General features: G+C 38.2%; 1 protein-coding gene across 1 annotated transcript; it reads left to right on the top strand.

Annotated features, from left to right (window-relative positions):
- The first annotated feature begins 66,653 nt into the window (after positions 1-66,653).
- Positions 66,654-123,819, top strand: B4GALT6 (beta-1,4-galactosyltransferase 6). Its single transcript, XM_081263626.1, has 9 exons — positions 66,654-66,787; positions 82,305-82,421; positions 90,045-90,158; positions 102,604-102,728; positions 108,547-108,663; positions 117,378-117,565; positions 119,583-119,705; positions 119,964-120,065; positions 120,562-123,819. The coding sequence occupies exons 1-9, from the start codon at positions 66,673-66,675 to the stop codon at positions 120,707-120,709; spliced, it is 1,149 nt and encodes a 382-aa protein (XP_081119752.1). The 5' UTR covers positions 66,654-66,672; the 3' UTR covers positions 120,710-123,819.
- The last annotated feature ends 20,360 nt before the right edge of the window (positions 123,820-144,179 follow it).

Raw genomic sequence — 144,179 nt, 5'->3', positions numbered from 1 at the left:
GAGATTCTAGGAGGTGCTCAGTGTAGGTGAACCAGAAACCAGCATCTATAGGTGAGGCACATACACTGTCTAGTGCTTAGTACACTGAGGGCTCCAGCCTGGGTGAACCATGGTAACTGTGGAGCCAGAGACAGACACTGTCTGGTCTAATACTAGTGCAAAATAAAGTATATAGTGAGCTGAGCTATACACCATCTGGATGGTGGTACCAAATGAAGTATCCCCCATAGTAATGTGTACTGAGAACTGTGCTATGTATCAAGGTTAAGTCTTGTGGCAAAAGCCCTCGGAGATAGGCCACAGGAATGAATGATCACAAGACATGTTACTGGCCACACCCCTCCCATATCCCTAGCCCAGGGAATGACAAGGCAGATGCATTGGCTAGGATATGGTGGTTGGAGCAGGCACTTCCCACCAACATGGCGGCTTGGTTGCACCACCAACTACAGCATGTAAATATGAAAATGTAGTCAAACGTGGAATGTAGTCAATCAGGGGACTGTCTTTAATGTGGAGCACCTGGGTAGATGCCTACCAGTCATATATGTTTGTGCTCAGGAGTATCTACATCCTTGACATCTTAGAGCCATGGATGGCTAGGTAATGTGTGAATGCATCTCCTTGACATTATGGAAAGTTGATTACATCGGCCCTTTACCGAAGCCAGAGGGGTCCACATTTGCCTTGATGGCAGTTGATACAGCCTATGTTTGTTGTTTCCTGTCCTAGTGGCCCAGCCAATCAGAGTACTATGATTTGCTTTCTGACAGCGTTAACAGTCTTGTACAGCTGGCCCATCACAATAGAGAGTAATCAGGGCACCCATTTCACAAGTCAGGATGTGCAGCAATGGACAACTCAGTTATAGATTCAATGGAAGCTGCATGTACCAAATCACCCACAGGCTGTAGGCAATATAGAAACATATAATGGCCCATTTAAGCAAAAACTTGCAAGGGAATGTTCCCTTTCCTGTTCCTACTGGATTGAATCAGGAGAAGACTGCAGATTGGACATGGCCCTGGATATTAAAAGCCCTCCACCTCCATTGGACAGCCCTATTAGTCCCATGGGAGAAAGGTTTGGAATGTGATCTCCTTGTGACACCATTGGTGACTAGTGAAATGCCCTTCTGGGTACACGTTACCTGGCTCGGTCCTGCAGGTGGAACCCGGATTTTCAAGGGCACTTTTGTCATTTCCCTTTGCTCAATTATGTGTTCCCTAGTGTTGGTACACACAGCCCGCTGAGGTACAGGACCAAGTTATGCAAGTATCATATCACCACTCAGGGAAGCCTCCACAGGTGGCCACTGTGTTTTTCCAGGACTCAAAGCTGGCTGTATTCTTCAAGATGGATGTGATTTACCTGTATTAGTGACTGTCACTGCTTTGTCCTTTCATCCATAGGTATGTCCTTGCTAATACCATTGTGGACTGGGCAAACTCCTACAGCAGAGTAGCAAACACTTCTGCCTGTTGGGTATGCCTGTGAGCTCTGCAGCCAGATGACCCTGGCAAATCAATCTATGTCCCTTGGATATAGCTGGGAAAGATTTTTATTGCCATTTAAATATGGGACAAAACTGGTTTTAGTAATTGTTTTAATAATCCTAGGTGGTAGGGCTTGTCTTCTGGTTGTATGTGTTGCAGTTTATATTGCTACTGTGGCCTATGGAGGCAGGGCTCTGTCCTCCTTGCTAAGGGAGGAAGACTTCAACCACATAGATTGTACTGTGAGGAACAGTAAAGTGGTGGTTTGCAGGGCAGGCTCCCTCACTGAGATTTCCGGTGGGCTGTTTTTAGTATGTAGTCAAGGTCACAGACACCCTGATTTTACTATATGCATTCAAGGTCATAAACATCTATCTGCCTGTGAGCGTATGCTCACTTATTTAACCTGTGGGCAATGTTTTTTTCTTTGGCCTGCATGTAAAAAAGACCCTTGGGAAGATTCAGGGGACTAACGGGACTGGGCTTCTGCTGCCTCCAAATACAGCATGTTTACTATCCCAGCTGTGCCTAGTAAACTTCTTCCACCTGCCAGGATCCTCAAACTGTTTCCCAGGGTGTAAACCTCTGCAGGACAGCTAGGAAATAATTTCCAGTAGTTTCTTAATCCAGAGTCTTCAGGGGTATAAAGTGGATGACTTAGTCATGGGTGTGTGTGTAGGTGGGAGTATGACAACTCAAAAAGTAGAATTATACTCTTTCTCACCTTTCAATAAATTTCGGGAAAAAATCAACATAGAAGTTATATGAAGCATAAAGGATATAAAATAATCATCCCCAAATACAAGCCCTTGGTATGCTAAAGTTGGACTAGATCTTCCTACATTCCCATCCTAACCCAAATCTAGAACTTTCTTGCCCACTCATCTCTGCAGCCAGATGGGGTACCTAACTCACTTCATGGTTCAATTAGTAAAGAGCACTGAGCTCTCCCAGGGGCAGGCAAAGAGAATTCCAAAGCCCTCCCCTGGTATACTCACTCCTTGCTGATCATGGCTCAGCAGGGAACTAAAGGAGGGATGCAGAACCTGCAGGAAAACTGAGGAAGAATCACCAGGAGGCCATGCTTTGCTCCTGCAATCTCCAAACCTGTGCCTCTGTCTTTGCCTCAAGGGAAGCAGGGAATTAGAGGCAGGGAGGAGAGTCCTGACTGTTGTAATTCACCTGGTGCCTTCCTCATCATGGAAAAAGGAACAGCCCCAACTACATACAAGTTGTTTTTCCAAGGCAAAGGTGTTATTTCCGCACATTAATCTCCTTTAAACTTAAATGATGAGAAAATGATACATCTAACCCTCCTTGGACACTTTGCTGGAATCTTGAGAAGCTGTTGCAAATAATGGAAATGTACATAGAGGTCATAAAATATGGGGTCTTCATGAAAATTTATCACAGTAGAGTGGTGTTATAGAGCAGTGTTAAAGCACTTGTTAGCACTTGCAAGGCTCTGGATTCAATCTGCAGCACAGGGGAAAAAATATCATTAAAAATAAGATTTCTAACTAGGATTGTGGCACAAACCTATAATCCCAGTGACTCAGGAGGCTGAGGCAGGAGGATCACAGGTTCAAGGCTAGCCTTGGCAACTTACCCAGACTCAGTGAGAACCTATCTCAAAATAAAAGAATACATTAACTAATTTTTAAAAAAATGACTGGAGCTGTATCTCACTAATAAGCACCCCTGAGTTCAATCTCCAGTAAAAAGAAAAAAAAAATTCTAGCTGGTTGGTTGTGGTAGCAAGAACTATAATTCCAGTTAGTTGGAAAGTTGAGGCCGGATTATAAGTTTGAGGTCATCCTCAGGAAATTTGTGAGACCCTGTTTAAAAACAATTTTTTTTTTGATCATGTGGAGAAGGTAATTTGAGACTAGATATCTAGGAAGGATGAGCACCATTTAAAGTAGGATGTGGAAAGGCTGAGAATGTAGCTCAGCAGTTGATCATTTGCCTAGCTTGTAGAAGGCCTTGTATTCAATCCCCAGCAATGCATTTCAAAAGGAAATAAAATAGGATCTGGGTACCAGTATTAGAAATATGGATATATGTTCGGAAACACATGAAGAACACAACCTGCAGGTCAAAGTTTCAAACTGTGTTTAAACTTTTTTTTTTAATCATTTTTGTTTTGTTTTTTTAATAAAAGACTTTCCATTTCATTTAACTTGCAACTTGTAACAGAAATAAACCATAATGAAATAATTTGGATCTTAATTTTTTATGCTGAGGAACAGGCCATTTTGCTAATTCCATAATCGTATCAACAAACAAATTAGTATTTATTCAATTTGTTAGAAAATTTGGAATCTTGCTTGAGCAGCTGGCTGTCTTTGCTTGCCAAATTAATTGTAACGAATGATCTAATTTCTTAAGAAAATGCATTTGAAAAAAAATCCTGGATTAAATAGCTTTGTGGCTAGTAGGCAGGATTATGAAGTTACTCTGTGCCCTACTATGGCTACTCTGGAAATCCCATTTTGGGGCTTGATGCTCTACTAACAAATATCACTTTATTTTTATTTTTAAAAAATATTTATTTTTTAAAATATTTATTTTTTAGTTTTAGGTGGACACAATATCTTTATTCTACATTTATGTGGTGCTGAGGATCGAACCCAGTGCCTAATGCATGCTAGGTGAGCACTCTACCACTGAGCCACAACCCCCGTCCCTAACAAATATCACTTTATAATAACACTTTCTTTTGGTCATCAGTCTAATGACAAAATTAACTGTTTGAGGCAATTGCAGTATAATGTAACAGTCTGAATTTGAGGGTCAGTGCTGCATTTGATAAGTAAACATGGGACTGGATTTTCACTTCCTATGTTTAAATAATTAAGGATGGGAAGGTTAGGTATGTCTTAGTAGCTCAACCCCTGAGGGCCTGATCCCGGACACCTGGCCCATCTACGTCTGATCACATTCAGCTCTCGTCATAAATAGAGAAAGCTTATGACCTGTCTTTCTAGGACAGCTGTGGTAATAACACATTAATATCTGCTACTTTCAGATCCTTTGATTCCGAGTTCACTTATAAACAGAATAGAAAATGGCATCACAAAGTATTGCTTGGCATTTGATATCTTTCCTGTGAAACTCTACGCTCCCAATCTAGTTTCATTGACCCTACTTATTAGAACCATGTATACTGTGGCACATTTTCCAAGTTTGATGGGAAAATGTTAGGTGTTGTAGGCTATGGATGTTCTTGCTAACAAGCATTGTACCAGCCCTTAAAACAGTGAATTTATACAAGCATAGACATTAGTTTCAATAAGATTTTGTTTTCATATTAAAAAAAATATGAAAAAATGGTATCAAATGGTTATTTTTTTCATTTTTTTCTCTTATTTTACAGCATTGTCTATAATACTTCTATCACTGTTGACTCTTAGTGATAAAAGAAAACATTCTCTTTTTATTCATTTTTTTTCCTTTTTTTGTACAGGGAATTAAACTCAGGGGCACTCGGCCACTGATCCACCCTCCCCAGCCCTATTTTTTATTTTATTTAGAAACAGGGTCTCACTGAGTTGCTTAGTACCTCACTTTTGCTGAGCCTGGCTTTGAACTCGTGATCCTTCTGCCTCAGCCTCCTGAGCCACTGGGATTACAGGCGTGTGCCACTGAGCCCAGCTTCTTTTTCAATTTTAATGAAAATGCTTTTAGTGTTTCTGTATTTAACATGTCTACTATTATTTTTGAGTAAATAAACTTCAACATATTTAGAAGTTTTGCTCTCTCTTTTTAAAATACAAAGAATAGCTAGTTGGGGCTGGGGATGTGGCTCAAGCGGTAGCGCGCTCGCCTGGTGTGCCTGCGGTCCGGGTTCGATCCTCAGCACCACATACCAACAAAGATGTTGTGTCCGCCGAGAACTAAAAAATAAATATTAAAAAAATTAAAAAAAAAAAAAAAAAGAATAGCTAGTTGAACTTTTTAGCACCAATTATTATGAAGTTTTTATTCTCCTTCAAGGATTTAATACTCTTGAAATATTAAATCATGCTTTTCTAGTGCTTGGACTCTTCTTGAATTCCTAAGTCAAGTCTTATGTGGTTATAGTTGTTCATTAATATATTGTTAGATTTGATTGGCTATTTAACATTTTTTCTTACCTATATTTCTAAGTGAAAGTGATTTAGTTGTTTTATATGTATATATGTTTACTTTTTATTTTCCTCCCAGCTTCATAAAGATATATTTGATAAATAAAATTATATATATATATATGGTATATAAGACATAGTGTTTTGATATATATACATTATGAAATGATTAAATTAGACTGATTATATTCATCACCTTACATATTTATTAGTTTGTAATGAGAAATAATCAATCTACTCTCTTGGCAATTTTCAAGCATATGATACATTATTATTAATTGTAGTCACAATGCTATACAGTAGATCTCCAGAATTTATTCATGTTGTCTAAGTGAAACTTTGTTCTGTTTGACCAACATCTCCTGAACCCTCCCTGTCCCCCAATCCCTTGGCCAACATCATTTTACTCTCTGCTTTTAATGAGTTCACCTTTTAAAGATTACATATATAAGAGAGACCATGCCATCTTTGTCTTTCTGTGCCTTCCTTATTTCACTCAGCATAATGTCCTGCAGGTTTATCCATGTTATCTATCACAAATGGCTGAACAGTATTTCACTGTGTTTGCTTTATTCATTCTTCTCTCCACTCAAGTTAATTCTATATCTTGGATATTAAGAATAATGCTGCAATGAACTTGAAAATGCAGATTTCTCTTCAACATACTGATTTCATATCCTCTGACATACTAAAAGTGGGATTGCTAGAACATATGGCCGTTCTATTTTAATTAAAAAAAACCACAACAACCCATACTGTTTTCAATAATGGCGGCACTAATTAACATTCCCATCCACAGTGTGCAAGAGTTCCCTTTTCTCCACATCCTCACCAATACTTGTTATCTTCTGTCTTTTTGATAATAGCCATTCTAAAAAACTCGGGTTGATATTATTTGTGGGTTTAATTTGCATTTCTCTGGTTACTAGTAATGTTTAATTTAACCAAAGAGAAATTTGCTGGGCCTGGGGATGTATTTCAGTGGTATAGCATTTTCCTAGTACACATGAGGCCCTGGGTTCAATCTCTAGCACTGCAAAAAAACAAACACATCAAGAGGAATTTTCTTCAATAGTGGAGGCAGAAAACAGGTTCTTTTTTATTTTCTCTTTGAAACTGCTCTACCAGTGTTACCTGGGAAAATGCCTGACGGTATATTTATTAAAATGGCCAATAAATGGAAAAAAATGGAACATTCAAGCAGAATTATCAATCAGTAGTGATAGAAGTTGCAAATTTAGAGCAAATACCTAACTAACTTTAGAATCCATTACTTCATTACAACAACCCAACACATATCATAAAAGTAGAAATATATCAGGAAGCAAAGCACTGCGTACGGTCACCTACAAACCAGAACTCATAAAACCATAAGTTAAATGGTATTTAAACAACATGTAGGTACCATGTTTAAGTGCTTTCTATGCTCTGACTCATTAAATGTCATTTCACCCTATGAGAATAATTCTTTGCCCTTATATAATAAAAAGGGAATGGAGGTGAGATAATTTGTCCAGGACCCCAAGGTTGGTAAGTGCTGGGGCCAAAAGTCTGTGCTCTAAATCACTGAATTGTTCTTTGAGATTGAAGAGGCCAGTTACAGAATCTAAGAAAATTAACCAGAAAAGGGGAGGAGAAATAAAATTATAAATCACATTAATTGATTCCTTCAAAATCATTCATATAGAGAGTGTTATTTTGTGCTTGGAGTTTTAGCCATGAGGTGAGGGAGAAATTCTCTACTCTCATTCACCTTATAGTCTAGTTGGAGAAGCAGAAAACAAATACATGTACATATAGCAAAAGCATGTCTTAAAGAAAAATAAGGCAGAGAAAAGGGGTTGGGCAAGAATAATTTTTTAAAAATTTTTTAATTTTTTGGTGGTGTTAGGGATGGAACTTAGGGCTCACATATGCTAGGCAAGTATTCCACCACTGAGCTATACCCTCAGCCCCACGAAGAGGTTATTTTAACTTGAGTAATCAGCTGTGGTTTTTCTCGAGGGAGAACAAATGCAGCTATGGAGAGAGCCAAGCAAAAATCTTGGTAAGTGCATTCTGGACAATGCTAATACACTAAGGTGGGTATGACCTTGGTGTTTTCAAGAAATGGCAAGAAATCCAGCAAGGCTGGAACAAAAGGGTGAGAGAAATAACACCAGAAATTGATTTCAGATAGGTAGCTTCACTTACACTTCTTCAAAAAAACCATTTTAAGTCCTGTCTCAGTAGAATTCCAGGAATATGACAACCCATGAATATAAGCCATGTTTCTTGCTCTGGGGTCCTGGAAAAAACATCTGAAAATTCATGCATTAGTGAAAGTGAATGCTATAGTTCCCGTAGGTAGGGCTTCAAGTGGAGTTTTTTTTGTTGTTGTTGTTTTCTTATTTTCTAAAGAAGTCAAGTTAAACATTAACACAATTCTAAGGTTCATTTATTTGGGCTCAAATATTAGTTGATTGCATTACAAATATTCCTCACGGCTACGCTGCTTACATAATACTTCAATTTTTCAGAATGACTCTCAAAATCCCACTTAGCACCTTTGAACTTAATTAATTATGTTTTGTTTTTGTTATTTTGAGGGTTTTTTGTTTGTTTCTTTTGTTTTGTTTTTCAATATTGGGGATTGAGCCCAGGGCCTTGTGCATGCTAGGGAAGCACTATACCACTGAGTTACATTCCCAGCCCCTTTAAAATTTTTTATTTTATTTTGAGACAGGATCTAGCTAAGTTGCACAGGGCTTTGAGCTTGTGATTCTCCTTCCTCAGCCTCCAGAGTAGCTTGGAATACAGGCATGTGCCACCACACCTGGCTTAATTTTGGTATTAATAATAGTACCAACCATAACCAGAATGATAGCATTATTTCCATAAGAAAATTAATTCTGGGTCCCATTGGTGGGACCAGCTCACAATCTCCCCACCCAGCCTACTCTGATTCTGTTGATTTGTGGGGTCTCAGCATCAGCAGTGAGGTTTTTAGGGTTCTTATGGCATCAGAGGAAACCCTAAGCAGTTAAGTAGGGTCCTGGTGACCTCAGTGGGAGTAGGGAATCATACAAGAGTCCCCAAAAGTCAGGAGGAGGCAGATTCCCACTGTCCTCAGCAGGAAAAGGAAACAGAAAGCAGAGGATGGGAGGGGCCATCCCAGCACAGAGGGCAGAACACTCTACGGCAGCAACTCTAGAGTTACCATTCCCATTACTGGGGTGCCCCTCACACAGATCTCAGTGTCCCTGGGACTGAGTAACGGGAGGCCCTATTCTCAGTAGAAACCAGGAGGAGCTGAATTCTTGAATGAAACGTACATCTCCAGGTAAGAGACGTTTATATGTCAGGCATTTTTCTAAGTCAGAAACTGCCTTATGGACTTCTATTTATGGGATCACAAATATTTCCTTTTAGTTTTTACTGCGAGGGGATTAATCTCAGGGACTTATGCACACTAGGCAAGTGCTTCACCACAAAGTCACATCCCTAGCCTTTTTCTACATATATTAAAAAATATTTTAATAAACCAGAAACTATAATAGGATTATCTGGTTTTATGCTTTTTCATAGATCAAGTGGTATGACCTAAAGTGCTAGTTTCTCTCCAGAACTGCATTTTGGATCCATCATTCTGGTTGTATTGTGGATGATGCAGAGGGAGGCAAGATGGGGGTCAGGTAGAATCTCTAAGTAGTGATTGAACTAGTGCAGAAAAGAGATGTTGGGCCTGATGGAGGTCAGGAGACTTTGCATTACTTGATCAGGCAGCGAGGAGGGAGAATAACATAGGATGCTTCCTGCTTCTTGGTTGACCAAGTGGGTGACAGTGAGCACTGAAGTGAGCACTGACAAAGGAGCAGTTTTGGCGGGGGGGTGGGGGGAGAGGCTGGGAGAGTGTGAGTACATTGAGTTTAATGCACACAGGGAGGAACCATATGGAAAGATGCAGCAAGCCTGAAGCTCAATCAATTAGAGATTATGAACCAGTGTACCTGCATACAGGTGGCAACCAAACCAGAGAATGCTTATAGAAGACACAATTGTCTAGGAAAGAACCATGATGAACAGCAGCATTAATGATCATGTAGAGAAATACCAGTGAGAGTGTATGTTCCAGAAAATCAGAGTGTATCTTTAATCGTTTTATAGAGCACCTAAACCAATCTGTCTGCTCTTAACTACTTAATACTGTTCAGGCAAGATTAGTAAAAACACAATAACCATAAAATAGATTGCTTCTTTATCCTTTAATCCATTACTTAAATATATCCTTATATGATTATATGCAAAAAATTAATAGCAAGTAAAACAAGATGTGAATATTTGCATTGACTTAAATGTTTACTTTAGGTCTGGGGTTGTGGCTCAGTGGTGGAGTACTTGCCTAGCATGCATGAGGCCCTGGGTTCAATCCTCAGCACCACATAAAAATAAAGGTATTAAAAAACCAAAAAACAAACAAACAAAAACTTTAAAAAATTGCTTCAGTCAATTTCATATTGTTTTAGTTAATGCTACCAATATTGTTAAACTTTTCATATATTTAAAATTGTCAATAATATCTCAGTTTTCTAATTAGCAAAACCAAAATATTTTAAACTTTTTAAAGAAGAAATTAGTTGGAAATAAATAGGAAAAATATTAATAACATTCAAAGGTGAAAATCTGTGTATTATATTGTTAAATTATAATATATATTTAAATTTCAAAATATTATATATAGTTTAAAATTTTATTTTTTATTTTTCATTATTCGACTATGCCATGCAGTGATAACATGAGATTACAAAGTTCTTTCTATATGTTTTGAGTGCATCAGGATTTAAAATCCAACATCAAGACTATTATGTAATTCATGATATGTCAAAATTTGCACACATAAATATAACTTCACATTTTTTGACCAAAATTGAGTAATAAAAAATATTATATACACATCTGTGTAATTGTCACAGTGAACTTGTACAATTAATATGTTAATAAGAAATTATCAGCATTGAATAAGTGATTGAAGACCTGCTTAATTCTGTTTTAATATGTGATTCTGTTTCTAAGAAAGAGATTTCAATAGTGCTGCAATTCACTCGGGCCCTGATTCTTCCCACTACAGTAATCGCTGACTGCCAACTTTACAAGAACCGCTGTTGCCAGATGAAGCAAAGGCATGGAGCCAGAGGAAGACCACCCCGTGAGCGGTCCTTTGAGGCCTGTGCTGCTAGACTAAGAGGAGCCAGGCTCATCAGCCAGAAGGTCACAGAAGGCTTATCTCAGGCTCTTCTCCAGGCAGCCTCTAGGGGGCAGTCACAAACCAGGGGGCACGGCTGGGGAGGAGGATTCATGGTAATAGGAATGGCCACCCCGGATTTCTTTAAAATATTTTGTGGTATGCCTTTTTATTTTATCTTCAAACTGACTATTTTTCATGATGGTTGGTACCAAATTCCAAAGTTGCAAAAGGAAAATTGTTATTCCCTAGAAACGATTAACATTGCCCAAGAGTAACAGTTCCTTATATGTCCTTCCATAGTGTGTGTGTGTGTGTGTGTGTGTGTGTGTGTGTGTGTGTGTGTAAAACAAATGAAAGACATGGAGCATACATGTTATCAACTACCTCCACTGGCTTTTGACAAAAATCAGAGTGTCTTTCTCAACAGAGCCCAGACATAAGCGTGGACTTCTCAGCCTAATTTAGTTCGAGAGGAAAGTCTGTTAAAGGGAAATGCATTTACCAACAACTGCTCAGATATGCAAGCAACACATTACCCACATGTTCTAACTTAACCCTGGTTGTGAGGACCCTGTGTCAGAGAGTGAAAATGAACAGAGGGACACACAAATGCACATTGCACACACATGGTGCCAAATTACATGACTTTGGTCCTTTTTCAATTCACACAGTGTCTCAGATAAATGTTCCATTTTTGAATTTTTTCTTTTTTCCCTTTTCTCCAAAATACATCTGAATATATTTGGGTTTGGGGAAGGATTCAAGGAACCTCAAGGTTACAAGGAATTGAGGGGCCCCTAACCCATATGGAGGAGGGGGAGGAGGGAGCTATCTTACACCCTTCCTGGTTCCTGCTCTGGATGTGGTGTCCCCTGAAGTATTACTGACAGGTCATGCCCAGCGGGGTTGGATCCTATGTAAGCACAAGTTGCTGAAGACCTGTCATTTGTCCACATTTTGAAATCCTTGTCAAATCCACTGGTCATCTTGGTGCCTCTTTGCTCCTCCTCAGAGTACATACACATCGACATCAGAACCCATAGTACATTTTGCTCAGAAATGAGCAGTTTTTGTTCATCTGCCTGATTTTCTTCTTATCAAAAACAAGGTGACCTTTTCCTGGAGGATCTCTGTTCTGCTAGGCTATGCACAGAGAAGGAAATAATTAGCTCCATCCTTCTCTCATGTTTATCTAGATATGTTCACTGCTTTTTCCACTCTAGGAATTTGACCTGGAGCAGGTTGCTGGAAGAGGTGCGTCTTTCTGCTGTTTCTGTTTCTCTTTCTCACTTTCTGTGGGAATAAAAATTGTCAGTGGCAGAGTCCCCCTCATAGCATAGCTTTAGTTTTTCTTATACCTGGCTGAATGGTAAATTCAGCAGGGATTGAATCTTGACACATGAATTAGAGTGTAAAGCACATAGAAAATTATTTCTTTTCTAAGACCTATCTTGGTGACTTCTTGCTAGAGCCAAAAATAAAAGCCACTTTGGTTATCAAATCTAGATAGATCTTTCTTCTGGGAAGCCATTGGTTACACAGCCATAAGGAGGTTAATGAAATGAAGCTGGTTTCCCTAATAAGCAGTGCCCTTCTTGGCAATAGCTTCTTCCTTCAGGATCAGGGAGGATGCCAAAAGTTGAACATCACAGTCACCCTCTTGGTGGTTCACATCCATCTCAGAGGATTCGGCCTCTTCAGGCCTCCTCTCTGACATGGAAGTCGGGCTGGCTCTTGGTGGCTTTGCACAGCTAATCTGCAAGCACTGTCCTTCCAGAACATTGTTACTGTGGAGGGGAGTTGTTTGCCTCTGAGATTTATGGAGATCATTAATGTGGACATCTTAAGAACAGCCAAGCATCCATAATGACATTTTAGTCTACAATAGTTCACATCAACAGTGATGGTCCCATAAGATTACCCTGGAGCTAAAAAGTTCCTATTGACTAGAGACATTGTAGCTGTTGTGATGTTATAGGTATCATGATGTTGTAGTACAATGTATTCCATGTTTGTGATGATACTGGTATAAACTTGCCTACTGTGCTGCCAGTCGTGCAAAAGTATAAAACGTATAATTATGCACAGCACATAACACTTGCTAATGATAATAAATGACTATGTTACTGGTATACGCATTTACTAAATGCTGAGGGCCATTACCAAGTAGAAATGACGCATCGAAATTGCCTTGCCAGCGTACCCCATGTTAATTTCGCTGTTGACCTTGCATGTGTGTTTGAGAAAGGTGACCCTGCTCAACGACCAGGGTGGATCCAGGATTAGGGTGTATCCTGCAGTTTGAGGAAGTATAGTATCCCGGTCCTTGGGTTTAGGGCGTTCCCAGTTTAAGACCTTGGGTTTTAGGGAAGTTCGATGTTGAGGATTATTGCTGCTGGAATTAGGGCGTTCCTGCTGCCTGAGCTCCCATTGAGTTCTCGTGAGATTCAGAGAGCATTTTGGGAAAAAAGCCTCGTGGAGGAGGTGAATTGGGTGGCAGCAGAACTGGGATTGCCCCAGAACGTGTGTGGAGGCCAGTGTGAGTTCGGGAATAAAGATTTGCTGTTTGAATCTACAAAGCTGTGTGGTGGCTCGTGATTCTGTGCCCAGCCAAGACTGCGGCAACTAAACTATACTTCCAAACCATTATTTTAGAGTGTACTCCTACTTACAAAAAGCAAAAAGCTTAGTGTAAAACATTAGGCTGTGTTATAGGAGCAACAGCCTCACATATCTCGTGTTTACTGTCTCCAACTGCATCAAGAGGTCATATATACATATGGGTCTTGGTGTGTGTGTGTGTGTGTGTGTGTGTATCAGGAACAACTGACCCATACCATGTAGGTTTGTGTTACTGGTGGATGTTCACACAATGAAAAAATTGTCTAATTACATAGTTCTCAGAATGTATCCTCATTGTTTGGTGATGCATGATTTATAGTTCTTTGAAGTTTTTGATGTGAGATAATCATAAGAAATAAGTCAACAAAACATATTTCACTACTTTCTTATAAATAGGAATATCTTATTCCATGCTAGATCTCCATGCTAATTTAAAATGTATAATATTTTATTGAATGAATATATAATTTTATCAATTATGTTTTCAAGTAGCTATTTTCTTGATTGAGATATATATTTTACATGCAGAAAACACACTGACCATAAGCAGATAGTTTGATAAGTTTTCACAAGTGTATGCAATCAAGTTACATTATCCAAATAAAGATATAAATATTTCCATTATCCAGAAATTTTCCTTTGCTCCTCTTTCCAGCCAATTCTACCTTGTGCCTCTCATTCAAGGAGGTGATTGCTATTTTGGTATCAAGATCTTTGTATAAATAGAATTACAAGCTACATATTCTTTTGTGTCTAGCTTCTTACCAGAATTATTTTGTGATTTCTGCATGGTTTTGCAAGTACCACATTTATTGCTAAATAGTATGTTTTTATTCATTACTTATTAACTTTTAAAAAGCCTCATTGAGGTATAATTAATTCTCTTTTTAATATGAAAATCACAATGTTTGTCTATACTCCATTGGAATGTTTCCCTTTTTTTGTTTTGTTTTGGTTATTTTGAATTAAACACTTCTATACAAGTTTTGTGTGTTTTGTGGGCACATAATCTTCCATTTATTTTGATTACATATCTAGAAGTAGATTTTTTGATTGTAGGGAACAGGAATGTTTAATGTTTTTAGAAACTGCTCAATGATTTTCCAAAGTCATTTGGACATCTTATGGTCTCTATCATTTGGTGTTTTCAGTGTATTTCATTTTAGATTTTTTTTTTTGTGGGTGTGAGTTCATTAGGGTTTCAACTTAAATTTCACTGATGATTCATTTTATTGGCTGTGTGTGTGTGTGTGTGTGTGTGTGTGTGTGTGTGTCTAGGCTCTCTCATTTATTTATTCATTCATTTAAAATTTTAAGTGTATGGTACTGTATTGTTAAATACAGGCCAATTATTGGTTATCTTTTTATATATCTCTTTCCAATTCTTAGATGTTATGAAAATACATGTTAAAAGCAACTCCAAGTTTGTACACATTTCTGCACTTTAAAAAAATTTTTTTAGGAAAATTCCAGGTGTCCAATTACTAGGACAAACAGTTTCCACATAGAATTCGTATCAAGTTCATATCAATATGTGGTATCAATATTCTGTATCAATATGCTATATCAATATTCCCCCACACTCTCACCTGACTGGTACTTCCATTCTTTTTAACTTTCACCACTCCAATAGCCAGCAATGCTAAGTCATTGCTTTGATTTGCATTTCTTTGTTTATTAGTAAAATTGAACATTTTTTCTTATGTTCACTATTTCTTTTTTATTTGTTCTAATTAGTTATACATGGTAGTAGCGTACATTTTGACATATCATACATAAATGGAGTATAACTTCTCATTCTTCTGGTTGTACATGAGAATCACACCAGTCATATAATCATATATGCACATAGGGTAATAATGTCCAATTCATTCTACTATCCTTTCTACCCGCATATCCTCTCTCCTCCCTTTACTCCCCTTTGTCTAATCCAAAGTATCTCTATTCTTCTCTATTCCCTCATCCCCTTATTGTGAGTTAGCATCCTCATATCAGAGAAAACAGTGAGCCTTTAGTTCTTTGGAATTGGCTTATTTTACTTAGCATATTCTTTAGCTCCATCCATTTACCAGCAAATGTCATAATTTTATACTTCTTTAAGGCTGAGCAATATTCCATTGTGTATATGTATACCACATTTTTTTATCTATTCATCAGTTGAACAGCATTTAGGTTGGTTCCATAGCTTAGCTATTATAAATTGAGCTGCTATAAACATTGATGTGTCTGTATCACTGTATTATGCTGATTTTAAGAGTGGAATAACTGGGTCAAATGGCAGTTCTCATATGTTCACTATTTCTTATTTATGAGTTGTCTCTACATAACCTCTATTTTTTATATTGAGTATTATATCTTCCTTATTAACTTATTTTTTAAAGTTTTTTTTTTAGTTGAAGTTGGACACAATACCTTTATTTTATTTTTATGCGGTGCTGAGGATCGAACCCAGCACCTTGCACATGCTAGGCAATTGCTCTACTGCTGAGCCACAACTCCAGCCCTCTATTAACTTATAAGATGTTTGTGTGTCTGAAGAATAACAATTGTTGTTTATCATGTGTTTCAAGTGTTTCCCAGAATTAATTTTTTATAACCAGGAATATTTAACTTTTAATATAATCAGATACATCAATATTTTTATTATTTTTGTCTTTTTTTGGTTCTGTTTTGTAAGAATTTTTCTACTGCAAGATTATCAACATTTTCACCTATATTTTCCTTTATCTCCATTTTAGTGCTTAAAATATCTTATTATTTTGACCTCCTTTAAATATATTCTTTTCTGCAATTTTTTTCATCCTGCTTTTAAAAACATTCCAATTCACAATTTAATTAACTAATAATTTATTTATATTTCTTCCCTGAATTTTGCCATTTGTGCTTTGTTATATTCCTTCATAAAACAAATTCTCTAAATTTTTCAAATTCATGCTGATATGTGTGGTCACAAATTTCAACAGTTTCAACTCATTTGAAGTATTAGGTAGATCACTCAACAGAACCCAGATTCAAACTTCTAGAAGAAGTAATAGAAAATGATCACAACTAATTCCAACATACATTTTGTCCTTCACTTGCACAGAGGGGTCATCTGTGATAGTAGATGGGTTCACCTAGGGCAGAGATTTTTTTTTTTAAGAGAATTAAATGTTGAAGACTGAGAAAACAAGTCAGGATGCTGTGCAAACTCCAAGGCCATCCTTTATCTCCAGCAAATAGTGGGGCTTCTGGGCTCAGGGGTTTCTAGAAAGCCCTCCCTACCCTTCCTTCCTGATGTCCTGCTTCACAGAGCAGGCCATACCCTCTGCAGCTCTGGACATTTGATCCCTCACTCCCTTCTGCACATATTCTTTGTTACCCAGCAACTCTGACAAACCTGACACCAGCTGATCAGTGGTCTTCACCATTGTTCTCAGCACAGCACCAGAAGGGATACAGTGAGTCATTCACCTCATAAGGGATGATACCCTTGCTCTTTTCTTTAAATAATAATCTTGCAAACTTAGGGGTAGGAACAAATATCTGTTTAAATGTTTTATTTTGGTAAGTGTACATTAGCAACTGTAATATGGGTCTGGAAATGTGAGGCCATCTGATCCCTTAATTTCCATGTAGGATGACTATTTTAGATCAACACACAAGCATCTGGATCCTATTTCTACCAACTCTGATGTCTTATTAAAGTCAACAACTTACTGTTTGGAGCTCCAGTCCGAAGACTTATTTAAGAAAATAAAAATTTTTAGGTGTTTCCTGGTCAAATATGAAAAATAATGCCTTAGGCTTTTTATGTCTCAAATTATTAACATATTTTAAAATTCTCCATTGTATTACCATAGAAGTAGTGAAAAAGAAAGCTGAGTTTTTGGTGCATTTACAAACTATTTTATTACATTCAAGGGCATTTTCAAATGCTCTAGAGATTAATAAAGCTCAGAATGAGTCTATATTTAAGGTTTTGTAATGAGGGTCAAGTGTCTATAATAATAACTCATTTGCTCTGCTATAGCCCAATTAGGGATGCTCAGTTATAAGGAGTTCTGAGTTATAGTACCACATCTGCTCTCATCCCTTGCATTGTATGTGGATTGAACGGATTATGCCTTAAGTTTCGGTACTGGGTACCAAGCATCAGTAATCATGGATATTACAAGATTCAGTAATTAGCTTATAGAAAAGATTAAACACAAGACAAGTGTTCAAATGGATAGATGATACCACATCTTTTCTGATTTATTTGTAAATTCAATTCACTGCTTGTATTTTTTAGAATAGAAGGCATCTCTGGACTGGGGCTGTAGCTCAGCGGCAGAGCGCTTGCCTAGCATGTGTGAGTCACTGGATTTGATCCTCAGCACCACATAAAAACAGACAAATGAAATAGAATAGAAGACATCTCTTTTGGAAACACATCAATGCTCCTATAATTGTAAATGTGTGATGGGTACCTCCAAGGAATTGCTCTCAAAGAGCTTCTAGAGATGAGTTCTGGGGGGGCAGTTCCACTTCTGCCAATCAGCCCAGGCATTCCTCAGAGCCTGGAAGCTTAGGTATATGGCTTCTTCCTACTTCTCCTTTTACAGTGGTGATCTTTCTCTGACTCTGCTACAGCAGTGCAGCATCTGGGGCAGGTCAGGCACAGAGCTACTCATTACCTTAGTGCATGGAAATTCCAGGGTATGAACTAGGTGATTGAGGCAACCTACAGACATCTCATCTCATGACTCAGTTTAAAGTCATTATTTAAACTCAGTTTAACAACAGGTCATTAAGAGAATGAATAAAACATTCTTTGAGGCATTCTTGGTCATCACTGCCATCACCAGCCCAAAAGCTGATTTCTAGATTATTATGATTTGTTTGAACACTGCTTCAGAACACCAGATTTCTGAAACTTGGGGATCTTTCAAATTCTAGTTCCAGATCTTCCTCTTCAGCTTCATAATTGACTGGTGGGGTAGAAAACTGTGAGTAAAGGGAATGGTAATTAGTTAGCTATACTTGGCACGAGAAACCACCAACTCTCTCTTACAATTGCTAACTTTTCCATAGGTACCAAATACTTAAATAAGCGTTGAACTTGGAGCCCAGAAAAGCTAAGTTTGGGTCCTAGGTTTGCCATATACCATCAGTTTTGCCTCAAAAATTTAAGACTTAAGTGTCTAGTTTCTCACTGACAAAATGGAGAGACTCTTTACTTTTCTTACTTACAGGATTGTTGGATGATCAAGTAGTTTAACAAAGGTATCACTTATGTGTAGCTACATGTTCCTCTAAGAGACAGTGGATCCACTGGAAAAAGACCGTTCTATTGGAAATGGAGTTTTAGCTAAGTAATAAAACACTGCCCAGAGGCAGGTGAATTAAATATGATTAGGGTAAGCAGAGAGACTAGCAGGCCCTGGTTTCTGTGGAAAGGGGACAATGGGGGTCCAGAGTGGAGACGTGGAAGACGTCTCTGCCTACTTTCTGGCATGTCCTGGTCTGACTTTCTATTGCAGCAAAGCCCAGCCAGGTCTGTATATTCTCCCTGTTCGGGTGGAATAGGAGAGTCAGGGATGGTCCCCTGGGCAGTAACTTTAGTACTGTAGTAGGAGCAGGTGAATCATGGCTGAGGATAGAAAAACAGCAAAGATTCTTCTGTTATTCTGGCTCAGTGCAGTCCAATAGAACTTTCTGCAATAATGTTTTGCATTGACCATTGCAGTAGCCACAAGCCACATATAGTTACTGAACATGGGAAATTTTGCTAGTGCAACTAAAGAACTGTATTTTTCTTTTTTTTAAGAGAGAGAGAGAGAGAGAGAGAGAGAGAGAGAGAGAGAGAGAGAGTTTTAATATTTATTTTTTAGTTATTGGCAGACACAACATCTTTGTTGGTATGTGGTGCTGAGGATTGAACCTGGGCTGCACGCATGCCAGACGAGCACGCTACCGCTTGAGCCACATCCCCAGCCCGCATTTTTCATTTTATTTAAACTTAATTAAAATTTGAGTTTAAATAGCTGCAAGTAATTCATGGCTGCCAAATTGGACATGTGTTTTAAGGGCCAAAGTCAGTTTATACCAGAGTCATAATCTGTGGGCTGCATAGATATATTTAGTTTGTAGTAAGAAAAACAAACCTGATTAAGTTGTCGACATTTAACAATGAAGAGTTTTAAGAGAAAACTTGAATTTTAGGCTTCTTAAAACAAAACAAAATGGCAGGATATCTGGCAACACCAGGCTAGCAGTCCTTGTGTTAATTAATTTGAGCTTATCAGAAGCTATTTTGCTTTTGTTTTGTCTTATGCCCTGCCTGCTTCACCCTTTTATTTTGAAGTGTTTTTTTTTTGAAAGAGAGAGAGAGAGAGAGAGAGAGAGAGAGAGAGAGAGAGAGAGAGAGAGAGAGAGAAACTTTTTTTTTTTTTAGTATTTATTTTTTAGTTTTCGGCAGATACAACATCTTTATGTGGTGCTGAGGATTGAACCCAGAGAGCGCGCTACTGCTCGAGCCACATTCCCAGCCCTCACCCTTTTATTTTGCCTGCCCGATTGCCGCAGGCATTTGTTTTTTGGGGATGCTCATTTTAAAAAAATTGGGTTCACCTTTGTAAAAAAGATTTATTAAACTCCTAATTTTACCTAAAGAGTTTGGACCTTAGGAGGTCCCTTTTGCAGATATCAGCTAGAAGGTGCCTCTCTCAGACTAATTATAAAAGAGGTCAAATCCAGGAGAGCAAAGGCTTTAAACTCTGTTTTAGCAGGCTTGTACGCTGGATCCATCACATTCTAAGTAGACAACTTTAGGCAATTCTTTTGGCCTCTCAGAAACTTAGTTTTTCTATTTGTAACATGAAGTCAATATTGGCTTCTACTGCACGGTGTTGTTACACAGTCCTAACCAAATGAAGTATGTAAAGACACTTATAAGTCATACTCAGTAATAAACTTAAAATTTAGGAATAGTTTATTTTAACTTGATTTATAATTTTTATATTTAGAACATCAAATTTGGAAAGAAACTGGTGAGGACCAAATTGTGCAAAGAAAAATCTCTCTCTCTCTCTCTCTCTCTCTCTCTCTCTCTCTCTATATATATATATATATATATATATATATATATATTTAGTTATAGATGGATACAATAATGCCTATATTTATTTATCTTTATGTGGTGCTGAGAATCAAACCCAGTGCCTCACCCATGCTAGGGTGCTACCACTGAGCCAAAACCCCAGCCCTGTATCTTTCTTTTTAATAAATAAAAAATAATATTTATTTATTTTTAATAAATAAAAAATAAAATAAAATCTAATAGACCTTATAGGAAAATAGTTGTATTTTAAGCCTGATGAGATGACAGGTTTATTAATACTCTGTTCTTTGCTTAGTGATATTCTTAATTTGGAATTGAAAAGGAACCAGAAATAAAAAGGAAATCAAATTCAGTTGGAGCATAGCATCACTAAAAAATCCTTAAAAATAGTGCAATGAATATAAATGTGAATATAATGAAGGGAATTTGGAAGGAGGAAATGAAAGTGATCTTTGTAAAAGATACTATGTGAGAAAAATAAAAGGAAGGAAAATGAACCAATAGGCATGCAAAAAACAATGGCAACCATAAACTGTTGCAGAAATCCAAAGGTAAGTAAGAAAAACTATGTCTGCTATAGCCTGTGTCTGAGTCATCAAAAGTGGTGGCAACCAGCAGAACTTATCAATCTTTTAGTGTTATTTATTTTTGGAAAGTAGCAAAAGCTTAATCCCTTTAGGATATTTGATTATGAGAAAAATGCTTAGGAAATAAACATTTCAGTATGTGCTAAATGCAGGATGGTAGAAACAAATAATCAGCGCTCTGCTTTCTTTTCAAGAGTTATCATCAAGCTGTAATTTTAGTAGGCTTAAGAGTTGCTTGATGTTTAGGAATTATTTGTGGATAGCAGTCCTAAGGAGAACTGAGACTATAGGATCACGGGACAGCAGGGAAGATGGAGAGAACTACCAAGATCATTGCTGATGATATGCCAGTGTTGTATAAAGTTTTAAAAGATGCCTCTTTGGGACTGGGTTGTACCTTTGAGCAAAAAAGAGACATGGTAGAGCCATGGCAGGGTTGCATGCTATGCACTGCAAAAGGTCTTCCAGCCCAGAAACCTGCACAACTCAATGTGGCAGCCTCAAATGTGAGGACGTATACATGGGAATTCACAGGACATGTGGGGGAGGATTTTTGTTGTTGCTGTTGTTGTTTTTATTGTCACAGGTAATTGAAGTAAGAGTTAGGCCAAGATCACTCAATCCCTAAAAGATCTGAGGACTATGTTGTATGTGAGGGTGTACAGTATGTTTAGGGAACTCTGATCAGATCAGTATTTTTGAAAACTGTATTTTAAAAGAGGAGTATTGGTTTCCTAGGGCTGCCATGAAAAATGACCACAGACTAAGTGGTTTAAAACAGCAGAAACCTTTTCCTCTTATAGTTCTGGAGATCAGAAACTCAGAAGTTCAAAATCAAGGTGTGCACACAGCTGGTTTCATGTGGGGTGCTGAGGGAGAAGCCATCCCAGGCTTCTTTCCCAGCTTCGAGGACTGCTGGCAGTCCTTGGCATTCCTTGGCTTGCAGATGCTTCGTTCCAACTTCTGCCTCTGTCTTCACATTGACTTCTCTGTTATAGGAACACTTGCCATTGGATTAGTCTATCCTAAATTGCAGGTTGCGTTGCATTTACAAAGATCCCCCCCGCCCCCGTTTCTGAGTAAGGTCACAGACATAGGTTTTGAGTGGACATATCTTTGGAAGGCCATCATTCAACCCAGTAAAAGGGAAGTCATGGTAATACATTAGCAAAGTGAGCAGGTAGAAATTTACCATCTGATAGCATGTGACCACTGCACTGCTTATTTATATCAGCTTAAGATTTGCTGTTATTCAAACATTTCTCAGTTACATGGCATTTATTTTACCCTAGGCATTCCTCCCTAATTTTATACTTGTATGAGATGGTTTTACTGCTATGAGGCAATTGTCTTAATCAGAAAGGCACAGTTACCATGTACATGTTTCTTATGTTTGAGGAAAGCTCCTGAGCTGTTGCTGGGTAGTCTTTTGAGTTAGAGCCTAAATTTTCCATTAGATTGAAACTTGTTTTAAATTGTTGATGTCCTAGTATCATTTTTCTACTTACTAGATTTTGCAGATTGATTTCCATTGAAGTATTCCTCTAGTCAATGGATTCTCCTTGGTACCTGGTGTTTCAGAAGAGCATGATATCCCATGTAACTTGGATGAGAAAGGTTACAGTATGATACATATTTAAGGTGTCTGGAATGCTGATGATATGCCAGTGTTGTATAAAGTTCCTACTTGGGGCCTATTTACTGTTATTTAGTCCGGTGTCCATGAGTTTTTAAATTAGAATACTGAAATTATTTTTTTCTGAAATGGGTTGGGTTACAGAGTGAAAAAAAATAATTATTTTTTCTTTCATGGAATTAAAGGATGCTAGAGCTGATGCACAGAGAGATTAACTTGTGGGGCTAGAGTTGTGGCTCAGTGGTAGAGCGCTTGCCTAGCATGTGTGAGGCCCTGGGTTTGATCCTCAGCATCACATAAAATAAAATATTGTGTCCATCTACAACTAAAAAATAAATATTGAAAAAAAAGAGATTAACTTGCTTGTCAGAGACTAAGCTAAGTGTGCAGGAGCACTAGAATCCAGTGCACATTCAGCTCACACCTGCTGCTTACAATTAAATTTGCAACAGTTTTGAAAATGAGGTTACTAGAATGAAGCCTATTTAAACCAGGCATTCCTATTGTGTAATGATGCATCTAGGATGACAAAGCTGGCCCCATGCCTTTTTTTTTTTTTTTTGTACTGGGGTTTGAACTCAGGGGCACTCAACCACTGAGCCACATCCTCAGCCCTATTTGTATTTTATTTAGAGACAAGGTCTCTGAGTTGCTTAGGGCCTCACTTTTTCTGAGGCTGGGTTTGAACTCCTGATCCTCCTGCCTCAGCTTCCTGAGCTGCTGTGATTACAGGTGTGTGCCATGCACCTCTGGTCTCATTCATAAAGACTTTACTAATTTCATTTACTTATTTCAAAACCCAGGGATGGCCTCTTTTCCACATTGCCATGATCATTTTATATCTAGTTCACAATATTAGTTGAATAAATGAATTCTTTTTTTTATTGGTTGTTCACAACATTACAAAGCTCTTGACATATCATATTTCATACATTAGATTGAAGTGGGTTATGAACCCCCAATTTTATCCCAAATGCAGATTGCAGAATCACGTCGGTTACACATCCACAATTTTACATAATGCCCTATTAGTAATTGTTGTATTCTGCTACCTTTCCTATCCCCTACTATCCCCCCTCCCCTCCCCTCAATTCTTTGTTTTTTGATAACATTATTTTCTCTTTCTTTCTGCCAAAATTTCTCAGCATCTTCTACTGAATTCTTCCCTCTGCCCCGCTTCCTTCTTCTCTTTATTTTCTCCCAAGATCTATCTAATATTTACTACTTTTCCTTCTATGGAATAAGAAGTGGGAAGGTCAGATTTTGAGGGAAGGGAGAAAGGTAGAGAGAGACAGCATTGCTTTTTTTGGGGGGGCTTAGAATTGCTTTGACTATTCTGGGTTTTTATTCTTCCAAATAAATTTTCTAGTTCTGTGAAGAATGTTATTGGTATTTTGGTGGAAATTGCATTGAATCTGTATATTGCTTTTGGTAGCATGTCCATTTTAACAATATTAATTCTGGCTATCAATGAGCATGGGAAGTCTTTCATCTTCTGTGTCTTCTTCAATTTCTTTCTTTGATGTTGTACAGTTTTCATTGTAGAGGTCTTTCCCCTCCTTGTTTAGATTTATTCCTAGGTATCTAATATTTTTGAGGCTATTGTGAATGGAATTGTTTTCCTAATTTCTTTCTCAGCAGATCCATTGTTGGCATATAGAAAAGCTATTGATATTTGTATGTTAAGTTTGTAACCCACTATTTGCTGAATTTGTTAATTAGCTCTAGGAGTCTTCTGGAGAGAGTTTTTGTGATCTTCTAAGTCTAGGATCGAATCATGTGCAAATAGTGATAATTTGACTTCTTCTTTTCCTATTTTTAATTCATTTTATTTCCTTCTCTTGCCTAATTGCTCTCTAGAATTTCTAGTACTATATTTAATAGGAGTGGTGAGAGTGGACTTCCTTGACTTGTTCCAAGTTTTATTTTTTAAAATTTTTTAAAAACTTATTCTTAGTATTTTTTTTAATATTTATTGTGGGGAGCCATTCTGACACGTGATTGGGTGACTCCCGTTAAGGGCCTGAGGCGCTCTGGCTGTGTCGGAGTTATCCCGACCCTTTCCTGATGAGAGAGCCCATCCGTGTGGGGGTGTGCGTAACCACTGACCCCGGAGACCCAATCACTGACCCTGACCTTGGAGTACAGCCTCCCCTCAACCTTCATTGGATGGAATTCTCCCCTGAATCTCTTGTCCCCCCAAATAAAAGGCTACTCCCCGGCGTGTTCGCTCTCTCTCTCTCCTGCTAGCCCAGAGTAATCCTCGCTGCCCTGCTGGGCGGCTTGAGGCGGGGAACCAGGGAGGCGAGCCGTCTCGGACCTAGCAATGTAAAATAAGGTACTGTCTGTGTGTTTTATTTTGATCTCTTCTAACTAACTTAATGCCAGAACCTCATTAATGAAACCACTGCGCAGGCCGCGTGGTAGAATTTATTTTTAGTTTTCAGCAGACACAACATCTTTGTATGTGGTGCTGAGGATCGAACCCAGGCCGCATGCATGCCAGGCGAGCGCACTACTGCTTGAGCCACATCCCCAGCCCCTTGTTCCAAGTTTTAAAGAAAATGCTTTCAGTTTTTCCTATAATGTTGGCTTTGGATTTTTCATATACCACTTGCATAATGTTGAAGTAGATTCCTTCTATCTCTAGTCTCTTCAATATGTTTATCGTGAGTGGGTGCTGAATTTTGTGGAAGGTCTTCTGTGCATCTATTGAAATGATTGAATGATTTTTTCCTTAATTCTATTTATGTGATGAATTATATTTATTGATTTGCATAATATTAAACCATCCTTGCATCCCTGGGATATAACTAACTTGGTCATTATATACAATCTTCTTAATATATTGTTGAATATAAATTCCTAATATTTTATTAAGATTTTTCGTCTAAGTTTGTCAAGGATATTGATCTGTAGTTTTTTTTTTTTTCTTCATGTGTTCTTATGTGGTTTTTGGTGTAAGTATGATAATGGCTTCATAGAATGAACTTGGAAGTGTTCCATCCCTTTCTATTTCATGGAAAACTTTGTAGGGCATTGGCATTTGTTCTTCTTTTTTTGCATTAATATTTTTTTTTTAAAGAGAGAGTGAGAGAGGGGAGAGAGAGAGAGAGAGAGGGAGAGAATTTTTAATATTTATTTTTAGTTCTCGGCGGACACAACATCTTTGTTGATATGTGGTGCTGAGGATAGAACCCAGGCCGCACGCTTGCGAGGCGAGCGCGCTACCGCTTGAGCCACATCCCCAGCCCACATTAATATTTTTTAATTTGTTTTAATTAATTTGTTCTTCTTTAAAGGTCTGGTAGAATTCAGCTGAGAATTTATCTGATCTTGAGCTATTTTTCTCGGAAGGCTTTTCATTACTACTTCTATCTCATTGCTAGTTTTGGGTCTATTTAGATTTTTCTACATCCTCTTGATTCTATTTTGACAGGTCATATGTATCTAGAAATATATCCATTTCTTCTAGGTTTTCCCATTTATCAGAGTTTAAGTTTTCAAAGTAATCCCTAATGATCCTCTGGATTTCTGTAATGTCTGGGGTGATTTCTCCTTTTTCATTTCTAATTTTATTAATTTGCTTTCTCTTTTTTTCTTTTGGTTAGTTTGGCTAGGAATTACCAATGTTGTTTATCTTTTCAAAGAACCAACTCTATTTCATTGATCCTTTGTATTTTTAAAAATTCTCTATTTCATAAATTTTGGCTCTGATCTTAATTATTTCTTTGCTTCTACTGGTTTTATAATTGGTTTGTTCTTGTTTTTTAAGGGCTTTGAGATGCTTCATTAGGTTGTTTATTTGGGATCATTCTGATTTTTTTTTTTTAATGTAGGCACTCATATCTGTAAACTTTCCTCTTAAAACTGCCTTCAGAGTGTCCCAGAGGTTCTGGTATGTTGTATCACTATTCTCATTTGATTCTAAGGATTTTAAAATTTCTCCTCATTTTTTATATCATCCATCCATCATTCAAAAGACTATTGTTCAATCCTATGTGTTTATGTAGTTTCTGTAGGGTTTTTTGTTTGTTTGTTTTTGTTGTTGATTTCTAATTTCATTCCATTGTGATCTAATAAGAGTCAAGGCATTACACTTTTTTTCTTTTTGTATTTGCTAAAAATTGCTTTGTGGCCTAAAATATGGTTTATTTTGTCCTCATGAGCCTCTGAGAAAAAAATGTATTTGGCTATTTTGGAATGAAATATTCTATTGATATTTATTAAGTCCATTTGATTTATAATGTTTTTAAGGTCTGAAGAGTGTTTACTGAGTTTATGTCTGGATGATCTATCTATTGTTGAGAGAGGTGTATTGAAATTACACAGTATTATTGTTTTTTTTTTTTTTTGTTTTGTTTTGTTTTTTTGAGGAGGGAAAGGGTTGGGATGGGGAATGAAATTGATTAAATTATACTGTTTTATTGTGTGAATGTATGAATATATTATAACAAATTTAAAAATAATATTTTTTTTGAAAATCAGAAGAGCAACAAAAAATTAATAAAATAATTAAAATGCCATCTGTCTTTAGTGAGGTGTCTTTGGTGATGTGTCTATTCAGGTCCTTGGTCCATTTTTATTTGAGTTGTTTGTTTTCTTTTCTTTTCTTTTTTTTGTTTATATTCTTTTTTTTATTGGTTGTTCACAACATTACAAAGATCTTGACATATCATATTTCATACATTAGATTGAAGTGGGTTATGAACCCCCAATTTTACCCCAAATGTAGATTGCAGAATCACGTCGGTTACACATCCACATTTTTACATAATGCCCTATTAGTAATTGTTGTATTCTGCTACCTTTCCTATCCCCTACTATCCCCCCTCCCCTTCCCTCACATCTTCTCTCTCTACCCCATCTACTGTAATTCATTTCTCTCCTTGTTTATTTTCCCATTCCCCTCACAACCTCTTATATGTAATTTTGTATAGCAATGAGGGTCTCCCTTCATTTCCATGCAATTTCCCTTTTCTCTCTCTTTCCCTCCCATCTCATGTCTCTGTTTAAAGTTAATCTTTTCTTCCTGCTCTTCCTCCCTACTCTGTTCATAGTTGCTCTCATTATATCAAAGAAGACATTTGGTATTTGTTTTTTAGGGATTGGCTAGCTTCACTAAGCATAATCTGATCTAGTGCCATCCATTTCCCTGCAAATTCTATGATTTTGTCATTTTTTTATTGCTGCATAGTACTCCATTGTGTATAGATGCCACATTTTTTTATCCATTCATCTATTGAAGGGCATCTGGGTTGGTTCCACAGTCTAGCTATTGTGAATTGTGCTGCTATGAACATCGATGTGGCAGTATCCCTGTAGCATGCTCTTTTAAGGTCTTCAGGGAATAGTCTAAGAAGGGCAATAGCAGGGTCAAATGGTGGTTCCATTCCCAGCTTTCCCAGGAATCTCCATACTGCTTTCCAAATTGGCCGTACCAATTTGCAGTCCCACCAGCAATGTACAAGTGTACCCTTTTCTCCACATCCTCGCCAGCACTTGTTGTTATTTGACTTCATAGTGGCTGCCAATCTTACTGGAGTGAGAAGGTATCTTAGGGTGGTTTTGATTTGCATTTCTCTGACTGCTAGAGATGGAGAGCATTTTTTCATATACTTGTTGATTGATTGTATATCCTCCTCTGAGAAGTGTCTGTTCAGGTCCTTGGCCCTTTTGTTGATTGGGTTATTTGTTATCTTATTGTCCAATTTTTTGAGTTCTTTGTATACTCTGGATATTAGGGCTCTATCTGAAGTGTGAGGAGTAAAAATTTGTTCCCAGGATGTAGGCTCCCTATTTACCTCTCTTACTGTTTCTCTTGCTGAGAAAAACTTTTTAGTTTAAGTAAGTCCCATTTGTTGATTCTTGTTATTAACTCTTGTGCTATGGGTGTCCTATTAAGGAATTTGGAGCCCGACCCCACAATATGTAGATCGGAGCCAACTTTTTCTTCTATCAGACGCAGAGTCTCTGATTTGATATCAAGCTCCTTGATCCATTTTGAGTTAACTTTTGTGCATGGCGAGAGAAAGGGATTCAGTTTCATTTTGTTGCATATGGATTTCCAGTTTTCCCAACACCATTTGTTGAAGATGCTATCCTTCCTCCATTGCATGCTTTTAGCCCCTTTATCAAATATAAGATAGTTGTAACTTTGTGGATTAGTCTCTGTGTCCTCTATTCTATACCATTGGTCCACCCGCCTGTTTTGGTACCAGTACCATGCTGTTTTTGTCACTATTGCTCTGTAATATAGTTTGAAATCTGGTATCGCTATACCGCCTGATTCACACTTCCTGCTTAGAATTGCTTTTGCTATTCTGGGTCTTTTATTTTTCCATATGAATTTCATGATTGCTTTATCTATTTCTACAAGAAATGCCATTGGGATTTTGATTGGTATTGCATTAAACCTATAGAGAACTTTTGGTAATATCGCCATTTTGATAATGTTAGTTCTGCCTATCCATGAACAGGGTATATTTTTCCATCTTCTAAGATCTTCTTCTACTTCTCTCTTTAGGGTTCTGTAGTTTTCATTGTATAAATTTTCACCTCTTTTGTTAGGTTGATTCCGAAGTATTTTTTTTTTTTTGAGGATATTGTGAATGGAGTGTTTTTCCTCATTTCCATTTCAGAAGTTTTGTCACTGATATACAGAAATGCCTTTGATTTATGCGTGTTGATTTTATATCCTGCCACTTTGCTGAATTCATTTATTAGTTCTAGTAGTTTCTTTGTAGATCCTTTTGGGTCTTCTAGGTATAGGATCATGTCATCCGCAAATAGTGATAATTTAAGTTCTTCTTTTCCTATTTTTATGCCTTTAATTTCTTTTGTCTGTCTAATTGCTCTGGCTAGTATTTCAAGGACTAAATTAAATAGAAGTGGTGAGAGAGGGCATCCCTGTCTTGTTCCAGATTTTAGAGGGAATGCCTTTAACTTTTGTCCATTCAGAATGATGCTAGCCTGAGGCTTAGCATACATAGATAGCTTTTACAATGTCAAGGTAAGTTCCTGTTATCCCTAGTTTTTCTAATGTTTTGAACATAAAGGAATGCTGTACTTTGTCGAATGCTTTCTCTGCGTCTATCGAGATGATCATATGGTTCTTATCTTTAAGTCTATTGATGTGGTGAATAACATTTATTGATTTCCGTATATTGAACCAGCCTTGCATCCCAGGGATGAATCCTACTTGATCATGGTGCACAATTTTTTTGATGTGTTTTTGTATTCGATTCGCCAGAATTTTATTGAGGATTTTTGCATCTAGGTTCATTAGAGATGTTGGTCGGTAGTTTTCTTTCTTTGAGGTGTCTTTGTCTGGTTTCGGAATCAGGGTGATGTTGGCCTCATAGAATGAATTTGGAAGAGCTCCCTCTTTTTCTATTTCCTGAAATAACTTGAAAAGTATTGGTATTAATTCTTCTTTAAAGGTTTTGTAAAACTCTGCTGTATACCCATCCGGTCCTGGGCTTTTCTTGGTTGGTAGTCTTTTGATGGCTTCTTAAATTTCATCCATTGATATTGGTCTGTTCAAATTGTGTGTATCCTCCTGACTCAGTCTGGGCAAATCATATGACTTAAGAAATTTATCGATGTCTTCACTATCTTCTATTTTATTGGAAAATAGGTTTTCAAAATAATTTCTAATTGTCTTCTGTATTTCTGTAGCATCTGTTGTGATATTGCCTTTTTCATCCCGTATGTTAGTAATTTGAGTTCTCTCTCTTCTTCTCTTCGTTAGCATGGCTAAAGGTCTGTCGATCTTATTTATTTTTTCGAAGAACCAACTTTTAGTTTTGTTAATTTTTTCAATAGTTTCTTTTGTTTCAATTTCATTGATTTCCACTCTGATTTTAATTATTTCCTACCTTCTGCTACATTTGCTGTTGTTTTGCTCTTCCTTTTCTAGGGCTTTGAGATGAAGTGTGAGCTCATTTATTTGTTGGTTTTTTTCTTTTTTTGAGGAATGACCACCAGGTGATGAATTTCCCTCTTAAAACTGCTTTCATGTGTCCCATAGATTCCGATATGTTGTGTCTCTATTTTCATTTATATCTAAGAATTTTTTGATTTCGTCCTTTATGTCTTCTGTAACCCATTGATCATTCAGTAACATATTGTTCATTTTCCATGTGATGTAGGATTTTTCCTTCCTTCTTTTATCATTGATTTCCAGTTTCATTCCATTATGATCAGATAAAATGCAAGGTATTATCTCCACCCTTTTATATTTACTGAAGGTTGCCCTATGGCATAATATATGGTCTATTTTTGAGAAGGATCCATGTGCTGCTGAGAAAAAAGTATATCCATTTGATGATGGTTGATATATTCTATATATGTCAGTTAAGTCTAGGTTATTGATTGTGATATTGAGTTCTATAGTTTCTTTATTCAACTTTTGTTTGGAGGATCTGTCCAATGGTGAGAGAGGTGTGTTGAAGTCACCCATAATTATTGTGTTGTGGTCTATTTGATTCTTGAACTTGAGGAGAATTTGTTTTATGAATGTCGCAGCACCATTATTTGGTGCATAAATATTGATAATTGTTATGTCTTGTTGGTGAATGGTTCCTTTTAACAGTATATAATGTCCTTCTTTATCCCTTTTGATTAACTTAGTCTTGAAGTCGATTTTATTCGATATGAGGATGGCCACCCCTGCTTGCTTACGAGGACCATGTGTGTGGTACATTTTTTCCCATCCTTTCACCTTCAGCCTGTGTATGTCTTTTCCAATCAGATGTGTCTCCTGGAGGCGGCATATTGTTGGATTTGTTTTTTTAATCCATGATACCAGCCTATGTCGCTTTATTGGAGAGTTTAAGCCATTAACATTCAGAGTTACTATTGATATATGGTTTGTACTTCCATCCATGTTTGATTATTTATCCTTTTTTTAAAAAATTTAGTTTGTTTCTCCATGATTATCTTTCCCCTCGCCCTCTGTCTTTACTGAGGCACTTCCTACTGATGGTTTTGGTTATTGTTTTTCATTTCTTCCTCGTGTAGTGTTTTGCTCAAAATGCTTTGCAATGCTGGTTTTCTGGCTGCAAATTCTTTTAACTTTTGTTTATCATGAAAGATTTTTATTTCGTTGTCATACCTGAAGCTTAATTTTGCTGGATACAGAATTCTTGGTTGGCATCCATTGTCTTTCAGTGTTTGAAATACATTGTTCCATGACCTTCTTGCTTTCAGTGTCTGTGATTAAAAATCCGTTGTTAACCTTATTGGTTTACCCCTGAATGTAATCTGTCTCCTTTCGCTTGTAGCTTTTAATATTTTCTCTTTGTTCTGTATATTGGATATCTTCATAACAATGTGTCTTGGCGTTGGTCTACTGTGATTTTGTGTGCTCAGCGTCCTGTATGCATCTTCAATTTGTATATCTGTTTCCTTTTTTATTTCTGGAAAGTTTTCTGTAATTATTTCATTCAGCAGGTTACTCATTCCCTTGGTTTGAATCTCTGTACCTTCTTCTATCCCGATGACTCGTAAGTTTGGTTTTTTTGTTATCCCATAACTCTTGGATGTTTTTCTCGTGATTTTTTACCAGCCTTTCTGAGTTGGCTAGACTGTTTTCAAGATGATATATTTTGTCTTCATTATCTGACGTTCTGGCTTCTACTTGCTCCACTCTGTTAGTGATACTCTCAATTGAGTTTTTAATTTGGTTTATCGTTTCCTTCATTTCTAGAATTATTGTTTGATTATTTTTTAATCTCTATCTCCTGATAAAGATGCTTAACTTCTTCTTTTATCTGTTTATGTAATTCCTTCTCAATGTGTTCTTTCGCTGCTTGAATTTCCTGTCTTGTATCCTCTTTAAGGTTCCATTCCATCTGTCTAAGGTGTTCCTTGAGTTCTTTATATGACCATTTTTTCTGATGACTCTAGGTACTCCTGAATATTTAGGCTGTCCTGCATTGTTTGTACTCCTTTTCTTCCTTGCTTTTTGAAGCTGCTAATGTTACTTGTTGTTCTGTTTGACTGCTGAGTTACTGTTTACTCCTATAAATTTATTTGATGCTTGGGAGGAAAGGTATTAGAAGGGAAGGGAAGAAGTCACTAAAGAGAATGAGAGTAAGCAGGTAGAATTCAAGGAAGGGGGAATAAGATAATTGAAAAGAAATGAAAAGACAAAAGAAGAAAAAAATAGGAAATAAAAAAAGAAAAAGAAAAAATTAAAAAAAATAATAAAAAAAATTAAAATTAATAAAAAAAAATAAAGATAAAAAATAAAATAAAATAAAATAAAAAAAAAATAACAAGAGAAAAAAAAGAAAAAAAAATATTTATAAATGCAGTCCTAGAGTGCGATTAACTGTTCTTCCAGTAGATGGCGCTGTGGCCACCGGGCCAAGTTCCTCCTCTCAGTGGTCGGGATTCAATCTCTGTGCAGCAGATCTTCCACCCGGACTGGGCGGGTCTCCACTCCTGCTGTTCGCCCTGTGGGCGGGGCCTGCTGCCGAGCCCGGCGGGGGTCGTTTGTGGCGCTGGGCTGGCAGTTTGGATGTGGTCGTCTGGAGCCCAGCACCGCCAGAGGGGCCTCACAGATCTGGGCCTGCTGGAGCCGGGCAGGCAGTGCCCTCTCCCCCACTCACTGCAGCATGTGGGCAGCGGCCGCCTGTCTGCGGCTGGTGTCAATTTACAGAGCTGGACGGGCTCGGGCTCAGGCAGGCAGCGCCGTCCCCACTGTCGCTGCAACGTGTGGGCAGCGGGCGTTTGGCGGCAGCTGACGACCACTCACAGAGCCCAATGGGCGGGGGCCCAGGCAGGCATTGCCCGCTCCTAAGCTGGCTGCAACGTGTGAGCAGCTGTTGGCGGAGGTTCACAGAGCCGCCAGCGTGAGTCCAGTCAGGCCGTGCCCGCTCCCACGATCACTGCAACGTATGGGCAGTGGCAGGGGCCGGTTCCCAGAGCCGCCGGCGTGGGTACAGGCAGGTAGCGCCCGCCCCCAAGGTCGCTGCAACCCGCGGCCGGGGCTGGTTCACCGAGCCGCTGCGTGGGTCCAGGCATGTAGCGCCCGCCCCCTAGGTCGCTGCAACCAGCGGCCGGGCTGTTTCCCAGAGCCGCCGGCTTGGGTCCAAGCAGGAAGCGCCCGCTCCCAAGGTCGCTGCAACCAGCGGCCAAGGCCGGTTCACCGAGCCTCCGGCATGCGTCCAGGCAGGTAGCGCCCGCCCCCAAGGTCGCTGCAACCAGCGGCTGGGGCCGGTTCCCAGAGCCGCCTGCGTGGGACCAGGCAGACAGCGCCCGCTCCTCTGTTTACCGCAACGTGTGGGCTGCAGCCATTTGGCGGCAGCCGGCGGGACTGTGTCCCAGCTCTGAGTTGCCGAGATTCAGGCGTCTGGGACACGCTGCCACCTCCAATTAAACTTACTAGTTCCAGGCAGGTCTCCTTTCAGCTGAATTTTGCTAGAGGTTTCTCAGTAGGACGCCTGTGGGTGTATTCTTTCTGATCCCGTTACAGCGGAGGCACTGACAGTGCTGTTTCCTCGCTGGCCGCCATCTTAGTTTTTAATAATTATTAATAATTATTAATAATTATTAATAATTAATAATTATTAATAATTATTAATTATTAATAATAATTATTATTTTTTTATTGTTGCTGTCTTTTTAAATGAGATTTTTAATCCATTTTATCTTATCTTATTTTATTCCATTTTTAAACTTCATCTCTCATTTCTATTATTATTATTTGTCCTTAAATTCTCTTTAATTCTCTATCCTTTTCTCTCTTTCCTTCTGTTCCTCTGTCTTTACATTTCTTTTCAATTTTCTTATTCCCTCTTCCTTGAATTCTACCTGCTTACTCTCATTCTCTTTAGTGACCTCCTCCCTTCCCTTCTAATACCTTTCATCCCAAGCATCAAATAAATTTATAGGAGTAAACAATAGCTCAACAGTCAAACAGAACAAGAAGCAACATGAGCAGCTTCAAAAGGCAAGGAAGAAAAGGAGTACAAACAATGCAGGATAGCCTAAATATTCAGGAGGACCTAGAGTCATCAGAAAAATGGTCATACAAAGAGCTCAAGGAACACCTTAGACAGATGGAACGGAACCTTAAAGAGGATATGAGACAGCAAATTCAAGCAGCGAAAGAACACATTGAGAATGTATTACATAAACAGATAAAAGAAGAAGTTAAGCATCTGTATCAGGAGATAGAGATTATAAAAAAGAATCAAACGATAATCTTAGAAGTGAAGGAAACTATAAACCAAATTAAAAACTCAAATGAGAGTATCACTAATAGAATGGAGCAAGTAGAAGCCAGAACTTCAGATAATGAAGACAAAATATATCATCTTGAAAAGAGTCTAGCCAACATTGATAGGACGGTTAAAAACCACGAGAGAAACATCCAAGAGTTATGGGACAACATAAAAAAACCAAATTTAAGAGTGATCGGGATAGAGGAAGGGATAGAGAGTCAAACCAAGGGAATGAGTAACCTGCTAAAAGAAATAATTACAGAAAACTTTCCAGAAATAAAAAAGGAAACAGATATACAAATTGAAGATGCATACAGGACACCGAGCACACAAAATCACAGTAGACCAACGCCAAGACACATTGTTATGAAGATATCAAATATACAGAACAAAGAGAAAATATTAAAAGCTGCAAGAGAAAAGAGACAGATTACATTCAGGGGTAAACAAATAAGATTAACAACGGATTTTTCATCACAGACGCTGAAAGCGAGAAGATCCTGGAACAACATATTTCAAACACTGAAAGACAATGGATGCCAACCAAGAATTCTGTATCCAGCAAAATTAAGCTTCAGGTACGACAACGAAATAAAAATCTTTCATGATAAACAAAAGCTAAAAGAATTTGTAGCCAGAAAACCAGCATTGCAAAGCATCTTGAACAAAACACTACACGAGGAAGAAGTGAATAACAATAACCAAAGCCAACAATGGGAAGTACCTCAATAAGGACAGATGGTGGGGGGAAAGCTAACCATGGAGAAACAAACTAAACTATAAAAAAAAAAAAAAAAAAAGAGATAAATAATCAAACATGGCTGGAAGTACAAAATATACATCAATAGTAACTCTAAATGTTAATGGTTTAAACTCTCCAATAAAGCGACATAGGCTGGTAACATGGATTAAAAAAACAAATCCAACAATATGCTGCCTCCAGGAGACACATCTGACTGGAAAAGACGTACACAGGCTGAAGGTGAAAGGTTGGGAAAAAATATATCACGCACACGGTCCTCGCAAGCAAGCAGGGGTGGCCATCCTCATATCGAATAAAATCGACTTCAAGACTAAATCAATCCAAAGGGATAAGGAAGGACATTATATACTGTTAAAAGGAACCATTCACCAACAAGATATAACAATTATCAATATTTATGCACCAAATAATGGTGCTGCGACGTTCATAAAACAAATTCTCCTCAAGTTCAAGAATCAAATAGACCACAACACAATAATTATGGGTGACTTCAACACACCTCTCTCACCATTGGACAGATCCTCCAAACAAAAGTTGAATAAAGAAACTATAGAACTCAATATCACAATTAATAACCTAGACTTAACTGACATATATAGAATATATCAACCATCTTCTAGTGTATATACGTTTTTCTCAGCAGCACATGGATCCTTCTCAAAAATAGACCATATATTATGCCATAGGGCAACCCTTAGTAAATATAAAGGTGTGGAGATAATACCATGCATTTTATCCGACCATAGTGGAATGAAACTGGTAATTAATGATAAAAGAAGGAAGGGAAAATCCTATATCACATGGAAAATGAACAATATGTTACTTAATGATCAATGGGTTACAGAAGACATAAAGGAGGAAATCAAAAAATTCTTAGAGATAAATGATAACACAGATACAACATATCGAAATCTATGGGACACAATGAAAGCAGTTTTAAGAGGGAAATTCATCTCCTGGAGGTCATTCCTCAGAAAAAAGAAAAACCCACAAATAAATGAACTCACACTTCATCTCAAAGCCCTAGAAAAGGAAGAACAAAACAACAACAAATGCAGCAAAAGGCAAGAAATAATTAAAATCAGAGCAGAAATCAATGAAATTGAAACAAAAGAAACTATTGAAAAAATTAACAAAACTAAAAGTTGGTTCTTCGAAAAAATAAATAAGATTGACAGACCCTTAGCCATGCTAACGAAGAGAAGAAGAGAGAGAACTCAAATCACTAACATACGGGATGAAAAAGGCAATATCACAACAGATGCTACAGAAATACAGAAGATAATTAGAAATTATTTTGAAAACCTATATTCCTATAAAATTGAGGAGAGTGAGGACATCGATAAATTTCTTAAGACATATGATTTGCCCAAACTGAGTCAGGAGGATACACACAATTTGAACAGACCAATATCAATGGATGAAACTGAAGAAGCCATCAAAAGACTACCAACCAAGAAAAGCCCAGGACCGGATGGGTATACAGCGGAGTTTTACAAAACCTTTAAAGAAGAATTAATACCAATACTTTTCAAGTTATTCCAGGAAATAGAAAAAGAGGGAGCTCTTCCGAACTCATTCTATGAGGCAAACATCACCCTGATTCCGAAACCAGACAAAGACACCTCAAAGAAAGAAAACTACAGACCAATATCTCTGATGAACCTAGATGCAAAAATCCTCAATAAAATAATGGTAAATCAGATACAAAGACACATTAAAAAAATTGTGCACCATGATCAAGTAGGATTCATCCCTGGGATGCAAGGATGGTTCAATATACGGAAATCAATAAATGTTATCCACCATATAAATAGACTTAAAGATAAGAACCATATGATCATCTCAATAGATGCAGAAAAAGCATTTGACAAAGTACAGCATCCCTTTATGTTCAAAACATTAGAAAAAATAGGGATAACGGGAACTTACCTCAACATTGTAAAAGCTATTTATGCTAAGCCTCAGGCTAGCATCATTCTGAATGGAGAAAAATTGAAGGCATTCCCTCTAAAATCTGGAACAAGACAAGGATGCCCGCTCTCACCACTTCTGTTCAACATAGTTCTAGAAACACTGGCCAGAGCAATTAGACAGACGAAAGAAATTAAAGGCATAAAAATTGGAAAAGAAGAACTTAAATTATCACTATTTGCAGATGACATGATTCTATACCTAGAAGACCCAAAAGGGTCTACAAAAAAACTACTAGAACTAATAAATGAATTCAGCAAAGTGGCAGGATATAAAATCAACGCACATAAATCAAAGGCATTTCTGTATATCAGCGACAAAACTTCTGAAACGCAAATGAGGAAAAACACCCCATTCACAATATCCTCAAAAAAAATAAAATACTTGGGAATCAACCTAACAAAAGAGGTGAAAGACCTATACAATGAAAACTACAGAACCCTAAAGAAAGAAATAGAAGAGGATCTTAGAAGATGGAAAAATATACCCTGTTCATGGATAGGCAGAACTAACATCATCAAAATGGCGATATTACCAAAAGTTCTCTATAGGTTTAATGCAATGCCAATCAAAATCCCAATGGCACTTCTTGTAGAAATAGATAAAGCAATCATGAAATTCATATGGAAAAATAAAAGACCCAGAATAGCAAAAGCAATACTAAGCAGGAAGAGTGAATCAGGCGGTATTGCAATACCAGACTTCAAACTATATTACAGAGCAATAGTAACAAAAACAGCATGGTACTGGTACCAAAACCGGCGGGTGGACCAATGGTACAGAATAGAGGACACAGAGACTAACCCACAAAGTTACAACTACCTTATATTTGATAAAGGTGCTAAAAGCAAGCAATGGAGGAAGGATAGCATCTTCAACAAATGGTGTTGGGAAAACTGGAAATCCATATGCAACAAAATGAAACTAAACCCTCTCCTCTCACCATGTACAAAAGTTAACTCAAAATGGATCAAAGACCTTGATATCAAAACAGAGACTCTGCGTATGATAGAAGAAAAAGTTGGCTCCGATCTACATATTGTAGGGTCAGGCCCCAAATTCCTTAATAGGACACCCATAGCACAAGAGTTAATAACAAGAATCAACAATTGGGACTTACTTAAACTAAAAAGTTTTTTCTCAGCAAGAGAAACAATAAGAGAGGTAAATAGGGAGCCTACATCCTGGGAACAAATTTTTACTCCTCACACTTCAGATAGAGCCCTAATATCCAGAGTATACAAAGAACTCAAAAAATTAGACAACAAGATAACAAATAACCCAATCAACAAATGGGCCAAGGACCTAAACAGACACTTCTCAGAGGAGGACATACAATCAATCAACAAGTACATGAAAAAATGCTCACCATCTCTAGCAGTCAGAGAAATGCAAATCAAAACCACCCTAAGATACCATCTCACTCCAGTAAGATTGGCAGCCATTATGAAGTCAAACAACAACAAATGCTGGAGAGGATGTGGGGAAAAGGGTACTCTTGTACATTGCTGGTGGGACTGCAAATTGGTGCGGCCACTTTGGAAAGCAGTATGGAGATTCCTGGGACAGCTGGGAATGGAACCACCATTTGACCCTGCTATTGCCCTTCTCGGACTATTCCCTGAAGACCTAAAAGGAGCGTACTACAGGGATACTGCCACATCAATGTTCATAGCAGCACAATTCACAATAGCTAGACTGTGGAAACAACCCAGATGCCCTTCAATGGATGAATGGATTAAAAAAATGTGGCATCTATACACCATGGAGTATTACGCAGCACTAAAAAATGACAAAATCATGGAATTCGCAGGGAAATGGATGGCACTAGAGCAGATTATGCTTAGTGAAGCTAGCCAATCCCTAAAAAACAAATACAAAATGACTTCTTTGATATAATGAGAGCAATTAAGATTAGAGAAGGGAGGAAGAGCAGGAAGAAAAGACTAGCAATAAACAGAGACATGAAGGGGGAGGGAAAGGGAAAGAAAATGGGAATTACATGGAAATGGAGGGAGAGCCGCATTGTTATACAAAAATACATATAAGAGGCTGTGAGGGGAATGGGAAAATAAGGAGAGAAATAAATTACAGTGGATGGGGTAGATAGAGAGGATGGGAGGGGAGGGGAGGGGAGGGGGGATAGTATAGGATAGGAAAGGTAGCAGAATACAACAGTTACTAATATGGCATTTTGTAAAAATGGGGATATGTAACTGATATGATTTTGAAATCTGCGTTGGGGGTAAAAATGGGAGCTCATAACTCACTCAAAGCTTATGTAAGAAATATGCTATGTCAAGAGCTTTGTAATGTTTTGAACAACCAATAAAAAAAAAAAGTTAAAAAATAAAAAAAAAAAAATTAAAATTAAAATTAGAAGAAAAAAATTAAAAAAAATTGTAAAAAAATTTAAAAAAACAACAAGAAAGAAAAATGAAAATGAAAGAAAAACCCAAATCAAAAAAAAAAGAGAAAAGAAAAAAAGAAAAAAAAAAACCAAAAACTAATAAATGCAGTCTTAGAGTTTGATTAACTTTCTTCCAGTAGGTGGCGCTGTGCACACCAGGCCAAGTTTCTCCTCTCAATACATGGGAACCAATCACTGTGTAGCAGCTCCTCCCAGACTGGGCGAGTCTCCAATCCTGAGTGCCTAGCGCTTCCTCTTGTTTCTAGTCATTTCCCACTTTTCCTCTAGCCAGGCCCCTCTCACAGGTGCCGCTCACCACAATACTGGCTACACGCCAGGTCTGCTGCTCCCGGTAGCCCTGTTTTCATGGAGGACTGGGCACACTCTCCCTGTTTGCCATTCCCTCAGACCCTAAGTTTGTAGAGCTTGGGGCTGAGAATCCTCAGTGAATTTTACTTGCCCTCTTGTAGCCACGCCCCCAGTAACTGGTACAAGAGACCTCAGTTGTCAGCACTGGTGAGAGCAGTAGCCGGGAGTTCCACGCCCGGGTCCCGCGCCACGTCTGATTCCCTTGGTCTGGCTATTGCGCTCACGGGAGAGCTGGGGGGGGCCCTTACAGGAGAGCTGGGAGAGGCCCTTAAGGTTTCCCCGATGTGTGGAGAGGGAAGGCTAGGGAATTACACACCTGTAGCCGCAGGTTTCAATGAAGTTGTCTCCTCCGCCGCAGTCTGATGACATCAGTTCTCTGCCATGGTGGTATCTCTTGCAAATGGCGATAGTTCGTTTCCCTTTGCCGGGTGACCAATGCAACGGGTGGGTCCTTACTGTCTCTCCCAAGCCCCGTTTCAAACCTGTGGCCACTACCTATGAAGGCTCGGTAGGCATTTACCTCCATAGGATGAGAAGGGCTGACCAGTTGTTTCAGCTGGATGGATTAGTGCTGAGTCACAGCTGTTTGTCTGCAGGAAGCAGGCGAACGGGAGCTTGAATTCAGCTGATCCAGGCTCAGTGTGTGCTCTGAAAGGCCCAGACTGATCGCCCCAGATCCACATCAGTTCAGCATTGCCTAGTGATCCTGAGCAAACAGAATTTAGATTGTTTACGACTCCCTATGCCTGCACAGCTGAAGAGGTCAGATACTTGATCTCTCTGCGCCCGCCGCCATGTTGGACTACCCAGTATTATTGTAATGGAGTCTTTCTTAGTCATTAATTTGAGTAGTGTCTATTTTATGTAATTAGGCACACCAACATTTGGGGCATAAATATTTACTATCATTATATCTTCTTGCTGAATTGTTCCCTTTACCTTTATGAAGTAACCTTTGTCTCATGATTAATTTTGGCTTGCGGATGTGAGAGTAGCTCCTCCTGCTTGTTTTGGGGCTCCATTTGTAAGTTATATCAATTTACATCTTTCACTTTCACTATCTTTGCCTATGGTATCTACAGCCTTTGTGTTATTTCTTTCTGTTTTTGTTTTAGGAATGGATGTCCAAGAGTGAGACCTGAGCTCCCCTTACCCCAGAAGTTCCTACTTGGGGCCTATTCATTAGTTTGGGGGTTTTGTCTTTTGTATTCTTTGTATTAAAATATAGATGAAATTTGAGTTTGGTTAATTTGTGTGTGGAGCAAAGTATGCTGTCTTTTGGTTGGGTTAATTCAGCAGCAGAGTCTGTCCTATGAACTTGTAGTATTTCTGTAGATTCCCAGCACCTCACAGAAAAGGGGGTGGGAGCAATAGAAAAAACCAAAGCAAACAACACACAACATTAAAATAAATACCCAATGCCTACTATGACATCTACAACACCAATTACCACAAAAACAGGAATGGTGGGGCCAGAAATTGCTAACAGCAAAAATAATAAATAACCATGAACTCGACTAAGCATTAAATAGGTGTCAACTATGTCATCCACAGTATTAATAACTGCACTAACATGAATGGTGGGGCCAGGAATTTATAAACCAAATAGTTCTAAAAGATGGTAAAAATACAGTTCATTAAAAGAAAAAATATATGATAGGAGGGTAGAAGAAAGTTTAGAATTTTCAAAGCATAATCAGAGAAAATGCAGAAGAGATGTAGCAAGTGATGGTTATAAAGGAGGAGTAGAAAAATAGAAAAAAAAGTAAAGGGTGAGAGAATAAGATAATTCGGCTGTTAGTGGAAGAATAAAGGAGATAAAAAGGAACAAAAAAATAAACAGAAATAAAACAAAACAACAATAAACAAAAAATCCTAACCCTCAAAAGATAAGACAAAGAAAAAATAATTATCATTAAAAAATGGTAAAATTGAGAAAAAAAACCAAACATATACCTATATCAATATCTATCTATCTATCTATCTATCTATCTATCTATCTATCTATCTATCTATATATTGTTCCCAGAAACAAATCAGTATAGCAAGAACACACACACATAAAAATTCATAGTGAAAAATAAGAGAATTGTCTCCACTGAGGTGGTAAAAAATATCAAAAAGGATGGCTGGTCACTGCCTTTGTCCAACTGTCCTTTTTTTCATTAAAAAAATTTAATTTGTTATATATGACAGCAGAATGCATTACAATTCATATTACACACATAGAGCACAATTTTTCATATCTCTGGTTGTACACAACATAAAGTCACACCATTCGTGTCTTCATACATGTACTTGGGGTAATGATGTCCATCTCATTCCACCGTCTTTCCTACTCCCATGCTTCCACCCTTCCCCTTCCTTCCCTTTTCCCTTTGCCCTATCTAGGGTTCATCTAATCCTCCCCCTCCACCACATTATGAATCTGCAGTCTTAAATCAGAGAAAACATTCAGCATTTGGTTTTTGGGGATTGGCTAACTTCACTTAGCATTATATTCTCCAAATCCATCACTTACCTGCAGTGATATGATTTCATTCTCTTTTAATGCTGAATAATATCCCAATATATATATTGGTTAATTTGTGTGTGGAGCAAAGTATGCTATCTATCTATCTATCTATCTATCTATATATATATATATGTATCACATTTTCTTTATCCATTCATCTACTGAAGGGCGACTAGCTTGGTTCTACACTTTATGTATTATGAATTGTACTGCTATAAACATAAACATTGATGTGGCTGTGTCCCTGTAGATGTGTTTTTAAGTCCTTTAGGTATAGACTGAGGAGTGGGATAGCTGGGTCAAATGGTGGTTCCTTCCCAGTTTTCCAAGGATTCTCTGTACTCCTTTCCATATGGGCTGTACCAATTTACAGTCCCACCAGCAGTGTATGAGTGTGTCTTTTCCCCCACATCCTCACCAACACTTATTGTTGTTTGTATTAATATCAAGAATCAATAAATTGGATGAATTCAAACTAAAAAGCTTCTTCTCAGCAAAACAAACAATCAGTGAGGTGAACAGAGAACCTACAATTTGGGAACAAATTTTTACGTCTTGCACATCAGATAGAGCACTAATCTCTAGGATATATAAAGAACTCAAAAATCTTAACACACACACACACACACACACACATACATAAACACACGCACACACCAAATAACCCAATCAGTAAGTGGGCTAAGGAGCTGAACAGGCACTTCTCAGAAGAAGATATACAATGTGTCAACAAATATATGAAAAATGTTCAACATCTCTAGCAATTAGAGAAATGCAAATCAAAACTACCAACTACCCTTCTTTAATTTCTTCTTGGGCTATGTACCAGAAGAAAGCAAGAGCGAGGGCTGGGGGTTGTTAAATTCCTCCTCCTCCTCCTCCTCCTCCTCCTCCTCCTCCTCCTCCTCCTCCTCCTTCTTCTTCTTCTTCTCTTCTTCTTCTTCTTTTTTTTTTTTGTTGTTGTTACTCACCAAGCTGCAGCTGGAGTGTCCTAAAACAATGGGACACTTCAGGTTCCCTTCTCACCTATATTAGGTAGGATAGAATGGGAGGAAGTACTGTCAGTTGGAGTTTTGTCTGCACAACTAGCCAGATCAATGCATTCCCAGGTGGGGCCTCTACAGAGTTCTATGAGTGGAATTTAGGTCTAATTAGGACTCAGGGCTTTGTTGGGCAGTATCTGTTCTGGAGAGATTAGATCAACACATCCCTGGGGTCAGGTAGATGCTCTGCTAGGTGTCTGGATCTCAAGAGTCTTGCAAGAATTCTACTTCAGAGGCCAGGGAGCCAATCTCCCACATGTTCTGTGGCCCATGAATATGGCCTTCCCTGGCTTAGTCCCTGAGTGTATTCACACCTTTAGTTTCCAGATCTTTGGGCTGATGATGTGAGCCAACAGCCTCAAAGGGAAAGTAAGTTTCACTCCCCTCCATTTTTCTCATTTGAATCCGCTTGGGTACAATCTTCTCTGTGTCTGTTTCACTCCAGTTCCACTCACCACGCCCTAGCCCACACAGTAGGTGCTTGCTGGCACAGTACGACAATGTTTGCTATGTATGGTTTACTGGCTCCCAAAGCAGCAGCTGCAGAGTGGCTGTCTCAAGATGACTCAGCCCTTTGCAGTCAGTTCAGCAACCCAGAGCATTTTCAAACAGCAGTTTGCTGTGCAGCCTCTGGATCACCTAAATTCAGGCTGCTTTTCTGATCTGCATGCCAAATTTGTCTGTTCCATTTATCTCTGGGCTATCCCTCCCCTTTGCGGTTAACCAGCCATTGCTGCTGCCACCACTAGCTTGGCTCTTATGTGCTCTTTCTTCTTCTTTGTTCAATGCACCTGAATTTCTGGGTCTCTAAGAGACTCTGATTTGTCTGATACTGATTTTCAGTGATTTCCTCTTTCACCCACTTCGCTGAGAAGCAATACTTTCACTGCTTGACTGCCAGGCCCTGGAGCAATTGGAAAGGTAGCCTTCCTTTAATCTGACTCTTAAGGAGCTCCTGTCTTTAAATGACAATGTCACAGAAGCTTCTGAGGAGGATTACCTTAATTAATGTTGTTTAAATAATTTACCACACAAAAAATGTTTTATTCATCTCCTCCCTGAGCCTTCTCTTTTGAAACATTGTAAATTGCAGATAGCACATGTTTAACTCATCTTGTAAATTAACCTCTTCTACAACAGAGAATACAAAATTCTCTGCTCACCTTTCTCATTGTGGCAACAGCTATAACTCTTAATGAGATAAGTTGATCCAAAGTCATAAATGAAAAAGAAATGAAATGATCACCTTTCAGGCAAGATACACCTGATACACCTGATACAAAATATATCATCGCTATGGAGTAACACTACAGTATCTTGGGATGTGAGTGATTAATTATTTAAAAGTAAGAAATATGGGGCCGGGGTTGTGGCTCAGCGGTAGAGCGCTTGCCTAGCATGCGTGAAGTGCTGGGTTCTTTCGAGGCACCACATTAAAAAAAAAAAAAAAAGGTTAAAAAAAAAGAATGAGAAATATATTGTTTCCTATGTGGTACTAAGTTTAAAATTTTTTTTAAATGAATCAGTTTACCAATTCTCACAGTAAGGGTTATAGTTTACCATTCTGGGTCCCTGAATAAAAAGTCCAGGAAAAGTTGATTTTCATATTTATATTTGTGAGGCAAATAGTTCCCCAGACTCTTTGCCATGTGGCCACTCCTATGAAGAAAGAGAGGAAGAGGATGCACAGCATAGTTCTGGTTGCGTAAGTGTCTCTGTGCTATTTCTTTCTGTCTCCACCATATATTCCAGGACCATCCAGGTAAATGTCCATCCAAGATGCATATTTGCAGATAAGCAACTCTTGCAATTCAGGTACGTCAACACAGTTGATGTCTCCAGTTTCTCTCAAAGCACTCAGAAAGCGTCTCTTCTTTAATCAGTATGGTTCTCTGGAAGTTCATCTTGGTGATGTTGCCATTGCTATTTCTGATTGGGTCTATTAGGTACTTTCCACTAGGGATCCTCAGCCAAAGTCAGGCTTGAGTAAATTGTTATTTGTCATTTATTTATTTAAAGAAAATATCAGAGTTGACCATAGCAATATGGGAATAAAGAGATTTTTTAGAAGTTATATGTTCTTTTTTTTTTTTAACCTTTATTTTGTTTATTTAGTTTTTTTTTTTTAACATGGTACTGGGGGTCGAACCTAGTGCCTCATGAATGCTAGGCAAGTGCTTTATCTCCAAGCCACAACCCCAGCCCTATATAAGGTTCTTAATGGTAAATTTTGATGAATGTGATAACATATTAATATACATAACATGTATGTATATTAATATATTATGTATGTATATTAATATGTGTATATGTATATATGTGTATAATGTATAATATGTGTATAATGAATATATTTGTGTGTATGTATATACGTACATACATATACATATACATATTTATATACCACATACATGTGTATGTTCATTTCCTCTGTGAACAGTGTTGCATTTTTTTTCTTATAACATTGGACGAATTGGACATGAAAGTTAATAATAAAATTTTATATTGAGTTAATGTATAATTGAGTTAATATATAATTCTAGGCATGCTAGGTTGCATTTAACCAGTATACTACCTGTCTAAATATAATTTTTAGAAAGCTAAAAGCATATTATCATTCTAATGTAGATCAAACAAATGTTAAAGATTTACCAATTCATTAATGATGGAATTGATAAGAGGATAAAGCTGTTCAAAGAGTATTTTGAGAAACTGAGTGTTTATAGCATTTAAGGGGAATGTTAGAATAAGATTGTTCTATAGGGCAATAAAAAAAGTAAATTTTCTACCCTAAGGAAATTACTTGTAACTCTGATGGAGCTACCTACAAGTTAACATATAACTCCACAGAGTCTAAACTCTTGATTCATGTATAAATTATACATAAAGATCTGTATAGATCAAACAAAAGAAAAATGTTACCCTGGATAATTAAGTAATCTGTGAGTGGGCTGGTTAAACAATGCCCTAGGATGACATTGAAAGCTCATCCTGAATTCTCTTTGCTTATATCCAAGTATTAGATATCTCTTAGCAAGCCCCATTATGTATTTTATTATCCTCATTAACTTGGTAGAGTTAAGAAAATATATTAGATCAAAATATGCTCAACTGCATGTGTTTAACAAGGCAGTAAAAAAGACCTGAGTTTGAGCAGGCCATCTCTATTCTACATTCTCACGTATAAATGAAAAACAACTACATTCATACATTTTCGTATTTGTTACCTGACTTTATCTTATTTGTCTTGTTTTGGCATTGTGTTGTAGCTGTAATTTTTCAAGTTGTGTGTTATGCCAAATTCTTTTGGGAAATAAACAATATTAATGTAGAGTCACACCAATAAATATTTAACTTTGCATGCCTATGTACACCTCTCTATATATATCTTTCAAACTGTAGATTAATTTTTAATCATGTGACTCCTTTCACCTCACCCAGTTGGTTATTTATAAATGAGGTTGCTTATTGTAAGTTGCTTAACGTAAATATGAAAAAAACTTTTCTAAGGCCATTGCTGGTATCCCTAAGCCAATTGGTTAATTCAAATATGTAGAATTATTATTATTATTGATAAGGAAAGAACAAAATCTTTACATTATATTTTCTAAAGAAAGATGAAACCCACCATCACTCTTAGGAAAACAAGTTCAAATACCTGGCTTTATCAGATTCTATGAAGAATAGGGTATGACAAACTAAAAACAGTCACTGACCTTTTTTAAAAAAATTTTTTAAAGTTTTTATTCTAATTTGTTATATATGAGGGCAGAATGCATTACAATTCATATTATACATACACAGCGTTTCATATCTCTGGTTGTACACAAAGTAAAGTCACAGCATTTGTATCTTCATTTATGTACTTAGGGTAATAATGTCCATCCCATCTCAGTTTACCATACTGACCTTTTTTGATAGCAGATTTCTTATGATCTTTTATATAAGTTTTGACTAATTTATTCTATTATTCCTAACCACCTTAGAGTCCTCTAGATACTTCAGATTAATGCTAATTGTAAGATTAGTAATAATAATTATTATAGCTTTTACTTGATATTCTAATTTATCATTTGCTGCCAAACTTGTAGTACCAATTTTGTACATTCATCTTTTGTTGTTGTCATTGATGTTGTTTTTGTTGAACACAGAGACAGCAAACAAAGATTAAATTCCTGAGCCTGGTTACATGATTTATCATGATTAGAAAAAAATCTAATTGTTAGCCTTTTCTGAATCATAAAGTACTGACAATCAACTCCCAGAATGACATTTAAACTTCTAACCCCTGCTGATGTGCAAAAGAGCAAATTCGAAGTAGTTGACCTCCAGAGATTTATGTATTTATCAATGTTAATTCTTAGACATCTGGGGGAATACCTGAGTCAGATCTATCCATGAATATATTAATTTAGCTCTTCTTAATTACATATATTTTCTTTCTTTCCTTCTTTCTTTCCTTCCTTCCTTCTTTCTTTTCTTTCTTCACAGGTCACCAGGCTTACTCTTTCCTTAAAACTGTTTTTTGACCTCAAATATGGTGAGAGTCAACATGTCTCCTATATTCCTAAAGACTTCCTAGGGCCTTAAGTTTTCTCGAGTCAGGTTCTGTTGTAATTTCTGATTCAGGATGAGATCTCTTTTCAGTGTTTGTCCAACTGTAGCTCTTCTTGATTCTCAGTCCTAAGACAATCCAGACAGAAAATGGAGTGCCTCTTCTTTAATGTCTCCCACCCACGCTAACCACATAAATACAGCCTGCAAGCAAGGCTGGGTTTTTCTGAAGGATTGGCATAACACAGAACTGAGTATTACAGCGCCTGTTCTTAGAAGTTAGTGTCTTCCTTGTTTTCCTTTTTCTCCTCAGGCCTCAGCTATCCAGAATTTTCAAGGCTCCTTGCATCCTTTTTTTTTTTTTTTTAATCAAATTCTTTACTTCTTACTTTCTTCCCATTCCTGGGCTTTTTCTCTCCTCTCCAAATTATTAACATTTTATTAGGAAAAGAGAGTTGGTTCCCCCTCTCCATTTTTTTCCTTGTCCCTTCGTTTCACAGGGGTTTCTTTTGTCAGCTAGGATGGCTTCCAAGATTTTCTGTTAAATGAGAGTTTTGAACTGGGTGCGGTGGCACACACCTGTAAGCCCAGAGGCTTGGGAGACTGAGGCAGGAGAATTGCAAATTCAAAGCCAGCCTCAGCAAAAGCGAGGAGCTAAGCAACTCAGCGAGACCTTGTCTCTAAAGAAAATACAGAATAGGACTGGGGATGTGGCTCAGTGGTTGAGTGCCCCTGAGTTCAATCCCTGGTACTCCCTCCCCGCAAAAACAAAAACAAAAACAAAACCCACAAGTTTTGGGATGGGGGTGAAGTTCAGGAGCAGGGCCCTTGCCTGGCATGTGTAATCCCTGGGTTCAATCTTCAGCATTTCCCATTCCAAAAAAATCTCCCCCCCCAAAAAAAGAAAGCTACCAGCTGGGTTTTTTAATCAAAGGAATACCACATGCATAAGATTAAAACATTATTCAATAGTTAGAGAGACAATGTAGAGACAACATGATTTCTTTTCTCCCCGGAGCTAAAAGGCCTCAATTCTTCAGGTCTCTTTTGCTGTATACCTGCTGCTTACGGTTCCAGTTCACTCTTTACCTCTCATCCCTGCACAGAGATCCATTGGGAATACATCCTTAGGTTCCCCACCTCTAGCTTCATGTGGGAAGATACTAGGGGAAGAAGAGAGACGTGGGCCTTGGCTGGCTTCCTAAGTTTCCATTGGTTGCTCTCCCAAAGTGCTCCCTTTCCTAACTGCTCCCTCCTTCCAGCTCTGGTAACTTTGCCTGTCTTTCACTTTTTGGAGTATTTTGTGGTCACAGTGCCTCATACTATCAGGTTTCTCCCTCTCCCACCCACAATTTATAAACAGCTTCTTTATAAAACTCAGTTTATTCAGTTTGAGGGATTGCTTGCAGGGATTCCCAAAGATACAAATTGAGCACAATTTTCTAGAGCTTAAATGTTAGGCCGTACTAACTCACATGAGATCTATCTTAGGCCTTTACAGGCATAATGTTCAACTACATTGATATAATTTATTTACCCACTCCTTTATTGGTGGAAATTAGGTTGTTTCCAGTCATCCTGTTTGAACATCACTGCAAATACATATTGTTGTGCATGTATCTTTGCATATACACATAAGCAGACTTGTAGGACAATTTTTATTTTTACTTATTTTTTATTATTTTGGTGCTGGGGATTTAACCAGGACATTGGAAATGCTACACACATGCTCTGCCACTGATCTATACACCCCCAAACCCCAGGAAAATTTAAAAAAATAGTAATTGCTCTACCAAAGAGTATTTGTATTTAAAATATTAATAAATATTGACAACTACCCTCCTTAAAGTTTGTATTCATTTTTATTGCCACTGACATGTCTTGCCAATATAGTATAGTCTTTGCCAAACCAATAGGTGGAAGATGGTATCTCATTGCCATTTTAATTTGTACATTAAATATTTAAGTTTAACAACTTTCCATTTATTTAAAAATATATTTTGCCTGAGAAGTCCCTTTCCCTATATCTCTTATTGATAAGTAAAGTCTTATTCATATTAAGGAAATTAATCCTTTGTCTCTCATATGCATTTCAAATATTTGTTTTCAGATTGTTGTTGTTTTCTAACTTTGATTTTGGAAAACTACCAAGGAAAAAAATTTAATATTTATAAGTCACTTCTCTTAATATCTTTCTTAGTACCCTTCCCCATTCTAAGACAACTGAAAGATTCACCCTGTTTTTCTTCTAGTATTTTTAGAGTTGTTACTTTTATATTTTGGGGTTTAAAACAGTAAACTCTCTAGAAATTTTTAGTGCAAAGAATTAAGCAGATCTCATTTCTTTCAGATGCTAACATTGTTCCATCTCCATTTCACTAATCTTACTCTTCTTCCCATGACTTGAAAGAATGCCGTTTTTACATAAATAATAAATATCCTTATTTATTTGTGTCTAATTCTGAATTTGTGATCTGTTCTACCATTTTAATAGTCTAATTAATTAGTTGTCCTAGACTATGTTATGCTGTGATAGAAATATTCCTAAAATATCAGCCACTTAATAAAATGAAAGTTCATTTCTTGCTTAGACTCAATGTGAGCTGGTAGGTACAAATGGGTGTGGGTTTGGTTTTTGCTCTATGTGGAGCATGTAGAGTAGGAGAAAAGCAATATTCAGAGAATTAATGGCTGACAATTTGCCAGAAGTTAAGAAAGATGATACACCAAGTCTTTATCAAGGTAAACTAAGAAACACGTAACATTGAAACCACAGAAAATCTGAAAAAAGAGAAAACAGTAATAGTGATAGAAACTATCTACAAAAGAATGACAATTAGACAAATTGCAGCCATAGATACCATAAGACAATGACCATAGTACCTTCAAAGGTATTACCTTCAAACGTGTACCTGTTAACCTAGAATTTTATACTAAGCTAATAATACTTGGTGAAGGAAAAGTTGTACATATTTAAATCTATAATGACTGAGAGTTTAATATCCAAAAGGCTTTACTGCTAGAGTTATAACTGACAGCCTTTAAGAAGCGAGAAAATGAGCCTAGATGAAGCAATAGATGCAAGAAGTCATGGTGAGAATAGAAATGGGGGAAAAAAATCTCAGGCAAATCTGTATATTAGTGTAAAAGCAGAAGCCATAGTAGTTCTCTTTTTAAATTTTTTTAATAGCCTCAGCAATTATGTTTTTATTTTATTTTATTTTTTTTCGGGGGTGGGGGATTCCAGATATTGAACTCAGGGGCACTCGACCACTTAGCCACATCCCTAGCCCTATTTATTTAGAGACAGGGTCTCACTGAGTTGCTTGGGACCATACTTTTGCTGAGGCTGGCTTTCAACTCATGATCCTCCTGCTTCAACCTCCTGAGAGGCTGGGATTACAGGTGTGTAACACCGCTCCCGGCTATATTTATATATTTTTTAGATGACTTAAAAAAATTTTTTATTTATTCTTTTTAGTTATACATGACAGTAGAATCTATTTTGATATATTTGTACAAGCATGGAATATACCTTATTCTAATTAAGATCTCAGTCTTGAGGATGTACACAATGGTGAGATTCACTGTGGTGTATTTTTATATGTACTTAGGAAAGTTATGTCAGATTCATTCCACTGTCTTTCCCATGTCTATCTTCCCTTCCTATCTTCCCTTTTCCTATGTCTGCATTCCCTTCATTAAAAAACAGTTTGATGGGCTTTAAAACAAACTGAAATAAAATAGGCATGGCATGCTGTATGGAATGAAGGCTCATTGGAGAGAAGATAATTTTAGAACTACTTAAAACAATAAAAATAGCTGTGCACATTAAAAATGTAAGGACCACCAACAAAATGATAGAATGTAGAAGACAGTAAAGAGAAAAAGTCAATGAAATATAACTTGATTACAAATGATGACATGATGGGAATAAAAGAAGCTACTAGAATCTAGAGGATAGAGGTCCTCTTCCTCTTTAGTTAGTTTAAATTGGTTTGCCTCTTGGTTGTATTTATTCTGTTTTCTTCTTCAGCAAAACCACATGTGCATATATCAAAATGCGTTACCTATCTTTCCCTATTGTTTTATGTGCTCAGTTTTCTGTTGTCTTACACCTCTAATTGTGTTTTCAGCAATGTCTGTTATTTTTTGTTTGTTTGTTTCTGCTCTCCATGTGGCCATGGATTTTGTGGCAATATGATGCTCTTTTATTTTTTTATTTTCAGTTTGCCAGCTTATTTTGCCTCTGCTTTCTCGAGCCCTTCCAATTCTGTCTGTATTCCCAGGGATGGGTGTATCGTGCCCGCATGCACATGCTTGTGTGTATGAAAAAAATCTTTTGATATTTAAAACATTGGCTTCAATCTTATTCTCCGTATAATTTTTCTGATAAGTGGTTATCTACCTTTCATACATCATGTTCTTTTTCCTTCAGTTCTCTCGGTGCTTTACCCTGGTTCCTTTGGATAAGTTCAGTTTTGAATGGAGTTATTCCTGGGTTAGTCATGGGTTTGGGCCAGGGAGTGCCTGAAGGCACAGCAGGATTGCAAGATGTTGCCTATGAAAGTTTTCTTATTGGTATTTTGCCCAATGACATGATTCTATTCCAGGTTAGGAGAAGTAGCACTGGTTTTTCATGAATCTCTGCATGATACAATTTCCCAGTAAATATAAAAACGTGGTTACCTTTGATTTAGCTTTCACAACTCTTCAACTTATAAAAATTGGCAGGTGGGGACTACATATTTTCCAAATTTTGCCTCCCCTTGCCACACTGATAACCTGCTTGTTATGGAAATGCTGTCTGTATATTGTTGGTTGAACACCTCTTCTTTCTTGCTCCAAGCAGCCCAAGTGTAGTCTCTCCTTCTAGGAGAAGAGGCTGTTTTGCCACTTTGGGGTTCTACAACCTCAGAGAGTTCTGCCCTTAAGTTTTGCCCTAAGTGTTCTGAGCAGGAATCTTCTCCTAGGGCTTTTTTTTTTTTTTTTTTTTTTTTTTTTCTGACAGTGGGGCAGAATTCTCAGGCCTTCTCATGTATTACTTTTTAGGATTATAAGTATTCTCTGGTAACTTTGAAACTGTTTTTATTGATTTCCATGAGGGTTGGTGTCAGAGCTATTTTTGTTTCATAAAACTGGAAACCAACTTCTGCCAGTCCATTTCTTGATAACAAGCTTCCTTCCTCCTACAAATAAGGTTTTAGCTCCCTTTTCCTGTAGCAATGGAGGATTTATCAAAAATTTTTTTCTTGAAGATAGGAACAAAGTCATCCCTCCCTATTTTAATGACTTAGAGTTCAAGCATTAATATTTCCTCTCCATAGTTGTGTTGGTCAACTTTTCATCCCTGTGACCAAAATACCCAACATGAGCAACTTAGAAGAGACAAAGTTTATTTTGGCTCCTGATTCCAGAGGTTCAGTCCATGGTTGGCTGAGTTCATTGTTCTGGGCCCAAGGTCATGCAGTATATCATTGCAGAAAATAATGTTGGAAGAGTGCTGCTTGGTTCATGGCTGGCCAAGAAGCAGAGAGAGGAAGAGGAGAAGAGACCACAAGGAAGAAGAACCTTCCCAGTGCCTGCCTCTACTGACCACTTTCTCCAGCCATGCCCCACCTGCCTTCTCTTAGTACCAGTCTTTTCAAACTAGGGTGAACTGATTATGCTATAGCTCTCCCAGTCCAATCATTTTACCTCTGAACATTTCTGTCTTAGCACAGGAATGTCTGAGGGACACTGCAAATCTAAACCATAACAGTAGTATACCATGTTAACAATTGTCATATGTTAAAGGTTCTTAGGAGATTTTAATTTTACAAGTATGATTCAGGAAGTTGATCAAGAATGTTTAAAATTAAAAATCTATGATTTTTAAAATTAAAAATCACCATGCAATCCCTATTGCTAAAATTATTCCACCATTATAGTTTAGACTTATAGGGTCTGGGGATAACTGGCATGTAAAATGTACAGGAATAAAATTTATTTCAGTTGTTTTGTATTCTTGATTTTACAGTTACACAAATTACCACCATTCTTCCTTTTTTTTGGGGGGGGGAGTACCAGGGATTGAACCCCAGGGGCACTTAACCACTAAGCTGCATCCCCAGCCATTTTTATTTTTTATTTTGAGACAGACTCTCACTAAGTTGCTTAGAACCATGCTAAATTGTTGAGGCTGGCTTTGAACTTGTGATCCTCCTGCTTCAGTCTCCTGAACTGCTGGGCTTACAGCTGTGTGCCATTGCACCTGACCAGCTATACATATTGTTGATGTATCATATTGGTAATGTGATGTTTTAGGTGAACAGTTTTTTTTTTTCCAGGGCTGGGAATTGAACCAGGGTCTTATGCAAGCACTCTACCACTGACCTATACTCCTGGCCTTACAGTTCTTATCATAAAGAAAAAATAGGGAAAATTTTTATTGAAATACATTATTTAAAGATAGCTTATATCAAGACCACAGCCTGAGCTAATTATAACTCAGTAATAATTGACAGTTTGCAAATATCCACATAAACAAAATTTCCTACAGCTGTATTTCATTCTGAGCAGTGGTGAAGATTGTATAGCAAAGGACTCTGTCTAAAGTCTCTTTAAGTCCTCTTCTAGGTACATGGCCTCTTTTAACCCAGTGCAGAGTTTGGAGAGGCTCAGAGCAGTCATTCTCCATTTAGCACTCCACTGTCCTGAAGAGGCTGGTGGTTTCAAGAAGTCCATCTTGCTTGGACTACATCTGCAGCTCTGGATAAAAGGGTTATGCTCCCTACAAGCAATAGTGCTCCAGCTACAAAGAAGACATTTGGTAAATACAAGCGTCTCTATTTTGGGCTGTAGCAGACTGTCCTTGAAACTGTTGCCGTTTCCATCTCCCTGAAGGAAAGACTACGTTTCTTTAAAAATAGACCAATCTTCTTACTTACTCTAACAATAAACATATTTTTCATGTCTAGTCAGGTGAAGAATACTAGACGCATAATTGGCAGTTATCATAAATATTGTTGGAATCAATTAGGGACTTATAATATTATAAGTTATGGAGTTGTATCTTGCCTTGGAAGCATGCTTAATGTCTGGTCTTAAACTCCCTATTTTAGGGATAAATGATTGTAACTTTCTAGGTTGGTCATCCTCCAATATTCATGATCACATTTAGGGAGAATCCACTTCTTTATAATATTGAATTTTCCATCCTTTCCCGTCTTCTTTTTTATCTCTACTTTTTTGTTGTTGATGTTTTCCCTTCATGGTGGTTTGGTTTTATTAGAATATATATATATATAGATAGTTGCTATAGCATTTGAGATGTTGTTGCTGTTTATTATATGATCTCACAGGGTAACATTGTATGGGGTAAGTTGTTAAATTTTATCCATTTTGTAAAATAATATATTGTATCTCATTTGTTGTATTTATGATATTTTAAAAATAGAATATACTATATGCATAATAGGCACTTCTATAATAAGCAGTCTTAATATTAACCTGTTAATGAGATTTTCTCCATGCTCTGAGCACCATGATGTTTAATTTGTAATATATTTGGGCACTATACTGCTACCAAATGCAACCAATACCAAAGCAAAGTCTAAACAAACCATCCTGAGCCAAGTGGTGTTTCCTCTGTTACAGCCTCTTCTTCCAGATTTTTATTTTGAGTTCCAGTAAATGATTTTGACGTGCTCTGACTATGGTGCTCTACCTACTGCAAAAGAACAAGGGCAGGGGCTGGGGATGTGGCTCAAGCGGTAGCGCTCGCTTGGCATGCGTGCGGCCCGGGTTCGATCCTCAGCACCACATACCAGCAAAGATGTTGTGTCCGCTGAAAACTAAAAAATAAATATTAAAGAAAAAAAAAAAAGAACAAGGGCAGAGGATGGACACTAGATTGGAATCCATCTGCTGACAACTTGTGATGCTTTTAAAGACATACTTGACACAGCAGAGAAGAAAAATGATTAGAATATTAATAGCAGTCTTCTGACAGTTTGAAGGGAAACTGAGATGATTGAACACTTGCTTAAGTAAATGCCTAAAATACTTCCCCACAGGAACTACAGAAACCCATTTAACTAAATTTAGTCAGAACTCTTAATTTCTAGGAATATAACCCAATGCTAAACTGGGTAAGTTTGCATTTTTGATTAACTATTCAATAATTTTAAATAATGAGTTTTAAATAATGGGGTTTTCAGTTAATGCTTTTTCCTCCTGATAATTATATAACCTACCAATAATGATAATTTTAAACACTTTCTTTCCACTATTTTTACCTCTTTTTCTTTCTCTTTTTGGTACTGGGCATTGAACCCAGGTGCACTCTATCACTGAGACACATCTCCAGTGCTTCTTTTACTTTTTATTTTAAGACAGGGAACTACTCAGTTGCCGAGGCTGGTCTTGAACTGGCAAACCTTCTGCCTCTGCTTTTCTGAGTCACTAGGATGACAGGGGTGTGATATCATCCTGGCTTATTTTTCCCTCTTAGTTTTCCCATCCAAGTGCATTGGCTAATTCTTGTTGACCTGTATCTTTTTCAAGAGTTAGATGGGGGGCTGGGGATGTGGCTCAAGCGGTAGCGCGCTCGCCTGGCATGCGTGCGGCCCAGGTTTGATCCTCAGCACCACATACCAACAAAGATGTTGTGTCCTCCGAGAACTAAGAAAAAAAATATAAATATTAAAAAAATTCTCTCTCTCTCTCTGTCCCCTTCTCTCTCTCTCTCTCACTCTCTCTTTAAAAAAAAAAAGAGTTAGATGGGGATAATTCTATAGTAATCAAGAGGATACACCTTGAGCTAACTCTTTATGAAATATGAACATCTTCTCTTCTCCCTATTTTATGACAAGTTTTAACAACAGAAATTATTAATTGTATAAAATGCTTTCCTGGCCTATATAAAAGACATTGCATGCCAATAAATATATGAAAAATTGCTCAATCCCATGAAACCGCAGGAAAGTGCAAATTAAATGAGACATCACTGCATTCTACCTGAAATGTTAATAGTAATAGGGTTGACTGCTGTCAGCATTGATGAGAATGTGAGCAACTTGAACTCTCAAATGATGCAAATGGGAGAATAAATTGGTACCACCACTTTGAGAAAGCTCTTTCCCTTTATCTCTTGAATTTGAATGTTGTATATATCATAAAATCTAGAGTTTCCACTACTAGGTATAATACCAAGGGAACTTCATATATATGTGCACATGTTTATGCTAGTTTTATTCATTGTTAACTGAGATTGAAAAGCAATGTCCATTCACAAATAATAGCATAGGTAAATAAATTGTGGCATATTTACATAAATATCTACCTTTTAAAAAGGTACTGTATTTTTCTTTGGCCTAATATGTTGGAATATTTTAATAATTTGTCTAATGTTGCCAGGTGTTTGCATTTCTGGGTCATTTCCTTGGTCATGGTGAAGTGGTATTATTCACACTTTTCAGGCTAATAGGATTTGACTTTGTTCTTTTTGGATAGCTCTGACATACCTGAAGTTCTTATTTTTCACATGTCTTTTTACACTAACATAGTCCTTCCCATGACTATGAGCTTATGGATTTTAGCTTAAGTGAGGATATCAATAGTACAGAATTCTCTTGTCAGGCATAGAAACACTGAAATCCTTCATTGAGTATATCTGAATCCTATTTCTCACTTCAATATTAACACATTAAACCTCCAAAAGTAGTTTTTTCCCCTGAGTGATTTAGTCACTAAAAGACTAGCCTGAGAAAATCCTATGAGCCTATGACATTAAATATGATAATAAATGGATGGAAAATGATCTAGAAATTTTTATTAAGTTACTCTGTATTGTAATTAAATTTCTTGGATTGTTTTTGTCAGCTACAATTATAAGATTCTTCATATACTAGAAGAACACTTTCATAATATATTACCTTTCATCTTTGTATTTTTATCTTTTTTTAAAATTTTATTTATTTTTTTTTTCATTTTTTTATTGGTTGTTCACAACATTACAAAGCTCTTGACATATCATATTTCAAACATTAGAATCAAGTGGGTTATGAACTCCCATTTTTACCCCAAATACAGATTGCAGAATCACATCGGTTACACATCCACATTTTTATCTTTTACTTTTATGAAGATGGCTATGATCCTATGAAGATGGGCCTTTGATGACACGCTCCAGGTGAGGTAAGGTGAACTAAACTTGTACCTTTTGTTATAGTAAACTTAAAGGGCTATGCACAATTATGTAAGAGGTTAAGAGTGTATTAATCTGCTCACTCAATAGTTATTAATCGCCTTGTTTTTGTAATAGTTTCTGAGATCCTACTGTGTATCACCAAAATGTGTTCAAGAAATGACTTTTAAAAATTAAGTGAGGGGGCTGGGTTTGTGGCTCAGTTGTGGAATGCTTGCCGAGCATGTGTGAGGCACTGGGTTTGATTCTCAGCACCACATATAAATAAATGGTCCATCAGCAACTAAAAAATATGTATAGGGGCTGGGGATATGGCTTAAGCGGTAACACGCTCACCTGGCATATGCAGGGGGCTGGGTTCGATCCTCAGCACCACATAAAATAAAATAAAGATGTTGTGTCCACCGAAAACGGAAAAATTAAATATTAAAAAATTCTCTCTGTCATTCTCTGTCTCTTCTCTCTCTCTCTCTTTAAAAAAATTTTAAAAAGAAAATATGTATAAAAAATTAAATGATGGGCTGGGGATGTGGCTCAAGTGGTGGCGCGCTAGCCTGGCATGCATGGGGCGCTGGGTTTGATCCTCAGCACCACATAAAAAAAAAAAAATACAATAAAGATATTGTGTCCACCGAAAACTAAAAAATAAATATTAAAAAATTCTCTTTCTCTCTCTAAAAAAAAAATTAAATGAGAATGGGCTATTTTGGTAGTCTCTTTAGAAATTGTTTCCCCCCCTTCTTTTTAACAAGAATATATGTATTAACACTCAGAATTAAGCACTATTTAGAAGCATGTCTCTATCCCTCTCTTCTCTCTCTCTCTCTCTCTCTCTCTCTCTCTGTGTGTGTGTGTGTGTGTGTGTGTGTGTGTGTGTGTGATATATCTTCCTGATATAGTCAATTTTATAAACTTTCTCTGTCGGGTTGAATTGTCCAACTGGTGAGCACAACACCTGAGGTGCCCTGTGCATCTGAGTTACACATGTGTCAAGATTTTAATTGCCTTTGGCCTTCGGGGGACCTCACTGGGCCCAGGCAGCCAAGGTCTCAGTTAAATGAAGGCAGCCTCCTACATCTAATCTGGTGAGTGTTGAAGGCTGTCCCTGTGCATGGAAGGCACTGGACACCGTTTTCTATGTGGCTCTTTGAACCTTCTATCTCTGCTCTTCTTTTCCTGTTCTCCTATCTTCTTCTTTTTTTTTTTTAAGATTTTTAAAAATTTTTTTTAGTTGTTGATAGACCTTTATTTTTATTTATTTATATGTGGTGCTGGGAATTGAACCCAGTGCTCACACATGCCAGGCAAGTGCATTACCGCTGAGCCCCAGCCCCAGCCCTGTTCTCCTACCTTCTAACCCCAGTTTTGTGAACAAATTCTCATTTTCTTGGGCAGGCTTCTTTTCCCAGTCAGCCTAGGATTTGCTGGTCTTCAGTCAGGGCCATTCAGTTGCTATTGTCTGGCAGCTCAGATTCTCTTTAAGGCAAAACTGGCTATCTGTTGAATAAACCCAGCAGTAAGCCAAGAAAAAGAATGAATAAAGATAACACAGTCTACTAACTTTCTCATTTTCACTCACCAACTGATTATAAGCAACATCTAGACAGTGAGGACTTAACTTTATGTACTGCAGTGTACTATATGGTGCATTTTTTTTGAGGTGCTGGAGATTGAACCCAGGGTCTCATACATGCTAAAAAGTACTCTACCACTTAGCTGCACTATCCTCAGTCCTCAGATATGGTACAACTTATGTATTTTCCCGAGACAAATGCCTAAGACAAAATTCATAAAGAATGATTGAAATAATGAATTGCATAGATTGATTTTTAGAAAATGAAAAAAACAAAAAACAAAAAACAAAACCAAAAACAAACCACTAAACATTAACACTGTCCTGATGACAAAGTAACCTGTGTGAAGACAGGAGCTGGTATGGTTTGCAGAAGGGCATGGAATTAGGTTGAAGATATTTTGGCTCTGTTCCCAGCTTGGCTGCCTCATTACCATGTGACCTCAGGCCAGTTATTTTACTTTACTGAGCTCTAGTTTCCTCATCCCCAAATGACATAGCAATACTTGTCGTTTCTACCCCAAGGCTCTTCTGAAAATGATATGAAAGTGATCTGAATACTTTGAAAAATCCTAAAGGGCATTCTTATGATGTAAAAGAATGATCTTAGGTTTAAGATAAAGGAGCTATGGCACTTTGAGATTAGTATGAAATTTGGGTTAAACACTGAAATAGGGATTCTCACAGTGGTTTTACTTTTGAATTTTAACTATAAAGTATTGTATTACTTCATGGCTATTACATAAGATTAGTAAGATCTGGTTTTAAAGTGATTGTGTCTTCTCTTAAATATAAGACTCAATTATTTAAAAATTTCTTGAGTATAATATAAATATTAATGGAAAAAATATAATTTTTCAGAATGTTGGTGTTGTGATGGGCAAATGGTGCGACTTATGCAGTGGAGGGAGAGAAAGAATGTCCATGCTTTTTTTTTGACCTTTTCAATGCTTTATTCATTCAAATAATGCAATACAATTTCACTCTATAGGTTCCTATTCAAGAAAACGACAATCCTGAATGCTAGGCACTGCAATAGACATAATCAATTCCCAGCAAACAATTCTAGATCAATTCTAAGCACTGCAAACACACTTAATCATCAGAGGCTCCTGATAGACATTCCCTCTGCATGCTAAGCTCAAGTGTCAGATCAAAAGTCTGAAGCCCTAGGCTTTAAGTCCAGCAGATGCACACTTACTCAGGCCCCCGTGATCAGATCAGGAACCAAGGCAGTCTTCCCCTGGGGTGGAGCTGATGGCTGGTTGAGGGCCATAGGGAGAAGTTGCAGTTCTCACCAGGGCCAAGATGTGGCTGTAGAGTTTGAAAAAGGTGAGGAAGATGCAGAGGATCAGGCAAACAGTGAGAAGAGTTGGGATGTCAGTTCAAGGTCCTCATCAGGCTCTCCAGCATGAGGGCATCAGTGTCAGCTGGCTGAATGTCTGTTCATTTGCTCCATCATTTATACTAAATTTTGGGGCTTCTTTCAATCCCTATCAGCTGCCACCAGATTTTTCAGTGATGTCATTTGCCCTGGGGTTAAAGCATCTGAGGATAATATGACAGAGACTTCACTCTGAGCTTGTCAGGGTGGGGAGAAGTGACTTGTTTATGTCAGGGCTATGCCTGATGATCATATTGGAGGGCTCCATAGACATGACTGGTGAGACTACAGGTTGCCAAGTGGAGTTTTTAAAATGGAGTTGCTGAGGTAAGGCCTAAGGCCATCCTTACAGTTGGTCATATTTAGAATGAAAAAAAAAAAATTTAAGAGTAGTTTCTGTACCACATTTTGGAATAAATATATTTAATTTGATGAATCAAGCCCCTGTTTAACTTTTATACAATCTACATTCCATTATATAAGTAAAAAATTTCAATTGTCTAAATACAAATCCATCGAAGCGATAATTTTATTTAGCTGAATTTCAGATGTTAAGACCACATGTTAGAAAAGTTTTAATTACTGTATTTATTCAGTGATTTTAATACTGAGGTTTGAATTTTTAACAACCATAAAAATGAGATTTTTTTTTTCCTTTTTCTGCTATTGGGAGTTGAACCCAGGACCTTGTACATGCTGAGCAAGTGATCTACCACTGAGTTATATCCCCCATCTTTTAAAAAAATTTACTTTGAAACAGGGTTTCACTAAATTACCCCAGCTGGTCGTGAACTTGCAATCCTCTTGCCTTAGCCTCCCAAGTAGTTGGGATTACAAACAGCATGTGCCACCATTCTCAGGTTTTGTTTCTTTCTTTCAGTGCTGTGGATTGAACTCAGGGCCTTTTTCCATGCTAGGAAAGTGCTCCATCACTGAGTTACATCCCCCGTGTCCACCTTAAAAGTGAAATTCTATATACTATTTCATTGCTTTTACCAAGGTCATGTGCAAATCTAAAACACCGGGTGAATATTGTTCAGCTTCACCCAGACAGCATAAATCATCTAGAGTATTACCTACTTCATTAAACAAGCATGCATTTATTTTTCATTTTGATTATGGTCTCTGTAATTAATTAATGAATTAAGTTTTGGTATTAGGGATTGAACACAGGAACATTTAACCACTGAGGCACATGCCCAGCTCGTTTTTTTTTTTGTGTGTGTGTGTGTGTGTGTGTGTATTTTATTTAGAGACAGGGCTTCCCTAAGTTGCTTAGGGCCTTGCTAAGTTGCTGAGGCTGGCTTTGAACTAGTGATTCTCCTGTCAGAGCCTCCAAACCACGGGGATTACAGAGGCGTGCCACTGCTCGCAGCTATAATTTATTTCTTATTAATACAAATAGAAGTCATTAATTATGACAGATTAATGTTTTATCCAAACATTTGAGTGTATGCAGACTCTCTCTAGTGGACCAAAAATAATTAAAAAATGGATGGTGGAATAAATTTAGAACAAAGCTATTGAATAAAATTCATTTCTGTCTTATCATTGTAATTTATTCTTACTATTACAGGTTTTAAAGTCTTTTCAATGTCATAAAATATTAAAGTTCTTAAATTTCTGTAGTTATGCCTTTGCTGTGGGGCTTATCAGGCTTCTGAGAAATATCAGTTGATGGAGTGGGTTTGAAAGGTTCAGTTAGCATTTCTTAGGTTTTGAATATTTCCTGGGTTTTTTTTTTTTTTTTTTTTTTTTTTTTTTTTAAAGCTGAGGGCTAGTGGGCAGGTAGCTCAGTGGTAGAGTGCTTGCTAGCATGTGCAAAAGCCTGGGCTCCATCCCTTGCCCTGAAAGGAAAAAAAAAAAAAAAAAAAAGAGCTGAGACCTTGAGGCATCCTTTAGAGTATTAGAGACAGACTTACTAGATGAAAGACTAGGAAATTTGGTGTTTAAACAAACAGGGACAAGTGAAACATCACTTGTTTCTGCTGAAAGAGACAGAAAGAAGAGCTTTAAAGATTAAATTTAACAAATATTCAAATATTGATTAGCATGCACCAGTCCCTCTAGAGGTATTAACTCATTTGATATAATTCTCACAATGGCTGTATCCTTGATTTTGCTTCCTAGTACAATAGATGAAGTCCTGCTTTATTTCAGAGGAGAACCAAACCGTTTTAACAAGTCTGCAGTGCCCTGGCTAACAAGACAAACCAAAAGGAATGAGGTTAAAATGAGAAGAGATACCAATGGCAGTCATCTATGCAGCCAGGCACATCAGATGTAGCCTTCACATTTCTTACAAGATTAACCCTCAATTTCTATGATATTACCTCTCTCTTAGTTGTAAACTTATCTTAAAAAGCCAACCTTGCCTAGGATCAATGGTCTATTGGTAGGTAAGAAAGGGTAGAGAGCCCTATCTAAACTAATGATTTGGTGGAATTAACTTTGTAAACTATCAGTTGAACTGGTGTAAATAAAGAGAGATGAAATGTCAAGGGGTAGTCAATACCACAATTTTTGCTTCCTCATCATTCAAATTTCTTTTGCTTAGTTTTTTTTCCAAGTCTTTTATTTAATATGTTGCTCCACTTTGCATTTCAACTCCCCTTAAATGTAACATCTAAAAGTGTTACATTTCACATTAAATATCAAATTAGCTTGAGTAACTGTTAAAGTACTCCAAAAGGAAAAATATTGAAAATGAGTTTGAACTTGATGAGTCCATCCAGGGAACTAATGGGATGTAAGGGAATCTTTTCTGTGCCAGATACTATGCTTAGTATTTTAAGTTATCCCACTTAATCGCACAGTGGGTATTACATCCACTGTTTGAGGACTAAGAGAGTCTCAAGGAGGGTAGAAGCTTACAGTTAATAAAAGGCAGGCCAGGCTTTATAAGCTGAGTTGGTTCAGGCTTCAACTTGCATAGCACTGAGACTATTTAAGAGAATCTTGGTAAGAAGGTACCAAACTTGCTGGCGATCCAGGGATAGTTCAATCTGAGAATACGGAGCAAATAATGGCAGTAGCTTTGTTCTAAATTTGTTACACAATACATTTCTTTTATTATTTTTAGTCCACTAGAGCGAGTCTCCATACTCTTAAATAGCTGGTTAAAACATTAGGTTGTCATAATTAATGGTGTTCTATTTTTATTACTGAGAAAGTAAATTATGCCTGCACACATTTGTTGGGAAAAAAAAAAAGTGATACAGCTAAGGACTAAATTATCTAGCAGGAAGGAACATTTGAAGAACGGTAGCCCATGGCCTAGAAGGTCCATTAAAGCACCGAACAGCTTGTCCATTGAAGCTGGATGGGCGGCTGCGCTCAGGGGCCTACAGAGTGCACAAAGCTACAGGGGGAATACCCCAGTGTCCACCTTTAGAAGTGAAGGCAAGTCCTAACATAAAGCACATACCGCACTCCGACAGTGTTTCTATAGGAAGGACGGGATGGGGGTGAGGGCGGAATTATTAATCCAGGTAGAAAATACATCTTGTTCTCCGAGTATTGGGGGGAGGAATCATGACATCCCTTCTCGAGATGCCCTTCCTCGCCAGGTATATCATCCTTCATGATCGATTCCTAAAGTGGAACGCATGCCAGGAGGCGACGCGTTCCTTAGCCCAGTGCGGCGAGGGGAGCGCACGGTCCCCAGGCGGCGGGGGCGGCGGTGACGCAGGAGGCGACGGGAGCCCGGGTCCCGCTGCGCGGAGGGGGTAGCACGGCGTTGTGCGGCGCGGGCCAATGAGGACGCGCGGTGTTTCTGGCGAGGGGAGGGCGGGGGCTCCAGGTTTCCTCGGGTCCCGGCGCAGCGCCGCCTGCCGAGTTTGGAGCGTGCGGGCGGAGCCTGCGGGGGTCTCCGCGCGCCTGCCAGTCCGGATTTTCCTCCGAGGCGCCCCCGCCTTTCCAGGTCCACCCCCTTCTCCGGCCCAGAAACGGCTCCGACGGCTTGCGGCCTCCTTCTCTTCGCGCTCCCCACCTCGGCTCTCCACGCGCTTCGCCGGAGCCGATCTTGGCCCGGTGTCCCGGGGGCGGCGCCGGCGGGGGCGCCTCACCCCTGCCGGCGGCGGTAATGCCGCTGCCTTTGCCGCCCTTGCGGCCGGACGGGCAGCTGGCAGCGGCTGGAACCAGAGCCGGAGCGTGCTCGCCGCTGGCCGGGACGCCGCCCTGGCCTGCGCTTGGCTCCCGCGGCGGCCGCAGGGCGCCGGGGTCCGGCGCGGCATGAGGTGGAGGTTGCGCGCCGGCGAGCGCCCAGCTCTTCGGCCCCCAGGGCCCCCGCGGGCCCTAGCGCGTCGCGTGAACAGGCTGCGGCCCCGGCGCCCACGCTAGCCCGGCGCAGGCACGAGACGCCGCGGCCGGGAGAAGGAGGCGCAGGCCCGCCGAGCGATCGCGGGCGGCGGGACCCTGAGTTCCGGGCGCCGTCCTGGGCGGATACCTGGAGCCGCGGGCAACCCCGGTGTGCTGCAGTTAACTGCCCCTCTCCGCAGGGCGCCGCGGCGCGCAGCCTGCGCCTCTCCCCACCTGCAGCCCCTCCTCCCGCCGCTGCCTGGCGGAGGGAACGCGAGTCCTCGCCCTTCCTCTGCCTCTCCAGGTTCTCTGGTCCTCGGGACCCCCACCCGGACTCTCCTCTTCCTCCACCCTTCCCCTTAGCCCTCCCGCGCCTCTCCTCCCCGGCTCCCTGGCCTCCCATTCATTCCGTGCGCTTCCTCCCCTTTTCTCCTTCTCGCTCGGGTCCTTTTCCCAGAGCCTCTCTGCACGGAACCCTCGGTATTCTCGGGGTTCATAGCACATTCATGGAAGTTTAGGGCCTGGACGGTGGCCCCGAATCCGGCCTGAGAGCGCAGCCCGAGCTGCAGGCTGGGAAGAGGAAGATGTCTGTGCTCAGGCGAATGATGCGGGTCTCCAATCGCTCCCTCCTCGCCTTCATCTTCTTCTTCTCCCTGTCCTCGTCTTGTCTTTACTTCATCTATGTGGCTCCGGGCATCGGTAAGTACCGGGACACACCCTCACCTCCCACGGTCACAACCGAGAAAATGCCCAACGTTAAGGATGTTACTTGTGGGATTTGGAGGCTGTGTAAACGGGGGCCCCCAGAAAGCATTGTATTTGCACTGTTATTTCAGACGTGTCAAACTGCCTGCGGGCATGGCTTTGCTACGTGAATTTTGTTAATATATGTTTAAATAACTTAAAACATTGCATTAAATGGACATAGTAGGTGTAGGTGTGATGGCCCAGGATGCTCTGGACGCGTTCTGAAGTGTTCATAACCCGCTTTATCCATTTAATATCAAATCTTAAGCTGAATGGTAGTTTTATTCAAACATCCTCAGATATTATAACTGGTTGTAAAATTATAATGGAGAAACCGGCAGCAGGGAATGTGATCGAGGTCAAGAGTGTACCTATTCTAGTGTTCTAGGTCACTTTTTTAGAATGGGGTCAATGAACATTTGTGATATACTTCAGGAATTTTTAGGGTCTGACTTGTCTTGTAAAAAACAGTGCTCCATTATTTGGTATGCGTGCATCTGCTTTTCAAGGGCAGGTTGCCTCAGCTACCTGTTAGGAAGACTTCGAAGATAAAATAGTGATTAAAATAATTATGTAAGGCAATTTGTAGTTTAAAATTTTAAACTTCTGTTTAGCATTTTAGGCCTTTGGTCTGAAATACAGAACTGGCTTCTTTCTTAATTCCTCATCCCCACTTCTGTTGGCAAACCACCAACCTGGAATTATTCTAATGAATGAATAATAAGAATTTCACATAGATATGAAAATACATCGTTATTTTCAAAACTTTTCTGAATTTTCCTTGGTTATTGTGTTTTTAATGTTAAATTGTTAGTAACAGTGTGCATCTCCTACCATTTTTCGTTAGACACTAAATTGGTTAAAAATGTGATACTATTACAGAGTGAAAACACCTGCAGAATTTTGAGATGGAATTCTTATCTGGGCATCATCTTGGGTGTAATAGATATTGTTATGAATTGTTTGAGAGAAGGGAGAAGCAAGCCTCATCCAGACTGTTTGACTTCTTAAAGAAAAATCACTATGTGACTTTTTCTTTATTAAGGTTTTAGATTGAAGTAAGAAATATACACTCAGAACCAGGTGAGGTGGTGCAAGCCTGTAATCACAGTGACATGGGAGGCCCAGGCCAGAGGATCACAAGTTCCAGGCCAGCCTCAGCAACTTAGCAAGGCCTTAAGCAATTTAGTGAGACCTGTCTCAACATAAAAAAACAAAAAGCACTGGGGATAGAGCTTAGTGGCAAAGCACCTCTGGGTTAATCCCTAGTACCAAAAAAAAAAAAAATATATATATATATATATATATATATATATACACTCAGATGATGATGCTTGAGAAGATAAATTGCTGACACTTGATGTATCTCAAAATAGAAATTTTAGGGTAGAGTTTGTAGAAGCATGGATATTTTAATATTATTTTCCATAGATACAGTTTCTTTGTACAATAGCAACAGCAAACAACACCTCCTTGAAGCCTGTAATACTGATAGTAGTTCATATTTTAGCCTGAATTACATCTTGGAGCCAAACTCTCTTATGGCTAAAATATATGTGTGTAGGAATACCTTTTATTGGTCCCAAATATTAAGTTTCAAATCTCTTCTATTAAGAAGCCCCTATTCATCTTACCATATTGGCTAGTTTGGTAGATGTCAGTCTTTCCTATCACTCAGTTGGCTTGATGTTATCCAACATGTTCAGCAAAGACTTTCCTTAAGGTTTGTTATTTATTTATTTTTGCCATTTTGGAAGTCTATACATTAACTCCTAATTCTATGGCCTTTTTTTTTCTTTTACTTTCTCATGTAACTTCTTAGAATTTGGATATCCCAGTGGGATGTTATTTTACTAGACATTTAACTTTGATTTTGGAGAAGGGTTTTTTGGATTTTTTTCCCCCTTTTGGTTTGCTCTTAGATAACAATGTTCTTACTTTGTATTTAACTTGTTACTTTGTATTTAACTTGTTAAAGTCATATTACTCAAAAAGTTAACTGAAGAACTAGGTGTGGTGGCCCATGCCTGTGATCCCCAGTGATTCAGGAGGCTGAGGCAGGAGGATTTCAAGTTCGAGGCCAGCCTCAGCAATTTGATGAGACTGAGCAACTTAGCAAGACTCTGTCTCAAAATAAAAAGGACTTGAGATGTGGCTCAGTGGTAAAGCACCCTTGGGTTCAGTTCATCAGAGGGGGGTGGCGAGTGGGGGAAGAAAAGTTAACCAAAGGAAATCAGAATTCCAACTTTTATTTGATGTCATCCATTTGTTTTTAATTTTTTGGTTGGTGTGTTAATATACTATCTGCAGATTCTTAAAATTCAATTGATGTGAAATACTAATATATCTTTTATATCTGAGAGTTTAATGTTTCCCATAGAACAATCATTAATATCATAAAAATTTGGGCAATTTTCTTGCAAGCAGTTAGGTTGACATAATTTAAACTACTGTCTTGAATTTTATTTAAAAAACAACAAAAACCCATTAAAGCTAGTAAGAAAAGTAACTTAACCAAGCTTATAAAATACCATAAATTTGTTAAACTGACTCTGGTTCAAAATCCTGTGCCATTTAGCAACAAACAAAAACAAAAAAGGAAAGCAACCCCCTTCCCCCACCAAAACCCACAAAACCTTCCTACTTATCTGTATATCTTTTAAGTATTGGGAAACAGTTTTGCAAAATTCAGATATTTTGCTTGAATGTTCAACTTCTTATCATTGGCAACAAATGTTGTCTTTTTTTTTTTTTTTTTAAGTGTCAGGATCCGTTTCTTCATATTTGAGGAAATATAGGTCAGACACACAAGTCTAATCATGGTGTGTCTGTTGTTCCCACAAGTAAACATGATGTCCCATGAAAAATGTGGCTAGTTGAGTTCACAGTGCGACAATCCATTCTCTGCACACACGCTTTGGGTTGAGACAGCCATAGTACTTTGTTAGGCAGCAGAAGTACGTTACTGTGCTCCCCATTCTGTCCTGGATTTCTTAGCGTTTTCATTAGACCTATAGAAATTTCTTCATGAAATGCATCGTATTTTAGCCTGAATTGCCTCTTGGGGGCTAAATTTTCTTAAGACTGAGATATATGTTGTAGAACTCTTTATTGGTTTTAAATAAATGTTTCAAATCTTTTCTGTTAAGCTGTCCTTGTTAATCCTACCACGTCAACCTTCTTGGTAGGTGTCAGTTACATTATGTCAACATCTGTGTTTGCCAGGTGCCCTTCTCAGACAGGACTTTTCATTTTAGTTACTCTTCTTTGATCTCCTTTGCCTGTGTTCCTGTCTCCCCTCCTTTCTCCATTGTGAGCTGATACACTACCTGATTGTAGTGTGCTGGTTGCAGATGGCATACTCTGTTTAGTTTCCACTGATTGTCAATGTTGCTTAGCATTTTCTGGGCTATTTGGGTCTTAATGTACAATGAGTTCCATAGAACTTTAAGCTCATTGTTTTAGGAATAACTTGAGACTTTTTTCCCCCCTGACATTTCTGATTCATTCAGGAAACACAAGGATAGTCTTTAACTCTAGTGCTAAGGGTAACTTAAGGGAGATGTAGGCACCTTCCCCCTGGCCACCCCATAAGAAGTCCACAGACACACTGCCCTGCACCACCCAGGAGAGGTGGGAGCCATGAATTGTTTTTCATCCTATGTTGGCCTTTGTGCATGATTGCAAAGAGATGAGTGCAGTTTCCCTCCAAGGTTTTTACCTGGTGGGATTGAGACTAGAATAGGAAGCTATTTCTAGTATAACTTCCAACATAATCCAGTTATTTCCCTGCTGTCATATCAGAGGAGAAGATGAACTAGCTTAAAAAATCCATTCAACAAATACAAATGGAGCACCTGAGAAAAGCTAGGCATTGAGATACCAAAGATAGATGGCAGAAGCAGTCATCAATGAGGATGAGCCTGGGGAAGGAGCTACAGCAAGTCCTTGGAAAGCATGTGGTAGAGAGTGAGCACTGGTTAAGTATTTCAGCTAGTGGTTGGAGTGGGCCATCACTAGGACTTTTTCCAGACTGAGCAAAGGGTTTCTGGTCAGAATGAACAGCATGAGTAAGCTTCCAGAAAGTGGGAGTACTCTAGTTCCATCTGGCTACAACTCAGGGTGTGGGGTGGTAGATGGGTCAGATTGGGAAAGGTTTCTGGGCTCACACAGCTTTATCTAAGCTGTCTGTTATTAAGAAAGAAATCAGTGGGCCTGTAATCAGTGAGGCAATATCAAGGGGGAGACTGAATAATTTCCCTGGGAGTGGGAATTTCATAGTTCATTGACTCACTAGCATCCCTGACTTTTCCTAGACTAGTGAGAGGCTGTTTGGTATTTTGGGTAGTGGTGGAATCTAACTGGGCCACTTTGGTCTGAATTCCTGTGGGCCATTTTGAGGAATTACCTACCAAGTGTTAGGTTATTTGGGCCACCCCGGGGTTTGTATCTTACTGGGAGTGGTGGAGTTGGTGGTCCTGGGTGGTAGGGTGCAGGCATATGTATTCTGGGAGAGGTGGCTTAGTCAGGTCCTTGCTCAAAGCCCCCTTGACCTTTTTCTTTTTCTTTTTCCCTTTCAGTGCTGGGGATCAAATCCAGGGCCTTTTGCATTGCTGGACAGGTGTTACATGTCAAAAAACTACACCTTCAATCCTCACCTGTCATTTTGATTGAGCTTTTCTTTGGGCTTCTCAGAAAGTTGCTATTTGCCCTGCAGGTTTCTTATCATAGCCCTTTAGTCTCCTGGCCCTGGCTAGACAAGCCTGGCTCTCTCTGTTCTTAAGCTGTTTTATTATTTTTATTTGTTTTGTTTTGTATAAGGCAGTAGGGTATATTTTGATATATTATACATACATGGAGTGTAACTTAGGATCTCATTCTTATGGTTGTACGTGATGTGGAGTTTCACTGGTTGTGTATTCATATATGAGCATATATGAGGAAAGTTATGTCCGGTTTCTACTGTCTTTCCTGTTCCCATCCTCCTCCCTTCCCTTTCATTCCCCTTGTGTAATCCAGTGAACTTCTATTCTTCCCAATGCCCCTCCCCTTATTATGTGTTAGCATCCACATATCAGAGAGAACACTCAGCCTTTGGTTTTTCGGAATTGGCTTATTTCATTTAACATGATAGTCTTCAGTTCCATCCATTTACCAGCAATTGCCATAATTTCATTCTTCTTTATGGGGTGAATAATATTCCATTGTGTATATTTTCTTTATCCATTCATCTGTTGAGGGCACCTAGGTTGGTTTTATTGCTTCGCTATTGTGAATTGAGCTGCTATAAATAATAACGTGGCCGTGTCACTGTATATACTTATTTTAAGTCCTTTGGATTTATACTAGGGGTCAAATGGTGATTCCATTCCAAGTTTTCTGAAGAATCTTCATACTGCTTTCTAGAGTGTTTGCACCAATTTGCAGCTCTACTAGCAGTATATGAGTGAACCTTTACCCCCTCATTTATGTGGGGAAACATTTATTGTTAACTTGTATTTTTTTGGGGGGGTACTGGGGATTGAACTCAGGGGTACTCGACCACTGAACCACATCCCCAGCCCTATTTTGTATTTTATTTAGAGAGAGGGTCTCACTGAGTTGCTTAGTACCTTGCTAAATTGCTGAGGCTGGCTTTGGACTCTTGATCCTTCTGCCTCAGCCTTCCAATTACATGCGTGTGCCACCTCTCCTGGCTGCTACTTGTATTCTTGATAATTGTCATTCTGACTGGAGTGAGATGGAATATCAGTGTAGTTTTAATTTACATTTCTCTAATTGCTAGAGTTGTTGAACATTTTTTTAAAAAAATATATTTGTGGACTATTTATGTTTCTTCTTCTGTGAGTGCCTGTTCAGTTCCTTTGCCTATTTATTGATTGAGTTATTTGTTTTTTTTTTTGTTGTTGTTGTTGTTGTTGCTTTTTGGTGTTAAGTTTTTTTAGTTCTTTGTATATCCTGGAGATTAATTTGAGCTATTTTGGTCTGTGTTGCATTGCAAAAGCTCTTTGGGTTTTTCCTCACCAGGTGCTCTGACCTGCATTGCTCTTTCATGGGGTTCTTCTGCATTAGGCCATGGTGTTGGTCATATTTATTCTCTGGGCCTCCCGACTGGCCTCACATCCCATGCTGTTTTGTGCTGTGAGTAACTGAAGTTTTGAAAAGGGAAATAATGCAATCTTTATTTCAGAGTAATAGTTCTAGCATGAAAGATGGGGTATAGAGGACAGAGCCAGGGACAGGAACAGCAGATGAGAAGTTATTGCAGTTGGTCAAGCAATAGAAGGTTAGATCTGGATCAGACTTGATAGTTGTCCCAGGAAGAACTAAGTATGTGAATAGTGCAGTTGAAGAAAAGGAAGTGGCTTCAAGATGATGCTCAGATTCTAACTTAGACAACCAGGTAACTAGTATGCGGGAGTGTAGAAAGACATGTTTTGATTGGGCTGTTTTGATTTTAGAGAGATTGAGTTGGGGTGCCTGTGGGACATCCAGGAAGGATTTGTCAGTAGGTAGGCAGATGGAAGTATGGGCGTGGAGCCCAGAAGAGAGATTGCAGTGTCTTTAGTCCATGGGTGGGTGACATTTATCTATTTCTCCCCCAGCACACCTGAGTAATAAACTCACTACTGCAAGTGGAAGTGACTCACTAAGTTAGTTACTCTTCAACATGGAATCATAGGTGCTAAATCAGAATATGGAGGAGGCCCAAGTGTAGTATGGAAGTATCCCAGGAGATGCTGCTAGCTTTTTTTATTCTCCTGTTTTGTGAGAAAGGAGTCGGGGCTGGGGAGGTAACTCAGTGTTAGAGCCCTTACCTAGCATGTGCAAAGCCCTGGGTTTGATTCCCCACCACCACAAAAACAAAGGATCCAGTCCACACTCAAGGGGACTGGAGGCCCTTTTAGAGATGGCCTTCCACATTCAGATTACTGTTCTTGAGTAACGCTTGTAACCCAGCTCTGTAGTGTCAGTGTAAATTAATCCAAATCCTATGGTCTTGGGGGAAATTAGGAAAATTTATAGACTCATTGAAATCTGGCACTGCTAAATACCGTTTAGCACCTTAGTCTTTTATGAATAATATGAGATCTAGTAAGCATTGTGGCAGAAAGAAGTAGTAATATGTTTATCTGCAGCAGCGTCTATCATTTCTCCCTTTTCTTGTTTGCTAAAGAGAAGGATAGCCACATCTGGGGATACCTTTAAAGGGAAACTCCTAACCTAGCTTTGTAGTCTTTGTATATGATAGGTATTTGTGTTAGTCAACTTTTTGTTACTGGGACCAAAATACCCGAGGAGGGAAACCTTATTTTGGTTATAGTTCCAGAAGTTTAGTCTGTGGTTAGCCGAGTTCATTATATTTTAGCCCAAGATGAGGCAGGATGTTATGGCCGAAAGCCATGGTGAAGAAGTGCTGCTGTGTTCATGGCTGACCAGGAAGCAGAGAGGAAAGCCAGGAAGGGACTACAGGGAAGATAAACCCTTCCCGGGCATGCCCCAAGTGACCCACCAGCTCCAGCAGTGCCCCGGCAGCCTGCAGTTCATTCCCCCAGTTCATTCACAATAGGATGAACTGATTAGGTTACAGCTCTCACAGTGCAATCATTTCACCTCTGAATATTCCTGTATCAGTGCAGGAACTTTGGAGGGGACACCTCATCTTTACAACATAACAGGAATCCAAACGCCGTTTGGAATTTGGTTTGGAAGAAAATGCATTTATTTTCCTTTTGAGGCAGTGTTATAATATGGTGGTTAATTTCCTACCCTTCCAAGCCTTATTTGAGGTGGTATGCTTTAATGAGCATCTTTCCCAAGTCCCAGAAATCTTGGTTCTGATTCATTTTTAACATAATCATCCTGGCAGAAGCCTGTTTATCATTGGATGTGCTACAAGGCTTCTCGGGGGCACTAGTACTTTTAGGCTTCATGCTCTGGTGGTTCCAGCTGTGACGACTACATTCCTCATCACAGTCCCTGTTTTTGCTTCTCTCTGCAAGGGCCAAGGCCATGAGAATCCTGGACACAGAGGCATTGGTGTTTCCAGTGCCAGAGTTGTAGATAGAGAAGCCCCAGGAGCAAAACCCCAAAGGTAGCCAGCGCTTTGTATGGTAGTGCTATAGCCAGTAGGGCTAGCTTTTGTGTGAAGAAAGAAGGAAAAACAGACTCTCTGGGTACTTGCCCAAAGTCTCACCCAGCTTGGTGGAAGAGCTGAAATGTACCCTTTAGTATTCTGGATTCCCCTGTTCCTGAGTTGAAAGAACTGACGTATTCTGCTCTGGAAAATTGAACATTTGGAGAAAACATGAACTCTATTTGAAGGGATAATCATGATGAAACTTTCCTTACATGGCCTCAGGAGAGTGACTGCTTTTAGGATTATTGTTAAGAAACACGGACATGCACACTAATTACTAACGGACCTGAACTCAGTGTAATAAGAGGCCTTGTGAGTCCACCTGTCCCTTGCATGTTTTCAAGTGAGGGTAAATGACCACCCGTTAGGGCTGGCGAGGATGCTTTGCTTGAGACAGGACAGATCACCAACATGGCTTCAGCTCTGTGCTGTGTTGACTGTGTGCCCTTCATTCCATGCACCCGTGGCCTCCCAGCCACCTGTCCCTTCTCCTCCCACATGGGCCTTCCTGGACTCCTCTTTCCTTTCAAGCCTGCATTTCCTGTTTGTGTTGGGCCAAAACTGTGGAGGTGGGTGGGAAGTCCAAGGGCAGAGTCCTAAGAGACTCCTTGGCTCCTAGGTTGCATCTGGGTGTTCCTCAGGCTCTGAGTGTTTACAGTTTTGTCCTGGCGCCTTGGACCTGCCTGGCTTTTGTCACCATTGCCTGAGCTGGCAGTTGGCCCATTTGAGCAGAGCAGTCTGTCCTGTGGATTCGTTCCTCTCTTTCCTTTCTCTGCTTGCTCCCTCTTGTTATTTTTAATTTGTGGACAGTGCTGTGATTTAATATTTAAAAGACTTTTTCCTTCCATTTCTGACTTTTGTCAGGATAATAAGGAGAATAATGTGCAAGTAATAAATGTGATTTAAATTGGAGATCAGGTCAATTGAATGTTGAAAGCAGACGTTTCTGAAGATACTTACAATGCTATTAACATGCCTTTCGAAAACTAAGCATTTCCTCTACTTGTAACAAGGTATTTTTACCTAATTTCTTGCCTCACTAGGGAGTGAAAGGGAGCATCCCAGTTTTACTCTTTTCTAGATATAAATTATACTTAATGGGACCATTCAGTGTGTTATATTTCATGGTCACATTCCCGTGGGCATACATGCTTTTGGTCATAGAAAAAAGTTGTCAGAGTTTGGTGTAAGCTACAACAAAACCCTGGTTAGTTGAAATGGGAGTTCGCTTGTCAGTAGTCATGTTTTTTGGCTTTGTGGCCCAGTAAAATGTTTAGGAAGGTAAACTTAGTAATGTTAAATCTTAAATTTATTAATTCACCTTTTTTTCCCCTTCTCTGGGAGTATAACAAATAGGACCTTCTGCTTGGATCTTTGTTTTGTAGGTTAATTAGTTGAGTTAGTAAAAGTTTTTGTCTCCACCAAATCCTTGTTGTTGTATGTTTATTAAGGACGCAGATGGACTCTCCAGGATCTGAATGAATTGTGCATGCCTCAGAAAGCTGTGCAAAGGAGGATGCATAAGTTTAACTAATATAGAAGGAAAAATTCCTGTTTGGCTTATTACAAATGTTATTAACTATGTTTAGAGAATTACTATGAACAGTGATTTTTTTTTCAAATATTAATGTGCTTAAGCCATAGTTAGGGTGGTCTGCTTTAATAACCTCATTTCCCAGGAATTCCACCAGAGATTCTGAGTGCAGTTCTGATTTATTTTTGAATGTGTCTCAGGTAATTCTTCAGTCTTGGAACTATGTTTCTGAAAAACACCCCAAATGGTGGTGGTGGTGGGGAAATTAAGTGCTAGCTTGGTTTACTTTTCTCAATTGAGCATCCTCATGCCATTTGGTCTTTTATAGAGAGAATCTTACATTTTGAAAACCAGGTTAACTTGTTCTAAGATAGGAGTAGCTATAAATCATGGTGAGGGTTTTTTCTTCCAGAAGGGAAAAGGACAGATAAATTGCTTAAGATAGCTAGAATCTTGTGCTTCCTTATGAGACGGCAGTGAGTAGGGGTTTGGATTATAGGTTGATCCTAAATGTGTTATCTAGTGTTTATGATTATTAGAAAGATATGTTGTAATTCATTTGAAACGATTAATAAAGTTCTCAAAGTGTATAGCATTACAGGTTAACCCAGTGGAAGTAATTTCTTCATAACATTTCCCAGTATTTGGCTAGAAAATTCTTTTTTTTAGTATCTTTATGAGAGTTTTTGCTATATAACTGTATCAAGTTTGTTACTATAACATATCATGATTAAAATAGTCTGTCTTGTTTTTAAACCTTTTTATGTATTTGAGGTTTGTTAATGTTAGTGTGAGTTTACTAAAATCATATTATATATATGGTCTTTTGATAATTAAATTAATCTGGTGGTGGGGCATACTTATAGTGCCAGCTGCTTGGAAGGCTGAACCAGGAGGATCTCTTCAGCCCAGGCCACTCTGGACAACATAGTGAGACTGGGTCTCAAGAAAGGAAAAAAAAAAAAAAAGACCAAAAAAAAAAAAAAAAAAGAAGAAGAAAGAAAATTACAATTTCTAATTAGAAGGCAGTTTCAAGTTTGAGTCACAGAAGAGAAATTGGACTTTTCTTTTGAATCTGGAGACTGAGGTAGAGAATTATAAGGTGCCTTGTTTACTGATTCAAAAATGGGCTCTGGATTTGGAAATCTTTGAAGTTAATTTCCTGTCCAGCATCCCCTTCTCTGCTTCTTGTTTTTCTTTCATGACTAAGTAGGGTGAAATTCTAAAAGGCGTTTTATAATCATGAAAACACCAGGAGATTGGGGATAGTTGTAAAACATAATTCAAATAGTTCTCACTTTATTTTTTTTTCTTATATCAATAGAATTCCCAAGTGGGTAGGGAGATTTGTTTCACATTCATCTTCTTTACTCTGAAACTACTGATTTTGAACAATTTTATAATGTTTCCTAGGCATGTTTACTTATGGTTTGTTTTTTTTCGGTCTGTAATGTGGTTGGTTTCCTGATTAGATTTTTAAAAATCTGTTTAATTGCCTACACGTTGCCTTCTCTGATTCCCCATTTCCTCCTGATTGTGTTTTTTTTTCCCAATGTGGTTCATTAACTCTCTTGGGCTCCCATAAAACTTTAAAGAAGCCGCACATTATTTTATATGAGTACCACAGTGAATCAACAGAAGGGCTCATAGGTATCTTGAGTGTTTTCAAACCACTGGATTCTGGGTCTACTTTTTGAATTATCAACTATGTACAGAGTAGGCTGAACTCATGATCTGTTGCAAAGGAACTTCTGATGTTTTAGGCAGTCTGTGCCTCTTAGGATCTTGACTGTTTCGGCAGGAATCCACAGGACCCCTTACTTCCTAGCTCTTCTTGGTAAATAGTAGACATTCAATAAATATCTGTTGGGTGAACTCCTCTCCAGCCTCAGCATCTGTAATGTAAGGCCATTGGAACAATCCATTTTTATATGAGAATGTTTAACCATGATCAGTATTCAGGCGCAGATAATCTTCAGACAATTTAAAACTGTCAACTGCAAAATGAAGGGATAGAGACCTGTTGTCTAATTTTTAGTGTCTACAGCAGCAAAGTTTGAGCTGTTGGCTAAGATTTGAAATAGGTCTGTACTGTTTGTGATCATCGTTATTTATTATCTGCCTGATAAAATAGAACTCTGAACACAGCTCATGACTTCTTTGCAAGGTGGAGAGGAGGACAGTATAGGCTGGTAGTTGTACAACAGATGATCTTGAGTCAAAACCTGACTTGTATTGGAATGACAATGGTCAGATAGTCTCTGTTTAAATAGTACTTTGACATAAAAGGAGTTGTTTGTTTAATAGCCTGGAACAATGTCAAAGTTTTTTTGTTTTTTTTTTTTTTTAATCTAAGCAATACCTTAGTCCTAGGCAAAGTATAAACAGCATTTCATATTTAGTCTGGTCTAATCCTGGGGCTTATACCACTATCAGTAGAGGTAATAATCTTTTCCTTTACCAACATGGATGAGTAATGTCTGGGGATTTATTGAACATGCCCCTGAATGTAGAAAGAAGATAACTTTTCAGCATATGAACCATATGAAGAAGATTGCTGATGTCTGTAGGAAATAGTAAGGGGTAAAGACACAAGGTATTTTGCTTTTTTAAATGTTACTTATTTATATTTTCAGTAGTTAAACTGGCAACTCTGTTTCTCTCCTATAACTTTTTAAAAAAATATTTATTTAGTTTTAGGTGAACACAATAACTTTATTTTTTTATTTTTATGTGGTGCTGAGGATCGAACCCAGTGCCTCATGCATGCTAGACATGCACTCTACCACTGAGCAACATCCCCTGCCCTCTCCTATAACTTTTAAATGTCTCTTCTGGCTTTCTCCTGCTCATATTAATTGAAGTCTGATTTATTCCTCATATTGTCACTTCCCTCATGACTTTTTACATTACAGGTTTCTCTTTCTCCTTGTCTTTCCATGTCCTTTGTGACTTTGAACCTTTGCTTCTTCTAGCTCACTCCCTCCCCTCCCCCCATTCAGATCTGTGCTTAAATCCTGAGTTTCTGATTCTACTTGTATAATTTACTTTTGAGTTTTTTCTTTTCATCATATCTATCAAAGGATGGTGGTATCAGTTTCCCAGGTCTGCTAAGCTCCTTGCCACACAGTGAGTGGCTTAAAACAGTCCAAGTTTACTTTCTCACAGTTGTGGAGGCTGGAAGTCTGAAATGAAGGCTGGTAGGATGTTTACTCAGGCAGCTCTTGGAGTGAACTTTCTTGCCTTTTCTAGGGTCACATGCTGGTCTGCTTGCATGGGTGTGGCCACATTGCAGTGTTCTACTCTGTCTTAACTTTGCCTTTCATGTGCATGTGCCTTTGTGTGTGAAAAATCCTCTTCTCCCTTTCTCTTGTAAGAGCAATTGCCTCGGATTTAGGGCTCACCCAGATAATCCAGAATGATCTCTTCATCTCAAAATCCTTAACTGGAATACATCTGCTAGGACTTTTATCCAAATGTGGTAACATTCACAGGTTCTGGGAATTAGGATGTGGACTATCCTTTTAGAGACTCCCATTCACCCTGCTACAGGCAGTTACAAGAACTACATGAAATGTAATTATGGGTATATGAACATATATTTAGTTACAGTCTTTAGCTCAAGTCCTGACCAAAGTTGGTACTCAGTAAATGCTAATTCATTTCCTTCTCTTTAGAATCCTATGCCCTCCATTGTCCTGCATCTGCATGACATGTCCGACAGTTTGTCCTCCATGCACAGTGTTCCTGCTCTTGTATCCCCCACTGACAGGGAATCTTCTACCTTTACTCCATTCGGCTGTGCCCTGGTTGTCCGCATAGCTGTGGCCTGACCTCCCTGCAACTCTCCAGCTGTATAATTTTGTAAAATAATGTTTACAAGACACACAATAATGCACAGATGTTCTCACTAGCATTCCTTGCTTAGGCCGGTATCGTTTCTGGAAGTTTGTTTTTTCACCCTTGGCTCAGTTCTGCTACTCTGTGGTGGCCTTTGTGTGGTTTGATGTAGGACAAATATAAGGTATTTATATCACTGGTAACAAATGTCATATGCAGTTTTGAGTAAAAAAAAAAAAAAAAAAAAAAGTCCAGGGCTGGGGATGCCTCACATGCACAAGGCCCTGGGTTCAATCCCTAGCACCACACACATACAAAAAAAAAAAAAAAAAAAAAAAGTCCAGGTGCTGTCAATCAGTTGTTGTTTATGATCTGTTTGATGCCCTTCCCCACCTCGTTCAGTTGAACTTTAGATCCTGGTTTAGGTAGAATTATTAACGTTAGTTTGATTTTTTAAAATCAAAAGTTTTCTTACATTTTTGAATGGCTGTTATTTTAGTTTTCTTATTTCTCTTTGTCTCTCTCTTTTTTTTTCATGTCCATTCAAGTGGAAAAATATAATAAAATTTCGTGATATTTATAGCCTAGTATAATAAAATCAACTCTAAACAAGTAAAATCTGATTATAGGACTGCTTTCTAGTAAGTGGGTAGATGTATTCTTAAAAAATGATTGCGGTAAAGCTTATGTAAAACCTGGATGTTTCTGTTTATCCTTTATGGGTTGTAGGTGAAAGAAAAAAATCACTCTGCTTCTCTCCTCATTTTATTTCACGCTGTGTTGCTGTGTTATTTGTAGTTGGACAAGTTCACATTTACATAAAAATGGGAAGAGAGGTAGTAAATGTCATGTTTTTCTCATCTCCCTGCCACCTGGAGAGAGTAGAGCAGAGCCCAGAAAGTTAGTTGAGCTTCTTAGCTTTTTCATTCAGCATTCATTTTCTGAAGAGTGTCATTACTGTGCTCAGTGACAACTTCTCTTAACATTGGAAGAATCACTAAGTGACCCTTGCTAAGTCTTGATTTTGCCCAGGGATGAGCTTCTGCCTCTTGTCTTGAGTGGAGTTCTGACTCCCTGGCTTTGTGACTCCAGAATTGAGAGTGGAAGAGGCTTTGGAGGGCACCTGGTGCAGGGGTGACTCTGTAAAAGTAAGGAAACTGGGCTCCAGTGAGTGTCCCAGGCAGGTACTAAAGTAGCAGAATGTGGACCAGCAGGGGATCTGGGTTTATAGTTCCCTGGGTTTATAGTTACCCATTTCACCCCAGGAGGAAACTGAGGGCCTGTTTTTAAAGCACTTTTTACAAAGAACTAAGGCGACAAATTATAAAAAATATACATTAATTTTTTTAAGCTCATCTATTTTCACGATCGTGGTAGGTATATTTGTGATGGAAAGGGAAGTAATTAACTCTTGGACAGAAATTACCAAAATAGATATTGATTTTAGAACAGCCCTCTCTCCCAAACGCATGAAGAATATACAGGATCCATTGCAAGATCTTCATGTATACTGAATGTTATGATTTGTGGTATATTCATCATTAAGTAAAGAATCCTTATATTTGTTGAATTTTTGGTTTGAGGGAATTAATGTAGAATTAGAAAAAGAAAGTTTTATAACTTGGTTTGAGAATTTAAAACAAGGTAACTTTTTGAAATAACTTTATGCATTTAATAATAGAAAATAATTTTGATAAAGAGTTTGTTGTGGTATTTCAGTTTGTTCATTTAGTCTATTTGGTAGATGGATATTGCTGTTTTGATTTTTTCATTTTTAATAAATCTGTTTTTGTACTTTTAAAAAGTAGGCAATAGTCATCTTACATTTCTTATTTCCTTTGGGCATGATAATGGAGTCAATCTTTGTTTATTGGCTAATTCTGAATATTATTAAATAAGCTTATCATGTTAATGACATCCCCCCTCCTTTTTTTTTTTTTTTTTTTTTTTTGTAGCCAACACATACCTCTTTATGGTACAAGCTCGAGGTATAATGTTGAGAGAAAATGTGAAAACAATAGGACATATGATCAGGCTGTACACAAATAAAAACGCCACCCTCAATGGCACAGGTAAGACAACTTCCTCTCAGCTTTGCTTGGCTTCTGCTTCTTACCCTTATAGGCATAGAACATTTGACCAGATCTTTGAAACTCTAATTTTGCCTCCCAGTGACTCCCTGTTAGAGATGAAGACTTCTCCTACTAAGTGCACTGGTAGGTTAATTTATTGTGCAAATCAGGTCTGTTCCATATTTTAGGATATATAAAGCTTTGGTTTCAAGGGTGATGGGATTTGGTGTAAAGATACTTAAAAGTTCACTCCTGCAAACATAAACTATACAGAACAGCTTCTGCTTTTTCAGTTCATCTATTGTATTTAAATTAACCACAAAGAATAATTTATTCATCTCAATGAGCCGTGCTACTGTTTATATCTATTCTTATTTCTAAAATGTTTTTCCAACTACTTTGGCCCCATACTTAGTTGTTTTACATTATAGGATATTCTTAACTTTATGACCTTTTTCAAGGGCTAGAGGAGAAGTTTTATAAAGTTGGAAATCAGTAGTTGCTCTTTTCAAAATGTTATCTGGAAGTAGAATCTGCATTAGAGTCACAAAAAGTTAAGATCCAATAGGCTAAGCTAATAATGATTTGGTGCTGTGAACATGAATGTGGTGTGAATGGGTTTCCTACTGTGGAAGAGGTCTTACCGCAGTGTCTCCCAAGTATTGTAGGTGCTACTTTAAAGGGATTCATGGGATTGATTGTCAGTTGTTGTATGCTCTGTGTTCTCATTTTAAATAATTGAAAATAAAGATTTAATGTGTTGATGGTTGCTTGGGTCACTGTAGACCTGCAGTCATTTTTCTGCTGTCTCTTTTTCCTCCTCTCAATAGAATGTCTACCTCCCAGCCATAAATGTTCTTTCTTAAAAGTATGTTAAGGCATATGTAGTTTTAGATCCTGCTAAAAAATGAAAGACTACCAATTGCATACCAGTTTGCAATTTAATGTCACACATACTTTTACAAAATCCATTCTAGTCATTTGCCTAATTTGTTTTTGACGCTACTAATCAAAACACTCTTGTTTTCCTTTAATTTTTTAGCCTTCATTTCCTTTAGGAAGACTCTCAACATATGGACATTTTAATAGTACAATACAGTAAAAATCTTATTAACCGTTTTCTGCATTGATGCAGTAGGCGTACTGAATAGTAGGTCAATTTTAGGAGATGCTTAAAAGATGTTTGTTTTTTATTTTGGTACCAAGAATTGAACCCAAGGGTACTTAACCACTGAGCCACATCCCCAGCCCTTTTTTTAATTTTTTATTTTGAGATAGGGTTTGATTAAGTTGTTTAGGGCCTCAGCTTCCTGAGTCACTGGGATTTTAGGCATGTGCCACTGCACCCAGTGTGAAAGTGTTTGCTATAAGTCTGTTAAACTGAAAAGAAATACTAGGTTAAGGTTACTGTATTTGTATGAATATTAAAAGTATGTATATTATAGTTTTTTCCTGAGATATGAACAAGTTATGTGTGGATGTTGAGTTCATTTAGGAGAAATAATTACCTGAGCAAGGCAAACTTTCCTTTAGCAGTATGCAAAAAAGAAAAAAAAAGAAATTCATTCTTCCATTACAGTTTCAATAATGACAAAGCAACCAGTGCATACTTTGATTGACGTTTGCTTAGTTTTATGTATCTTTGAAAACTTTTCATATGGTTTTTTTTACTAATGGGAAAACTGTCCTTAGAGACAGGAATGGGTTTGGTTCTAACAGATGCCTGGAGGTGATGGCTTAGCCACAAAGCCTTTTTGTTCTCATGTAAAAGTCTGGAAGTTGGTCATCTGTGGCTGTTATGGAGATTTCTTCATAAGTCATCACATGCTTTTCGTCTTCTGCTCTGCCGCATAGCATCACAGTGAACTCACAGCCTGCGGTGGCTGCTGGGGCTCCGTTCTTTGTATTTGTACTTGACTCAATAGGAAGGAAGAGTGAAAGAAGAACAAATTGGGTACCCCCTTTTAAGGAGCCTTCCCAGAAGTCCCACCCAGTATTTCTTCATACATCTCTCTGGCCAGAACTTAATCGCATGGGCACATATAAGTACACTGGGAAATGAAGTCATGGAGCTGGGAACACTGGTGCTAGAATGAAATCAGGGTTCTGTTACCTAAGGAGAGAGGAGTTAAAGTAGTCAGTCCTGAGGCTCTGCCAGGCTCTTTAGCTAGCATTTATCGAACAGTTAGTATAGTTTGTATACTCAACTCGATGTGGAAGACACAGATTAGGAAAAACATTCTCCCTTTACACACAGCTTTCTCTAGGCTTGGAGATATGAAAATATAGTTATTTACAATGCAGTTATTATTTCTGCACAGACAAATACATATAAAATTTTGCAAAAAGGAGATAATGGCCAATAAGGTGTACAAAGGGCTTAATTGAGCCCTAGACGAGAATTGACTAATAATACATGGTGGCTCATTTAAATTTTAATAATAAAGGGTACATAGCTTGTTATATTTATGAGTACATTCGATTTCAAAAAGAAGTTTTAAACACCCTACGTGACTTTATGTGGCATCAAATGTAAATAGGTATGTATTTTTGTGCAGAAATCATGTCATACTTTAATGATGCCTGCAGAGACAGTCAAATTAAGAAAACAAGATTTACTCATTGAATAATTACTGAAATAGGTGATGGGGTCATGCTGTGTCAGGGTTGGTGGGTTGGTTAGAGGTAACCTTGTATACTTTCTTAGTGGATATATGCGTGGAGACCCTCGGGCATGTCCTGCCTGATAGGGTAAGTTGGTGATGAACAGAAAAGAACTCAAGGGGTTTCTGCCACCCTTTTAAGGTGCCCTTTTTAGAAGAAATAAAGCCATTTAGGAGGTGTCCTTTGGTCCCATTCTTCTTTTCCATTAAGTGATAAGGTTCAGTGAGAGTGGAGTAGGGGACCTATCCAGAGGTTTTCATTTTCTTTCCTTTTTCTTTGGGTGTGGTTCTGGATGGGAAGAAAGAGGAAAGGTCCCAGAACTCATTTCATTTTCATTCATTCATTAGATGAAATAATGTCTGCCTCTTAACAGCATTGTGGTGGACCTCAAGTGCTTCTGGCATGCATAACCTTTTAAAACTGTCACCTATTTTGAAAGCAGTGGTTATATTTGATGGACATGGCTCACCTAACCACTTGTGTAGGAATCATGATTTTTTATGGGTTTATTACAGTATAATCTCCAAGAGCTTAAATCATCATTGGCTTTATTATCAGTTGTAAAGGGTTTATTTGCAGCATGTTCCTGTTGTGCCCTACAACTTTATTGGATGGTAGAAATCAAAGATAATTGAATTTCAATTAAAAGGGGTATACAGACAAAGGACCCGGGTAGTGGATAGAGTTATATATTATCATACATTGGAATGAGGTAAATACCACTGGACAAAGTGCTCCGGATTTTGGAGACATTTCTGTAAGTGTTACAGCCCTTATGATCATTTATAATGATGTGGCTAAATAACATGTTTAACTCTAGTACTGTATTGAAAGGAAATGAAGATAATGTTGCATGTCTTTTTTAAAAAAAATTATTTATGAATGTATTCTTTTATGAAGATTCAGTTATTCTAGCATTAGAATAAACTAAGTGAAACAATTCTCTCTGGTTTTCTTGTCACCACACTCCCCAGAGGGAGTGACTTTAACAGTTTGTTTTGTGGAAATGTCTAGAGAGCTTGAAATTTCAGTGAGTTGGATGCGGGCCTATGGAATTATAGTATGTGGATAAGAAGAGGGGCCCCAGTATTAATGACAAAATTAGTAAATTATGAAGAGTAAATATTCTGATCTAAAGTTCCTATACAACATTAATAAATCATTTGAGGATACATGAGAATGTTAATATTTTTCTGCCTTAGCATTATAAGAAAATGAGTTTTTGAAATAGAAAAAGGCAGTGACCCTAGGGACAACATTATTTAACCTCCATTTCCAGCTGCTATAAATGTGTATTATATACTAGGTGCTTAAGAAAAATTGACTGAAAAGATTAAGAAAAAGCATCATATTTATGTAGCTAGTCCATCTGTTCTGGTGGCATATGCAAAAATAAAATCTGTAAATGAACTTTGTGTCTGAGTATAAGAGAGCTTGTGAGTGCGAGAACTGTGTAACTTGTGCAGAACTTTCTGTTCTGTAGTTATTGTTTTAACCATTCATGTATTCATATTGAAAAGCAAACTATATAAATTACTTAAATTTTAAGTAGTACACACACATATATTTTATTTTTTTGGTACTGAAGATTGAACCTGGAGGCTGTTTGTCATTGAGCTACATCCCCAGCCCTTTTTAATTTTTTATTTTGAGACAAGGTCTCACTAACTGGCTGAGGCCGGCCTTGAACTTGGGATGCTCCTGCTTTGGCCTATCAAATTGCTGGGATTACAGATTACCCAGCCAGGATCAAACAGAAACAGCAATCTCCTGTCACACTCTTCCTGAGTCCTAATCCTCCAAGAGAACGACTTTTGATTTTTAACAACTTACTCTGTGTATAAGTTCCTCCTATTCTGCTGTTCCTCCCTCCCTCCTAGATTGAACCCCCTGCTCTGAGCATGTTAAACATGCATACCCTCTACACTGGGCTACACTCCCACCCTTATTTTGCTGTTTCTTTATTATAATCAATTGTGACTGTTTCTGTTATGGAAGTAAGACATATGTATGTAATTAAGGGTAGTTTGTTTTCTTAAGTGAAGTAGTAGACATGCTTTTGTGGATCTTTTTATTTTTACTAATGATACTTGTCCCCCTGGCCCCTGCCCCCCATTTGCTAAGCTTTCTGTGCATCTCTTACTGTTTTTTTTTTTTTTTTTTTTTTCCTGAGCAGTTTAGGAACATGAATTGACCACACTTAAGAGGATTTCATATTCCCATGTTATTGTTTTCTCTGATCACAGTTTCTAGATGTAGATGAGGTTTTTTTTCTTTCTAGAGACTTTTAGGATTTTTTTTTTCCCCTGATCATGAAATTTTACAAGGAACAAATCTTGGAGCTTTGTTTTTTCTTCTCTCTCTGGGTACAGTGGGCCTATCAGTATGGAACCTCTCGTCCTTTTGATTCTACAAAATATTCCTCTATTATTTCTTTGATTATTTGCCTTCCTGCTCCTCACCCCGCCTTCTTTTTGGAACTATTTGGATTTGTGGCTTCTGAAAGAATCATCTAAGTTTATCATCTTTTATTTTTTGGTTTTTATTTTTTTTTTCTTTCTAGATTTTGGGGGAATACTTTGACTTTACTATAATCCTTTGATTTAATTTTTCAAATTTTGACAAACTTATAATTTTTAAGAATGCTCTTTGTATGTGTTTTTTTCTTTCTGTGTACCTGAAATAGGAATGCAAAATAAAGTTTAAGTTACAAGCAGTAAAATCTATTTGTTGATTGGAGATATAAATAACTCTTAAGTATGAATCAAGGAGTTTGACCAAAAGATACTGCAAAGTTCAACAGTAATAATCTTAGCTATTTTTTGTCGAGGTGGCAGAAATCTAACTTATGCTTACCACTAGCAAAATAAGAGTCCCTGTAAGAGGTGAAACCATTTTTAAAATACGAAAAATTGTGCTGTGAATGGATAATTTGAATGTAATGCACTCCACTATTGTCATGTATGTAAGATATAAATAAAAAAATAGGACTTGAAATAGATATACCTACATTTTTTAAAAGCACCTTAAGGAAAGAATCAGAACCTTGTAAGACTGCCTTACACTTGTTTTATGTTTGTCCAGTATCTCTCAGTCTTATAGATAAGTGTGGGTGGGATGCATAACGTGGGCCCCAGGAGGAGTTTCTATGACCCCACTTTGTCCCTGGGCACACAAAACCATGCCCATTGAATCTCTCCTGCCCCTAGAGCCTGCAGGATCTTCCTTGTCAGATGCTTTCCAGGACTTCTGGAGAGGGTTGGGGGAATTCTCTTACTGGGGTTTTCCTACTCCCTGGTGGAATTGTCCTTAGCAACTGTACCAGCATCGTTCTCTATCGTGTTTGCTTTTTCTGGCAATACAGTTAATGCCTTATTGATGACCTGTCAAGTTAATAACGGAGCTTTCCATGCAGCTTTTGAAATTGGACCTTCTCCTCTGGCTTCTGTCTCTTCCTTGGTAGAGAGGTCTGGAGCCTTTGTCCATCAACCTCCATGTGGCAGCCTTGGAAGGGCCCTGTTTCATAGATGGACCTGGAGGTGGGGTGTATTTCTGTCCTGAAATGCTATTCTGGCTCTCAGCTGTAGCCTCATCAAGTCAGTTTTGATAATGAATGAATATTTATACAGGGGACACATTTAGTTTGCTCTGATTCTGTTCACATACCTCATAAGCATACTTCTGCCATTTTCCCATGGGTCCGAGGGTCTGGCTTTTACCTCTTTCATTGGAGCGGATCATTGAAGATTGAAAGAATATCTTCCCATTTTCCTAAAGTGTTTGTTAGAGCTTCATTTTCTGTGGTATCTGGTTGGATCCAGGAGACAGTTTTTTTTTTTTTTTTTTAGTTGTAGTTAGACACAATACCTTTATTTTATTTATTTTTTATGTGGTGCTGAGCATCGAACCCAGTGCCTCTCACATGCTAGGGGAGCACTCTACCACTGAGCCACAACCCCAGCCCTAACAGACAGTAGTTTAATCAGCAGCTTCCATCTTTTATCTCGTATGCACTGTATTCTCTTAATCTTCATAGCAGGAAACAGACAAGTTGTGGTTCTTAGATTTGCGTTTCAGAACTTTGTTCCAAAGAAGGATTGAAACGTGATCTCTTTTGTTCCACATTTAAGAATCCTAAGGTTCTGATTGTCTCACGCTGGGTCAGGTGCTCATGTCTAAACCAGTCACTCATAGCAGTAACTATTGGGTATTTTTATAGGCCCAGAAGTATTCTGAGCTCTTTATGTACTGCAGTTTATCAGAAATCTGAAAATGACAATAGCAGGCAGATAGAGATGAGAAACTGAATAGTGTCCTACCCTGAAAGCTAGTATATGTTAGAGCAAGAGTTTGAACACAAGGATTTCAACTTGGTGCTCAGAACCACTGCCCTATGTACAGCATAACTTGCTGACTCTAAGGAGAATGGACCAAACTGTAATAATAGCCTCAGGGCTCCCTAGGAGCTGATGCGGGAAGGCTGAGAATGAAGGCTGAGAATGACTTAAAGGTGTAGAGTAGGCTGTGTTAGAGAAGTAAGTTGAGTGGGTGAATCTTTCTTTCTTACTGTGAGGTGTTAAGAAAACATTAGTCCCACCCCTCTGTTCTTTGGATGCTAGTAGCAGTGTGCTGGGTTGAGTGTGGCTGTGAGATAGTGGACAGAATTCCCTGGTGCATCTCTGTACTCCCTTTAGATTTGGCCCAGCCAATGGGTTGCAAATGGTACTGCTGTTTGTGTGAAAGGGTGGGGCCAAGCTGCTTTCTAGATGTCTCTTGGGAAATCTTGCCGCGTGTCTGTTCCATCAGCAATTTGCTTTTCTCTAGTTCTTTCTAGATAATTGCTTTAAAGTATTTCTGTGGATTACCTATTGTAGTCATCCCATTGACAGTGACATTTTATACTAGAAGCAAAGCAGAAAGCAATTTTTTTTGGTTATAACTTTCTTCTCTCTCTCCAAGATTATCCTGAAGGCAATAATTCAAGTGACTATCTTGTGCAAACAACAACGTATCTCCCGGAAAACTTCACATATTCACCATTCCTTCCCTGCCCAGAAAAACTGCCTTACATGCGTAAGTGTGAGCTAATTTTGACTTATCTGTTTACTTGTGTTATTACAAAAAGAAAAAAGCCACATGATTTGAGCACATTACAACTGTGGGTGATAATGTTCATATTATGCAGCATGTAATTTTTTTTTTTTTTTTTGCAAGGGAGAGCAACTTTTTGGATGGTAGTGATTGAAAAGTGGAAGAAAAATAACAAAAGAGAAAGTGACGAATACCCGTATTCCTACCATCCATATTTAAAAACTATAATTTGGCTTGCTTACTTCTCAAAGCTTTTGTGAGAGTAATGTGTAGTCTCAGTTTCCTATTGGATATATTAGAACATTACAGATTAAGCTAAAGTCCTTTTGGATCACCATTCTGATGCTGTTTTTCCATCTTCTCCCTCAGAAGGCACCTCACTTCTTTTGTGTGTATTCCTGTAGGCTCTTCAAAAATTTTTAAAACTTAGGTAGATGCTAGATACATGAAAAATATTCAGTTTCTAAAGTTTTAATAATTTATAAAAATGGTCTTATAAATTATATTTGACTCTGACTTGCTTTCTTTAGTTACTTTTTTTGAGAACTATCCATGTTGTTACATATAGATATAAAGTATTTCTCTTAATTGCTTAACTGTTGAAGAGTATGTTTTTGTATAAATGTACCATATTTAATTTACCTGTTTACCAGCTAATACACATTTAGGTTGTTTTTATGTTTTTGGTATTACAAAATAGTACAATAATAATGAATAAAATATAGATCTGTGCGTGGTTCCAATTTTCCTGTGCATATATATATGCATTCGTGCTTGAGGTGGAATTACTGGCTCTGCTGGCTTGATTTTTCCATATTTTTTCAAATTGTTCTAAGCAGCTATACCATATTTCCATAAATGTACCAATTTGATATTGATGGACTTTTTAATTTTTGCTAATCTGATTAATAAATGTTTTAGTTTTTACTTTCATTATTACTAATAGGCTTAAGTAAATTTTTATATTTGTTTTTGAATTTTCTCCCATGTGACTTGCTTGGGCTTTATTGGTTCCTTGTTGGTTATTAGGTATTTGTATTGATTTGGAGGATTCTTTATATTCCTGCAGTGATCTGTTGTCTTCTCTGTGTGTTGAAGTATCTTTTTTTTTTTTTTAATAGTCCTGGACTTGTCTTTTCTTTTTGTTAATGGAGTCTTTTATTTTATAAATGTTTAAAATTATGATTTTCAAGTGTGTCAGTCACTGCAATGTTTTTGGCTTTTTCTTATTCCAAGGCTATACAAATACCTTTATCCCTTCCTAATAATTTTAATATTTTGTTGTTAACTTCTGCATATAATAAAGAGGAAAGTGATTGGATGTGGTGGCACACTCCTGCAATCCCAATGCCTTAGGAGGCCAAAGCAGGAGGATCATAAGTTCAAGGCCAGCCTAAAAAAAAAAATATTAAAAAAAAAAAAGATTTACCTTTCTATGTCATCTAAGACCATGATTTTCCAACTGGAGGTTATCTCAGAATCACCTTAATGATCTTGTAAAAGTGCCAGATTGAATTTCAGTTTCAGTAGGTCCAAGGTGGTGCTGAGAATTTTCATTCTAACATATTTAATGCTGATGATCCCTGAGCCACACTTTGACTGCCCTGCCACCACCTCATCTAAGATAGTGACTCTCATTTCTGGCTACCTGATAGAATCGCCTGAGGAGCTTTTACTATTCATGGGCCCAACCTGTAAATTTCTGATTTTGTTAATCTAACCTGAGGCCTAGGCACTTGTTCTAAAGAACAAATTCTTGAGTGATTCTGACCTTGCCAACTCTGCTGACAGAGATTTTTGTGGCCATATGTTTTTCATAACTTTGTTATTACAGCCTTGTTTTCCTAAAAAAAATGAGTGTTTCTGACTGCAGTACTGAAACCACTGGGTAATGTTCTGTTGAAATATTGATTACAGTAATTTCTTCTTCATAATATGCATATTCAGGGATTTATGGTTTTAGGAAATCTTTCTGTCTTTGGTTTAGTTACCATTTTCTTAATTAGTGCTTTATGAGTACTAATTAAACAGCTGTAAAGTGTCTGCCTGCCAGCCCCCTGGTGCTAGCATTCCACTCTTCCAGTCCTGCAGCTTATTGTAAGTACCTCTGCCCTGGAGCTCCAGGGATTGCTTCATGGCTGCTGTGGCTGCCTTTCTGCCGACTTGGTGCTGTAACTGCTTTCTTCTGTCGTCCTTAAAGTCTTGCATTCTTTCACAAGGAAGATCACATTGGTTTGGCAGCCACTTTTTCAAGGCAGGCTTTCTTTCAGGCTACTAGCTTTGGGTCCAACCCCAGTCAATCTCATGTCCAGGTAGTAGTGGCCAGGAGACTGGGTTATTTGGTAGAAAATAAGTCGATACATAGGTAACACTTGAGAAAGGGACCATGGGTACAACCAGCATAATGAGGATTCTGCCAAATTTCTTTTGCATAAGCCACCTAGGAGAGAGAGCCCCTTCACTGGTCATGTGACCTGTGCAAAGGGGAGCCTCTGTTTTTACCTATCTGTAAAGTCTGAGATTATAATGCCATCTTTAGAGTGTTTGGATAAAGCACAGTACCTGAAGCTTGGTTGACATTCATTTAATAATCCCTTTTCCTTCTTCTTTGAATGATGGATCTAGATTACTATGAAAGGAATTGGAAACCAAGGAGAAATGTGTGGAGTTGTTTTTACAGTTAACTGAGCATCCTTAGTATTTTCTTTATTTTTTTTTAAAGAGAGAGAGAGAGAGAGAGAGAGAGAGAGAGAGAGAATTTTTTAATCTTTATTTTTTAGTTTTCGGCGGGCACAACATCTTTGTATGTGGTGCTGAGAATCGAACCCGGGCCGCACGCATGCCAGGCGAGGGCGCTACCACTTGAGCCACATCCCCAGCCCATTTTCTTTAATTAACAGGATATTTCCCATTGATAATAGAAAACATAATAAAATACCTAATGTAAAATGTTGTATCACACACAATAACTGAATGTAATACCTTCTCAAATAGGAGAGGGAATTTATGTAAAGAATGAGATCCAGTTGGATAAAAACCATTCAGGTATGAGTGATATTTAATTTACATATAATTACCAAAAGGGAAGTTAACTTAAAGTGCTTGAGGATCTAGCTGTCAATCCTTCATGATTTTTCTGTGTAGCATTGGGACTACCAGCACTGGTTTTCCATTCAGTTTGAGTTTTTCAAATTGAAATTAAGAATAAAAGCTTTTCATGGATTTCAACCGTTTGATATTTAGTATTAGTTACACTGTGAAATCTATTTTAATGTGTATTACTTATATGAAGAGTATGAGTGAATACTTCATTAACTAATATTATTTGCAGATTCTCTAGAGGGAATATCCACTCTTTCAGCTTTATTGACTGTATGTAAGACTATTCCAACCAAGTAAAATAGAAATTTCATCCTATTTAGAGCAAAAAACATTAAGTGCTTTGCAAGGAAGTTTGAGTTTGATTTGTCTGGGTAAGGTAGAAATAGATGGTGTTAGCTGTGTGCTCTGCATTAAAATATATAGACTTCCCTTACGTTTTCCTATCTTCTAAATATTATTCAAACAAATTACATTTGCAATGACATTTATATATGCTGTTCCTGCTGTTTGTGCAATAGTTGCCTTTATGGTTTAACCTGATAGTTCCTGTAGTTGCTTAGCTTCTGTATATAACAAAAGGTACAAGGGCTTTTTAAGGTGAATTTAAATAATTCAAATGCAAATCATCAAAGAGGGGAAAAATGGGCAAACTTCAGAAAATTCAACTACTGCTTCATATGACAAGCCATCATGCGTATGCTTATTGTAAAAAGACAGATGTGAGCCATTTTAGAGTAAAGAAATGATGGCTGAACAGCAGCTGCCCAGCCGTTCTGGGTATTCACAGGGGCAGGCAGAGGAGAAACAAAGCCGGGTAGGATCCTCAGGGTGCTGGCTAGAAACAGGCTACACACTGAGAAGGGCAGCTGCCACTAGGAAGGTAATAAATGAGGCTCAAGGAATACAGCAGTAAGAGAGGGACACTGGAGCTGGGTCTTCAAGATAGCTCAGTGGGTAGCTGTGAAGGCCATCCCTGCAACAGGGAGCGTGCTGCAGCTGGAGGGGGGCGTGTAAGTGGGGTGTGCAGGAGGCCACACTGCTCAGGGAAGTGCAATGCCCTGTGCAAAGCACTGTGTAAAGGCATCCCTCGGTGTCCGTGAGTTGGGCTTCAGGGGGAGCAGAGCCCTGAGCTTGTATGCAGGGTTGATTTATGAGCCTGTGTGCATTTCTGTCAGATGAGAGCACACAGTTTTCAAAGGGTCTGGGGCAAAAAGGGTGGAACAAAACTCAAAGCAAAAACACTGTTGTAGGGGAATGGAAAACCATCAAAGGCTTTAGGCACATGAATGATGGACTAGGAATGTGCTTCAGAAAGATGATTCAGATGAGAATTGAACAGTGGATGACTGTGGGGAAATTCTGGAATCAGGGACACCAGTAAGGAACTTCCTGCAGAGGTTAGAGAGGAAAGGACAAGGGCGAGAGCTAAGGCTGTGGTGTTAGAGAGGAAGAGGCACAAGAAAGGAGCTTCAGGGTGCCCAGGGCTAGATGTCAAGACTGACTGGGGGACTGGGGTTGATTTCTGCTTCCTGACTTGGTGATGGTTAACTGAAAGAAGCAGCCCAGGGTAAACATCACAGGAATAGAATGAGGAAGTTAATGAGTTTGGTTGGGCATGTTTTGTTTGAAGTTCAGGAAAATTAACTTGGGACGAGATCTGGACTGCAGACAAGAGGAAGTGCAACTGGAAGAAGGCGAAGAGGGGGGCCCTAGGAGGAACAGCACTCCTGGGGCCGAGTGTTCAGAAGAGGAAACCGTCAAGACAGAGAGAAGTCAGAGGACAGTGTCCCAGGAGCCACTGAGAAAAGCATTTCAAGGAGAGATTGTTTCTTCTTCAAAGAAGCAGGTAGAATGAGCAACTGTGGAAAGGCAAGTAGGAAGCTAATGCAAGCAATTTTGTTTAGTCCACTGGGGTAAACAGTCAAGTATATAGTCCTGAAAAATGATCAGATGTATGTAACAACTAGTTGAAAAAAAAGTTTGGTAGGAAAGGGAATGAGGGTAAGGAACCTGGGAGGTGGGGCTCAGGGAAGGACTCCTTAGGAAGAGGTAGAGGAGCTTGGTTTGTAGGCTTTATGTAGAGAAAGGATTGGGAGAAGAGGGATGAGAAGGATAAGGGAGAGTGGCAGATGGGCAGTCCCTAGAGAACGTGAAAGGAAAACAGAAGCTCCCTGAGGGTGAAGCTTTCCCTGTGGAAGGAGGTGGAAGCCCCCGAGGCCACATGGCAGTGCAGTGGAAGAGGTGTTGCTTCCCCGCCTGAGGAAGTGGGCCCACTGCGCATATGCAGAAGCAGCCAAGGATTTTTGCACCCCGCAGCTCAGGAGGGAGGAACAAATATTGAGAAAGTTTTGATAGAAAAGAAAAGGGGAGTCAGAAAGCCCCCATGGAGGACCAAAGGCACACATGGTGTGACACTTGTTTTTGTTGAACATTTGCTATGTGTGTGGCCATACATAAAGTATCTCACTCTAATGATGAGGTTAAAATTGTGCTTATGTGGTTTTCCTCAGTGCTGTTTTTTAGGTAGAGAATATAAGAATGGAAAGTATATGCTCCAGGGTAGGATTGCAACCCCTGTGTGGCAGGTCTGGAAGAGAGGAGGTGTAGGATGATGGTGAGTGTGTGGGTCTATGATAGAGTGAAGGCCATAGAGCTTTGTTTCTTGGAGGGTGGTTCGGGGGTGACCTGTACCCAGATCAGCTGGGATGCTTGTTAAAAATTCTGGCTTCTAAGCTGGGCACAGTGGTGCATGCCTGTAATCCCAGTGGCTTGGGAGGCTAAGGCAGGAGGATGGCAAGTTCAAAGCCAGCCTCAGGGGGCTGGGGATGTGGCTCAAGCGGTAGCGCACTCGCCTGGCATGCGTGCGGCCGGGGTTCGATCCTCCAGCACCACATACAAACAAAGATGTTGTCCGCCAATAACTAATAAATAAATAAATATCTAAAAAAAAAAAGAGCCAGCCTCAGCAAAAGTGAGGGGCTAATCAACTCGGTGAGAGACTCTGTCTCTAAAATACAAAATAGGGCTGGAGATGTGGCTCAGGGCTCGTGCCCCTGAGTTCAATCCCGCTACCTGCCACTCTTCCCCTACCCCCACCCCCCGAACCAAAAAAAAAGCAGGCTTCTAACAGCCAAACCCCAGACCTATAGCAAAAGTCTTAGTTCTTGGTTGCACACCATGGAAGGTGTGATTTATGAATATAAGGAATCTATTGAAAAACTGTCTGGAGAGTTAGGCTTAGAATTTGAGCAGCTGAAACAAGGCCGAGGCCACCTTGTGAAGTGTCTCTTCTGTCCCTTGGCAGAACTCATGGCTCCCACCAGCAGTGTTCAGGTCTGGAGAGAGAAGTGCCACCATCTGGTGCCCCTAAAGGCACATGCTTCTGCCTCCACTTCTCCTGAAAGATAGAGTTGCAAACTGCCCCGTTCCTCATGCTGTTTCCTGCTCCACAGTCCCACTGGGTATGCATGGCCTCATGAGTTCCTGCCAGAGGGGCTTAGAGAATGGGTTATGGCGTCTTCGTCTGGCAGGCAGGACTTGCATCAGCAGTTCAAGTAGCTGAAATGTACCCAGATCAAGCTGATGGCCGCAAACATGACCTTGGGCATCTACTGACACAAGTGCTGATGAGGCTGGGGATCTACATTTTAAATAAGCATACCCCCCCACCCCCCCACCCCCCGTAAGCAAACCACTTTATTTGGAGAATAGGTAGAGAGAAAAAGATGGAGATAAAGCAGAGAGGCCTCTATCTCCATAAGGCTGCAGAAGGAATCTCATGGGAGGCAAGTGGTGGGCAAGTGAAAGGTTTATGAGAGGGTGTAGTGGTGGAAGAGTTGACAGGCAATTGGTGCCAGGCAATTGTGATTGTTACTGTGTAGAAGCAGAGGTGCTGCTCAGAAGTGGAGCGCAGGGCAAGAAGGTTACCTGTCAGGGAACGGCTTCATGGGGAAGGTGGTGTGACTATCGGCACAAAGTTTAAAAGAGGGTGAATTTATGGAGGAAGGAAGTAAATGATGATTTATAAAGTGCAGGTATGAGTCTGTGTAAATACGTCCTTTTGTGGCAGCCTTCAAAATTATAGACCTGGGAACGGGAGCACCTTTCACTGAGCACACATTAAAAGGGAAGAATATGGTATCCTTAAGATGAAGAACTGGAGAGGGCTTTCTAGAAGGAACGTTGAGGGGCAACATATGGAAATTTCTTGGCAATTAAGTGGTTCAAAAACACATTTGGAAAGGCAGTAGGAGTCGATGATAAACTGTATTTTCTTGAAAGACATGTTATTAATTTTATAATAGCTATTTGGGAACAAGAACGAAGCAGCACATTTCATGCACACATTACAGGGTATGTCCCTTTGTTAGCATGCTAAAACATGAACGGATGTGTCTCGGAAATCAGAGAGGGTAGAAGTCTGGATTATGTCTTTGAAGGAGATTGTCAGTTTTATTATGGAGAGTAGGAAAACAATTTGAATAAGTTTAATGAAGGGTTTGAGGCCTCTAGGAGTGGACCAAGGGCTCATTGGTTAGATTGTGAGGCGGACAGAGAGCAAAGACCGTTGACTCCAAGGAACAGTTAGTCATTCAGAATAAATCAAGGAGAACCACAAGCAAGAGAGGAAAACAGGTGTTAGGAACTGTGTGCTGTGGTCAGGTTAGGAGACAAGAGTCTGGGCAGTTTGCGGCTGTTATTTTGGGTCACCTACACATAGAACACCTTTTGCACAAGTGCCTTAAAAGACACATTTTAGCAACTGATACAAGGAATGTAGGGAGGAGGGTAGAGTTTGGAAAGGAATGGACATGGCCAGCTTTGCTGTTCCCTCTCACCCTGTGCCCAGGCCTGCACTTGGCACAGCCTGTGTTACTAAAGCCATCACTGTCTCATGTTTAGAATACTTGGAGGTTGGTCATTTAAAGAATAGTTGAGTAAGAAATCATTTGTTAAGCAGAAGTTTAAAATTCTAGAAATGGACAGGCATAAGTAAAGCATTTGAAATAGATAGTTGCTAATGTTGGCTTCAAAGAGTACAGTAGGTGACCAATGGCAGGATGACTCATAACTGTTCAGCCTCAGATCTCTACCCAGGAGGTAGCGTGGAGATGGGGGAGGGAATATGACATCTTATCATAAAAATTCAGCTCTGACTTTGGAGAGGAATTCATCTGAAGGGACATTTCTGGGGGATATTTAGGTCTTTCACGCTGTCACCAGAACTTTGGGCTGTGCACATTTAAAACCCTGAGGGCCAAACAGTGACAGAGGCCAAGGAATTAGGCTTTTGATAACAAAAAATACAGGCCCTAGATTGAGTGAAGAAGCCATTTAAAACTGCTGATTTATAGAGAAAAGAACTGTTTGCCTACATGTTATGTGCCTTAAATTTTACTTGAAATGGTACAAAGTATAGGCAATTGGTGTGTATTGAGGATTTGTTATTTTAAGAATTGTATTTTAATAGAAAAATCCTGAATCATGTCATGTGACACATTTTAATCCACACCTCAGTAAGCCTGCCACTTGGGCCCATGTATACCTAACAGGCCCAGGGCCATGTCTTGCAAATTCAGCATTAGGAAATTATAATAATAAATGTTCCCACATAACCAGTAGCATAGCACATTATTTGCTCACGGAACAGCAGTAAAGCAGGTTGGCTTGGCTGCCTGACTAACAGGTTGCCTAACCTTGTGTGGGAATCCCTGTTCTTCACCTTTACCCTCCAGATAGGCTGCAGCTCCCCAACTCTCCAGACTCTAAGTTCTCATGCTATTTCCTTTCTGACCCCAGTACCACCTTCCAAATAGTGAAATTTATTCCAGTAAATTATATTATTTACAGATTGGTCACACTACCAGGTAAAACAGCTTTCAGTCAATATATTTATTTATTTTTGAAGTTTAAATCTCCAAAGGAAGGAAGAAAGTACTTCTTCCTGGCTGAAGCTGTCAGATTTAGCACAGGTGGACTGTGAAGATGGGAGAGAAGGGAGTCCTATGGAGCCCAGCAGAACCTCCCTCTTGAGTTGCCCTTGAAACCTCAGCTAGTGAAATCAGGGGGCTGGCTAGGCAAGTGGCTTTCTTTCCAAGTACCTTAAAGAAGGATGTATGTTCTCCTGCTTCATTCACAGCAGTTGCTTTCAAATGCTTTCTTAAAGCACTGACACACTTCAACCCGAGGGGATATCCAATCTGTAAGAGAGGTGAAAGTGGCCTTGGTGGGGGACCTAAGTCCCCCGAGCCTCACAGACTTCCCAGGAGAGATTTTTTTTCTACTGAAGGCAGTTCGGGGATAGCACATAACCACTAGCTTATCTGCTGAGTGCTGCTTCTTGGCCCCCTCTTGTAGCATACCCTCTTCCCTTCCCTGGCCATGCACAGGATCTCCTCTTTTGAGTTGCTGCTGATACAGAAGGCCAACTGTATTTCATGTATGGATATAACCACCATGGGAGACAGGCATCACAGCACTCGGACAGTGGAGGAAGCCAAGACAGAGGAAGATTAAGTAATTGTCCCAGTAGAAGCTGTGATTCAACTTCCAGTCAATCTGACTGCTTATTTCACCCTTGAGTTAAATACCTAGTGGTGGCCGTGCTTGTCTTGGGAAGACTGCTTTCTTCCCCCACTTCCTCCCCAGCATAGTGATGTTGCTGTTAACCACTGGAAGGACCACCCCAGTGCCACTGGGTCATTGTTGGTGTTCACCCAGCAGGATGTGAGGGCTCAGAGCAAGGAGCAACAAGCTCGTAGACACTGCTGTCAGACTCTGAGGGGTATGGATGGGGAGGCAGTCACAGGGAAGGCGAACTTACGCACCTCAGGCGTCAGGAATAGCAAGGGACACAGGAAGCCCTCTCTGTTGAGGAGAAAGATAAAAGGCCCCTCAATTTGGCAGTGCCTGTGCATTGAAGATGGTAATTAAACTGCAGATGATGCTGGAGAAAACTGCTGACAATGATGATTACAGCTGTTGAAGCAATAAAGCTGGAAAAAAGAAAAAAAAATTTGGATTAACAGTGCATAAAGATTGCCAGCTTCAGTTACTTACATGAACTGCTTATTATTTAGCCTAATCACTATCATTTTAGCAATCATGCATACTATTAAATGCATCAGATTTATTTGCGTGAATTTTATTTGATTACAGTGCTAGATTCTGTTTTTGTCAGCTGAGTCATGGTAGTCTGTATTTGTGTTGACTGATCACTCTTATATTTAACTTTCCCTTTCTTTCCAAGTTCATAGGTCTCATTCCATTACGTAAATTGGACCTTTCCAAGATTAGCTAGTTTGTATATATCTTGTTACACTCAAGGGTGGTATTTCATATAGGACCGTAAATTTGTCAGCAGAACGGGCAAACATTAGCAGATTGCAGTTATTTTTTTTTTCCGAGCTTACTCTTGGAATCATAGGCATTTGCAACTAAAATCACTTCTCTCTGGCATGCCTCCGTGCTACTGATGGTCCTGCCTAATCAGAAGGAAATGGAATGGGAAGAGAGGCCATTATAAAAACATTGTAGAATGTACGGTAGCAGGAGGGAAGGGGCTCTCTGGAGAGGAACTGAGTGTTTTTATGTGAAACCATGGCCACAAGAGGCTCAGAAGACTTGACATGGGAAACCTCAACATTGGTTGGTTTGTATTTTATGAGATGAGGAACTTGGATGGAAGAATTTGGCCCAGAGGGAATTCTAGAGCAATTTGTACCTACGTGGGCATTAACAGTTTGGCTGTAAAAAGACTACTGTGGTTTTTATCCTACTTAGCCTTCATTGGAAACACCATGGACAGTATTGCTTTGAAGGGGCATAATGATCATGCAGCTATTTTAATGCTCAGGCAAAGATACAGAGCTTCCTGTATCAGTTTTTGACTGAGTGGAAGGAAAAAATTTTTCCATCAAGATTCATTCCTGTTTCAAAGGGGTACATTAGAACACTATTAGTGAAAAGCATCTCCAGTAATATATATTTGTTAATTTGGTGAGTGAGCACTAGTTAGACCAGGAACATCTAGAAGTCCCTGGTTTTTCAGTTTTGGGGACCAAGAGGACTGATACTCAAAATAAGTGGTATTTGCAAATATCTCCTCTTAAGAAATGTCAGTAGCAGGGGTATACCTCATTAGTAGAGCATATGTTTAGCATGCAAGAGGCCCTGAATTAAATCCCCAGCACCAAAAAAATAAAAAATAAAAGAAATGTCAGTAGATAATTGTGACAGTTGCTAACATTTATTGATTTTTACCTGGCACTGTATTTGATCTCACAGATCACAGTCCTCCCTCAGTATCTGATGGGAGTGGTTTCAGGAACATCCCTATCCAAAATATGAAAATCCTTCTATAGAAATGGTATAGTATTTGCTTGTAATGTACACACATCCTCTTTATATATACCAAAACAAGATTACATATCATACCAAAAATAATGGAAATGCTCTGTAAATGGTTGTCATGCTGTATTGTTTCGGGAATAATTAAAGGGAAAAAAGTCTGTGCATGATCAGTACAGATGCAATTCTTTTTTTTCCCCTGGAATGTTTAAACATTTAAGATTGTTGAATCTGTGGCTGTGAAACCTGGCTGATACAGAGGGCCAGCTGTATTTAACGTAATGGATATAACCACAGTGGGAGACAGGCATCCCTGCACTCCCTGACAGAGGAAGAAGCCCAGGCAGAAATATTAAGTTATTGTCCCGGTAGAAGCTGGGATTCAGCTCTCAATCTGACTACTTATTTAACTCTCAAGTACTGTTTCATTTGTGTCCCCTATGCTGAAAAGGCTACACCTAAAAATAGTTCTAAAACACTTGAATGGTTGTTAAATCGCAACAATATGCTATAACAACATGAAAACATTTTTTTAAAAAAATATTAAATATCCAGTATATTACTTAAAAGCAAAAGGTTAGATAAAGAACTTGACTTTCTTTGGGGTGGCCATATGAATTGTCAGCTGAAAGTGAAAGGTGCTACTAATAATTATGTGGTGAAAACAGTAGTAGACCTTACTTTGTTAGTAACTAGATTATGCCATCACCCTACTGATCATTGTTTGTCCTTTGTGCATCTTAGAGGCAAAAAAAATATTAAAGGGGCTGGGGATGTGGCTCAAGCGGTAGCGCGCTCGACTGGCATGCGTGCGGCCCGGGTTCGATCCTCAGCACCACATACCAACAAAGATGTTGTGTCTGCTGAAAACTAAAAAATAAATATTAAAAATTCTCTCTCTCTCTCTCTCTCCCCTCTCTCACTCTCTCTTTAAAAAAAAAATATTAAAATCATTTTTCATGTTTTTGACTTCTAGGGGGATTCCTCAGTGTCAATGTAAGTGAAGTCAGTTTTGATGAAGTTCACCAGTTGTTCTCCAAGGATTTGGATATTGAGCCAGGAGGTCACTGGAGGCCAAAGGACTGTAAACCCAGATGGAAGGTGAGTTTTTTTTTTTTTTTTTTTAATAATGTGATTATTACTATGTATTTGAAAAAATTTGCACTTGGTTCAAAATATATAGTAGAATATCATTAACTGTTGATAAATTCAGTGTTTAATGCATAGGCATTTACGGTTCCACTGTGATATAACAGTGTTACTTGTGAAGACTGTAAATGTTCCTGTGCACATATAAAACATATGCTTATGTGTTCAGTCCCTAGGAGTCCACAGTAAAAAAAAATACATCACTTGAATTTGACTTGGAAGACAGATTTTTTTCCTTCTTTTTGGTTGGTTCTTTTTTTTTTTCTTTCTGTTTGGAAGGGAAGCTGAGTTCTTTGCCTCCTGTAGGTGCCCCTAATAACTACAGACCTGCAGGCATAGCCCCACCAATTCCTGGATCTATGAGAACTCACTGGGAGGATATTAATATCCTGATTTTCAGTTGTGTCCAGCATTGTCAAGTTGTTTCTCAGAGTCATTAATCCCAAGGAGGCCACTCATAGGTCACTGCAGTACTTGAAAGGGAGGACTTTGGACTCTTCACTTGTTTCAGAAGATAGAGAACAAGCATTTGGTTTTTTGACATGTCAGAATTCTATTTAATGTTTTGTTTGAAAATCTGTAAGGGGATAGGTCTGCCTCTTCTGCTCTTAAAACTTTTGAAAACCCTGATTTAGAATTTCTCTCAATACTGTGAAATTGTTGTTATGTTTCAGTAGGAAATGGCACTTGTGTAATTCATATGGGAACTACAGGTTATTAAGTCATATTATATCCTAAAAGAATGTGCTATAACCTTAGTCTGGGAATAGTTTTCAGCTTCTCTTTTAAAATATTAATAGAATTCTAACATTTTTTTTTCAGAAAGCAAGTTTTATTTATTCCCCCCCAACATCCTTGCCAACATTTATTGTTATTCGTATTCTTTTTTTTTTGCATTACAATTCTTATTACACATATATAGCACAATTTTTCATATATCTGGTTGTATATTAGAATTCTAACATTTGAATGTTAGTCCCTAGCTCCCACCCCTGCCCCCAAAAAGTCACTGGTATTGATAGAATTATTTGTTGTTAGACTCATGAAAAAGATCCTCTGCCTTCATTGACCTTGAACTCTTTGTGTCTAGGAATGCATAAAATTTATATCTGCATCCCTAATGCAGACCATATTGTTTTGTACAAGGTAGAAGCAAAACAGTTTTATTGCATTGACTTCATGAGACTAATAAATGCCTCTCTGGCTTTGCTACAAGTGATTAAATAAATGCTCACGTTTCTCATTGCCTCAAACAAGTTGTGAATCTGCTTAAATGGATTTCAGTACAATTTTTTTGCAAAGTATTCTATTTTTATAATTGCCTCATGCCATTTTCCAAGATCAGATTCATTGACTGTATGAAATATAGCCTAATTTACATACATTCCACTTTTTAAAAATGTTCTAGGCAAAAAAAAATGTTTTTATTACTTGAGTCATGAGTGTATATATTGAATGCTAATGGAATAAAAACACCCAATTATCAAGGACATGGAATGCCATGAGGGTTGATGTTGAGACATGAATAAGATTTATAATGTACCCTTCTGGTGGGCACTGTATATCATATTAGTGTGATAATTTGGGATTGGAAAACTTGAGATTTATTGTCCTTTTGCCTGTGGTCTATACCAGATACATTTTAAATTTTATAACACTTATAGGCATAAAGAACCAGATAACTGTTTGGTGCTGCTTACCTATACAGAGACCAGGAATATAACTTTTAGTCCAAGGTCCCTTAAGGATGGTTCCAAGCCATCTGTTTCAGAACTCCCCAAGGCATTCAGTAAAAATGCAGGTTCTTGAACTTAGTCCTGAGATACTCTGACTCTAGTAGTGGCAAGAACCTGCATTTTAAAATCAAGTGCTACCAGTTTGGGAACTGTTCCTGTAGGTATTAGAAACAAGGAGGAAGAGGCAGGCAGAACTGAAAATACCACAGGAGAATGAGGGTATCACTTTCTCTAGTCTGACTGAGTGACAAATAGCTAGATGTGCCCTAAACTAACCTCATCTAAAACCACGTCGTTTAAGGGCACATAGCTGGTCATGTGCTTTAAGTTTTGAAAGTGGGACAAAAACTTGGTGGAAGAAATTTATGTGGTAGACACCTTTCTTACCTCTTCATAGCATGTTTGGGAGAAAATAAGAAAGGATAAAATCAGTGCATAAATTCAGTAAGATTAGTGGTTTGAAGGTGGGAACAAATTGAATGGGATAATCATGCTTGAACAAGAGGTGGTGAGGAAAGATTTGGGAGGATGAAATTATGTTCTTACAGAAGACAATGACCAGATGTTCTCTACCTCCGCTGGGGTTGTATCAACAAAATGGCTCACACAGCAAATTAGGGCACAGAGAAGGATGAATGTCCTAAAAGAAAGGCTATTAAACCTTAAAATAAATGATCCCAGAACACTGAGGTCTTTTTCTAGATAATGAATTTGTAAACTATTGAGAATGTCATTGCACAGCTACAAGGGGCGTGCCAAATGAATTTTTAAGATACTATCTGGCTTTATTTTAATAAAAAAAATCTTAGCTTTAGGCATATTGTTTATAGTCTTTGGCATCTCATTACAATTTGGACATTTATTTGCTATTAAATATCAATTTAGCTTATTTGAATTTGCCAAGACATTTGTAATTTCTTTATCTCAGTTAACTTCTAAGATTTTTTTTTAAAAAAAGTTCTTGGTACTTTAAGTGCTTCATTGAGGAATTTACTGTATTAAGGATTACAACTTTGCCTTTGTTGATCCTTATGTTCAACTTACCAGTTAGCCTAATTGTATTTAATTAATATAGACTGTGGCCATTTGGTAGCTTCCTTTCAATAGCTATAATTTGCCTTAAGCACTTTTATAGCCCATTCACATTATGTCGTAGGCAGCCAACTTGTGGCCAAGAACAAAATCAGGAAGGGCAAGCTCTTCCCTTATTTTACTAATCATTTCCTGTATTAAGAGTGGCCTCTGAACTGATTTAGGAATCCCTTGAATATTCCAACTACACTTAAGCACATTAGCAAGTCCAGGCAGCCATACAGAGGGGACAGAGCGGGTGTCTTGGATATTGGGCCAGTATTGCTGTGGCAGTCTCTCAAGGTCCATAGGCGCCTGAGCTAAGATATATAATAGGAGTGGGAACCACAATAGTGCTGGCAGGGACATATATTAGAATCTTTTTTTTTTTTTTTTAAAGAGAGAGAGAGAAAGAGAGAGAATTTTTTAAATATTTATTTTTCAGTTTTTGGCGGACACAACATCTTTGTTTGTATGTGGTGCTGGGGATCGAACCCGGGCTGCACGCATACCAGGCGAGCATGCTACCGCTTGAGCCACATCCCCAGCCCCAAATATTAGAATCTTTTTAGTTCCTACCACCTACCCAATAAAAAAATCATATAAACAAGAGAACATTAGTGTCCAAGCAGCCCTGATCCTTTTTTTAGAATTTTGTCCCATTTATGATTCAGGTAATACAGAATGATGGATAAATATCACTGTTTTTCTTTTTTCCTTTTTGATGCTGGGGATTGAACCCTGAGCCTTGTAGTACATGCTAAGAATGTACTCTCTCTACCTTGAGCTATATACCCCCAGCCTCAATGTTACTATTTTTGGTTGATGATATCTAATGTTGCCCTGATTTTATAAGTAAAGTTCTGTAAACTTAGGAATTCTCAATTATTTTCATGTGTTCATTCATTAGTAAAATTTAATTAGTTATGGGAAAATTTTAATCAATTCTAGATTTAATGATCTTATATAATTTTCCAGTATAATCAGTTTAGATTGTATTAAAAAATCCAGAATATAGAGTGATACTGTGGTATCTTAGTTACATATAATTTACTGTTAGATTCTTTGAAAAGCTAATAATTTCAGAATTTATAATCTGTAGAAAATTTGTTTTAATTCCAAATTTTATTAGAAAATTCACAGATTTTAATAAAACCAACCTAGCTCAGAAATTGCTAAGGAAAGTAACTTAAAAAACATTTTAGCTTTTTTTCAAGGGGGAAAATCTGAACTGTAAAAAAAACTTATTAACTTGTATGACGAAGGTTGGGTCCAAGAGAGAGGATTTGAGTAAGTGATGTTTGATAATTTTTAACTTACTCTCATGTAGTAGTTAACACTTTTTATGTAGGTGACTTTTTTTTTTTTATGGATTCCAAGTAATTTACTTTATTTTTAATTTTTTTTTGGCAGTCCTGGGGCTCCAGCCCAGAGCCTTGCTCATGATATGCAGGCATTCAACCACTAAGCTAAATCTCCAGCTCATTTTTTTCATATTAAAGGAAAGACTGATATACTTAGAAACCATTTGTGTTTTCATATGCATGTTTTTTTCTTCTACTTTTTGGGTGAGCGCAAATTTCTTTGGTTTATACAGGACAGACTTCTTTCTTTTTTGTACACGGTGTCAGATCCTTTTTGTTAAGCTTAACATTTTAACATAATTTTGTTGCCAATTGTATTTTAAACTGTTTATGCTACCACTAAAATAAATTTACAAATGTATCAAAAGCTTAATTTGTGCCTTTTGATTAAGTGGAAAATAGTAATTGTCAAACTCAATGTATATTTTGTGGTCCTATTAGATATGGTTGCGTTCTGTAGTGCACTGTACATATTTATGGGGTATGGTGTGAAGATTCAATATGTATGCAATACATAAGATCAAATCGGGATAATTAGCATTTCTATATCCTTATATGTTTGTCGTTTCTTAGTATTTAGAGACTAGAAACTCCTTTTTCCCAGTTCATCATAAAATACATGATTGATTGTTTCAAACTATAGTCATCCTGCTACGCTCTAGAACAATAAATCTCCTTCCTCTTATCTAAGTGTACTTGGTACCCATTTTCACCTCTCTCTATCCCTCTCCCCCCCCCCCCCCCCCCCGCACTTCCTAACTTTTAGTAACCACTGTTCTTTCTTCTTTGAGATCAACATTTTCAGGCTCCACAGATGAGAGCATGAGATTTTTGTCTTCTGTGCCTGGCATTTTTCACTTCACATAATGTCCTTCACAAGATTTTTTTGTTTATGAACTTGAAAACCTCAAAGTCACTCTTGCCACATCCCCGTTCCTTCACTCCTCATGTGCAACATAACTGAATCCTCTTAATTTATCTCTTAAATGTTTTGAGAACTCACGTACCTCTCCTCTCCTCCTCCCTCACCTTAGTTCAAGCTGCCATTCCCTCTTGCCTCAGCTGTTGCATTCATTTCTTAACCGGCTCCCTGAGTCCAGCTTTGGTTTTCTCCAGTCTGCTCCTTATACTGCCACTGCAGGAGTCTTGGTAATGACAAAATTGAATTTTTCACTCTCTTAAAATCTTTCAGTAATTTTCCGTGATGTTGTAGGACAGAGACCACAATTCTTACATGGCTTTAGAGCCCGTCTGTACCTCCCAGCTTCCTAAAACCATAAGTAGCATGAGGTGAGTGTGTGTGCTCACTCTTCCGTCTGGTGAGAACATTCACGAGGGTATGAGTCTGAAGCCATCAGAATTTTTTTTAAGTATTTATTTTTTAGTTGTAGTCAGACACAATACCTTTATTTTATTTATTTATTTATTTTTTTGTGGGGCTGAGGATCGAACCTAGGGCCTGGAATGTGCTAGGTGAGTGCTCTACCATTGAGCCACAACCCCAGCCCAGCCATCAGAAAATTTTAAGGATCTGTTTTATCTTTACCTCCAGGATTTGCTGCTGTATTTATTTACAATTGTGACTCTTTTGTTTTAAAGGTGGCAGTTCTCATTCCTTTCCGTAATCGCCATGAACATCTCCCAATTTTTTTCTTACATCTGATTCCAATGCTTCAGAAACAGCGCCTGGAATTTGCCTTTTATGTCATTGAACAGGTGAGAAAATTTTTCAAAATAGCCAAAATGTTAATATTTTTCAAAACTTAAACTCTTAGATATGGCTTGATTAAAAATGTTTAGCTATGATTAATGAGGTAATGCAAATAATTTGGTCTTACAGTTAAATAAAATTATATTTTGGATTTTTTTCTCTTGTAATTATTATAATTTTCTTGTAATAATTTTAACATGATCAGATGAATTGACAAGCAGTTATGTTTGACTTTAGTATGATAGCTATGGTATATTTTAATGACATTATAAATATTGTATTGTCATACCATTATTTTCAAATAACTGTATAGCTGATTTTTGTAGGATTAATATTCCTTTGACTCATACTATTGTCCAGTTTTATGTGTTCATTAGGTTTATGATTTTTGTTTATTCCTGAAAACTTTGTGGAGTTTCACATAATTGAGAAATGGCTTATTTTTTGATGCAAACTGTTCATGAGTGCTTAACTTGTGTATTGCTTCTGGACTCAGTGGGTGCACACTGGAATGTAACTCAAAGTCCTGTTCCACATTGTACTGAGGCACTCTAGGATCACCTGAGATGCATTCATAGTATTTAATTTTGAAAGAGCATTTCTGCTTTCTGAATTTAAATACAGAAAATGAAGGATAAGGTCTTTTATTGTGATTTTTGTGGAGTAGTTGTTGGCTAACCCTGAAAATTAATAATGAATCAACTTTATTAGGTAATCAAGGGCACCTGAATGAAAGTCAGGTACTAATCCTTAAAAAAAAAAAAAAAAAGTGGTGTACATTGAACATTTGCTGTTCTGTTTTTGTATTGTTTGAAAGTCATCTTTCCTGGTAGAGGAATTTGGTCTGTCTCTGTTAGAGCCATACATATTTAATTTGCTAACCTTGTTTAGCCTGGCGTTAGCAGCAGAGCACTAGCCTTTCCAGTGGATAGACACATCTCAATAGCTGACAAGTAAATAGGCATCCAGTGAACTGACAGGTCAAAAAGCCACACATTGCATAGAGGTCCAAACCATGTGATGCCCAGGATTACTTCCAATTCAGAGATTCCATGATTCTTTTAGAAATAGAAATAACCAGAAAAGAGTGGATTTAGCAAATAATGGCAAAACAAAAAAGTTTATTCCAAATGTTTTGAACAGATATTGTTAAAGCTAAGTAAATAATATTCCCTTAACATGGTTTACAAGGAATTGAAATGATCTTGACCTGATTTTATAGTCTGTGTCTTTGTTTAAAGGCTGTGAATTATAAGCATAATGAAAGAATTTAGTTAATCTGTGTTCCTCCTAAATGTGCATAAAATCATGTTTCAAAAATCTAAAAAAAGGTGTGATAACACTTGAAGACCAGGTCTCTTTGCCAGCTTATACCACTTTTAACATTGTTACCTCATCTGTGTGTGATGCATCAGAATTTATATTCATGTACACTGACCTTTTGAATTGCTCTATGTCATTGCCAGCACTTGGCACGTTAGAGTACCTGTAGTAGTAACTTATTGAAGTTTTAATTAGTGTTTCCCTCATGACTCATGATGTCGATCACCTTTTCATATACTTATTTGTTATCTGGGTATATTACTTGGAAAGTTTCTTTTTAAATCTTTGCCTATTTTAGAATTGGATTGTCCTCTGATTGAGTTTGTAAGAACTCCTTGTGTTTTCAACTGTCTTTTGTAAGACATAAGTTTTGCAATTATTTATCTTTAGTCTGTGGCTTGACCTTTTATTTTCTTGACAGTGTCTTGTGAAAAGTAAAAGATTTTAATTTTGATGAAGTCCAGTTCAATTTTTTTTTTATAACTTATGCTTTTTGTTTTGTATTTGTGAAATTGTGTTCTAAGATTTTCTGTGTTTTCTTCCTGAAGTTTATAGTTGTAGCTCTTTGAATTAGACTACTCCATTTTGAGTTAATCTTTATATATGGTATATAGGGCATATATATGGTAATCCATTTTTTAATATTTATTTTTTAGTTTTAGGTGGAAACAATATCTTTATTTTTATTTTTATGTGGTGCTGAGAATTGAACCCAGTGCCTCATGCATGCTAGGCGAGTGTGCTACCACTTGAGCCACATCCCCAACCCCCATTTTTTTTAATATATGGCTATTTAGTTATTTTATCACTGTTTATCAGAAAAGATTAGCTTTTTCTCATTGGCACCTTTGTTGAAAATGAGTTAACATACGTGTATCATCTGTGAGGTCTATTTTCTGATCAATCTGTTCGGTTCTCTTGAATCTGCTTGTCAAAGGGACCTGCTAGGATTTATTTTCCTGTTTTTCTATAGGTAAATAATAGAATAATAGACAAAGTAGTCTAGTGATATTGCTATTTTTTTTCTTTTTGTTAGCAGATACTCAAATTTTTATTCCTAAGTTAGTTTTTCCTCCTTTGTGTTTTTTAAAAATATTTAATTATTTATTTATTAGGTGTAGATGGACTCAACACAATGCCTTTATTTTTATGTGGTACTGAGGATCGAACCCCAGTCCCACCCGTGCTAAGCGAGTGCTCTACCGCTGAGCCACAATCCCAGCCCACCTCCTTTGTGTTTTATTGGTTGATTCCAGATCTGCCCTCCGCCCCCCCACCCCAGCCGACTTCCTCAACTTTTTTCCTCTGCTTTTCTTCTCTGGAGTAGTTGGTATTTAGTGTAACATATTTTTGTGTATGGAAATCATCCTTAAGTTTTCTTCCATTTGTGTATAATGTTGTATATCATGTCTGGGTACTTTTTAAATTTTTAAACATATTTTTTTAGTTGTTGGTAGAACTTTATTTATTATTTATTTATTTATATGTTGAGTGCTGAGAAATGAAGCCAGTGCCTCTCACATGCTAGGCAAGCACTCTATCACTGAGCTACAGCCCCAGCCCCCTGGGTAATTTTTAATGTAACAACCCATCTATGAAAATTTACCTTCTTGATAAAAAGTCAGAATTTTCCACTACTTTTTTGTCAGCCTTAGTTGTGGATTTCTAGGTCAGTATTACCAATTGTGAGATTCCTTTTTTTTTTTTTTAACTTTATTCCCCATCATGTACTGGGACAGAACATAGATGTCTTTGTGTTTTTCAAGGCATATTCATCATTACTTGGTATATTTTGTGTATGCAAAGAAGACATCTTTGCAAAACAACTAAGATCTATACTTTTACCTTCAAAGCTAAGCCTGAATCTCAGCCTTGATCAATATTAATTCAGGACCACATGTTTGATAATGTGTGGTTCTGACTAGAAATATCTTCACATATCTACTCATGAAGTAGAAGAATAATTTATTTTTTTATTTATTTTTATTTTTTTGCTGGATGGATGCCCAGGAGAGGTGCTAAGAAATTGAAGAGCAGCTCAGAAACCCGAGTTCAATAAGGAGGATTGTGAATGGGTTTACCTCTTCTCCTTTCCAGACTCCAAAAATGGAAATGAAAGAAAAAAATCTTTTAAACTACAGGGGCAGAGAGATTGGGAGTAGGTGATGGAACTGACCGCTTCCCCAGAAGCAGAGAATGTTGAGAACCAGGTTCTTGTAGGGGTCGATTGTGACCAGAATGGAGTCAAACCTCTGCTCTTGAGAAATAGGCTGAAGTCCTGGGCTGTGGCGAGGAGATGGTTTAGAAGTCTGATTACAAAACAGTGAGAATCCCCAGTTTCTTGGCTTTGCTTTCACTGCTAGGTGTTTACTCTCTTGTATTCTATACAAAATGAGGAGTTTATCCTCTAGAGAAACTGTGAGCAGCTCCTGACTGTTGACACAGCTGTGTTGCGGGGCCTAAACACAGTGGTAAGTCAGTCTGCAGGCTGATGCCAGGGACCCTCAGGTCTTTCCCCTGTCTTAACTCTTTGAGGCCAGCTGTCGGGTAGGAATTCCTCTACCCTTCAACTGGGGCAGGCCATGAGTGGTGGTGACTTCATCAGAGAAATAGATTAGGCCCAGGAAGAAGATTCCAGATCGAATATTTGGAGGTCCCCAAAGGAACAGGGCAGCTCATCACTGTCACCTCCCTGCAGCCCGTTCTCCTTCATTCAACAAAAAGGGTACTGCGGTGCTCACACCAGATAAGGTCCCATTCTGTTGGTGAGGAAAGAGTAGATAATTTTGTGTCAAGTGGATGGAGGGCACAGGAGAGTAGGGAGAGGTGTGTCCTTATCTAGAGAGTTTTGAGAAGGTGAGCTCAGAGCATCCTGAATAATACAAAGTAAAGGAGCAGGTAAGGGCTGGAGGAAGCTTAGCATGTGGATTGCTCTGGGAGGTCAGTGTCTCCATAGCATCCAGTGATGTCAGAAAAGTGGGTGAAAAGCTCTTATGGAAGGGCTTAATAATCAGGTCAGGGTGAGGACTTCAATTATTCTGTGTCAGGTAAAAGATGCCGTGGGCTATGAGTGAAGAAATGACATTATTGAACTAGTGTTTTTAAATAATGACACTGGGTATTGGGTAGAGAATAAGCTACAAATGGGACGGGGCAGAAACAAGGAGAGGAGTTAGAAAACTTGAGTAGTCATCCAGGTAGGAGAGAGGATGATGACTTGGGCTATTGTGGTAGTGGTGAGCAGCAGTCAGGTTTGGGCTGTGTTGGTTTAAAAGTGTTATTATTTGCTGATAAGTTAGACATGAAGTGTGAGTGATGGGCCGTCAGACATGATGCCCAGGTTTTGTCTTGCACAGGGAAGGACATTGCTCTTTGCTGAGCAGCAGATGTGAAGGATGCTGGAAGAAGGGCAGTGGAGATTAATTGTTTTAGTTTGGTTTAGGGGTGTATGTGGTGTGGGTCAAGTGGGGTTTCAAACAATCCTTGGGTACATAAGTGGAGATTCTGTTAGTTTTGCAGTGCCTTAGTTTCCAACATGGTTAGGCAGCCAAGGGTCCCAGTTTTTGAAGAAATCTTCCACTATAGAGATAAAACCAACCAATAATGGGAGCATGGAAAATAGAGATAATCAGAGAAGATCCTTAAGGTTGTGGGAGGGTCAACACAACTCATAGTTAGAATCTACAGAGACCAAAGGAAAGATAATGAAAGATAATCTGAATCAAAAACAGGACATCATAAAGAACAATCAGAGTAAGAGTATTTTTGAAGATAAAATATGTGATAAAAAAAAATTTTTGAACAGAACAGCTGGAAGATAAAATAATGCTTAAGATTGAACCCAAGGGTAAGAAAAGAGGAGGATCTAAGAGTACCTGTATATTTTGGGGATAACTGTCCTCTAAGAGGGTCTGGGAGTAAGAGTGAATTGCTTGAGGAACCAAATTCTGTGGAAGTGGGTTTTGAGGGGAGGTCATAAAAGACAGCACTGCTTGTGTCTTGCTGTCTTGGATCACTTGCTCTTGGAGAAGCCAGCTGTTATGTCTTGCTCAGATAATCTGAAGAAGAAATGACCTGCCTGCAACCTTGCGCCAGCCATGTGAGTGAGCCGCCTCAGAAGTGGATCCTCCTGCCTGAGTCAAGTCTTCCCACTGAATCCCTGAGCACTTGGGAATAGAGATGCAGCTCTCTTCTTTGCTCCCAGAATTCTCTCTCTAGAGAAGCAGTCAGCATAATAAATGACTGTGGCCCCCTACCCTGTGCTGGAGGGATGGACCCAGGGCCTCATGCATGTTAGGCAAGCATTCTACCACTGAGCTCTAGCCATAGCCTTTTTTAAGCCCCTGTGATTTGTAATAGATCGAGATAATTATGCACTCACTGATCAGAATTCTGGAAAAACTATAGCAGAAAGAAATTTTTTGGTAGTAGAAGGAAGTGATCAAAGAAAAAAATATAAGAAAATTTTCCTGACGTGAAAGCTAGATTTTAGAGACCCCACACGCACTTATGAATGAAGTGTAGATCCATTATGAAACATGTTATTTTGAAATTTTAGAATAAAAATGAAAAGGAAGATATTTAAAAGGTTCTATAGGAAAAAATGACAAATCAATCAGAAACGTAGGAATTTTATTTTTTAAAATTCATTTTTAGTTATAGGTAGACACAATATCTTTATTTTATTTTTTTATGTGGTGCTTAGGATTGAACCCAGTACCTCATGCATGCTAGGTGAACAGACTGCCAGTGATCCACAATTCGCAATGCCGACAGCTAAAAGATTATGGAGTCATGCTTTTTAAATTCTAGGGCAAAGTAATTTTTGACCTAATTTTTTTCTTTCTTTCTTTTTTTTGGGGGGGGTGGGGTGGGGGTGATATTGGGGGTTAAGCCTAGGACCTTGCACATGCTGTCAACCTAGAAGTTTTTACCCAAAATGCCAACCCAGGTGTGAGGGTAGACAGTGTCATTTTCAATCACTGTTTGGCTAAACACACACACACACAAACACACACAAACACACATTTTTACCCCCTGCCCAAGCTCTCTTACTTAGAAAGTTACTATACATTGTGCCTCAGCAAATTAAGCAAACCGAGTAAAAGATGTGCATGATCTAGGGCATGAAGGAGAAGCCCCAGATGGTAGTCACACATGGTCCTAGTCCAACTTCCAGCAAGAAATGACGGTAGTAGAGTTGAGCTTGGGAGAGAGAGAGGAGCTGAGAGATAATCTGATGTGTTTCTGTGATTGCATCACTTATTAATAAGTGTAGGGCATATCTATGGGGCCTTTTATACAGAAAATAATAGTTAATCTTAGCTTAACAAAGAAAACAACTTACTCATTACCAAAGAAATATTTACATAGTTCTAATAAAGTAAGCTTTTTTTTCAACTTACAATTTTTTTTTAATTTGTTTTAATTAGTAGTAAACTCTTGATTTAACAAAAAATTGTGCTCTAACTGTAGTGGGAGACTGGAGGGAGGGACAGCAGTCGTGGTGTCTACCTCCTCTCCCTCCATGGTAAGAAGGCAAGAAATAGCCACGTTTCTCATTACCTCAGAATACGGAGATGAATACCAGAACAAACAGCTAGAAGAACTGAAATGTATTACTCTTGGCTGATGAAGATGGGTTAAACATGGAACTTATTTTTATTACAAGCGTTTTAAAGTATTATGCCAACATTTAATAAAAACAAACTTTTAAATCTTGAAGGAAAATAGTTTTAAGCCAACGTCGAGGTACCAGTACAAGTAATGTTATAAATTATCTCCCTTTTATTTTCTCCATTTCACTGATGAAAAAGAGGCTTCAAGAAATAAAGTGATTTCTTTTTCTTTTCTTTTCTTTCTTTCTTTCTTTCTTTTTTTTTTTTGTACCAGGGATTAAACCCAGGGGTGCTTAACCACTGAGCCACATCCTAGCCCAGGTTTTTATATCTTATTTAGAGACAGAATCTCATTGAGTTGCTTAGGGCCTCGCTTAGTTGCTGAGGCTGGCTTTGAACTGTTGATCCTTCTGTCTCAGAACCAGGATTATAGGTATGCACCACTGCACCTACGGCCCAATACAGTGATTTCTGTGACCCCAAGTTGGTGCAAGAACCAGGACTAAAAATGAGTAATTTCCCATTCTCGAGGCACTGCAATAGTGTGTGTCATTAAGATCAATTCTTTTATTTCTTTATTTTCCTTTTTATTTGGTACATTATAATTACATATAATAGCGGAATTTGTTGTTACATATTTGCACATGCACACAATTTAACAGTTTAATTTGGTCAGTGTCTGTTTGTTAGCACCTCCCCCTTTACAACCTTCCTTCCTCTCTCCACCCAGTTTCCTTCACTTACTCTGCTGATCTCCTTTCTGTTTTCATGTCTCATTCACTTCTGTCGTAACCTTCTTTTTATATTTTGGAGAATTGAGAAATGTTAAGACATTAATAAATGCACCCTAGTTTTCTTTAGATGCTGATAATACCTTTTTTTATTGCCAGTACATTTCAATATATTTTCACTACTAAGTGAAGGAAAATGGTCATAATATACAAAGTTGGGTTTTGTGTAATAAATCTCTATATTTTATCCATTAAAATGCTCTTGTTTTTTTTATATAAGTAAGAATAATAAAAAAATAAACTCTTGCCTATGTACTTTATTATTTTTTCTAATAAAGGAAAATGTTTGTAATAAAGGAAGCTGGGTTTATGTAGTACATTATGATGTTTTTGTCTCTAAAATGATCTTGGTTCTATTGTAAGCATTAGTAATGCAGAGTTTGACCTCACTGGCTTTTGATATAGGGAGAAGAGAAAGGTTACTGCCTTTTGAGTTGCTTTCACTTTCCTGCCTTAGTATTGATGGCATATGGAAAGTGTCACTAAAAAATAAAACATAAAGTTTTTTTTTTTGGTCATAATCTGTGACTCAATGTGTTTGGTGTAAAGCAGAAATGTAAATTATATTATAAATATGACATTGAACCAATAGGCTAGATCATAACAGTTATTTAAGTATTGTTACCAAAGTATAAAATAATCGTGTAAGTCATATACTACGTAGTGCTCCTTCAGTCAGCAGCAGGTCACAGGGATGGTCCCTAAGGTTACATGCCTGGTGACATCATAGCTGGCTTGGTTCCTGTGTGTACACTGCAATATTCATGCAACAATGAAATCATCTAATGATACATTTCTCAGAATGTATCTCCATTGTAACATGACTCTTAGCTTTGTTTAAAAATCCTGATGTATGATCGTGACTTATCTATTTGGTTGGGGCCTGATTATTATTGTTATTTGCCTACGAGTCAACAAATTAGAAAACTATAGGAAAAAGATGACAAAGCCTTAGTACATTTCTGCTTTTCTCTCTGCTCTTTCAAGACTGGCACACAACCTTTTAATCGTGCAATGCTTTTCAACGTGGGCTTCAAGGAGGCCATGAAAGACAACGTCTGGGACTGCGTGATCTTCCATGATGTGGATCATCTACCTGAAAATGACCGAAACTATTATGGATGTGGTGAAATGCCTCGTCACTTTGCAGCAAAGCTGGATAAATACATGTATATGTAAGTAGTGTGCACTTTTCCCCGTATCAGTTGTTGCATTGAAATGGTAGCAGCATTAGGCACCTAAATCAGAGAGCTTGAGAATAACATCTTTAACTCCAGCCTGTCCTCTTAGGGAACCAGGATGTAGAGTAGTTTGTCATCTATCTGGGCACCTCCCTTACGTAGGAGTTTGAATGCTGTGTGGGGGAAAGGAGAGCCTAGCAGTCAGGCACATGTAGATTTAAATTTAGGTTCTCAGACTTGCAGGACTTGGTTAGTTACCTGGACCTCTGAAGATTGGTTTCCCTTTCATTGGAACAGCTGTCTGTAGGGCTGTTCTGTGGAATCACACATGCCCAGAGCCTGCCCCATTTAGGTGTAGCATGCTGGCCTCTGCTTCACCTCCCTCTTGTGATAGTTCTTTCTTCTGCAGTGTATCTTCTTCCTAAATCACAGATTCTTGACTAGTTTTTTAATAATAAGAAACAAATATTTTCATTTTCTGATTGGAGATACCTTAAAATGTGAAGTTATTTTTTTAGAGCTGTGAGAGTAACTTAAATTGACATCAAAGAAATCAGGTCTAATCTGGGAAAGAGATCATAATATTCACTGGCTAATGAAAATGGAGAAAATAGAAGTCTGTTGCCTGGAGCAGGGAAGATGTTGCCTGCATCATAGCTTTGGCTGGTGTCCAACCTACAGAATAAAGAGAGACACAAAGTCTCAATGACACAAGCCCATGGATTGGCATCAGAACAGAAAGATTTCCCTCTCTCCCTCCCACTGTCATTAGAAACACCTTTTCCTTCTTAGTGCTATATCTGAACTTCAGGTTCTGGGTAACCTTGGGAGAGGCCATCAGAGTTGATGATGTGGTTCTTGGCTCTTCGGGAAACTTGAATTTGGTTAGCCTGCTAGAATCAGATGGGTTCCAGGATAACTGTTTTCACTATAAAATACCGTAAAGGTCATATAAGCTAAAAATTCTAAATTATTTTTTAATACTTGAAAATATCAATTGCTGATAAACAAAATATTCCTATCCCTTGGAAAGTAGCATAGGGAAGGTGGTGGCAGGTCCAGGCCTGGGCTGGACATGTATAGACTGAGTCTAGAGAAGCCTGAGGCAGCATCCCTGCCCACAGTGCTGATCACACTCTGGTCCTGCTGAACTTAAAACTTAGGTCCTCCATATTTAGAACCTCTCCTACTTTGGATAGTTTAAGATAAATACTACAAAAATGTCGCTCCATTTTCTGCCTTTAGTTTTTCTGTTTTACCCTCATTTTCTCGAATCTTTACCCATTGTGTATGTAACGCAATTGCGTATTTCTACTCCAGCAGAACAGCTAATAGAATTGATATGCTTGCTGATTTATACATGTCAGTAAGCATACACATATTAGATTCAATGATTTTGGCTTTCTCCAAACCACTAGCTGGGCAAGAACAGTCCAAGTGGTATGGAGAAGACAGCACTGCTTGGACATTGGCTCTGTGGAACTCCCACCAGCATTATTTCAAGACACCCTGAGCTCTTGTGGGGGCCTTGTAGGGTCTCCTGAGGTAGTGTCTTTAGGGTTAGTGTTGTTTTTACTGTCTTGGGGTATCTCTGGAAGAGTTTTTAAAAATTTATATTTATGCTGTTCTATATGATAAGTAAATAATTTAACTTTTAAAGTGTTACTAGTTTAGAAAGATGTAACATTGCATTGACAGTTATGAATGTATTTAATCAAGTTTGCTTTTGTGAAAATATCATGCATTTTTTGAACACAGTTTTGAATCATATAAAGTAATGATACTAAATGTTGAATTTCAGTTGCCACAAATGTTTTATTTGGTGTTTAACATAACACATGTTCTTATTTCATTAGTTTACATTTTCCAGAATACAATTTCATCTGCCTATTTGTTTATTTGGAAGATACAGGTACATTTTGTGAAACACATGAAAGACTGAAAATTTGATCTCATGTGATAAACTCTCATGATTTCATTTATAGAATGCTGTGTTCTGCTTCTTTTTTAGTCTGCCATATAAAGAGTTTTTTGGTGGTGTAAGTGGACTGACAGTGGAACAGTTTAGAAAGATCAATGGTTTTCCTAATGCCTTCTGGGGATGGGGAGGAGAAGATGATGACCTTTGGAACAGGTATGTTGAGGTACAAATTCCTTGATAATAGAATTTCTAAATTTCATTTTTATTAGGTAAATCATATTTGTTTGTTTCAAGAAAGAATTCTTTGGGATGGAAAAATTTTGAAGTTCTTAAATCATATTTTGCATTTCTTCCCTTATTTCATTAAGAGTACCTTCTGAAATTATGGTAGTGTACACATTACAGCATATTTTTTATTTTGAAATTGAACTCACAAAATGTATTTTTATGCATTTTTATATTGTACTATAGAGTTCATTATGCTGGATATAATGTAACCAGACCAGAGGGAGACCTAGGAAAATACAAGTCTATTCCTCATCACCATCGAGGGGAAGTCCAGTTTTTAGGACGGTAAGTTAATTGTCATCTTTAGATACCAACATTTTAAAGGTATTTAATGTATGAAGTTAACATTAACATTTAGCAGGTTAAAAATTTGCCAAAGAGAATATTCTCTATGGAAGGAAAGCACTTTTTGTGCTTGTTTTGAAAAGGAATTATACATACACACATATTTTTACATTATATTAAAGAACCCAGATATGTTATATTTAGGAATTAAGTTAACTATTTGTTTTAAAAGTGTTTCCATTTCATAAAATAACACATTTTATTTCAGGGATGTCTAAGTTGTAAGAGTGCAAAATAATTTTTTTAGGTGGCTTTTTTTTTTTTTGGTCCAGTAAAAATACTAATTTAGAATAATGTTTTAGAGATTTTTAATTATTCATAAAAACTTGAAATTATAAAGAGCTTTAATTGTAAGTTAATCTAGAATTATATTTTACATCAGCTTTCCATTTTTGAACATATTTCTGTTATTTCTTTTTCTCCTTTCACACTGTAGGTATAAATTACTAAGGTATTCTAAGGAGCGTCAATACATTGATGGGTTGAACAATTTATTATACATGCCAAAAATACTGGTTGATAGGTTGTATACAAATATATCTGTGAACCTCATGCCAGAGTTAGCTCCAATTGAAGACTATTAAAAGAAGTAGCTGTCATGGCAGGGTAGACCACAGTACTGGATCATAAACTTGGAGTGCACTCTTAGTGGAGGTCAGCGATTGGATGTCTCAGTGCCCTGATCTCTGAGAAGAGCCAGCAGTCCTCAATGTTTACAGTGTGGGATTACATACATTCATCCTTCTTACACCCCTCCTCTCTACTTCGAATCACACTCCTCCTCTCTACTTCAAGACACACCCCATGGCGAGCACTGCAGAAACCAGAGCCGTTGCTTGAGATTGGAAGTTGAGAGAGCTCCCCACAAAGAGAAAGTTTTTTTTTTTTAAATACTGAAATCTATAATTTAATTCAAGAGAATGCTTTTATTTCCGTTTAAACATACTTTGTACATATGTGATGTAAATTAATGTGTTCAAATTGTTGAGAAATAAGATGTGTTACAATTTTGCATGTAATTGGTTATGCTTTCCTTGGACTTTTATAGACATTTTTTATTTGCATGGAAAAAAAATAAAACACTGTAAATTGATGTCACTAAACAAAGGTTAAACCTTGTGTGAAATGAAGGAACTGTCAATAGTTGACAGTAAATTAATACAGTAAACTGTTATACTAGTTTTCAGCTTTAGGTCTCCAGCCTCTCGTATGGAAGAAGTCACAGCTTTTGTAGGGCTTTAAAGGGAAAGAAGAAAGGACTTAAAAAGCTTTTCTTCCTGCCAGGATTACCTGTTTTTTTCCTTGCTTGCAATCTCATCAGATTTTGCTAAATCACAACCATATTGTTTATGCATATTGCATGAGTATTACCAAGAAAATCTTAAAAGTTGTGATGTGACATGATATAAAGGACCTCTTTGTTAAATGTCTTTCATGTACCTCTGGTGTGTCAGGGATTTTGTGCCTCAAAAAATGTTTCCAAGGTTGTTTATACACTGTATTTTTTTTTAATTCATAATGAATAGCAGTTTCTTATTTCTAGTTCAGAAGAGCCAAAAAAAAAAAAAAAAACCCAGTATCTTCATTTTTTAAAAATTAGTTTTCTTTTTCAAGAATGAGCTATGGAAAACCCAGCAGTACTTATATAAGTGAGTTATACTATTAGATAAGAAATTAAATGTTCTATTTTTATGAATATAAATGCTTACTAGATAAAAAACAAATTTTAATTCTCAGACTTGTAGAATTTCACTTTTGAAAAGGACCCTTTTAATGTCAGCTGGTTTCATTCAAACTGTTTTTTTTTTCATTTTCAAAAAATTGGGTGTTAATTACTAAAATTTTCTTGTTAAAAGTAAAAGTTAATAGAGTTATCTTAAAATGCATTATCAGTTATTTGTAATATGACACTTCTGAAGACAGCTCCAACTACCTGATACCAAGTATATTTATCTTAAAATTGGGCAGAGTTTTCCATGGCAAAAACCAAACAATATTTTTACTTTGAAACTTGTCAGTTATGTAGATTCTTTAAAATATCCTACAATATTTGGGGGGTTACTGGATTAAACCCAGTCAAACTTTACCACTGGACTGTATCCCCTGTCCTTTTTATTTTTTGATTTTTGAGACAGGATCTCACTAAGTTGCTGAGGGTCTCACTAAATTGCTGAGGCTGGCCTCAAACTTTGGTTCCTTCTGTCTCAGCCCTCCAGAGTTCCCCGGGTTAGAGACATGTGCCACCAGGCCTGTGTATTTTCACAAATTTAAGACAAAAAGTTGTGTACCTATTATAAAGTGAATCTTCAATAACAATGAAGAATGATAGAATTCTACACATGAGAAATGTTTGGGTCATATTAGTTTTGTGGGTTGTTCACCTAAAACAGAAATATGATTGTTTATTTTGGGTTGCAAGTTAATTTTCAAATGTCATTTTCTGTGGCAGTTTTGGTAATACAAATGATCACAAGCCAAGTCATAAAATAATCAGAATTGTTATACTTTGAGAAAACTGATAGCCTAGAATGATACCAAACAGATTTCCCATATTGATTTCTTAGAAATATTTTCAAGATATTTATCTTGTAGTTTTTTGTGGTACTCAAAATAGTGAAAATCTGCAAATTAAGATATTTGTATTTAATTTGTGTATCTGGTCATTTTGCTTCCCACAAGCCAACATAATTTTTTAAACTGGATGAAATGAAAGCAGAATGGTAATGATAACAAATGTTTGCTGACCACTAACAAGATAGTAGGGATATAGGAGCATAAATAACCCAGTAATACTCAAATATTTTAAAGGTCGGCAAAATCAAGATAATTTCTGAGTCTTATTAGGGAAACATTTTTCTCATTTTTTTTAAAGAAAGAGGAGAGGGAGAGAGAGAGAGACAGAGAGAGAATTTTTTTTTAATATTTATTTTTCAGTTCTTGGCAGACACAACATCTTTGTTTGTATGTGGTGCTGAGGATCGAACCTGGGCCGCACGCATGCCAGGCAAGCGCGCTACCGCCTGAGCCACATCCCCAGCCCCACATTTTTCTCATTTTAATGTGGCTGTCCAAAAACATCTTTTCATTTTGATGCCTATTTTACAGTTTTTAGAGAACTCAGTTCTATACTATCTGCCTTATTTTCTTGTGACATTAATATTGGTTTAGGAGTGGGATGTAAATATTAAGTACAGACCTAAAATTATTTTTGGCTATAAACAGTGACCTTTATATGTTTTCCATATAAATGAAAAGAATGAAAGAGATTTTGCCCAGTTGTCTTCATTGTATGACAATGAACTTATTTCCTAAAGATTAACAAATAATTGTGAATGCAAACACTCTTCTATATGGTATGTTTGGCAGACTTATTAATGAATATGTATTGATTGCCTATTCTGTATCGGGTGCAATGCTAGGTATGTCTGTTTGAAAGTATTATGTCATTTCTAAACAAATCAAGTCAAGCAAATTGAAACATTTCTGAAATTATGAAGACATCATCTGATAACGTATCTATTATATTTCCTTTATCTGTGGACATAGACATATTAAGGGTTCCCATGGCACTTCTGTATAACTATATAGTGCCTTTTACTAGAGGAGGAATCATAATTAATGGGCTTGTCAGTAGAAGAGAAAAGGGAAAGGTGTACACAGTGGTGATGTTATATCTAATTCACAGTGAAGATAGTCATTTGTGTGTTAAAAACTTACACTTGTGTCCAAGCCACAATATTGATATCCACTTTAAAACAAAATGGAAAAGTATCCAATGCAATACACTCCTTTTGGAGGATCCCTATAAGTGAAAGCAGATTTAATGCCATATTATTTAGCCTTTGCTTGTCTCTGTTATATTCCTGTATGTACTTTTCAAATAAATAGTATTCTAGAATTATTGCCTTGGATTTGCAAGTATGCCAACTAAGAGAACAAGTGACCATGGTATTTATGAGAAAGAGGAAGTGTACTTAAAATTATTTTATTTATTAAGATATAAAAGGCTTCTACATAAATGCACTGAAATAAATGCTATTAATTTCTTGTACTCTTTTTTTTTTTTTGCTTCTCATGGAAATGTTTGTACTTTTTTATTATTGTCTTTTATGAAATATAATGTTCTACAGACTTTGTGTGATGATGTAATTATTTTCTCTCAGGAACTCCCCCTTCCCCCAGCTTAGCTGGTGATTTTTGTTTGTTTTCCTGAATATCCAGTGAGTTATTGATGACAGTCTTGGTTGACTTTAGGGTTGCAACATGAGTATAAAGCAGCCATAGTTAAATACACTTAGCGATCACATCATAGCTTGTACGTCAAAAAAGACTAATATTTTCATTAGTACAGTTGGTAATCTGTTATATCAAGGCAAATATTTAAGAATTCACTTTAAACATAAATCTTCTTCTCCCTGCAAAATTTCAGAAAACTAAGCTGACATTAACTATGGACAGTTCATTTTTCAGCTATCAGTAGTCAAGAAGATCTTTAAGGCAAATCTTGAAAATACGAGTCTAGATTTAAAAGACGAGTACTTGGGCTAGATTGTGAGATCATGACTTTTATCAACTTACTGTTTCTAAGTACTATTAATATTTTTGCATAGCGTGATCTATAAGGATATGACCACTATATATCACACATAAAGCCAGTTGTTAAATTATAATAGTTCAGTCACTTAATCATTTAAAATCATAAAATTCAATTAGGTTAGTCTGCCCTAGATTCCTGTATATGGTACTAATATGTCCTCTGATGGAACAGGCTAACTCAATATAATAACCATGTACACACACACACACACACACACACACACTTATATATATTCTTTAAACACATGTATTAAAGTTTGTGAGCATATTCTAGACAAAAATGTGTTTTGGAGAAGGCTCTTAAGGACCATGTGCTATTCTTCTTGATGTAAGTGACTTTCAGGAAAAAAAAAAAAGTGATCACTCATCTGTTCTGCAATTAAAAGAAAAATATATGGTTTGAAAAATAAAACTTGAATCTTTCTTAACACATTCCTATAACATTTTGATAGACTTGAAATCCATTGCTAATTTAATCTTCCCAGTTTCATCAGTGAGATTCTGTGCTTTGGAGGATCTTAAGCAGTATCAAACACTCCTATCTACTAGTATTTACCACCTTTGTTCATTCAGAACCTATGGAGTGGAAACTGCATGCCATCTAATGAGGTGCTGGTTTGTGTCCCATGTAAAACATCGGTTTTGTATTTCACTAATGCAGTGTTTATTGAACAGCTTTTCTCCAGGCATGTAATATTTCTCAGCTATAAATGTATAGCTGAAGGGTATATGTTTCAGAAGGGTAGTTGAAATGTTCTTTGGCAATGGGCCTTAACAATTTGCAGTAAACTTTGAGGAGGACCGTGGAAGGTGAGGTTGGAATAGTAAGTTAAGACTTAGGAGTTAGACTGATTTGAATTGAATTCAGGGGATTCCCCTGTCATTATCTGTGAGAAATTAGTAAAAATTGAAAGCTTTATAGTTCTGTTTCCTGCTCTCTCAATCTAGGTTGATAGGAACAACTGGAAGATCATTGAAATTATTCAACAAGGTAACCCTAATTGAACACTTAGCGCAGTGCCTCACATTGAACAAAAACATGGTTCATATTAAGTCAGTTTCCACCTTTTCTTTTGTGCAAATTGTTCTGGATAATATTTAAAGAATGATGCTGCATTCTCGAATTCTAGGAAATTGAGTCAGTGATGATGATATGAAATTATGTAAACAATTAATAAATCTGGCAAAGGTACATAGTTAAAATTTGTCAGTATAGTAATGAGAAGAAATGTGGCAAATATTAATCAGGGTCTTTTGTTTCTTTTTTAATGATGTAATATATATATATGTATATATATGTGTGTGTATATATATATAATACATATATGTATATGCATACATACATATGCTCTCAAGTTCCATCCATTTTTATATAAATAACATAATTTTGGTTTTCTTTATGGCTGAATAAAACTCTATTGTGCATATATACCACATTTTCTTTATCCATTCATTTGTTGATAGACATCTGGATTGGTTCCATAATTTGGCTATTGTGAATTGTATTGCTGTAAGTATGAATATACAAGTGTCACTACAGTGATACTTTAATTTTATGTATACACACACACACACACACACATATATATTCTTAATATTTTTAGTTGTCAATGGACCTTTATTTTTATTTATTTATATGCTGTGCTGAGAATTGAACCCAGTGCCTCACATATGTTAGGCAAGTGCTCTACCACTGAGCCACCACCCCAGCCCCTGATGTAATACATTTTTATATATATTTATTTATTTATATGTGGTGCTGAGAATTGAGCCCAGTGTCTCATACATGCCAGGTAAGTGCTCTACCACCGAGCTACAACCCCAGCCCTCTTTATATTTTCACCTGTTAAGTTTTATTGTGTGACTTGCAAACACATTTGTAATCCCAAAGTTGACATTATTGCCCACATTGTTTTATTGGTGTGTTATAGTTGTACATAAGAATGATTTGTTATTGTACATTTGTGTGTGTGTATATATATATATATATATCTTGTATATGCACACAAGATAACAATATAATTTGGCCAATATCACTCCCCAGAACTTCCCCCTCCATCTAAACCTCCCACCTCTAGTCCCTTTCCTCTACTGATCTTCCCTTGATTTTCATGAGGACTCCTCCATACACACATTTTTCTTTTTCTCTTTATTCTCTAGCTTTTGTGTATGAGAGAAAACGATGACCCTTGACCCTCTTAGTTAGACTTATTTTGGTTAACATAATACTCTCAAGTTCCATTCATTTTTACATAAATAAGATAATTTTGTTTTTCTTTATGGCTGAATAACACTCTATTGTGCATATATACCACATTTTCTTTATCCATTCATTTGTTGATAGACATCTGGGTTGGTTCCATAGTTTTGCTATTGTGAATCGTGTTGCTGTAAGTATGAATATGCATAATTAATTCTTTAGGATAAGTACCCAGGAGTGGTATTGGGGTTGGGGTGTCATATGGTGGTTCCATGCCTACTCTTTTGAGAAGCCTCTGTACTGATTTCTTTAGTGGTTTTACAAATTTATAATCTCACCAACTTTGTGAAAGTGTTCCTTTTTCTCCACATCCTCTTCAGCTTTTATTGTTTGTATTCTTGATGACTGCTCTTCTGGCTGGTGTAAGATGAAATTTCACTATAGTTTTGATTTGTGTTTCTCTAATTTCCAATGATATTGAACATTTTTCATGCATTTGTTGTCCATTTGTTGAGAAGTGTCTGCTTAATTCATTTGTTCATTTATTAACTTGGTGGTTTGGTGTTTTGACTTCTTTCTAGATATTAATCCTGTGTCAGAAGAGTACCTAGCAAAGATTTTTCCCCATTCTGTGGGTTCTTTCTTCACATTCCTAATTGTATCTCTTGTTGTGCAGAAGCTTTTTTTTTTTTTAAAGAGAGAGAGAGAAAATTTTTTAATATTTATTTTTTAGTTTTTTGGCGGACACAACATCTTTATATGTGGTGCTGAGGATCGAACCCGGGCTGCACACATGCCAGGCGAGTGCGCTACCGCTTGAGCCACATCCCCAGCCCAAGAAGCTTTTTAATTTTATGCCATTCCATTGAATAACTCTTTGGCATTATTTCCTAAGCTTTAGGGATTCTGTTGAGAAAGTCATTGTTTGTGCCTCTATGCTAGACTGTTTCCTCTACATTTTCTTCTAGGAACTGCATAGTTTCTGGTGTAATTTCTAGATCTTTGATCCATTTAGAGTTGATTATTGTGCAGGGTAAGAGATAAGAGTCTAATCTCATTCTTTTACATAAGAATAACCAGTATTCCTAGCACCATTTGTTTAAAAGGTTGATATTTCTCCAGTGTATGTTTTTGGCACCTTTTCACATAGATGACTCTTGGTGGGTTTATCTCTGTGTCTTCTATTCTGTGCCATCGACCTACATGTCTGTTTTTACGCCAATACCATTAAGATTTTGTTTCTATAGCTCTGTAGTATAGTTTGAAGTCAGCATTGCTGCTGCTGCTGCTTTTTTTTTTTTTTAATTAGAATTGACTTGGCTACTCTGGGTCTTTTATTTTTCCAAATGAATTTTAGGACTGTGAGAATGTCATTGGTATTTTGATGGAGATGGCATTGAGTCTGTATATTACTATTAGTAGTGTAGCTATTTTAACAATATAATTCTGCCTATACACGGGAAGTCTTTCTGTCTTCTGAGGTCTCCTTCAGTTTCTTTCTTCAGTGTCCATAGTTTTCATTGTAGGGGTCTTTCACCTACTTGGTTAGATTTATTCTTAGGTAATTTTTTTTAAAGGCTATTGTGAATGCAATTGTTTTCCTTATTTCTTTCTTGGCAGATTCATTGTTGGTATATAGGAAAGCTATTGATTTTTGTATGTTGATTTTGTAAACTTCTGCTTTGCCAAATTTGTTTATTAGCTCTGACAGCCTTTTAATAGAGTTTGTTTTTTTTTTTTTTTTTGGATCTTCTAGGTGTAGGATCATATCATCTACAAATAGTTACGATTTTACTTCTTCCTTTCCTATTTTTAATTCTAATTTGTTATATATGACAGCAGAATGCATTTCAATTCATATTACACATACAGAGCACGATTTTTCATATCTCTGGTTGTACATAATGTAGAGTCACACCATTCGCGTCTTCATATGTGTACTTAGGGTGGTGATGTTCATCTCATTCCACTGTCTTTCCTACCCCCACGCCCCCTCCCTTGCCCTCCCTTCTCTTGCCTTGTCTAGTGTTCGTCTATTCCACCCATGCTCCCTCAGCCCCATTCCCATTATGAATCAACATCCTTATATTAGAGAAAACATTTGGAATTTGTTTTTTGGGGGGGGATTGGCTTACTTCACTTAGCATAATATTCTCCAACTCCATCCATTTATCTGCAAATGCCATGATTTTTACTCTTTTGTTGCTGAGTAATATTCCATTGTGTATATATGCCACATTTTCTTTATCCATTCATCTACTGGAGGGCATCTAAGTTGGATTCACAAGTTAGCTATTGTGAATTGTGCTGCTATAAACATTGATGTGGCTGAATCACTATAGTATGCTGTTTTTAAGTCCTTTGGGTATAAACTGAGGAGTGGGATAACTGGGTTCCATTCCAGGTTTTCTAAGGAATCTTCATGCTGCTTTCTATACTGGTTGCATCAATTTGCAGTTCCACCAGCAATGTGTGAGTGTGACTTTCTCCCCACTTTCTCCCCAACACTTATTGTTGTTTGTATTCTTAATAGCTGCTATTCTGACTGGAGTGAGATGAAATCTTAGTTTTGACTTGCAATTCTCTGATCACTAGAGATGTTGAACATTTTTTCATATATTTGTTGATTGATTGTATATCATCTTCTGAGAAGTAACTGTTCAGTTCCTTGGCCCATTTATTGATTGGGTTATTTGGGTTTTTGGTGTTAATATTTTTGAGTTCTGTATATATCCTAGAGATTAGTGCTCTACCTGATGTGTGTGTAGTAAAAATTTGCTCCTATTCTGTAGGCTCTTTATTCACTTCACTGATTGTTTCTTTTGCTGAGAAGAATCTTTTGAGTTTGAATCTATCCCTTTTATTGATTCTTGGTTTTAATTCTTAGGAGTCTTTTTAAGCAATTTGGGGCCTAATATGACACAATGGAGATTTGGGCCTTTTTTTCTTCTATTAGGCACATTAAATCTGGTTTAATTTCTAGGTCCTTAATCCACTTTGGGTTGAGTTTTGTGTATGGTAAGAGATAGGGATTTAATTTCATTTTGTTGCATATGGATTTACAATTTTCCCAGCACCATTTGTTGAAGAGTCCTTTCTCCAATGTATGTTTTTGGCACCTTTGTCTAATATAACTGTAATTATGTGGGTTTGTCTCTGTGTCCTCTATTCTGTACCATTGGTCTACAAGTCTGTTTTGGTGCCAATATCATGCCGTTTTTGTTACTGTTGCTTTGTAGTATAGTTTAAGGCCTGGTGTAGTGATGCCACCTGCTTCACTCTTGCTAAGGATTGCTTTAGCTATTCTGAGTCTCTTATTTTTCCAGATGAATTTCATGACTGCTTTTTCTATATCTATGAGGAATGTCATTGGGATTTTGATTGGAATTGCATTAAATCTGTGTAGTGCTTTTGGTAGTATGGTCATTTTGACAATATTAATTCTGCCTATCCAAGAACAAGGGAGATCTTTCCCATCTTCTAAGGTCTTCTTTAATTTCTATCTTTAGCATTCTATAGTTTTCATTGTAGAAGTCTTTTACCTATTTTGTTAAGTTGATTCCCAAATATTTTTTTGAGGCTATTATAAATGGGGTAGTTTTCCTCATTCCCTTTCAGAGGATTTGTCACTGATATGCAGAAGTGCTTTTGATTTATAGATTTGCTGAATTAATTTATTAGTTCTGGAAGTTTTCTGGTGAAATTTTTTGTGTCTTCTCTGTATAGAATCATATCATCAGTAAATAGTGCTAATTTGAGTTCTTCTTTTCCTATCTGTATCCCTTTAAATTATTTCATCTAATTGCTCTAGCCAGTGTTTCAAGAACTTTGTTAAATAGAAGTGGTGAAAGAGGGCATTCCTGTCTTGTTCCAGTGTTTAGAGGGAATGCTTTCAATTTGATTCCATTTAGAATGATGTTGGCCTGGGGCTTAACATAGATAGCTTTTACAATGTTGAGATAAGTACCTGTTATCCCTAGTTTTCTAGTGTTTTGAACATGAAGTGGGTGCTGTATTTTGTTGAATGCTTTTTTCTGCATCTATTGAGATGATCATATGATTCTTATCTTTAAGTCTATTGATGTGATGAATTACATCAACCTTGCATCCCTGGGATAAACTCCACTTGATTGGGGTGCACTGTCTCTTTGATATGTTTTTGTATTTGATTTGCCAGAATTTTATTGAGAATTTTTGTATCTATGTTCATTAGAGATATTGGTCTGAAGTTTTCTTTCTTTGATGTGTCTTTACCTGGTTTTGGAATCAGGGTGATATTGGCCTCATAGAATGAGTTTGGAAGTGCTCCCACTTTTTCCATTTCACAAAGTAATTTGAAGAATATTGGTATTAGTTCTTTATAGGTCTTGCAGAACTCAGCTGTGTATTCCATCAGGTCCTGGGCTTTTCTTGGTTGGTAGGCTTCTGATGGCATCTTTAATTTCATTGCTTGAAATTGATCTGTTTAAATTGTGTATATCATCTCGATTCAACTTGGACAAATCATAAGACTCTAGAAATTTGCCTTTGATATTTTCTATTTTATTGGAGTAAAAATTTTCAAAATAATTTCTAATTATCTTCTTATTTCTGTAGTGTCCGTCATGATATTTCCTTTTCCATCACAGATGTTAATGATTTGAGTTTTCTCTTTCCTTCTTTTCATTAGCATGGCTAAGGGTTAGTCAATTTTGTTTCATTTTATTTTTTTTCAAAGAACCAACTTTTTGTTTTGTCACTTTTTTCAATTATTTCTTTTGTTTCAATTTCATTGATATCAGCTCTGATTTTAATTATTTCCTCTCTTCTACTGCTTTTGGTGTTGATTTGTTCTTCTTTGTCTAGGGCTTTGAGATGTAATGTTAGGTCATTTATTTGTTGACTTTTTCTTCTTTCAAGGAATGAACTCCATGCAGTGAACGTTCCTTTTAGTACTGCCTTCATCATGTCCCAGAGATTTAGATATGTTGTATCAGTGTTCTCATTTACCTCTAAGAATTTTTAATCTCCTTTTTGATGTCTTTTGCAACCCATTGCTCATTCAATAGCATATTATTTAGTCTGCAGGTGTTGGAGTAGCTTTTATTTTTTATTTTGTCATTGATTTCTAATTTCATTCCATTATGATCTGATAGATTGCAGGTTAGTATCTCTACTTTTTTGTATTTGCTAAGAGTTTCTTTGTGGCATAATATATGGTCTATCTTAGAGAAGGATCCATGTGCTGCTGAGAAGAAAGTGTGTTTGCTCATTGATGGATGAAATATTCTATATGTCAGTTAAGTCCAAGTTATAGATTTTTTGTATTATTGAATTATATAGTTTTCTTTGTTCAGCTTTTGTTTGGAAGCTCTATCCAGTGGTGAAAGAGATGTGTAAAAGTCACCCAGAATTATTGTGTTGTGGTCTGTTTGACTCTTGAACTTGAGAAGAGTTTGTTTGATGAATATAGATGCTCCATTGTTTGGGGCATATATATTTATAATCATTATGTCTTGTTGGTGTATGATTCCCTTAAGCAATATGAAATGTCCTTTATCCCTTTTGATTAACTTTAGCTTGAAATCTACTTTCTTTGATATGAGGCTGGAAACCCCTGCTTGTTTCTGCAGTCCATGTGAGTGGTATGATTTTTCCCAACCTTTGATCTTCAGTCTGTGGATGTCTTTTCTATGAGATGAGTCTCTTAGAGGCAGCATATTCTTGAGTCCGTTTTTGAAATCCAATCTGTTTATGTCTTTTGAATGGTGAGTTTAGGCCATTAATATTCAGGGTTGTTATTAAGACATGATTTGTGTTCCTAGCCATTTTTGTTATTTAACTTAACTTTGTTTCTCCTTTGATTCCTTTTTTCTTTGGTATAATCCCTCCCTCTGCTGATTTTCATTGTTGTTTTTCATTCCTCCTCATGGAATATTTTGCCAAGGATATTTTGTAGTACAGGTTTTCTAGTTGTAAATTCTTTTAACTTTTGTTTATCAAAAGTTTTTTTATAATATATGGTCTATCTTAGAGAAGGATTCATGTGCTACTGAGAAGAAAGTGTATTTGCTCATTGATGGATGAAATATTCTAAATCTAAAGCTTAATTCTGCTGGATATAAGATTCTTGGTTGACATCCATTTTCTTTCAGAGCTTCATATATGTTGTTCCAGGATCTTCTGCTTTCAGGGTATGGGAAAAATATGCAGAGATCCTAATTGGTTTCCCTCTATATGTAATCTGATTCCTTTTCTTGTGGCTTTTAAAATTCTTTCCTTATTGTATATGCTAGGCATTTTCATTATAATGTGTCTTGGTGTGGATCTGTTGTGATTTTGTACATTTGGCATCCTGTAAGCCTCTTGTATTTGGTTTTCAAATTTTTTCTTCATGTTCGGAAATTTTTCTAATATTTCATTGAATAGATTGTTCATTCCTTTGGTTTGGAACTCTATGCCTTCCTCTATCACAATAACCGTTAAATTTAGTCTTTTTATGCTATCCCATATTTCTTGAATGTTCTGCTCATGGTTTCTAACCATCTTCACTGTGTGGTCTACATTGTTTTTCAAGATTGTATATTTTGTCTTCATTTTCTGAGGTCCTGTCTTCCAAGTGGTCTCATCTGTTGGTGATGTTTCTATTGGTTATTAATTTGGTTTATTGTTTCTTCCATTTCAAAGATTTCTGTTTGGTATGTTTTCAAAACCACTATTTCCCTATCAAAGTATTCTTTTGTTGCTTGTATTTTCTTTTTAAAAAAACATTTATTTTTTAGTTGTGGGTGGACACATACCTTTATTTTTACGTGGTGCTGAGAATCAAACCCAGTGCCTCACACATGCTAGGCACAACTCCAGCCTTGTATTTGCTCTCTTTATTATTCTTTAGTTCACAGAACACTTTAATTATTTATATCCTGAATTCCTCTCTCATTTCTTCTGTTGTGCTGGCCAGTATTCCAATAATGTAGTATCTTGCTTTGTTTGGGGCACTTTCTTCCCTTGTTTTTGCATGTTGTTTGTGTGTCTTCCCTTCTAGCACTGCATTACTGTTTTTACCCTATAAGCTTATAGTGCCCCTGCAGGGTTCCAATACCTCTTTGTTGAGGGGAAGAACTATGTTAACAGCTCCCAAAGCAAACAATATACAACCTTAAACCAAATAGTTGCTATTAAGATGTTTACAGTTTGGTCACCATATATAGAAATGATGAGTTCAATTATTATCTACAATCTAAACAGTAGGTTTGCAAAAGGGTTTACCTTTTCTGATGGTGGACAAAGAACCAGGGGTGAGGTGTAGGATGAGATGCTGAGGGGGTTGAAGGGGAGGATATAGAGTTACTATATCTTAGGAAGTGTGAAAGAAAAATCTAAAGATGATGGTGAGTAGCAGGAAAAGAGAGGAAGTGATTTTGGGTAGACAAGTAAATGAGAAGACAGTAGAATACTTAAAACAAACACACATAAATATTAAGAAAAATTTTAAAATGTAAAAATAGGGTAAAAAGAATATACTATACAACTGTGATATACTATTCAGACATCTTAGTCCTCTGTGTCGTAATTGATGCAAAGTACTTGGTTTCACATATGTTGGGGATGTAAGGGAGCAAGAATAAAGAGAGAGAAAAGAAAAAACAATCTTGAAGGAAGAAACAAGGATTGTTTGGGTTGGAGATCAGTATCTTTCCTGCTTTCCTTCTTATCCAGTGTGTGGGGTTTTCTGTTGTTAGCTGTATCTCCACCCTCAGGATGGTGATTATTATCAGGGTTGGAGGATTGGTATTGGGTGGAGGGCACCTGGAAGGTGGGGTATGATGCCCGCTGGTCCCCAGTGGGAAACTGTTCCCCAAGGATCTCCTTTGGGGCCCATTTGTTTGATGTGGGCGCCTGGTCTTTTCTCCTTATATTGCCTGCAGACTTCACAATTCCTGGTTTCTAAATTAGTCTCTAGACTGTATCTCACTCACCCTCTCCCTTTCCACCTCCTAATTAGGAACCTTTCTCTTCCAAGGTCTTGTGGGTTGCACTCTGGGGACTTCACACCTAACTTGGAGAGCTGTTTTTATTGGCTATTCACTGTGCTGGGTTAGCGACTGCAGAGGTGGGGAGGTGGGGGGGAGTTGGGAACTGTGGTACCTGCCAACTAGTGTTCCAAACTGGGAGTTGCCCTACCTAAAGATGGTGACGAAGTTGACCTAAGATGGAGGCAGCTGCTTTCATCTATGGGGTGTCGGGTGGGGTAGGGGGACCGGACTATGGCACTGGGCAATGTATTCAGAGATGTAACTCTGTGGCATCCAGTATTATGGCTGTAAACTGTCTTCAGAGCCTGTGTGATGGCCCCAGGTACAGGCAGGCTACCATGCATAGGGGACTATGGCAGTGGTTGCAGAGTCCCAGGATGGAGGTGAACGGGGTAAGGGGCACATTGGGAGATGGAGGTCTACACGGGAGTGGTGACCAGAGTTCCTGAGCATGGGTAGTGGCTGGGTATCCTGTGTGGGATCCACATCTGGGATTCCTGCTCAGGTGGGCGGCCAGGAGTCCTGCACAGGTGCTGATGCCAGTGGTCCCACTTGGGCACCTGGGAGTCCTACGTGGGCAGTCAGGGTAGTCAGGGTGCTGCTCTGACACTGAGGCCTGGAATCCTTCACAGGCATGGCAGCCTGTGATTCCTGCATGGGAGCAGATGTGTGTGTGAGGAGGTCCTCTATCTCTCAGAGAAGTAATATTCCTGCTACTTGAATTCCAGGTCATGGAACAACACAGAATGCTGCCTCCCCCTTGCCTCCATCTTGGATCCTCCTCCTTTTCTATTTTCATTCCTTTTATTTTCTTCTCTTGCTTAACTGCTATAGCTAGAATTTCTAGCACCATATTATGTAGGAGTGGTGAGAATGGACATTCTTGTCCCAGATTTTAAAAGAAATGCTTCTGTTTTTCCCCATTTACTATGATGTTGGCTTTGGGTTTTTCACATATAGTTTTTATGATGTTGAGGTTGGTTCCTTCTGTCTCTAATTTCTTCAGTGTTTTTATAATGGATGGATGTTCACTTTTGTCAGAGGCCTTCTCTGAATCTGTTGAGATGATGAAGTGGTTTTTAACTCTATTTATGTGATGAATTAGACATTTGTTGTTTTGCTTATGGTAAATCATTTTTGCATCTCTGGAATGAAACCAAGTTGGTTGGGATATTCAGTTTTCTCAATATGTTGTTTAACACAATTTGCTAATATTTTTATTAAGTATTTTTTGCACCTAAGTTCATCAAGGATGTTGGTTTATAGTTTTCTTTCCTTGATATATCTTTATCTGAGTTTGGTATGAATGTGATACTGACTTCCAGACTCTGTTTTTTTCAGAGATTGGTGGAATTAAGGGCAACATGGGAAGCATCTATTTGGTATGTAGCACCTGGGAGGCATCCAGTAACTTGAAGTTTCTCTCACCTCAAAACTGAAGAAATTAAATGTCCCTGTGCATCTGAGCACCTGCTTTCTCCTTCCTATCTTGGTTTTGGGTTTTTTTTTTTTTTTTCATTTCTCCTGAGTTTTCCTGGAAAACTGTGGCTAGAATTTCCTCCAAAGTGGTGAGAATAGTTTATCTCTGGTGTACATAATTGCCATCAAGGAAGTTCTTCTGTTCTTCCCACTGCCTCTGTTGATCAATACTCACTTTCTAACAGTGTCCAGTAGAATGTTCTCTGATGATGAAAATTCAACATCTGTGCTGTCTGATGGAATGTTCACTGGCCACACGTGGTTCTTAAGTGTTTGAAATGTAAGTAGCAGGAATGAAGATTGGATTTAGGATCTCGTTGAATTTTAACTAAATTAAAAGAGCAAAATGCAGCAGGTGATTTCTTGTACTTCCAAAGCATTAACTGCATGGACTCCCTACCAAGGAAACTCCCAAGTCCAGATTCCCAGCTCATAGTTCCTATCTCTTGTCTCATACTATCCATCTATTGTTCATTCCCATCTATTGATAGAAAACAAAAAACTCACTTTGATGAAGCTGAATCTGTCAGATTCTCCTTCAAAATCCAGTCTGTTTCTGTTTCCCCTCAATTTAGTAAATCAAGAGACAAACCCATGAGTCATCTGTGTTTTTTTTCCCCCTCTGTAGTCATAACTAACCCCATCTCACTTCTCTATCCATCTGGTCCTTTGTTTCCTCAACAACTGTCTGGATTTCCCCCTCTTCTTACCAGAAGGCTTTGTCTCCTTTGAGTCCATCTCCCAGATGCTACAGAAATTGGCCTTTCAAAGCACTCACCGGCTTGCCTAAAACCTTTCAGTGGCTCCTGTAGCATACAGATAAGGTACAGGGATTTCTGCTTCTCACATCAGGCCTTAATGACACAACCTCTGGCTACCTTTCTAGGGACTGCTACCTTATTTCTACATCCTCTCAACACCTGCCAGCTGCCCTGAGGAGCCAGTGTCCTGTGCTTGCCTTTGCACACCATCTTTCATACCCCACCTTTTATTATTGGGGTGTGCACTTGAGGTCCAGGTCTTTCATGTTCCAAATTAAGAATTGAGTAAGACACACAGAAGCAACAAGCACAGTGCAGAGTTATTGAAGGTGAAGGTGGATGTGACACTCCACCAAGTGGGCCAAGTGATAAAGAGGCTCAAGGACCCAATGTCTGGAAACTTGTGTCTTACATGCTGAGCTGTGAGGTGTTCCCTGTTCTATAAGGTCCAATTGAAGATCTTATTCCCATTCGCTCCTAATGGTTTACTTTAAAAAACCTAATTAGAACATTGCCCACTTTACCCCCATTAATCATTTAAAATACTGAACTTGTGGTGGGAGTTGTCATGGCGATAATCCACCATGGTGGGAGTTGTCATGGTAATGAAATTTACCAATAAACAGGGACGTGACTCGTCTCCCTGTCTCATCCTCCAGTGGCATCTTTCTTATACCCTGCTTCCACCATCTTGGTGTCCCTGAACTTCTACCTAACATTTTCCCCTGAGAGAAGTGATCTCCAAGTTCTTTTGGGGTGGCTGAGGGGCTGGAGGTTTCCTCTGATAGCTGTTGCAGGCTGACAATGGACTGTTGTCCCTGCTTATTTGGGATTCATAGACTTCTTGCCCTATCCAATCAAAATGAGACAGCAGAGTACCTGGGTCCATTTGCAGGATCTGTTTGTAGCCATGCTGCAGTATCAGCTGGAGTTTGAGGGCTTCTAAATGAGAAGAAATAAACCCTGTTAGTAGATTTAGCAGGCAGGGTCCAAACAACAAAACCAGAAGGAGTATTGAAAGGGGTCCTGTCAGGAGTAGTAACCAAGACATCGAATTTCACAATTTTGACCATGATCCCCATGATTCTGACAATGGCTGTCAGAATCTGGAGGCACTGACTATTAATTTTTTTTTGTTCTATCCATAACAGCCCCAAATTGGTTTGCATACCAGCAGCATTTCTCCTTCAAGAAGAGACATAATCCCCGCTTTTCAGTGGTTGAAGTCCCCTCCTATTTTGGAGAGTGCTGCTAATAAGTCTATCTGATTTTGGAGGGTGGTTGTGCTTTTACTGTTTCCTCTAGGCTATCAGAGAGATCTTTAGACAAATTCTGGAAATAGGAGAGGGAAATTGTTAGCCCCCTACCCCTGTGCCAACTCTTGCAGCTATTACCAGTCCTATTAGGAAGGGAATTGTTGCCGAAAGCTTGGCCCTTGTCCCCAATGCCAATCCGGTAACCAGGACACAGTTTTTGAGGGGGAAAAAAAAAGGCAAAAGAAAGTTTATTGCTTTGCTAGCAAAGGAGAAACACGGGGAACTCCTATTCCAAAGCCTGTGATTCTGCCCATGAGCTGGAACAGAGGGCTTTTAAAGAGGTGACTCAAAGACTATATTCCATGTGTTCTCTGTTGGAGTTGTAATTCACTTGTTAATTTGGGAGATGGTCATTTCTGAGATCTTCTGGCACCAGCCCCAGGGTCTGGATTACTTCATTCCTAGGGTGGGTGTGTACTCAGAGACAGATAATCCATCTAGGATGGGGAAGAAAAGTAATCCTATTTCCCTTGAGATTAGGGAGGGGGAGATATTAGGGAGGAGCTGGGAGAGAGGAAGAAAAAGAAACATGTCCATTTTAAAAACAAGTGGCAGAGCAGCAAGAGTTATATTCAAAGCATAAAGTTACAAATCCATTGGATAGTTCTTTTGGCTCTAGTAGATGTCATTAAAAGTGTGATTAGAGATTGATTGTTAGGGGCTATATCTATGTTTGTGGCTAGGTATACCAGCGTACATGTTCCCGTTCAGTTGGCTGGTAGACACAAGTAAGAATTTGTTCCACACAAGAAAAAGATTCCTGGTGTCTCCATTGGTCCTTGTCCTCAATGCCAATCCAGTAACCAGGACACAGTTTTTGAGGAAAAAAAAAAAAGGCAAAAGAAAGTTTATTGCTTTGCTAGCAAAGGAGAAACATGGGGAACTCCGGTTCCAAAGCCTATGTTTCTGCCCATGCACCTGGCCTGTGGGGTAATTTTTAAGGTAGGGTTGAAAAGGTGGCTTTCGAATGTTTCCAAGTACTACCCAGAATCTTATACCCTTGATACAGGACACCTGGAACTTGAGCCTTGTTTGGGTTGTAATAGGTCCCGAAATGAAGTGTTAGTCATATTATTTTGATAGGACTGGAGGAGCTCAAATGCCCTTCTAGTCCTTGTGTTTTTTGGTCATCTCTGTAATTTGGAAGTTATAAAAATCACCTAAAGTCATTAGCTGGAATGCAGGACTACCTTCATGTTTAGGATGGTGAGTCCTTTTGCTGGGATGACAGTGTTTTCTTTAGAGGTCGGAGACAGGCATATCCAACAATCTAATTTAGCCAACCCCATATTTGATTGGCTTAATGGATGGTGGGTAAGGTTTAAAGTTTTTAACAGATACATTGGATCCAAGAGTCTTCCTAGATGTTGACTTGAGCCAATTACTGGCCATAGGGTGAGGGTTAGTCCCAGAGTCAGGGAGAGAAATGGGGAAAAGCAGAATGAGGCTTTTAAATATGGTAGCAGTCCTCTGGAATAGTAACCCCAAGTTAATGAGACAGTAAAGGTCTTACTGTTGACAATACAATCTTAGGAATAGCAGGATTCCACACACAATAAACCCATGGAGAATGATAATTCCCCAAATTGGAGTCCCACCTCAGGTGGGGTAAAGAATCAGGAGACATTCACTTATCTTTTGGTGGTTGCTTCTTGAAAAGGTGTAAGGTCCTTGCTTAGCATCTAGACGGCCGTTTTAAGTGACAGCCGCCATTTTAAGAAAAATTTCACTTTCCTGCCCAAGGGCGTTCCTGAGAAAGGCTCACCAGTCCCTCCTAACAACCCAACCCTTCACCGCCTGCGTTAGGACCCACCTGGCTCTAAACCCTGAGCCTGCCCCATAAAAGTCCCAAACCCAAGCCTGTTTTGCCTCTCTTCATCTATGGAGAGATGTACCTTTATTTGTCAGCTCTGACAAATAAACTCTTGTGTGTATCTCTGCCTGGTGTCAGTCTTTCATTTCTCACTTATCCATCTCTCATTCCTTACTTTCCCTTCAAAAGGAACTTGAGGTATTCAACTGGATAATTGGTCCACGTTTCCTCAAGTGGGGTGTGATAGACTTTAATAGCTGTGGACTAGCCAGAATTACCTGATACGGACCTTTCCATCTTGACCCCAGTTGATCCTCTGGGGATCTTTCCTTCCAGGTTTTTATGAACACCTGTTGTCTGGATTTTACTCATAGGGCCCCTCTCTCTTTAGGAGTTGGAAAGACTTGATTTCCTATGGTTTGAATAGCCAGATGGAATTTGCCCAAATTGTTTAAGTGTTTAATGAGTTCAGTAGCTTCTGGATCTGCCACAAGTTCTTTGGACAGAAAAGGTCCCTCATAAAGCATTTCATAAGGGCTATATTTAGCTGGGTCCTAGAAACATTTTGAATTCTTATGAGAGCGATGGTCTCCTGTGTTTCAGAAGTCTCTGGAAAGAGTTTAGCTAGGGCCCATTTTAGGGTCTGGTTGGTTCTTTCCTCTTTTCCTGATGACTAGGGTCTCCAAGCTGAAGGAGATACATTTCATTCCCAAGGCTTTGACAACCCTTTGTGTGACTGAAAGGGACATGAAAGAAGGTCCACTGTCACTCTGTAAGCTTTGGGGGAACCCAAATCTAGGAACTATTTCTTTTAATAGGGCTTTTGCTACTTCTGTGGCCTTTTCTGTCCTTGTAGGGTAGGCTTCACCCACCCAGTAAGAAAGTCCACTGGGACAAGTAAATATTTAAATCCCTGGATTTTCCAGTCTCCTCCTGGGTGTGTTCTCTTGTGTTGTGTTGGTTCAACCAGTTGGGGGAGCCTGGGCCTGGGGTTGTTATGAGAGCAAACAGAGCAAGCCCTCACTGTTTTGTTTAGACCATCACCCAGAAAAATTTGAGTAGCTAATAAGGGTGGTTCCTCACCCTAGGTGGAAAGAGTCATGTAAGGTTTTAATGGTCTTCCATTGAGTTGACATGGGTAAATAAAGTTGTCCGTCCCTTTCCCACTATTTCCCTTGAGTGGCTTTTGCCCCGAGAGTAGCCTGTTCCTCCCATGAAGTACAGATTAGGTGTACTTTGGAAAGGGAGCAAAGCCATAGCCAGGGTTGGACTTATTCTCATGGCTGCCTCCTTGGCTGTTTGATCAGCTCTTTCGTTGCCTCAGGATGCTTTTGATATATGCTTTTGATGTCCCCAGCAGTGCATGACAGCTACCCTTTGGGGGAGAGTCACAGCTTCCAAGAGCTGCAAGATTTGTTTCTTATGTTTAATGGGGGGACTGTCGACTTGTCAGGGGGCCTCTTTGAGCATTTTGGTGTAACACCAAACACGTACTTGGAGACTGTATATATTGAACACTTTACCCTATCCTTTTATTAAGGCTCTAATTAGGGCAATTGGCTCAGTCTATTGAACTGAAATCCCAGGGGGCAAGGAGAAGCATCTATTATTTTTTCTAGGCTAACTGCTGCATATCCAGCCTTCCTCTGACATCTGTGAACCCCTCCTCCTTGGGGTTAGGCAGGGGTTGGTCAGGAAGGTCTGGCATAGGTCTGGAAGGTTACTTTCTCACATGAATGTTCAGCTGGGAGGTCAGTTGGCATTAGAGAGGCTGGATTGAGAGTATTACATGTACTAATACTGAAATCAGGATTACCCAAGAGAACTGCCTTATATTTTGTGAATTTCTCTCCTGTCATCCATAAATGCCCTTTTATTTCCAAAAAGGCTTTAATCTGGTATGGGATGACGACTTCAAGAGATTGTCCTAAAGTAACCTTAGAGGCCTCTGTTACCAGGAGGACTAAAGCTGCCACCATTTGCAAACACCCTGGCCGCCCTGTAGTTACTCCATCTAGTTTCTTGGAGAAATAAGCCACTGGCCTGTGTTGGCCCCCCAGGTGTAGGGTCAGGACCCCTGTGGCTATCCCTTTTCTTTCTGCCACACTAAGTATGAATGGCTTAGGTAGGTAGGTATTCCTAGGGCTGTGGCCTGGCTAAGGGCCTGCTTTATTGTCCCAAAGGCCACTTCTTTTTCTTCACTCCACTCTAGAGGCTCTGAGTCTGGCTGTTTTGGGGTTTTGTGATAAGGCTCAAGTTTGGGATCTGGATTCGACAGAAACCTGCCATTCCTAAAATGGAGTGGAGCTGTTGCTTATTAATGATGGACCCAAATCACAATGGTCCCTATCCTGTCCAGGGAGATTTGCACCCTCTGTTGGCATATCTGAACCTTCTTTTCAGATACATTGTACCCTCTTTCTGCCAAGAAATTGAGTGTTCCCATGATGTTTTGGTTGGCGACCTCCTTGGTTGGGCTACATATTAGCAGGTCATCCTCATATTGAAGGATGCCTCCTGCGCTTGAGCCTGAGATCCTTCAAGTCCCTTGCCAGGGTCTTAGCAAAGAAATGAGGGCTAAGCCTAAACCCCCAAGGGAGGACTAACTGTGGACATTATTGTCTTTCCTTATTAAAAGGATTTTCCCATTCAAAATCAAGAAGATATGGGGATGATGGGTGCAGTGGGATTGAAAAGAATACATCCTTGAGATCCAGCACCTTAAACAAAGTAGTCTCCTGGTATTTGGGAGAGCAAGGTATAGGTACACCTCTGCAACTAAGGGGTGTACAGCCTCATTAATAAGTTTCAGATTTTGGAGGTGGGTACCAGGGATTGAACTCAGGAGCACTCAACCATTGAGCCACATCCCCAGCCCTATTTTGTATATTATTTAGAGACAGGGTCTCATGGAGTTGCTTAGCACCTCACTTTTGCTGAGGCTGGCTTTGAACTTTCCATCCTCCTGCCTCAGCCTCCCAAGCCACTGGGATTACAGGCGTGTGCCACTGCGTCCGGCTAAATTTCAGATCTTGTAGCCAGTATTCTTTGCCAGGTTTTAGGACAGGCAAAATTAGGGGATTACAGGGAAATTGGCAAGATTTAAGAAGTCCATATTGAACTAGCTCATAGATAATAGGTTGTAATCCCCCTTTTCTGCCTCTTCCTTTAAAGGATATTGTTTTTTATGTGAGTAATGGCCAGGATCCTTTAGGGTTATATGTACTGGGGGAGCATAAAAAGGTTTCCCTGGGCTTCCTGCTTACCAAGCCAAAAGATTTACTTGAGAATCAATCTCCTCAGGTACAGGGTCACTAATGACCCCAAAGAGTGTTTGGGGTTTGTATCCCAGTTGAAGAATGCCCCTAGTTTTGCCATTATGTCTCATCCTAGCAGTGGAAGAGGAGAGCTGGGGATAAGAAATTCATGAGTAAAAAGATCATCAAGTAGGCAAGGTATGGGAAGGGTGAAGTATCTTGTTTTGCTTATCCCTTCAAGGCCTATCACAAAAATGGACCTGGAAGAAGGCTTTCCAGCAGAAGTGGTCGAGCAGAGCAAGTCGTCCCCATATTAACAAGGAATTGGATCTGCCTACCCATAACCTCCAAGGTTACCAGAGATTCCTCAAGACAGATGGTGATGTCACATGGGGGCTTCGGTGGCCACCTTGGGCACCCTCGATCAGCTTTCTCTCCATCCAGGAGGGCCTGTTCCACTTGAATCTTGATTGACCTAGTCCCTCTTTTGGAATAGGGACAGTCAACTCCCCAGTGCCAGGGGTCTTCTGAAGTGTTTTTACACCATTTACAAGGATCCAGTGGTGGCCTTTGGCAATCTCTTGCACAATGCCCTGTGCTTTTGCATTTAAAGTGGT

Source organism: Spermophilus citellus (assembly GCF_964194105.1).
Source record: "Spermophilus citellus genome assembly, chromosome: 12".
In the NCBI taxonomy this organism is placed as follows: domain Eukaryota; kingdom Metazoa; phylum Chordata; class Mammalia; order Rodentia; family Sciuridae; genus Spermophilus; species Spermophilus citellus.
The sequence above is the reverse complement of the archived record's forward strand: the minus strand, read 5'-3'. Positions and strand labels throughout refer to the sequence as shown.

Bases quoted from the DNA above. Each gene is read 5' to 3' on its own strand.
- B4GALT6 (XM_081263626.1), top strand. From the start codon at position 66,673: ATGTCTGTGCTCAGGCGAATGATGCGGGTCTCCAATCGCTCCCTCCTC. The intron at 117,566-119,582 runs GTAAGTAGTGTG...CTTCTTTTTTAG, and splicing joins CTGGATAAATACATGTATAT to TCTGCCATATAAAGAGTTTT. The intron at 119,706-119,963 runs GTATGTTGAGGT...ATTGTACTATAG, and splicing joins GATGATGACCTTTGGAACAG to AGTTCATTATGCTGGATATA.